Source organism: Lichenostomus cassidix, chromosome 1, assembly GCF_008360975.1.
Source record: "Lichenostomus cassidix isolate B80296 chromosome 1, HeHo_3.0, whole genome shotgun sequence".
Taxonomy (NCBI): Eukaryota; Metazoa; Chordata; class Aves; order Passeriformes; family Meliphagidae; genus Lichenostomus; species Lichenostomus cassidix.
Genome location: NC_139479.1, coordinates 56478201 through 56622379, shown reverse-complemented (window position 1 = coordinate 56622379; position 144179 = coordinate 56478201). Strand labels below are relative to the sequence as shown.

The window sequence follows — 144179 nt, the reverse complement described above, 5'->3', positions numbered from 1 at the left end:
TTAATCATTTTGAAATTGTAACAAGAAAACATGGTTTTATAGACAAAATAATAGAAAATATTGAAATTGATTTATAACTGCAATTGAAGTTACTCTTTCATATCAAGGCCTTTACTCCTTGCTTCACCTTGCTTGTTTTCACCAGGACTGGAAGACAAAGTAGATTAGTAACAAAAAACTCTGCAGCAAGGAAAGCTAAAAATCCCACTCCCTCAATAAGACGTGCATTTAATGTCTTATTTAATCTACTCTAAGTACTGATTTACCAGATCTTTTCTGACTCTTGGTTAATAACTAGAAAGGAGAACCAAAATATCTTAAAATACATATCTTTATTTCTCTATGCAAACAACAAATATTATTATTAGAATCTTTCTTCACAATAGAGTGGTTTCTCTAATTAATTACCCACAGTAAATTTCACTGGTGTCAAACAAACACCTAAGGCCTATTCACTTGGAAATCTGAAAGTCTGTTAAAGAAAAAGGTTCTTAGAGAAAACAGTCTTTAGTTAGTATACGGTTAATTTTATGCAGTTATGGCCACTTTCTTCTTTTATATGTTTATAATTTCCTATTGAAGGATTTGCATTTAAATAACAACAGCTGCCAAGATTTATGGCTTAAAATATCAGCAAAAATATAATAGAAAGATACTGAAAAGTTTACTGCAATCGAATGATGTTGGTTAAAAATTGTACTTTCCTCTTAAAAATTTTAATACCACTGGTTAGCTTACTTATATAAGTAAGTATATATACTTACACTTACTTATGTTATTTATACAGGAAACAAAACCAGTTCCTCTCTACAAGCTTTACTTTCCCACTTATAATACTAGTTTCAGATACTGTCCAAGCTGAGAAAGAAAAGGGTAATTCTTTTGCTCACTCTGATTCTGTGATTCAGAGAAATTTAGATAAGTTGGCAAACAAGGAAAAAGAGAGCTATAGAATTTAAAAAAAATGTTTATGTGTTTCTAAAGAAAACAAAGTCTTAAAAAGAAAGTTATGACAGCAGGTTACTGAAAAACCCCAAATATACAGTGATATCCCAGAAAACTTTACATTTTTCATTTTGTTTCGATGTTTTCAAAGTTAGTTTCTTCTTTTTTTAAATGATCATTAAAAAACAGATCTCATAGTGCTACAATTTCTATTTAAAATAAATTGTATCAAGAATATAACTTTTCTAGTAATTTTCCACTAGTGAGCGGTTTCTTAAAATTTTCATCCAGCTTTTGAGTAATTTACTTTTATATTAAATTCATATTTTCTTACTACACACTGAATTGCTAAAAATCCAGGTATGGTCATTTAACAACAATTATACAAGGAAAATTAAACTCCTCAACGTATAAGAAAATTTAGCAAATTTGGAATGAGAACTTTAATGAAGATTATCTTCCAACAGTAATTATGGCAAACCAAATAAATAGTAACATGAAAATACAGATAAATGCTGCTATTACTGAAAATGTAGTGCTGTATTTTCTGATGAGCAGTGAGAAGAGTAAGTGAAGGAAAGAATAAAATCAGAAAATAAATCAGTAAATATGAAGAGCTGATACAAAACAGAATGGGAGATGAATAAGTAAATTCAAACAATATCATGATGGATGTGGAAAGGACTTCATTACATTAAAAAACAGTCCTAATTATTAAAAATACTAACTAGATTAAGTAGTTCAACGCTTAACAGAGATATATGACAGTCATGTGGAATCATCTATGGAACCATAGAAAATCATCTAGGGATAAGTTCCTATGCAGTGAGTTGATATGCATGGACAAAGGAAAGGAGAAGATTCTGCTCATATTTTTCAACCACAGATGATCTTCAGTAACTTTTAGGGCTAGTAAAGAAAGAAAAAATAATAAAAGGTACAAAAAAACCCGTTAAATATTTATCAATGATGTGACAAGACTTTACAAAGAAGGCATCATATTCCAGATAATTTTTTAAAACTTGTATTATTTCAACATTAATTATAATTAAAAGCTGTTCTAAATTAAGAATTCCTTATAAAAACAGAAGAAATGTTTTTATCATCTAGAATTCTTTTTCATAGAAGGTTTAATAATGAATGGAAAAGACATTTAAGCAGGATGAAATATTAATAAATTAATGGTAATTTTTTATATTTTGTATCAAAAAAGAAAAAAAATTGAAATCCTCTTCTTTAAAGAGTACTTTATGTCATGTGTGTAGTTTCTGTTTAGTAATAGTATTTTTCAGTGCACAATGCTTATGTGTAGAACTTCAAATATATTGCATAAATTTTCATGTTCCATTCTCATGATTGATCTTGCCTCTACCTCCAGTTGTAGAAATGCCAATAATTTAAACTCAAGTTTCTGCTGCTAGTTTGCCTTTGAAAAGATCAAGCTATTATAATTCTATATTTCTAAAAGGAACTGCTGTGAAAAGATTAAGGAACCTGTTACTCCATCTGTAACAGTATTTAGATTCTTGAGCAAAGAAATCTAACAAACTTGGGCAAACTGCTCAAACAGCTGATAGAGTGAACCATTGAAATGGCTCAAACTCCAGAGTTCGAAATTCTCTTTTGGCTGTACATTGTCTCAATATGTTATAGAGAAAGGCAGAGCTCCATTCCCTCAGGGATTGAGTTGGGACAAGGAGTAAATAAATGTTGTCTATAGCACTCTTCATGTCAGGAATTTTGTGCAACTTGCAAGAAGTTCAAAAAATATGTGCCACAGAAACTGAATATTAGATAACGTATTTTACAACTTCAGAAGATAGAAGGGAGAAAAATAGAAAAACAAATATAAGAACAACAATTCTCTAATAGGATTCTCTAATACATTTTCTGAAAAGACATTTTCTTCATTTTTCCAAATAATGCAGACTAGAAAGTATTTTGGACCAGAATATGTTTCTGTATCCAAATGTCTAGGATGTTCTGCTTTGGGGTGAGAAGTCCCAGGCAATTCCAGACAGAGTGTCTGCATCTAATATTCAGCACTAATTGTACACACCTGTAAAATGTGTCAATTTACCCAGGCTAGTACTAGGGTATACTGTAATTTCCTTTCCTCTTGACTGAGTATCTAAAAGGATTTTGCATGAAAAACTTCTTACTTCTGGATAAAAACGTCACAAGGAAGTTCAGCCCTGACCTCAGTGTCAGTGTGCTCAGTGCTGGACAGCCAGAGTATGCACACCCTCGACTATTCAAAGAACCTCTGAAAGAGGTTTGCATGAATTTAAAGCATTGTGAATATGGACTAAGACACTTAGTGCCTTATATCACTGGATGCATTTGTTTCCCCCTTTTTGATATCTAGTTTCTTCTTACTCTCCCCAAGCAGATGCTTGTTTCAGACTGGTAATCTGTGAAAAAAACCAATCTGGGCCAGAACTCAATGAGGAAAACTAATAGAAAAATGCACAGCAAAATCAACAGACTGTCAGCTTTAATTAGTTATCTTCTTGTTGTAATTTAGTCTGATGTCCAAAAAGTAACTGTAGAAGTATTACTTCTTTATATATCTAAATAATAACATAAAATATCATTAAGAAATCTATTAGTGGCATTCTATTATGTCTTATAATTGAAGTAATTGTTACTCTACATCACATCTACTGTGCTAGTACACAATAAGCAAACATTAGCAAAACCAGAGAAATTTCATTGGAATTGAACACTTATAGACCGATTTTTTTTCTGCAGTGAATCTTTCAGCCTAATAGCAGAATTGACTAAGTTTCAAATTCTAACCAGTCCTGAAACAAGTCACAAGAATTTTCCAGTGAAAAATCTCTTACCACTTTATCCCCCACCACCAGACCCCAGCAGTCTTGCTCTCAATTTTGGTGACCTACTGCTGCATGAGGAAAACTCCAAATATCTTTAAAAAAAAAATCCCACTGCTGACTTTAGCTACAACTTTTCAGTACACCAGCTTCTGCTCGTGCATTTCACCTACCACAAGCAACTTTTCTCTGATGGAGCTTCTTTCTCAGCATACAATCTTCTCCAATTTACACTCAAGGGAACTTCTCTCTGTACTGTAATCTCCATATAGCCAGGAAACACATCAGTGTTGCCAAAATGTTTTGGATGCACTGGTTGGCTCCATGTGTGGCATTAACTCCATCCCATCCCTGCTTGAATTCCTTCTATATTATTTGTAGTTTAAGCTGCAATGGTGATTTGTTCACTTCCTCCTCCTCAGTTTTCTACTACAAGATAATGTGTCAATTAGTGATGCTGAAGCTACCTTTAGATAAAGAAGAAGTGTTTTATTAAATAAGCTTCAGCTGCAACACAGACTAAACTATATGCTCATCCATTGAAATGGACTCATTAGCTTCACAAAATGGTTTCAATGTGCAAATTTTATTAATTACTACTTAAAAATTTTTGGTCATGTTTTACCCAAGAAGCGTGAACCAAAGAAATATCAGCTGTGGTAGTAAAATAATATATTCAGTTCAGGGGACTGATTTAGCTCCCCATTGCCTTTTGGGCTAACAAATACTGCTGTACTATTCTAAGATGTTTTGCTTATAGAAATATTTCAGAAACTTAGCATTAGAAACTTCCTTACTTCTTCTGTATCCCTTGAGAAAAAGTTTACTGAAAAGAGCATTTGGTAAAGAAGTGCTTTTCCAATATCTTTCTGGTGTGTTTTTCACTAATAACAGACAGGTTGGTGAAAAATAAGTTTCTCGTTCGTCAATGAGAGCAAAGGGAAAAGTTTTTTGGTGTTTTTTTTATTTTTTCTCTTGTGGGGAATTTTTTGTTTGTTTTCATTTTGGATTGTTGCAGGGGGTTTTTTGTTTGTTGTTTTGGTGGTTTTTTTGTTTTTAATTTTTGGCCTTTGGAATGGTATACAGAAGACCACTGAAATTTGAAGATTGGAGATGTGATTCTCTGCCCTCTAATGTGAAGGAGGCAACAGAGGTCTGAAACCAGAGTGAAATTCCCAAGTGAAGGCACATGAATAATTGAATAACAAGCTGTTTAGAGAATAGTGAAGAAAAGACATTCAGAAAAAAAAATTAGAAAAGAGAGAAAAAGCAAGATGACAATTTAGCTTTTGTCTTTTATGACATTTAAATACAAATTTTCATAGAATCATAGAAATCAGTACAAATCCCCAAATATTCTTTTAGAAAAAAATATTGAGTTTTATTGTGGGTACACCTTGGTTGGCTGCCAAGTGCCCACACTCACTTTCTAACTTCCTCTCCTCAGCTGGATGGGAGAGAAAATAAGATGAAAAATCTTGTGGGTTGAGATGAGGACAAGATTATTCACCTATTACCATCACAGCCAATATAGATTTCACTTGAGGGAGTTTAATTTATTGCCAATTAAAAATAGACCCAGGTACTCAGAAACAAAACCAAAACCCTCCCCCTCCCTTGCACACCCCTTTTTTCCCAGGTTCAAATTTCCATCTTCATTCCTGGCTATTGGATCTAGTCCTCATGCTGAGCAGTGCATGAGGATGGGCAATGGAGGGGTGGGGTCAGCCCACAAGAGCTCCTGCATGTCACTCCTTGCTCCTCCTGCTTTTCATTTGCTTAGTGTGGCTCTCCGCCAGCTTCAGCTTCCACCAGGGCGTATCCACCTGCTCTGGCAAGGTCTCCTCCACTGGCTATAATGGGGATCTCCTTCCCAGTGGCCCTTTTTTGGGCTGCGGGGACACAGCTGCCTCCCCATGGTCTGCACCAGGGGCTGCAGGGAAATCTCATCTCCAGCACGTGGAGCACTTCCTTCTCGTCCTTCCACACCCACCTGCGTGTCTGCAGGGCTATTCCTCTCACATGTTCTCACTCTTCTCTCACACAGCTGCTGTGCAATATTTTTTACCCTTTCTTAAACATGTCTTCCCCAAGGTTCCACAGACCATTTGGCTGCAGGGCCCAGCCATGCCCTGTGTGAATGGGTTGAAGCTGCCTGAATCCAGCCATGGACAGCCTTGGACACTCCTCACAGAGGTCCCTGGAGCCCCCACTGCCTGGCCCTGGACATCAAATACATTGATTAGTATAGAAAGCAATTTTGGCTTAATTTGGTTTACTTGTAAAACAAAGAAAATAAATCTCAATACTTTCTCCTGCTGTATGTTGTGATCACAAAATCTAATCAATTTAATTAAAAGAGACATTTTCTCACAAATTCTGTTGATTCTATTGGATAAACTCCCATTTCTCCATAAAATACTATTCTTATTAAAACCAGCCAATTATTAGTAATATATTGAGCCAACCTCTGCAGGCTAACTGTACTTCTTTAATAACAGAAAAGGTTTATAAAACAATCTGTCACAGAAATTTTAAAATTGAAATCAACCCCAGAATTTTCATGCAAATTTTAATATTTTAATGCAATTGAGAAAGACACTGGGCTGCTTTTAGCCGGCACAGTTAATTTCCTTCACAGTGGCTGGTGTGGGGCTGTGTTTTGGATTTGTGCTGAGCACAGGGTTGATAATACAGAGATGATTCTGCTATTGCTGAGCAGGGCTTACACAGAGCCAAGGCCTTTTCTGCTGTTTGTACTGCCATGCTGGCAAGAAGGCTTGGGGTGCATGGGAGGTTGGGAGGGGACACAGCCAGGACAGATGACCCCAACTGACCAAAGGGACATTCCAGACCATATGGCGTCATGTTCAGTATGCTGGCCCAGTATATTCAGTGATTACATCCTACCTAATCCATGAAATTACACATGAAAATACACAAGAACCTTTTTCCTGCTGTTCAGACAGCCAAGTGTTAGGTTGTCCATTTTGATGATATTGGTAGAGGAAAATAAAAATGAGAAATGCCTTGGATTTGGGGCTGTGAAAGTAATAATAACAGGGCTTTTGGTGCAACTGTATTTCCCTCTGTGTTCCCTGTCTCAGTAAATGACATCTTCATGCATAGCCCTTGAAAAGGCCCATGGAGAACAGGGCCCTGTGGCTCTATGTAAGAGGATGCCTTTAAGGAAGAGAGGATAAAAGGCTCTTTGACTTTTAAAAATAAAGATAAAATAACAATAATACATATTTTAATTAATAATGATCACTTTCAGAATACCTTACAGCTTCAAAGCACTATGAAACTATCAAGTAATTAATGTTTACTTAGTGAAATTAACGTAATTCAATATACAAAGACACTGAAACAACAGAAGAGTTTTAAAATACACAAGGTAAATCCCTGAACCCACCTGAGAAGCTGCACGACTTTGAAGTCAGGTTCTACACAAACCTTGATGTGCTGTGTAAGCTGAGTGTCCAACAGCAGCAGAGTAGACCAGCAGAATAAATCATCTGGAAAACAATAAAATCTCAACGGCAATCCAGGCTTTAAGTTGGCTCTCCAGAGGGTAAAAATCACACACCTTGATGTTCAAACTATTCATGCTACTAATAGATAGGAATGAATTGACCAAATAGAGGTTGAGATTTTGTCTTTTTTTTTCTTTGTAAGCAGCATTTTATTGCTAATTGATTCTTAACAGCTTATTCACAGTATGATTCTGCATTTTTATACACTTAGAAGTTCCATTGACTTAAACAGGAGTAGTGAGTGCACAAGGAATGGAGAATAGGGCCTTTGAAGTTCAGTATCATTATTTAGATTTTAGGCATGCCTGAAGACAGCACTCTAGATTAATGAAATGCTTTGCTTCAATTAGATCTGTGTCTCCTGCATCCCTCCCCAATTCCCTCTGCCCTTGTTTAACATACTCCCTTATCCCTTCACATTATCCAGACAGGTGCTCTCTGCTACCAAAGTGTTGCAAGTTTCACAGAGAAGATTCAGTGTGGGGAGGCAGGGTGTATACATTGGTTTCTTGGCTGGGATGCATGAAAGAAGAATGCATGAGTCTGTATATGAGTCCGATTTGGTCTCCCTGAATATATTGTTTCAGAGATTCTTTAAAAATATCTCTGAAGGAAATAATCTTAAAAGATCTTTTAAACAGACATGCTCACTTCTCTGTATTGCAAGCATATTTTCACACAGAAAATGTAAATCAAAGAAGTATTAATTCTAGCTGATTAATTCTGGGGGAGAGGGAAAACAATATAAAGAAAAAATAGATATTCTTTAGTATATACGAAGTCAGATTTATGCCATTATTTTCTCTCATTTTCCACTGTTATTAAGTCCCCTCATTTCAGATTTCCTTGAAAGAGACTTAGGAGCATAATGCAATGGCCACTAAAAACTGACACATTCTGCAAAGTGGGGCCAGGAAATTATAAGTTTCACATTGAGTTCAGTGGGAAAGTCATAAGGCCCTGCTCCTTCTCCCTTGGGGTATTTTCCTGTTTTATTGTCAGTACTATAATGGGCAATCAGTTCCTGAAATGGTGCCCTGCTGTCTAGATGAAGCATTTATAGGGTTTTTAAGCAGTCCATTTGAGCACTGCAGAATAAAAAAAAGTCAGTCCTTGTAAGTTCAGATTTTAGGGCCCTGATCCTGCACTGAACTATGTGTCAGCAAACCTCCCGCCCACTTGGAATTCAGTGCAGGATGAGGGTCTCAATTTCCACATTTTCTGCTGCAATTCAGACCTTTATTTATCATAGCTAGAAGGAATACTACAAATAAAAATGCTTCTAAAATCCAAGTGTCTTTTACTTTTAAGAGTAAACTTCCCTAGATTTATGCACATATATTTACATAGTAATCCTCTGAATGGAGAAACATCTCCTAATGAATTAGGGGATTACTACAAAAATATATAAATCATCACAGATGTTTTCCAAGAAGAAACATTTTATTTAAAAAAAAAAATCAAAACTCAAAGGAAAATCATCTTTTTAAGTGCGTAACATCACAAACCAGATCCAAGAAAGAACTTATGGGCCAAAGTCAATATAAGATTTAGGCCTAAAATGAAACTAAGAGAATTTAGGGATCACTTAAGGTTAGTCTAAATTAGGATTTAGAAGCCCAAACTTGACTACAGCCCAGATCATTATCTAGGTCATCTCTTTTCAGCACTTGTTAATCCTTACAATGCCTAAATCTATAAAATGCCTTCCTGTGAGGCTTAAAGTTTACTACTGCTAAAAGTGGCCATACTTGTTCAGCCCTGGCTACTGAAGATATATGCCCATTGCCCAGCCACAGTTAATCAGGTTAATCAGATAGTAATTCATTGAGCTATCTACTCCAGAAAAGTCTGAAAATATTGCAATGCCTTTTGTTTTGTTTTGTTTTGTTTTGTTTTGTTTTTACATCTGTTTAATGCTCAGAACTGTTCTTCACAGAAGCTGGACACCTGCAATGGTGCCCTGAGCCACCATTGGCTGTAAATTTTACAGCAGGAACAGGAAAGGGCATGTTCCACCTACCAGCAGAGGTGGGACCACCATGAAGCAAGAGGGATGGCATTAGAACAGATAGAAAGTTTATGAGTGACTCCCTCCAAGTTCTTATGGCATTTACCAGGAAGAGGTAAATATGATGTTTTTTCAGGTCTTTATTCCTGGAATTATTGTCTTCAAAACCAAATAACATAGGCAGTACATTTCTATTCTAACACAGAGAATTAATAAAATTTCTGTCCCACTCAAAGGACAGACAGAGAACCCTTTCTATGATCTTCCCTGGTTAAAATGGCTTCATTTCTAGAGCCAAAGCAAACATTTTTCAGCAACTGTCCTCACCAAATTGTTGATTGTGTCTCAGGTGGTCACAGAGGTTGGCAATTTAGGCCATTGTTGTATGGAGGAGGCATCAATTGATTCAAGATTTGAAAATCTCCTTACCAGACCAATGGTTTTACTGCCAGCCTACAGTTCAAAAGATAAGAAGTGCAATTTATCACCACTTACAAAATCATTCCCTTTGGTATCTATTCCCCCAAGGTGTGTAGGCTCTCAAAATCAGCATCTCACTCTTTTCATCTGTATTCTTTCACATCAGAACAAGAATTTATTCATGGAAACTAGCTACTTGCTCTCAGCTGAGTGACATATATCTGAGTTCACTGTATCTTTTTCATTCTCGGCTCAATTAACCTTGTCTCATGTAAAATGAAAAAGAAGGATGACAGCATGAGCAGAATGGAATTATCTGTGACGATTTCTTTTTTTTTTTAAAGATGCATTGAAAGACTGAGGACATGCCTCCATTGATAGATGTAAAGATGCATATGGCAACCTATCACAAATTTCACCTGTCTGGCTATAAGCTGACCCCAGTTTCAAGGCTGGGTGGTAGTATTAACATGGCTCTAAGGAATTAGGAGACTCCTGAGAAAAGGAGACTGTTGGCAACTTTGCAATTTTGGAATGTTTGAGGCTGTTTCAGAAACTCCCTCAGTCTCAATGAATAGCTCTATTCAGTAGTAGGTGATTATCCTTAAGAGCAGGACCTATACACATAGACAGCTAGTAGAGACACCCTACTGTGAGTGGTTTTTTGGCAAGCCTCACCAGAGACTTTGGCTGCCTCTCTTCCTCTAAAGTGCCACTGTGCTTTTGCATGGTTACATTCTTCATGCGAACAAATACCAATGCCAACCCTAAGAACATGAAGAACTGATAATAATTATTGTTTTCACTGCTGGATAGCAGAGAACAACTGCAACATCGAGAAATATCATGCTTTCTGAGCATATTTTTTTAGAAAATATATGTATTTCCTTAAGCTTAAGTAATAAAACCCAGTCATCTGACAACATATTTGAATTGTGTTTTCATTATATGCATGTACATTTCGAAATGGATTACAATTTTTAATTAAGGCCCCATGTGGTTTTCCAAAAAGAGTAATTAGTAGCTTCCAATAAAAGTGTAATGTTAATGCTTGTGAAATAATGTATTAGACAATTTTAGAACAAAATAAAATAAACTGAAATGTGGAATGTCTTAAATATCATATTTGAGTCCAAACAAAATGTTTCTTTTATTCAAATTTTTCTACTCCATGCCATGTTTGACAAAGTATTTTAGTAGATATATGTTCATATAATTTCAAAGCTGGCAAATATTTACTTGCTTGGGCTGAAAATATCTCTTTACAGTATTTCTAGTGCTCACTTAACCTGGCCTCCTCTGGACTACTTAATGAAGTTTTAATTCTGGAAAGAAAGAGAAAATAAGTGCCACAAAAAATTGTGATAAAGAAAAGACATGAAAGAGAAAGAAATGTAAAAGGAGACAGAAAAGGGCAACTGGTTTTACAAATTGAATAAGAGCAATACACCAGGTTGAATGGCGCTTTTAGTGAATGGTCTAGTGGAAGGTATCCCTGCCCACAGCAGGGGAGTTGGAGCCAGATTAACTTCAAGGTCCCTTCCAATCCAAATGATTCTATGATTCTATGATCATCTATTCACAAGTTAGCAGTGAAAATTATTTCCAAGATCTTTAGCAATGCTCTAATGCTCTATCATTTGCATGAGATATAATACTCAGCTAAAAAAAATCAGGTAGGGTGGAGTATCTGCCTGACTTCAACTAGTGTTAACAGCTGTTGGGGTGGGAATAAGCAGGGTTTTATTGCTTGTCCACTTGCCTACAGGCTGCAGCTCTTTGAAACATATTCCTATTTTGAACCTTGTTCCAAATCAGGGAACAATAAGACTTGCTCACAAGAGGAGAAGTCCCCTCCCTCTACAAAAGACAAAATGTTCGTGGCCAGATGACTCCACAGAATTTCTCTGAGACACTGGCAATTTGGGCTGGCCTGAAGGCTTTGCTCTGTTGAACAAACACAATTCATTCTGTCTTGTGAGGAATGCCACAGTGAGTATGCAGGGAGCAGTGAGGTTTTGTGCTGGGTAAGCTGAGAGATTCTGTCTCCTGGAGTTCTGGGCTGTGATACAGGAACAGTTTAGACTGCAAAAAATACATGTGTTAATGACTAGTCTTACTTTCAAGATCTCAGCAGCAAATGACTCACCTCATGCATGACAGTAGCTCCTACCCTCTCGATATTGGCTTGATGTTAGACAGACTAGAGACCTATTAGAGAGAAATGTTACTGCAGAGCTCTGAATTATACATATTCTAGATGCACCAACGCTGACAAAGCTGCATGGGTGGAAGATGTCACTCCTACTAAATGTGTCTTCATTACTGGAATTCAAACACTAGCTCTTTTTGATTCCAAGTCTTTTGTTTACAAATGAATAATGAGAGATATAATTTGATAATTAATTCTTACACCAGGTATTTTTGACTATGTCTTTTGTTTACTCTTAGTTAGCATACAGGGGTTTTCTGGTCTAAGGGCCAAGGGAGAAGGATACACAAACAATGACATAAGACATAACCACTATTTATGTTCATTTTTGGTGGTTTTCTCCTACATGTATCAGCACATATGTGTTTACTTTTTATTACAGTTTTAAATTATTTGGGCCAGCAGATGGAAAGCAAAGGAGGATAGTGATAATTCCTATGAGTAGTTTTCTTCTTATCCCTTTGACTCCAGCACACAATATGTGCTTTTTATTTGTCTTCAACAGCCTACTGATCAAATATTTATATTCCTAGTTCTTCTAACCTAGTAGACAAATTCAATTGGTATTTCCATGGGAAATTCTACTTCTTCAAGAAAGAAGACAAAAGACTCCAAGCCATCTACTTCTCAGAAAAAGGAATCCTACAAAATGTCAGAATGTGATAATATTTTCAGCAGTTTGTAAGATTTAAATACAAACTAAAATTTCAAACTTAGAGGTCCTTGTATAGAGACATTATTATAATATCTGTTTCTACTGTTTCTGCTGAAGTAATTTTACCTGATACATAGTAGGGTCATGTGGCTAGCACAGGTCTTTCTCGTGAGAACATTCCACTGTGTTTTGTAAACAAAGATAAGGTTTGGATGTTTTTCAAAACAGTGTCTCGAGATTTGGACAGTTCAGGCCTGGCCAATCAGGCCTAGGGGGAGGTTTCTGTCTGACCAATCTGGGCGACCTCTGAAAAGTCTATATATTTATTGAAATCAAAATAATAAACTCTTTTTCTTGCCACACTGAGAACTGGGGTCCTTTTCTCTGCTAGCGGCTCAACAGCGGCAGGGTCGTAATTGCTTGATGAGGGAGCGTTGTTCCCTGATAGACTATTAGAGCTACTTCTTGCTTCTTTTTTCTTTCACTTGCATCTGATTTAGCTCCCACTATATTGCCCTCCAAGACAACGACACTGCACTCGACACACATATTTTTCATTTTCCTTCAACACTGTAGTCATCCAATCACAGTCTTTCATTTCACTGGTGATCTCTCACAATGCTGTTTATGATGTTTGTATCAAGATCCTCAGTGGAATACCAATAAATTTCTCATCAATGATGGGAAATTAATACTGGATCTTAATACTTTACCTTCTAACATAAACCCTTTCATCTAAAGAATGAAACCCTGTTGTTTTGATTCACAGAAGTATTTTCAGACAATGATCCAAGCTGCAGTGGAGATTGTCTTGAGGAAAAAACCCTCTTCAGATGTGCAAACAGTTGGCAGCTTTGATATACCACTGCCTGGATGTCTGTGAGATGTGATGTTTATTTAGTTGTACCTGACACAAATTTAGCAGTTTAGGAAAAGACGAAAATACAACCTTTTTTATTTCTTATTTTTAAATGGAAGTTACAAAACCAGTAGCAGCCCATGAACGATATTTGTAAGTTTAATGACTATATAATAGTTTGATGGAAGACTTAGGGATAAGAAAGTGTGTCTACATTAGGAAGCAGTACAGTGCAATAGGGGTCAATCTCTGAAGTAAAACCAGTACTTCAAGCAATCTGCAGTACAAACATTTTAGATGGAGTACTTTAGAAAACTTGCAGACTTGTCTTACTTGCAGCCACTGAAGTGCAGGGGGTGTGCTGCGATGGCGTGCTACGATGGCACAATTCTTCACCTGTCTTCCATGTACCCCATATGAGGGATTAAAAGGTGCTTTTCATCCATCCTTTTAATAATTACAAAGACTGGCAAAAATATAGGGTGAAACATCTCCCTAAAGATAAAGTTACTTACTATGTACTGACTTTGACATGTAATGAGAGACATCAAAGTAAATCTATGTCAAAGAACTCTTCATTTTTACCAAAGATATACCAGTAACACCCACTGACGTCCTGGAAAAGAATTGTCTTTCAATTTGTGTTACCTACTTATACAAGTTAGAAGCCCTAACACATCTCACAGAGTCTTATATAAATTTGAATTTTGAATGTTTTTTATTTGACATCTTTCATATAATTACTAACTTGTTTAAATATCACTCTGCTATTGCCTGAGGTAAATGCAGTAGAAAATCACTATGTTCAATGTTATTGTCTTACAGTTTCATCCCCTCTGTCAAACTGAGAACTTTTGTTAATTCTGCAGGGGAATTTTTATTTCATTTTCTTGTTCATTCCTAATGTGGATGAATAAATTGCTGGCTATCTACTTACAGATATAGAATATTTCCTGTGTCAGTAAGCCAAGCTTAAAATGGATCTGTGCACTTTTGTCATTGTCACAGAAAGGTTTTTTTCCCCACTGCACAATAATGAAATGTAGAAAAAATACGAATTAACTTTTTTCAGAAGTTTATTTAAATGATTGATAGTCAAATCAACTGCTGTTCATTCTAAAGCAAGTTCTCAAACTTAATACAGACTAACTTTGGGAAAGAACTGAGCACATACTTAAATCGAACTTTTTCTTTAGAAGAGCTTGGAGTGAATTCATATGGTGGGTGCCAAGCAAGAATTCTACAGCTGTGGAAGAATACAGCATAGTGCTTGAAGTACTCAATAGCAGGGGGAACTGGGCACTGACTTCCCTACCCAATTTACATTAAACTGCCATTACATAAAGAAGTTATGGTGACGACAAGGGTATGGACCAGAATGCAAATCTGGCTCTTCTCTACTCAGTGCAGTGCCTTATGGAATAGAAGAATTAGGTTTTATTTGAAATCTCCAGCTGTTGTGGCCATTGCTCTAACAACTGAGCTACGCATATGAAAGACAGACTCCCATGTGAGGTCCAACCTCATGAAGGCAGCTAAGTCTGTCTCAGAGTTACCTTCTCAACTTGGGAGGCAAAGGGTATTTAGACATCTATTTTTATAATTTCAGTTGAAATCTCTCTGTTTAATACTCCAACATCTATATATGCTGTTCTGAGGTGTCTAATTCAGCAAAATTCAGTTCCTGGGATACAGCAAATAACATATACTAGCACACAAGCTTTGCTTCAGAGCTTATTCTTAGGCTGCAACTACTGCTTTAGGTATCTATGTGGGAAGGTTTTGTACCAGTGACATTTGCAAATCTCTGATATCACTTAGGAGGTGACTAACATTTCCACTGGTAATATCCTCCTTACAACTAAGCTCTTGCCGGAGGCCATGCATATTAACACCAAACTTCTCACAGCATTAAATTGGTAGGTGTCTAGATAATTAGATTAAAATTTCAAAAACAGACATTAGTCAGTGTGCTTCGCAGCAAACCCTGAAACACATTTTGAGTATTTGAGATATACTGGAATATCTACAAGAACTTTGGCAGGACTCCAGATAAGCCAGTTCTTTGAGGAGGACCTGTCTAGATCTTTTTGCTAGAGTGACCTCTCTGAAAGAAACTGAAGATATAGGCTTCATCAGTTCTTTCAACTAGGATAGTTAAATGTTTGGACAGAAAAACTCAAAGTGACTGGGATGATAAAAAAATGTTCAATCAATAATTAACTTATAAATGAAACCATTTTCCCCCACTTTAGTTCCTCCATGATCTTAAAGGTAGGTCCTTTATTTCAGTCATTCTGCCAGCTTCCAAGCTGGAGCAAATGGCACAGTCCTCTGTAGTTAGTAGGGACACTGCTTCTGTCATTCCTGAAGCCTCTAACAATGCTTTCAGTATTCCGGACCTGCAGGATACCAATTCATTGCTATACCTCTCACTGCCTCCTACTTCTCTCTCACTCTTGGCAAACCCCTGCACTTCCTATCTCTGTGCTTGCTCAGAATGCTCTCCAGAAAAGATCCAAGATCCACTACAGAGATCCACACACCCCACTCATTTTGAAGGAACAGAAGCACAATTTTGAAAAGTGACTTAAGAGAAAATAAGGAGGAAAAAAAAAGGTAGAAGAAAATTCTCTGAAGAATTTAAAATTGTTAACCTTACTCTACAAAAATTATCTTTACAGCAGGGAAGTAAACATCTAAGTGATCCCACTTCTTCATGGCCCTCATACACATCTTGTTCAGTTTGCTGGCAGTTATGCATCCCAGGCCTATCACCCAATACACCCTTAGACTGCAGAGCAAGGATAGCATCTAATGCTGCAACAGTGCAGCAGCAATCAAGGGCTGCGATATTCATTTGTAACACTGATGCTTGTTTAAGAAGGATGCCCAGAGCCCTGAAGTGGCTAAGGAAAAATTTACTCCATGGTTACAGAAACTGAGCCACAAACTAAACAAAGCTTAATATTTGAGGCTATATACAAACTGAGGGTTTTTCGGTTGTTTGTTTGCTAGCTTGTTTGTTTTTTACAAGTTTAGTTCTGCCAACGGCAGTTACAGGATTGGTTTCATAAAGGGAGTTTGAAACCATTGATTTCATATAGGCATTATTTGATCTCATAGGAGCAATGAGAAAAAAGGGTTCTATGCAAAAATGTCTATCCATTGTTATTCATCTTCTAAAGCTTTCTGTACTCTGTGATAATATGACCTTTGTATTTTCTATTGACCACCAGATTTGTATTCAATATAATGCTTTATTTAAATATTAATGTATTAAGGTATATAAGTGTACCATATGTTAACTTTTGTTCCATTCCTTTCTTAACTTATACTACAGGGTTTAGATTTGGAAAAAAAGTGAAATATGTCCTTGAAAACTTGTAACTAGCTCTTTATAAATATTACAAAAACAATAATTTTGCATCAGTATGGTGAACAAGTAGCAAAGTGCCTGAAGAATATAAATTGAATGTTCTCTAGAAGAATTGGTAAAGGTTAAAATTCATCATTTTAACTGATAGGCCTTCTTTGGGAAATAACTGATGCAGTGAATACAAAATGCTATGATAATTTTGTGTTTCTCCTCTGTGTCTTTTTTACTTGAAAAACAGTATCTCTTCAATAATAAAGCACACATTTTTTCACTCATTCTTGAACTAAAGTTTCCTATAGTGCTTGTCTTCCTGCACAACTGATAGTTTTTAAACTTTAAATGGAATCTTTTTATCTGAACGGAGTGAACTCTTCTGTCCATTTCAGGAGAGGCTGCATTCCTATAGGAAATGGACAGTGATTCAGATAATTTTAGGAAAAGATTTAACCTAGACATGGTATGAAGACTGGTTGCTAAATACCACATTTACTACGACAGTTTCCATAGTGATTTTCAGACTGTAGCAGGCTGGAGGCTAAACTAGAAAAAAAAGCATAAATACAATTTATGCTAGAAATAACGACAGTATTTAGGAGCATCTGTTTGTCCCAGCCACTTCAACAATGCCAGTAAGAGATAACTTTTCTTTTGAGTCTTACTGTCAGTAAGTGAAGCAGAAAGGTACTGCCATCTTCCTACAGTTAGAAAATTCAGTTACAAAGAAATCAAAAGACAATTCTTTCCCAGTCATCTAGGACGACTGCCACAGAAATTAGCTCTGATCTGAGTTTCAGACCAGGTTATAAACCAGATTTCAGTTTTCCATTGAGTAAATTTACTCCATTTAACTATCTTTCAAACTGCAGATTAACCTCCTGTGCTGATGGCCAGAAGGAGCAGACTTGCATGTAAATCAGGTATCAATTTGTGGAGATTAGCTAATTTCAAGTATTATTATTTCTTTCTATCATGTCAATAGTTCTGCCCACAAAAGACTCTCAGTGCAATGTGCTTTGTGAATTTGGGGTCCGAAACAGGCTTTTAATTGCTTCACCAATTTAAAACTTATGAGTATGATTAGACTGTGGAAAAACAGGAACACATGGGTCCAGATTTGTATTTCGCATTGCTGGCAATTAGACTATCACACTATCACTAGTTCAAACACTTCCGAACTTTCTCCTTGAGATTTTAATTGCCCAATCTGGGTTTCAGGCAAGCCATCATCCCCAGGAACAAGCTCTGTGGCAGACAGACCCAGCAGCTCAGCACCAAGCACCATTTCGGTAGGCTAAGAAACAAGCCACAGATAAACACACTCAAGCTCCACATTTAGAAACCGCACTGTGGCATTGCAGGTTAGGGGCTTTCTTAATTCACCTTCAGACAGACAAATCTCTCTGAATGTTCACCACAAAAGTGACTCTGAGAGTGTGTGTGTTTGTGTGAAGTTCACCCCTAATCTTTACAAGAGCTAAGAATTATTCCTACTCCTTTTGTATCTTACTTCTCTTTCTGCAGGCTGTTCAGATAAGGATTTTCATTGTCATTGTTCCCACTCTACACTGAATAAGTGGAGTGTATGAAAAAGCCAAAATAACAAAAGGACTCGCAAATAGTGATGCCACCATTGGACTTGAATTTAAAGTTATCTCACAAGGACACTGTTAACATTTATCCTCCCCTCTGTAGGCCAACAAATTAAAATATTACTTGAAGTCTCAGATCAGTTTCTGCAAGAGCGTTTCATTTTGATTGATGTCCTCTATTAATATCAGTGATGCTAGTTAGCTTTAAGACACCCCAAAGGGTAGTCAGCTAGTTAAAACTCCAAATGAACCTCATGCCAGCTGTTTAGCCCCTTGAAAGTTTTGCTGAGCATTGACAGAAGACCTTATCAATCACTACAATTAAGTGCCTTCAGACTGTCCCTTCTAAGGGAAGTCAGCTGAAGTACCATCTGCTATTTTGCTTTCAAAACTCATTGGTCTCCTCTAAGCCAGCCGTTTCACTTTTGAAACTACATTTCTTTTTCAGGAGAGTGATGGGCTGATGAAGAAAACTTTCTGTTTTAATAATCAGCAGTTTCTATGATGTGACATAATTTTTGCAGTGCTCAGGGCCTTTTACAAATCAAAAGGAATCCAACTAAAACAGTAATTAATGTCAAATGACTAGTCACATACGGTCGTATTTAATTAAAAAGTTCTAATCTTTGATTAAAACTCCTCACATGTTCTTGTGACTGGAAACTGTTGTCTAAAAAGAGAAAGTAATTGGGTACATAATCTATTGTGTCTTCTAACTGACACCTGCTAATTGTCTCAGCAGCAAATGGCAACAATTTAATTTAGAAAGTCAGAAAGTTTATCTTATATGTTCAACAGATTTTTTTATCTGTATTATATTTCTTTACTACATTAGAAAGATCTCTTCTTGAGAGATCTTTATCCTTCTAAGAATTGTCTGCTCTCCAACAACATGATTTCCTATACTAAATACAAAAGATATGATTTACTGGACCATTCCTTTAATGCACAGTTACCGCTATAAATCTCTATTTTTTTTTCTAACTATTGACTTATCTGAACAGCGGATGTTGCAAACAGGTTTTTGTACTCATAACTTACAGGGAGACAACCAGGAGGAATAAGCCACAGAAATTACCTCCACAGAAATTCTGATACTCAGAATTTCAGCTGGTGAAAAGCTGGCAGCTATAGCCACCTTCAGCACTATAGTGAAGGACCTTGACACTTCATCCTCTTGGGATCTCACCAGTAGTACAAAGAACACTGCTAAGGCAGAAGTGCCTCAGAAGAAAGAATATTATTTTCCAGCTTCCACTCTTTTTTGTTTTTACTCATCAGTGCAGAGTCTAACTATTATTTAGCAAAAATTATAGTCACTATTATGTCTGTGTTTCCTGCTGAGATGCTCCGTCTTTCTAGGCATATGGTTAATCTGCTAGCTATATTTTTTTCTTTGTGTCTTCTATGGCATGATCATTTATTGTCTGCAGTTTTTCTGAACTAGAACTGTGACACTCCAAATATATTGGTATTCCCAGCTGAAATTCCCAACAAGTATTTTGTCTGCTTTATGTCTTATTTTACCAATATATTAAAAAGTCCTTTGGCATGTTGAATGAAGCATTTTCTGGGAAGAATATCATCACTGTCTTTTGACAGCACATTTCAAATCCACATGTAATCCACAGAGTCAACTGATAGGTGAAGTGTGTCTGCAAATATATTTTGGTTCTGATGGCTTCAGACATAGGTGAGCTGTGACACCTCCAGTCAAAACTATCTATTTGAGCAGAGTAATTTTCAATTTTCTTGCAACCCCAAACACATCTGGACCCATCCCAGTATCAGGAACTGGGATACTGCCACCAGAAAGGAACCATTATTACCCAAGTGGTGGTTGTGAAGGTGTCCATGTGGAGTGACCTGATGGCATCTTCTGAGTTCTACAGAAAATTCTAATTCTGTCTGCTGAACAGTGTCTATCCTTTTTCATCTATAAATTTACAAAGAAAAGAAAGAACTGTTTTCACTGCTTTACAGACAGAGAAACTGTAGCACAGCAAACAGAAATAACCTGTCCAAGATCACGGGGCTAATCAGTGCTAGGCTCAGCAAAATAAACTTGTGTCACCTGATTTCCATATTCCTTCTCTACAGCCAAAATGTAAAAATACCTATCTATCAAAACACATGAACGTATAGAGACAGATAATTATACAGATGATCTAGAAAGCTTTGTGACTTTTTCTAAAGAAAGATGGCTGCAGCATGTCAATAGAATAGTAAATTAACACAGCAGGAGCCTTGAATTTTTTTTTTTTTTTTTTTTTTACATAATCAACAACTTTCAAATATCTGAATTTGGACTTCTTGGCCAAATCATCTCTTTTCTCTATCTACAGTATCTTCAGTTATTCATCTTTTCCTCCCAGCTTCATGCCTTCATTATCTCTCACCTGCTGTGACCTCTTAGCCATTGTAACCTTCTTCCCTCTAATCTCCCTCCTCCAGTCCACTCCAAACACTGCAGCCAAGGTTATCTTTCTTGTTCACCACTCTGATCATGTCAAGTCCTCTCTCAGTCCCTCAGGTGGTTTTCTGACTCATTACAAGGTCAAATTTCTCTGCAATTTCAAGGCTTTGCAAGAGTTTACCTTAGTCTGCCAGTGGACTGAGTCCCTACTCTTTCCTGGCTCTGATACAGTCCTGCTTACTGTGTGTATCCATATCTCATGCATGACTTCCTTTTTCTATTCCCAAAACTGTTCACAGTGCCTAAAATATCCTCTGCTTTAACCTGCCAACCAACTTAACACTCCTCTTTCATGTCTCTGTACATTCTGTGCAAATTTGTTTGAGAGTCCTTTGGAGCAAGAGGCTTGTTTCTTCAAAATATGAGGTATTTGTGAAGTTGCAGGTGTAACAATGAAGCTAACAAAATAATTATGAAATTTTATTCATCTTGCATCACACCGTAAATAAGCATATAAAGTAGCATTAAAATATATTCATACTAAGTAAACAACAAAAATGTCACCGGTTCTATTCTTCTCCAGATTTTAGTGAAGCAAAGGAAAGGAGAAGTGATTACTATGTGTGAGTCAGATGTAATTGAAAAATTTGATTCCGTCACCAGGTTACCTTTCCTTTGAAAGCTGACCACAATCAACTGATACATATTTAAACCACAGCTTGAACTTTATGGTGGAGTAAAGTATACTTCTGATTCTCATTAAGATGTGACCCCTGACAGCATTCAATGAGCTCTGTGACTTTCTCACAAGAGCCTTGAGCCATAGATAATTTTGAAATAAATATGCTGCCCTTCAACAAAACAACTCCTACTGAAAAAAAGACAGCTACACCTAAATCTGTAAAACAGAAAAAAAAGGAAAGAAAGTGGATCATGGGAAGAAATCATAGCAAAGGCATATATCAATTTAAAATGTTGGACAAAAGTTTATGGCAGCAATTTGATTTCTCCCTCAAAAAAGAAAAAAAAAAAAAAGAAAAGTTGGTAAAGAAAAAAGCCACAGACACAATAGAAGCTTTTATTCCTAGGAGTTTCCTCAGCTTGTTTATCATACAAATCTTTTCTGTAATTCGGCTATTAAACAACAAGATTCTGTAATCTATTGTCAGTTAAATTAACATTTGTAAATCTTTACTGCTGCTGGTATTATAATAACAGAAGCATCTAAGGGCAACTGCTATCAGTTTTATTGATAGGAGCAGTGGGAAATGGAAAGAAAAACTTGCAGCAGAAAATCAGTAACTCTTTCTGAAGCAAATTCAGTGTATGTGATACATTTCTTTTAGTTTAGCTATGAAATGAATTAACAAAAAAAAAAATACAGCAAAAAAAAGCCTGGCCACACAAGATTTGCATCTTGATATGCAATTAACTTGATTAATTAGTAGTACACTTCTTAAACTGTAATATGTAGATAAATGAGAAACAAAAAAATCCACTAAAATTTCTGTATCTGATGCTACTGTGGGAAAACAATCCCCATTTCCAATTTATCAAAGTAATTTCAACAGCAAAAGAGATAAAAATGTTTCATTATAATGTGCTATAGAAATTAATCTGATTGAGAGCTCAACATACAACACTGGTCACTAGCTGCTTAAACTCAGACATGCTTTCACATTTGTGACATGTACTCCGCACATCTGGAGACACATGCCAACGTTTCAACTATCTGCTCTAACAATGTTGGTAGAAGTTTGCTTATTATTTTTTTTTTTAAGTACACCAACAATGCTAGACATATTGACACCTATAATTAAAATGTTAAATTCAACCACACCTGTTAATGTCAGGTGTAATTGCCCTGGTTTTAGTAAAAATGTACCAGAGACTCTACTCCCACTTTGTGGTGCTAGTGCGTTAGTGTTGATAATGACTAAATCTAAATATTTTGATTGTGTTGTATTTGAAAAAAAAAATTAAAAATTAAAATTCCACTAGAACAGGCTACCTTCTCTTTTTCAGTGTATCTCTGAATCAAATTAAAGCAGAATTTCAGTGTGGCAGGCACGTATATTTACATGCTTAGTTTTAAATAATTTACATTACCTTTTAATATGATAGTTTTTCTCTAGCTGGTATCTTCCAAATTATTGACTCCAAACTAAAATCATTGTTGTGCTCATCCATACTAAGATTAAAAAAAACCACAAAGTACCCTTATTTTCAGTACCACAGTGTGTACTTTTGCTGCCATGGTAGTGAATAGCAAAATTCTGATTTCAGAAGGATGAAGATAATTCTCCATGTGTAAAACTGGCTGTCTCCTAATCTTTCCTTTCTAAATAATTGAATACATTTATTCAATGAAAATTACAGAGGAAGGAAGGAAGGAAGGAAGGAAGGAAGGAAGGAAGGAAGGAAGGAAGGAAGGAAGGAAGGAAGGAAGGAAGGAAGGAAGGAAGGAAGGAAGGAAGGAAGGAAGGAAGGAAGGAGAAGGCCTTTGTTTAGGATATGACAATAGTCATTACTGGTGTTTAGCTCATGTGTCTCAGTTTCCTTGTCACTGTGGAACATAGCATCTTTCCATTTAACATTCCAATTTTCTCCCTGTGTGATTTTCAGTGCTGTGACATTTAGAAGGGATGACAAAACCTCAATACTTGTTTATTCCATAGGTCAATATTCCAAATAGTTGTCCTGATGCATTAGAAATGTTAGCTGCATTACTGTTAATATTGACACCTGCTATTTACTCCACAGAAGGAAAAAAGGTCATGTCTTTATCATCTCTTTCTTCCTAATTAATTGCATAAATATGCTTAATACTGGAAAAGACCTGTTAAACCCAATGAGAATTTGTTCTGTTCAGAAGGGTAAGGCCTTGGTTATACTATAGCCAACTATGAAATGATTAAAAAATTTTAAATTCATGTCATTTATGCACAACAGTAAGTCCCCCAACATACTCGTATATGCCTAACCCTGTATATTAATAATCTTTGTTCCCTTTATGTGATAAGGTGTGAACACTAATTATTGTCATTTTTCTTTTTTGGTACACTGACTAGAAGGAGGACATGTATTCGAATCTACCAGAGAGCATCCACAGCTTGAACTCTAAATGAACACATTGAAAAAGAATAATGTCTCCAAACAGAATAAAGAGTTTAATCACAAATATTCAAATTTACTTTAGTTTCTTAGTAGAGGCCATACACTTTGTGTATGTGGGCATTTAGGGATGTGTTGTTTAGGTCTGCCAGGCGTAATTTTGTACTATATCTTATTTTAAACTCTGTGAACTAGCCAGAATAGACAGTAATTTGATCTCTTTGGAGTCTTTCACAATTCTCCTGTGAATTTTTAACATTTTTCTTTCATGCATTTACTCTATGGTAAGTGCCTTTTCAGAGGTTTGGGTTCAATTCCCAGGATACTGTAGCCAGTTGTCTGAGAGAGTTGCTGTTTACCACAAGACAATAAACAATGGCCCCTGTTTGTGAACCCTTTCCCATAAAGTCTGTAAACCAAAGAGCTTGCTAAATTAAATGCTTTAGAAAAATCACAAAAAAACTTTATAATTCTCCTCATTCATTGGTTAAAGAAAACCCAAACCAAACCAACCAACCAACCAACCGACCAGAAAAAAATAAACGAAAAAATCCAAACCCAAAAAAACCTGCGACAAAAAAACCCCCAAAAAAAACAAACCAAACCAAACAAAAAAAAGCCAAAACTGAAAGAAGCTGTGATTAAAAGTTCATTTATTCCTTTTCTTTAGAAATTCAATTGCATGGGGACTTCTGTGATTTTTGTGTCATGTGGGCCAAACAATACCAGAATGATCACGTAGGTGAAGGCTTAAATCTGGTTATGCTCTGATGAGCCTTTAGTAGGAAAACAGAACAAGTAGCTATTTGGTAAAGTTCTGCAAGAGAGCAGAATAAGGACTACAGTCATAATACTGTAGAGACAGTTTATGTCTGCTGAAGAAGTGAATGTTATGCTAATGTGACTACAGCCTTTAAAGATCAGAGACAATGATCAGGAACACATTTTTGTAGAGAAAACAGTGAAACAATTTAAAATGCATTTCTTCAGTAGTTTTCTATATGATTATGTCTTGTAATAAGCTCAATAATGTCTGAATTCATATCACCTAATATATTTCATACAGCTTGACCCCACATATCAGCAATTAATTTATCATTCTTTTTGTCGCATGTGTTCTCCAACACACAGATTTTTTGATAGACATTTGTCACTGTAGGATGAGAACATCTAATATTAGTGCACCAAACACTACAAATTAATCTACTTTAATTTTGTTCTGCCATCCTTGCTTGAAATAGCAGTGTGTGACCTCTTTTATTGTTATAAATTAAAACTACCTACATACAAATTTTGTATATATTTTCATTAAAACAAGCTAAGGAGAGAAAAGCCTTTCAACTGAAGCAGAAATTTGCTGAGGTGTAAAATGGTCATTGTTTCTTGTGGGATTTAATTCCACTGTATCCGATCTGTCCGCCAGAGATGTCAGGCCCTCTCCAGATAAATTATATTTATGGCAGACTGTTCTAATGGGACTAAAACCCAAAACTGTCAACCAGTCATCACAAAGGACTGGGTCTTTTTGATACCCTGAGTCATTAAGCACTTTGAAATAAGGGTGAGATGTTGAACTCGACTGATGCACTCTGAGACAGGCTTTGTGCCCTCACACATCAGGTGGCAGTGAGCATTACAGAGGGGCTGCACTGCAGCACCGTGTCAGACAGAGTTTCCCAGGCAGTGAGCGTGTACAGCCTCACCATTACACACATGAGGATATAAGTGGTCCTGGATCATCATTCACCATATCCAAATGGTGTGTTCTTGTGCCTCAGAGATACTTACATACCCTTAATTTGTCTTTTAAAGTAAGTTTTTAATTTAAAAAGCAAATTTTACTTCTTCAGTAGAACTTAAAAGAGCAATCCTCCAAAAACCATTTTATTTAGGTTTGATAGGAGTTACTACATGGTAAACACGAACTAGCTATTAAGAAAAACAGAGTAAAAAAGGATAAAAAACCAATTACATATTCCCTACATCTAAATAAATGTATTAAAAATAACTATGCAATTTTAGTAGCATAAAAACTCATTAGCTCTCAATTAAATACCTGTAGTGTAAAACAAATCTTACCTTAAGATATTACCCCTCCCAATATAGTACACCCTCCTTTACACACCACAGTGGACATATTTAGTGGAATAGGCAAATGGTAGAAGTTAGCCCTTTAAATATTTAATGCCTCTGCACATTAAATAAAACTGTCTGCAACATATATTTTGTAGTGATTTATTTGCAATTCAGATGTTATCTCTAGATGTATGTAAAACTGTTAAGTCTGCTAACAATTTTAGAAATTATAATAAAACAGAAAATTGTAGCAATTCATTTATGTTAATTTACTGACACGAAATTCCTCAGGGCAGCAGCTATGAATACACTTTCTTATATAAAACTAAAACCTGTTTTGGTACCTAACACATCAAAGTTAATGACAGAAGTACTACCTAAGATTTATATTTGCATGGATTTGTTTGTTTGTTTCTTACCTTATTTTTTGCATAGTTTATCCAACACATGCATTTTTTTTAAAGACTAAAAAATTATTTTATGTACTTATCGTTAAGAAGCCTTAAAGGACCTAATTTCCAGGACATGGACACTTCACAATTTTAAAAAATCAAGCCTGTTTAACATGTCTTTCATAAAGACAGAAAAATACACAAAGCATTTTTAGTGGTCTCAAGGATACAGTATTTAATAATTTTAGGACTTGTTTTTTTTTTTTGCAGCAGCAGGTTATAGAATTTTTTAAATGTTAATTTTGTGCCTTGGTTATTACATTTTGTTCTAGCTTTTTTATAGCACTGGCTTCTAACTAATCACTTATGACAAGACTGTAAGACAACAGTTTGCCTGCAGAAAGGGGGATGTACAGCAGCACCATCCCAGGAGCAAACAGAGGAGGGAATTATGACTTTTAGAAGCATTATTTCCTCTCTCGCTTGCCCCTGGCTCTAAGGGGGGCACAAACCCCTACTGCTCTGTGCTGGCAGCCAACTGTCAGTTCAGCTTATCTCAGATGGCCAATGTGTTGAGGGGATGAAGCCAAAGTCCTGCATGGCCCTGAGCACCAGCTGCCAATGCCCCATCAGGACAGGGACCAGTGGCCCCTCACAGGCTGCTGTCATCACTCTCCAGCTTTTGCTGTGACCTGAAGTCACACTAGCCCATGCCAGGAAGCAAGCCCTCAAGTCACCCTTATTTTCCTGCACACTGGGGATAAGACTATTTGACAATCCTGTTTGGTGATTATGCCACCAAAACCAGTATTGGAACCTCAATTTGGTAGACAAACAAGACAAAAAAAATAATCTGCTACCCCATTACCCACCTGTAAATATACTGGACACATTGGCCAAAGAACCTCATTTTGTAATTCCTGAGAGCTAACTACTCAGAGGCAGGCCCCTCCCTGGATTCTCTCTTGCCATCAGGAGATGAAAGGGAGCTTCGTACAAATAAATGGCTTGTGTTGCACCTACAGATGAGTCAAACTTTGAAAACCTCATGCTCTAGACAGCCTTGCCTTGCTGCTAATTGGTATGTTTTTCTTTAAAAAGTGAAGATTCTAACCTTTTACTTGACAGATATGTGGGCAAAATGCCACATAACATTTTGAAAGCTTATCTATAGTCTGCTGTTTACAAGTCTTGTTTATGTTGGAGCTCACACAGGAGTATACAAATGAAAAGGGTTAGCAGGAGCAAAACTGGATGGTTGGTTTCAAATAGATGTGTAAGCTAGGAAAGAAAGAAAGGTTTTCATCTACAGAAAGTCTAAAGATGTTGCTCCCTTTTAAAAGGCATACAAATGTAACACTTGACTCAACAGATTTTCTTGTTATCATAATTTATTCCTAGTTATGTCCCTGAACTTTTGGGATGGACAGCAAAGGCACTTTCATTACCTGTTTTGGGTTGGCTGTTTTTACTTTTTTTCTTTCTAATCTTCTGAAATTGCAGCTAAGAGAGAGTAAATGGGATTCCATCTCTAGGAGAGATTTAGCAACAGAATTGTTTACAGTGTTGCAATCAGTCATGTTTAAAGTAGAGCTAGTAACTGCATAACTAAATAAGGGAATACTTTGGAAACAAAAGGGTTGCATAACAGGTAAATTTAGCTTGTACAATCTTTAGTATGCAATGTATAAGAAATTTCATACACCCCTGGGAGAGCTTGAAATTTTGTCAGTGGGTGCAAAATTCTAGCTTATAAAAATTAAAATGGAAAAAAATGGAAATAACTAATTACGAGAAATCTGGGTTAATTCCTTTGTTGTTGTTGTTGTCATTGGTTTTGTTTCCAGTATGAACTTTATCTCCTGCAAATTTATATACACTTGGCACTTACAGTTCAGACTTATTCTTTTCAGGAAACTGGAACTTGATTTCCAGCTTTGCTCGGAAGTCAAAAGTTTCAAAGACGGTATCTTCATCCCACTTGGGGAGTACCTGCAAGAATACTGGCAGGGTTGAATGTCCATGGATCAGGACTACCTAGTACTTTATATGTGAATTATTCTGGAGTCTTCCTCAATCTTCTGCTTTCCACCAATACTGGAAGGTGGCAGCACCAGCTCTTAAGACACTGGTCCTCCTTCACATGAAAACTGCTGACCTGTCTGAATGATGTTACAGTCTTCCAGCCTCTAAGTAGGACTTTGCAAGGAGAAAGTGAGGGATTGAACTCTTTAACAATTCCTTGGGTACTGCCAGTAAACGTTAGCTCTGAAGCAATTGTAATACTGAAATACTAAAAGGAAGAAGATATTCAGTGACATGCTATATTGAAATTACAGTGAATTTCAAAGTATTAATTATTATTAATAACATTAATATCATAATATTATTAGGGACATTCCTACATAAGAAGAATGAAAGCTATCCAGTAGCTTTCTCAAAAGCTTTTGGGTCAGTAATTTTGTTTGTTTTAATGAAGGAAAATATTTGTTCCATACCAAAGCTCACTTAGAATAACCTTAAAGTCTACTAGATATATTATTTTTCTTATAGTTCTGCCAGCACAGGATTTTGCCCTTAAACAGCTCTCAATAAATATATTAATCAAGACTTTTGTTAGCGTCTCTGTTTTTTTGATTTTCCTGATCTTTCATATAATCAGATATATTCTTGAAATGAATATATAAAGGCCTATAGTTACAGAACAAGGGGGAATGGCTTTAAACTGAAAGAGGGTAGGTTCAGATTAGGTATTATGAAGAAATTCTTTACTGTGAAGGTTGTGAGGCACTGGAACACGTGACCCAGAGAACTTGTTGATCCTCATTCCTGGAAACATTCAAGACCAGGCTGGAAGGGATTTTGAGCAACCAGGTCTAGTGAAAGGTGTCTGTGCCCACAGCAGGGGTGCTGGAACTGGATGATTTTAAGAACTCTTCCAGCCCAAATAATTCTGTGATTATATGATTTTGGCTTCTCCAACTTTCTCCTCTATCAGTACGTCTATCTGCAAAATATACATCATTTAGCCAGATCTTCAAGCTTGATACGCTTCTTACCTTTCCCTTAAAACTACCACTATCAGCACTTGCAGGGAAGTTTGAAATGCCTAAGATAAGATTCTACCCAAAACAAAGCTTGATAACACATCCAAAGTGAGACACCATAGAAAAAGTGCAGATGAACACCCACTGGCTCATGCTGCTGTAACATGCCAGGGCTTCTTGTCTGCGCATGGTCCCACTCAGGCAGGTCTGCAGATTATGCACAGTCCCCTCCCCAAGCCCAAGAGAGTATTTTCTTTTCTTTCCCTCTGAGACTTAACTAATAGTTCTGTTCCCTGCTTTTCTCAGCATTTATTGGAATTTCTGCTCACTCTTGGTTTTATTTTCTTTTCCCCTTCCTCCCTCTTTTTCATCCTGCATTTCCATAAATTTTCTTACTCAACCATTCTTAAGGAAGGCACAATATTTCCAGAGTGCAGCCTAAATCAAAGGGGAATAAGACAACAAAAACTTGTCCTGTCCTGCCACATAATCTTTAATGGACATAGGAGACATTAACCTACAACAACTGCAATCAAACTAAATCACATCTACTAAACTAAGTATATAATAAAATTTAATGATATTTGTAAATTTCTAAACAAATATTTAAATCATTACATTAATGACAGGTCTGTGTGTTCTAATCTCTTAACAAACTTGTCACAAATAATTCACAAAACAGATTTTCATCAGTAAAGTACTTCATTATTCAGTGAAGCAGAACATATTGTTGATCTCGATATGGTTTGATGTAATTTACTGTGCAAACAAAAATTGTCAGGTTTAGGAAAAATCCATATAATATTTGCTTCAGAAAAGTTTCAAAATGCTTCAGAGACTATCCTTTATTTGAAAATGCAGATATTCCTTTTCTTCGTTAAAAAAAATCTGGTGTCTATATTTACAGTATATTCCTCTCTGGTACTAGCAGAGCGTGCATTAACGGTCACATGACCCAAGTCACATGATATTACTGTACCATATCCTAAATCCAGCTCTAGCACCACGTTATAATCAAATGGATAAAGTGTTTTATTTTTAAATGTTTTAGTTTTTCAAAGGAGGCTATGCAAGTGAAAACACCAGCCCCCTTGACCATTATCTGAGTGTCTCTGTCTCTCCATCATTCTGCCCAGAAACTTTGTGAGCTACTGGATAATTGCAATCAAATTTGCAAGTGGTTCAAAGCTGGTTTTAGTTTAAATTTCATTTTAGTGGGTGGGTATGTATGGAACATAAATCGATACCCTGAGAGAAGGTAGCTGTTGTACCTTTCTGGGCAGCTGCTGCCTGGCCCAGCAGCAGGTCTCTCTCAGCCCAGCCACTCATATCTGCAGGGCAACCATCAGACACAGGAGGAATCTGGTAGTAGTGGCAGAGGGAAAATTAAAAGACACACCTGTAGGAAACCAGTTTTCAATATTTCAAATGCTCTTAAAGAAATTGCTTTAAAAAAAACTCATTAAGAAAACTTCTTAGTCTGTTTGAAACACGCTGGGTTTGATCTCAGCGTGCCCTGTTTTCACTGTAATGAAAAAGCAAAAATTGTTTCTGTATATTGTGCTAAACAGTCATTAAATTATGTAGCTGAAAAGAGGCATAAAAATACAAATCCTAAGACCCTACCTCTGGCCTAAAAGTCACCCTTTTCTGTAAGCCTAATGAATCTTTGTGGGTGTTTGTGTTTCCAAAATGACACAGCTATAACTGTAAGCATAATACTCCCAGCTACACAGAAGCCATAGGCATCAGCTCTTTCAGTGACAATCTCAGGCTTAGTTGCTACTTACTAATTCCCTTTGTCTGAAGCCTTTTAAATAGCCCTGTGCTCTACTCCAGCAACCTTTTCCCACTCCTCTCTCTTCTTGGACCCTATCCTCCCACTAGCCCACTAACATAATTTGCAGACACTTTCACCCTCTTGCATTTACCTACAGCACTGTTATTTTGTACGTCCTTTCTCAGCAATTCTCTCCTCTTCGTGTCTTGCTGGTGTGACCTCACAATTAAATTGACATAAAACTGCTCATATACAGAGCAACAAAAGTGGTTTTATTGTTGTTCCATTACTACTTTGAAACAATACTAATAGAAAGAATGTATTTTTAGTCTATCCAAGTTGTATTACTTTGCTACTATGGGATGAATCAAATCAGTGGGGAGGTTTCTATTGATTTCATTGAGTTTCTGGACAGTACTTCTCTTACATTTCTCTAGATGTCATATAATTTCTATTTTTAATTGTTATTTTAACCAATTTTATACTACTGCTATGGAAAGTAAAGCTTGCCACACCACAATTTGTTGATTACCCTTTCAAGTTTTTTAAAAAGAGAAACAGATTTTGTATATTTTAAACCTCAGACATAGTAACTGATCTTAATGACTGCATATTTTTAACAGTTCATTTACCTCATGTTCAGATTCTGTAAGAATGCTTGATGACTACCATTTAGTTAGACGCTTTCTTCTCTTTAAGAATATCACCACTGACACCTTGTACACACCCACATCTCATCTCTGTTACTAAAAAAAAGTTGACCCGAGGAAATGTCTTCATTTGCTATGCGTATTAGAGTACAGAAATATAATTTCTTTGCAGTATGTTTTATTTTAGAGCTAGCTAATTTATAGGTCAGACAGTTTTGTCATGGCTTCCTCACATTGGTAAAGCACGTTTGTTTATTAGCAGGTAATTAATTCTCTTATATATGGATTCTTTGTTCCTCAAATTTTCTACCTGGCCTTTCTAATTTTACTTCTTTCTATTGTTCTCAAGCTGATCGGATTTGGGCTTTCCCAATGATGCATCTTAGTCTCAAATAACTAAAATACTGAACCTTGACATTTAACTATATTGATCTTTTCCTTGTCTCCCTATTTTCTCTTAGTTGTTTTGGGGCTATTTCTTCTGAGACTTCTGTGTTATGATTAAGCACCCTCCACACCAAGAGAAAAGATTTTCACTTCTACATTTCTGATTCAGGGTATTTCTTTCTTTTTTTCTTTTTTTTTTTTTTGTAGGTAGGAAGGTTTACCTGTCTTTGCTGAAGATAGAATAATAATCATTCATCAGGAACACTTCACAAAAAAAGACTGAATACTGTCGGTTTATGTTTTCAATAAATGAATTACAAAAACATTTGAGGGTGTGTCCTGTCACTACTTCTTATTTTGGTTAATATCAAATGATAGCTTCTAACAAACAAACATTTCAAGTATTGAAAAGTAGCATTCCAAAGCACAATTTAACTCCATATATAGTTAATTGTTAGGGCTTTTATATTGGACTTTACTTCTCTGTTTAGGTTCTCCTATACAGAGTATTTAATGTGTTTTTCTTGATTTGGCAGACAGTGCAAGTCTTCTATATGTGTAGTTCTGTTATTAAGGATTTGTGATTTTTCTATGTATTAGCCTCTCCACAGTCCAGCTTTCTCTCCAAGCTCTTAAAAACAACTTTTTGTTTTCATTTTTTTTTGATTTTTCAGCAATAAATACACACTATATATTCAATATATTGTGACATGGCACAACATATCGGTATTATTTGCATTCATTTGCATTATCATCATACATTTAATTTCCAACTCTTCTTTGTGAAAAATGTAACAATTTCTGATGAATATGAAATTATGATGCCAGTCTAAGCTATCAAATATGTAATGTGTGCTAAAAAAACTTATTAAAAAGTATTATAGATATACGGTAAGATTATTGAACAAATAAAATATTCATTACTTGCACAGGTGGATTAAAATCAATAAATGCCATTTTGTTGTTATAAACTGTCTGATGCAACAAACATCAGCCTGACAGAGGCATATATTCATATGCAAGCACGATTTTTTATGTGTATTTTTCCAGTTAGGCAAGTAAGTCTCTATTGAGTTTAAGAGCCACAATTTGTAAAGATGCCAAGATGGCATGATTTCCAAGAAATCATTAGAAATAATTCACAATCATCCATACCTGAAAATGAGTATTAAACTGCAGCTCTGCTGAACTTAACATCACAAAACCAAAGTGACTTGCAGAGCAAGGAGTAAGAGTTTAATTTATCATCATCACCTGGCAATCAGCCAGAGGTTTGAAGATCCAGTGCTAGTGTTTCAGATTTTATTTTTCCTCTAAGTATTCCATGTATGTCATTGGTATCAATGGACTATTGTAAGCTGCAAGATGTTTGATAAAAAAGATAGATTTTACAAGCAAAGACTCCAGTTACTTGTGTAAAGGGTTATATAGTTTTTCCTCTTAATTCAGAGTCCCAAGTACTTGTTTTACAAACTGCAGAGTGCCCTCAAATGTATTGACTTCATTGTGGAGTCAGAGTATTTATTGTGTAATGCTGAGTCATATAAAAAAAAAAAGGTACTCACTAGGCTGGAGAAAAAAAAAGAAAAAGAAAAAAGTGATGGAGACACAAGCCTCCTCCTCCTCCTAAAAAAAAAAAAAAAGAAAGAAAAAAAAAAAAGAAAAAAAGATAAAAAAGATTTAAAAATTCATCCTGGATCTGGAGGCTGTTTTTAAAGCTAAATATGAGAAACATTGTCAGAAATACATTACATATTATATGCCACCGTAATACAAACCATTTTTTTACTCCTGCTGGTGCCTTCCTGCTCTGAAAGGAAACTAGTGTTAGCATCTGAGTACAGACTTAGGCACAGTGTGTAGCCCACAATGCATATATATGTATATATATATATAGATACACACACACGCCCCGCAGGATGCACGCACACGGGATATACCCCAAGTGCAGCAGTATCTCTGGCACGCTAGAGGGAGCCATTACATAATTACAATGACCCTTCCCCCCCCCAACCCCCCCCCCAATTAGCAGAACTGGAGAAAACGTGGAAAAATCTCTGGACATCCTGAAGGTTTGGCATAAACTGTAGAATAAGGAGAGGGAAGCAGAGGACTCAAGTAACCGCCAAATGAGGTCTCCTGATAGCTTAGGGGCTTACGCTGGTGTTTGCTCCGCTTTTAATATTGTGCCGCTCGTATAGGGAACTTCTCCAAATATGTGACTTAGCCGAATACGCCAATTTCTCTCAGCCAATCTGAAGCCCTCATGCAGAAAGCAAAGCCCATTTTGTAAACATATCCTTTATTTCATCTGTCTGTCGCTCTCACACAGAAAGTTGGCTCGGCTGAGAGTAGCGGTTTTCCGCTGCCACTAATGTATGTATAGTTTATTTATGCACTGCATTTTAACACGGCATTAGTTCTATAACGGTTACCAGCAGACTCGCTCTGGATGGCAAACTATCCGTTTCACAGCTACAAAGAGGTCCTCAGGACGGAAAGATGGGTCTGGAAAGAACACTCATTTGAATTTATAAATCTGCAAGACTTTTTCCAAGTCAAATTATATTTATGGACATCATATCTCAGGGCTGAAGGTTATCCTATTGAGCAAGGCAAACGAGCAGCTGCCTTAACTGAATCTTTTAAGAGATGCTCCTAAAATAATTCAGGCGCGTCTTATAAGTGCTCTAGAGGGGTTTTTTGGTTGTTGTTGTTTTTGTTTTGGGGGCTTTTTGGTTTATTTTTAATATACTTCTTTTTTTTCTTTTTCTTTTTTTTTCTCCTTTCCCCCTAAATGATTCGTGCTACTTACACGCTCCTCACAAATGGCAGCTTCATTTCCATACGCACGGGTCGAGACCGGCCCTCCGGCAATCCGAGCACGCACCTTTCCAGCTCAGTCCTCCCCCCGCCACGGCCGCCCCCGGCCGGGAGCCTCCCTGCGCGCCGGGGCGGGGGCGGCCACAGCTGCGGCCCCCAGCACCTCACGGCCGGGCTGCCACCGCCCCGCTCCCCGCTGGCAGGCCATGCGCTCCCGCGCCCGGGGACTGCCCCTGAGGAGGGCGAGACCCGCTCGGGGCGGCTCCCGCAGGGCCGGGCGGAGGTGGCGGGAGCTGGGGGTGTCCCCCCATCCCCACCCCTCTCCGGCCGCGCGTCCCCGGCCCGGCGGGTCACTCGGGGACCGTGCGGCGGAGCCAAGTGCTCGCCCTGGCAGTGCTCTGGGCGAGTTCGGGGGTGCCGCGTCCCCCTTGCTTCCCCACCCGTTAGCGCGGAAGACTTGTTAACACGTCTGGAAAATAAATAAATAAACAAACAAACGAATAAGCGGGGCGGCGAGGCGGGGATCGGCCGGGGGCGCGGCGCTGCGGTGCGCGAGCGGCCAGACACCGCAGCCCGCGCGAGCCGCTCGCGCGCCCCGCGTCCCCCTCCGAGCCGATCTAATCAATGACACCCAGCGCCCGCCGCGGCCCCGCCCCCCGCCCGCCCGCCTCCTCCCATTGGCCGGGCCGCGCCGGGGCCGGTCGGCGCCGCCGCCGCCGATTGGCTGGCGGGGAATCCGTATCAATGTTTAAGCCGCGGCGTGAGGTGAATAGAGGCAGTCGGCGAGCGGCGCTGGGCGAGGGCGGCGCGGCGCGGCGGCCCCGCGAGTGCTGCAGTGAGGGAGGCGAGGCGGAGAGGAGAGGAGGGGGGGAGAGAGGGAGAGAGAGAGAGAGCGAGGCAGAGCGCGGCTCCAACTGTTGAATTTTCACTGAATTCTCCACTTACCTGCGGGCGGCTGGTGAAATGGATCTGGTTTATCGGGGATCGGCGTTCGCTCCGCGTGCTGCCTGGCTAAGACTGACGACCGTCTGTTTGCAAGGGGCCACCCATCAATGAGGCAGAGAAGAATATTTGTTTTTTCTTCTTTTGCATTTGAAAGCCTCCCTGCCACACGTTGCAGAATTAACTGTGTACTTTGGGTCCGGACTCAAATAAAGGAGAAAAAAACAGTGCAGAACTGAGACTCGGAGCTAGATCTGTGAGCTATGTATTGGAAACCTATGTTTTTATTGCTTTTTTTTTCTTTTAATGTGAAAGATCTCTGATTTATTTCACACATAACACTGAGGAAAGGTGGTTAAAAACACTCAGCAAAGCAGGAGACAGACGCGCCTCTGTTGCCAGTGAGTGGATAACAGCCTTGTTTTCCTGATCCTCAGTCTCCCGGAGAAAGAGGTATAGTAAAAGTGTAGCTGGATCCGACACCCCCACCTTTCTCCTTTTTTTTTTTTTTTTTTTCCTTCTTTCTTTCCTCCCTCCTCTCCAAAATATAAATCTGATTAATTTTTTTCCTGTCTATAGAGTGAGTCAGAGAAGCGTTAGGAAGAAGCTGCAACTAATGTCTGTGAAGGGAGGAACATGAGGCGATAGTGAATGTGATTTGTTCCGCTGGATCTGACTCATCCAAGCAGATTGAAACACCTGCATTTCTGGATTTGCCATTCATTATTTCAGGTTGTTAAAAGAACCTGAAATATAATTTTGCTACCCTTCCCCAGTCTTTACCTATACACCGTATCGCTAGGAAAGGTGTATATAGGAGAGGGGGAACGCATCTGGCGTTGCTGCCGCTCTTCTTCCCTGTACCAAGATGCTCAGAGAGACTGCTAAAGCTTTGAAAGGACTGCAAAAAATGCATCACACAGATCGCGGAACTGCATAGGTTTTAATATAAGCGAATTAGTCGATTAAAAGACCCCCCCCCTTTATTCATCGCCAGGATTGTTTTTCCTCCTCTTCTCCCCTCCCCTAAATGAAGAGGACTAGGCGGCAGTGTCATTGGAAGGAGACGCTGAATAGAAAGAAAAGAGAGGCACTTGATAGCGCAGCCCTGTGAATACAGAGACTGTTTCCCTTTTAGCGAGAGACTAAGAAAGAGTGTGTGTGTGTGTGTGTGTGTGTGGTGGCTTTTCTTTCTCCCCCCGCCCCCCCCACCCCCTCTCGTGCTCTCTCTTTTTTTTTTTTTTTCTTTTTTTTTTAATCTCTGCGTCCAGCCATGGGTTGCCTGTTGCTTTCCTCTCGGCTGGAGAGAAAAGCAAACTGGAATTAAACTGCATCGAGAAAAGTGCAGCTCCTCAGACACGCATACGCACACACGCATAGATACACGGAGAGAAAGGATGTGGTGGTGGCGGCGGCTACTGGCCTGTCTTAAAGAAACCCAAGTGTGCTGCTGATTGAGCACCGTCTGAGCTTTCTCTCAAAATATATATTTACTGCAAGTGATGAAGGTCAGCTGGTGGGTTTCTTAATTTTCTCACCCCAAAAAGAACGAGTGGGAGGCTGGTAGTAGAGGGAGAGAAAGAAAGCTACAAATCCGGACACTAGTTCTTGCTGGGGGGTGGTTTGGGTTTTGGTTTTTTTTTTGTTTTTTTTTTTAATGTGTTTTGTTTCCCCCTCTTGTCCTGCAATCCCCATTCCCTCTCCCCCTCTTTCGGGAAGGAAACAGTGACCCAGGGTGTACGAGACAGAGAGGGGGGAAATACCGACGGCAGCGAGATGCAGCTCTCCGCCGCAAGCAATGCAAGATTAGATCTCTAAATGCAGCAAAACACTCCCTGAAAACCAACAACCCCGCGGTGCAATCAGACATTTCACTGCCGCTCACTGCACACGGAGAGGGCTTCAACAAGCTAAGACTTTTTTTTTCCCTCTGTCTCTCTCCTACCCCTCCACTCCATCAATCGCATCACAAGCGATGAGTAGCAAATAAGCTTTTTTACCTCTGCTACAGACCTGTGACGACCCCTTTTCCTATGTATATATAAATATACATATTTAAAAAAATATTTTTGGTCATTTTTAGAAAAACAACCACTGCCGCCGATTTTTTTATTATTGTTATTATTTTTATTATTCTTTGTACATCTGCGGGGATTGAAGGATCGGGAACACGTCGCCTGCCCCGAGGAGAAGATCTTTTGCAAATTTTCTGGTTTTTGAAACCCTCCCACTGCCGAAGTTGGACAGACGAAGTAACTGTGAGGGGACTGCAAGCACGGCAAGCTCTTGTTGAAACGCTGCCGAAGCTGCTCCCTCCCCTCCCCCCGACCCTCCCGATTGCTCCCTCCCTCTGAGCTACATGGTCTATTTGCTGCCTCTCATCCTGTGTCTCTGCAGATGTTTTAGAGCAACAGGTTCAGGAACTTGAAATATAGGGGTGGGGAAAGAGAAGGAAAAAAAATCAAAACCAAGAGGGAAGGAAAAAAGAGCCGTCAGAGGAGGAAGAGCAACCCCAGCGCAGGAGGCAAAGAATACGGGGACAACCCTGGTCGCCACTGCTGTTCCTGCCGCCCCCACCCCTGCTCGGGGATGTACCTTTCCATTTGTTGCTTCTTCTTCTGCTGGGCTCCCGCCCTGTCGCTGAAGAATCTGAATTACTCGGTGCCGGAGGAGCAGGGAGCGGGCACGGTCATCGGGAACATCGGGCGCGATGCGCGGCTGGCGGCAGGCGCGGCGGGAGGCGGGATGCTGCCTGCGGAGCGTGGCATTCCTGGTGGCGGCCCCGGCGGCGGCCGCGGCCCCAAGTCCACCTTCCGCGTGCTGGAGAATTCAGCCCCGCACCTCCTGGACGTGGACGGGGAGAGCGGGCTGCTCTACACCAAGCAGCGCATTGACCGTGAGGCGCTGTGCCGGCGCAGCGCCAAGTGCCAGCTGTCCCTCGAGGTGTTCGCCAACGACCAGGAGATCTGCATGATCAAAGTGGAGATTCAGGACCTGAACGACAATGCACCATCATTTCCCTCTGACCAAGTGGACATGGACATCTCCGAAAATGCTGCACCAGGCACACGCTTTCCCCTCACCAGTGCCCACGACCCAGACGCTGGGGACAATGGTCTGCGCACCTACCTGCTCACTCGTGATGACTATGGCCTCTTCTCCCTCGATGTGAAGTCCCGTGGTGACGGCACAAAGTTTCCAGAGCTGGTCATCCAAAAGCCATTAGACCGTGAGGAGCAGAGTCACCACACCCTGGTGCTGACGGCACTGGACGGCGGTGACCCGCCACGCTCGGGCACGGTGCAGATCAATGTGCGCCTCATTGACTCCAATGACAACAGCCCCGTCTTCGAGGCGGCCTCCTACGTGGTAGAGCTGCCAGAGAACGCACCACTGGGCACAGCTGTCATCGACCTCAATGCCACTGATGCTGATGAGGGTACCAATGGAGAGGTGCTCTACTCCTTCAGTGGCTACGCACCTGAGCGCGTCCGTGACCTGTTCAGCATCGACCCACAGAGCGGCCTCATCCGTGTCAAGGGCAACCTGGACTATGAGGAGAGTGGCCTCATTGAGATTGATGTCCAAGCTCGGGACCTGGGGCCCAATCCCATCCCTGCTCACTGCAAGGTCACTGTCCGCCTCATCGACCGCAATGACAATGCTCCCACCATTGGCTTTGTCTCTGTTCGCCAGGGAGCTCTGAGTGAGGCTGCCCCACCAGGCACTGTCATTGCCCTGGTGCGGGTCACCGACCGTGACTCAGGCAAGAACGGGCAGCTCCAGTGTCGGGTGCTGGGCGGTGGCGGCGGGCCTGGTGCCGTTCCTTTCACCCTGGAGGAGAACTATGACAACTTCTACACTGTGGTCACTGACCGACCCCTGGACCGTGAGGCACAGGATGAGTACAATGTGACCATTGTGGCACGTGATGGGGGCAATCCCCCACTTAACTCCACCAAGTCATTTTCTGTCCGGATCCTTGATGAGAACGACAACCCACCCCGCTTTAGCAAGAATCTTTATGTGTTACAGGTGCCTGAGAACAACATCCCCGGAGAGTACCTGGGTTCAGTCTTGGCCCAGGACCCTGACCTGGGCCAAAATGGGACAGTGTCTTACTCCATACTGCCTGGGCATGTGGGAGATGTCTCCATCTACACTTATGTGTCTGTCAACCCCACAAATGGTGCTATCTATGCTCTGAGGAGCTTCAATTATGAGCAGACAAAACACTTTGAGTTCCGAGTGCTGGCCAAAGACTCGGGTTCACCCCACCGAGAGAGCAATGCCACAGTGCGCGTCACTGTGCTCGATGTCAACGATAACGCGCCACTCATCGTCCTGCCTGCCCTCATCAATGACACTGCTGAACTGCAGGTGCCACGCAATGCTGGGGTTGGCTACCCCGTGGGCACCGTCCGTGCCCTGGACAGTGACTTTGGGGAGAGTGGGCGCCTCACATATGAGATTGTGGAAGGCAACGAGGAGCACCTCTTTGAGATGGACCCCACTAGCGGTGAGATACGCACCTTGCACCCCTACTGGGAGGAGCTCAGCCCTGTGGCTGAACTGGTGGTAAAAGTCAGTGACCATGGCAAGCCCAGCCTCTCCGCAGTAGCTAAGCTCATAGTCAGGGCTTTGGCAGGGCCCTTGCCTGAGGCTGGCGAGCCGCAGGTGAATGGCGAGCAGCATCGGCGGCCACACTGGGACTTGTCGCTGCCGCTGATTGTGACACTGAGCACTGTCTCCATCATCTTGCTGGCTGCCATGATCACTATTGCTGTGAAGTGCAAGCGAGAGAACAAGGAGATCCGCACCTATAATTGTCGCATTGCCGAGTATAGCCACCCTCAGCTGGGAGGAGGGGGAGGCAGTGGCGGGGGAGGAGGAGGCAGTGGCAGTGGAGGGGGCAAGGGCAAGAAGAAGAAGATCAGCAAGAATGACATTATGCTGGTGCCCAGTGAGGGCGAGGACAGCCGGGGTCCCCTCAATGTCATGAACGTGGTGAGCAGCCCATCCCTGGCCACCTCACCCATGTACTTTGACTACCAGACCCGCCTGCCCCTCAGCTCTCCCAGGTCTGAGGTGATGTACCTGAAGCCCGCCTCCAACAACCTGACTGTACCCCAGGGACATGTGGGCTGCCACACCAGCTTCACAGGGCAAGGGACTAACGCCAGCGAGGCTCCCCCGAGCCGGATGTCCATAATTCAGGTAGGAGACTTTTAGAATACCCTGGACCTCACTTTAGACACTGGTTTAACTTTCCCTTTTGTCTGCAGTGAAATCTGCTGTCAGGCACCACTGAAGGGACCAACACAAGTCACTAAAGAGAGGTGGACTTAATGGAAGTGGAACCAGACCACAGCTGGTGGGTCTGGTTCTACTGTCACATTGATGTTTCCCGTGTGATTCAAAAGAAAATGCCCTCTTGAAACACATACAGAGTTACGGCAGTGCCGAAGACGTGCATGTTAGAGTGTGGGCAGGTGTTTAGTACATTTGAGGCACACTGGGGTATTTCCCAGAAGACAGAGGTGGGCACTTCCATAGGTTTCACTTGTTTGGTTTGGGGTGGAGAAGAGGGAGGACATTTCTAAAGTGGTCATGTCACCTGCAGTAACTAACAGGACAGGGAAGAAACTGCACACTGAGGACATCTATTGCAACAGTGTATTATAGCCCTCCAATCTTGTATATAAATATGAGCTATCTTTCCAAGACGTATGTGTTAATTTTTCTTTTAATTTCCTTCTTTAGAATATATATCCATAAATATATTTTTGACAGTATCATTGGGGCCCCATTGCCTCCTCCTCTCCCCATAAACAGCTAAACTTTCAGTGCTGAAAATTCTGCTTAGTCAAATAGAAAGAAAATGTATGTGGTGATTCCCTCCTGCTCCCAAATGTTAACAAAAGTCACATCCTGTCATAAACCAGCAAAACAACTAGTCAGATCTCCAGTAGCCTGAGTCAACATTGATGATTGCTTTATAGCGAAAGACTTACATATTCTATCTTCTACCAGAGCTCGTTTAGAAATTATAGCTGGGCTGCATTCTGCTGCCAGTTATATCCACACTGTCCTCTACTGACTTTTGTGAATGTGAGGAATGGCAGAATTTTGACCATTGGATATAGGGTACTAATCAAAGAATGACTTAATCTTTAGCAGGTAGTTTAAAGTCCAAACTCAGAAGATTTATTTCAGAGCAGTGAACTTGCAGAGTGAAGGTGAGGGCAGAAATTGGCTCCAGTTGATTTAATTTAAAGTATTACTTCATGATTAATGCAGCTTAATGCTCAAACACTACAGGTATGTTCCAAAGTGATTTTTAACGTTCGGATTGAAAGCAGGCTCTGGATAATGACTATTAAATATATTTGAAATGTCATATCTGTTTTATCCTGTGGTTCTCTTAATACGCTGTTCTGAATCATGGGGGAATGAGATGAGTGTATCAGAACTGACATAGACTCATTTTGTGTATGCAGCTAGTGGGAAAGAAGTTGCACTGTAGTCACTTGATGTACCTAAAGAAGATTCATAATACCTTGGAGTTAACATACCCTGTGATCTGTGAACACCAAATGTTCTAGTTGCCAGCTGTATCTAATACTTTAAGCTGAATAGAAATGGCCATTGATAATTGGCAGTTTAAAGAACCAAAATTCAAGTAACCAATGACCTGTAAATTGAACATTTATAACTGGAAAAAAAAAAAAAAAGAAAAAGAAAGAGTAAAAAAGGCTGCCTGTACAAGGTCACTGTGAACTAATCCTCAAGCGACTATTGAGTTGTGTCACAGAAACAATTTCATTTTATGCCTATCATGAGTTTGTGTTGCTATCAATTAGGTGAGTGGAGCAATACTTAAAATCTGAAATTGATTTTAACAAAAAGTGACACTTTAGGAAAGAGTTTAGGTTAGGGCACAACCAGAGATAATTTGATTTATTATTCATGCTTTAAAAAACAAATAACTTTCCATGACACTTGTTTAAATAATGTCAACTTTTTTTTACTGTAAAATGGAGTTGTCAGAAAGCTGAAAAAAAAGCCAACCACTCCAGATTTTTTCCTACTGACAAGTGTAATAGTTACTAAAAGACAGAAAATTATACTTTCCTACAACCATGTAATGTCTATATAAAGCAATTAATTAATGTATTGATGCTACTGAATAGTAAAGTTTCAATTGTAGTGTAAAATCCCTATGGAAAATATGATTCCTTCTTTTTTACAGTGTATACTGTATAAGATCAATCATGATTTTTTTTTCCTGAAATCTATATAAAGCTAAAAGTGGAATTTCCTCCCTTAAAAGAGTGTGTTGTGGTTTCTGTAAGAGTTCTTATTATGATAACTATGGAAAATGTTAACTGAAACTCCTCATAACACATACTGGTATTTATAATACTAGTTCTATTTCCCCTCAGTATTTACACAGAGTGTTTTGGATGTTTGGACGGTCCAGTCAGTAGATTAGAAAACACTCAGTTTTACCTAGTGAACCACCTGTTCAAGCGTACTTATTGATACTATATTTTGTAGTTTTATTGGCAAAACAGACACAGTATGAAACAGTATAGTTGGTTTCTGTTTAGAAAAGGCTCAGATTTAAAGTAGATAGAGGGGAAAATTGATCCTCTACACTGTACTTTTGCATTACTAAAAATACATTTTGTATTCTCCATCTCCACATCCCTGGAGTAAATTTTATATAAAATTTGCATTTAGATTGTAGGCACTACTTTATGTCTGGTCCTCTACTTCTGCCTCATGTAAAGTTTAAACTGCAGACTTAAGGAGAAATAGTAAAGGATCAGCCCTCTCTCTGGATCTACTATGTCCTTAATCAGTTCAAGAGATGTGTGTCTGCATATGTGAATTACACAGTTAGGAATCAAAGGTGTAGGCAGTGGGGAAAAAAAAAAAGAAACAGAACCCAGCTTCTTTATAATCTCTTTTATCTAGTCATTCCAGTTAAGCAGTTTTCTTCATTACCTCAGTAAGGGGAAGATAATTGTGTAAGGGTTCTCTAACAAATGTTCCCTTTTTAGTTTTTACAGATATATTATTGAAATATAATAATCTTATACTATGTAATTCATACAATGGGACTGCATTTCTTCACTCTCATTTTCTCAGCAACTGTTTAATGGCAGAATTCTCTGACAGGAACCTGTTATTAAAACTTTATATATATTTATATATGTGTGTGTATATATATATACATATACGCATACACGCATCTATGGAGATATATATACATGTTAAATATTATATTATTACTTAGTACATCCGATTGATTCTATAAATATTTAATAGCAAATAAATAATTTATTTCTCAGTAAGATACAAATTTTCTCACTCTTATTAGGAGTACATAATACATTTTTCCCTTTGCTTACTAGTAAGACCCAGTGAAGTCAAAGATCATTATGGTTCCCGTATTTCTCATGAGCAGTATTTTACTCTACAGATAGCCCAATTTACATCAACAAATACTTGTGCAGTAAAGTGTTACTTAGAGAATTTCTCATGAGCAGTATTTTACTCTACAGATAGCCCAATTTACATCAACAAATACTTGTGCAGTAAAGTGTTACTTAGAGACCACAGGTTTCAGCCTGATACAAAAGGACCAGCAATTGAATGAAATACTTCCTGATATGGGTAAGAGTGGTGTAATCTTGCCTCTCTTTAAGTGACTTCTGTTACACACTAATCACACAATTTGACAACTTGTGTGTTCACTCACTACTTTGTAGGATCTGCCTATCACGTGCTTGCCTGAGTTACTTCTATATGAATCAATGAGCTTCTTCAGTACCATAAAAATTAAATAATTTAAACATGCATACATATATGTATAAAATTTTGGATGGATAGACAAGGATGCTGTATACCCTCAGCTTTTATTGGTGCAAGAGACTTGCAAGTCTTAAAGCCTCTGAAAATTGACCATTTGTGATTTGAGGTGCACCTGAGATTGATGTGTATGAAAAAGTGTTTAGTAACATAAAGAGAAGGTACACATCTACATTTTAGCGTGTTTCATTGTTCTTAACTTCAGCAATCATTTTCTAAGCATACTTTAGAAACAGTGTTTTCAGACAAAGTCTGTTAAAAAGTCTGTTAAAAATATTTAAACATAGGGCAGGTGCTGTACAATTCTCATTGCCAGAGCAAAAATCCCATGTGACCTTTGAATCACTTAAGGTCCAAACTATTAATTTCTGTTGAGGAGAAGGAAAACAGGAGAAAATGGAAACTCAACATGGCTGAAAGGAGATTTCTGTTCACTTTAGACCTTAAAGACTGCTGGGCAAATTCTGTTCATCTCATTCTGGTGACCTACTCACCTGACTATAAGAAACAGAATCTTGCTTTGTTTTGAAGTACAGACATCAGAAAAAAAATGTAGATGTACATGTACAAACTACACATACGTGTATCTTTCCTACCAAAATTCTGAGTTAGTCAGTTTGCCTTTTCCTGTATGAAGATGTCACAACTTCTTCTTGCAGGTTTCCAATACGTAAAAGTGGATGGATAAAGGAAAACAAATCGTTTCTTTACACAAGTAGGTTCTGGAAATAGGTTCCTCAAAGCGACATAATAATAGTGTAGAAAACTATCTACAATATGCAGCTAATGTTGATCGTCCTAGAGATTATTTTTTGCTACATTTGTGGTGCTACCTGGAGAGTTTTGTAAATATATCAGGAATAAGGTGGGTGTGAATAAAGAAAGTGGTGGTCACAGCTTTTGTTAAGCATCAGCTGAAAATGAATGACTGTGCTAAAAGAAGCTCTCAAGCTGGGAATTGTTGTATCTGCTGTACCAGGCACTCCTACAGCATTTTAAGATAAAGTACACATCACTCTTAATACTTCAGACATCTGATGTTTATGATGTGTCGATAGATTAATGTCAAGTCCCAGTGCAGCTTCATCACCAGGTGTCCAGTAGTACCTAAGAAGATAGAGTCTTCAAGGGAAAGAAAAAAACATGAACCACATTAGTGCTGCTCTATCTTTAAATATGCTATTACGTACTTTGAGAAACTTCTGCTCAGAAATTTCAAGATTGCAAAAAGAAATCTGTGGCTGCTGCAAATAAGGAGAAGCGGCTTTTCATCACAGAAGTTGCACTGATCTTCAGTGATTTAAATTCCTGTCTGAAAACAGAGGTATAAATATTTTATTTCTTAAATCTTCTACTTTAAATGAGGAATATTATTCTCTCTTCTCACTAGAACTAGTACAAGGTAACATTTTGCATCAAGAAGATACTAGATCTGTTTTAAACATTTGCAAGTTTGCAGGTTTGTACTCTATATATTCAAGAGATTCACAGCTGCATATTCTAGGGCTGTATCTAAGGGCACTAAATTGTGAGATGAAAGTTTTGAACTACCTGCCTAGGTTTCATTATGGTAGCTTTAACAGTGTTTTACAGTGACAGATGTCTTGCAAAATGACCCCTTTGAATACTTGCATTGTGTAAATACAGTCTGCAGTTTTGTGTACAGTCTGGTTTTGTGTTATGTTGTTCTGCAGCTTTAATTTTATTCATTGGATGAAGTCCATTCCAAAGTTGGCTATGTAAGAATTTCAGGAAAAAACTTTCTAAGCTTCCATGAAGCTTTATTTATTTTTTTGTCAAGATTTACTGTATAGCACAGTGACACAAAACACATACATTTTAGGACCAGATCTGGCAACACACCACTCACTGTGGCACTGGCTGCTGAAATAGATGAAGCAGAACTGAGCTCCTTTTTTGTGTTACATCTGTTCTGATCTTGATCTTGCGTTCCTTGCTGGTATTATTTATAGCACTATTATTTCAAAAGGATCATTCTTGATATATAGGTCCATATGAAATCTAAAGAACCTTTCAAGATGAAGTGCTGTAATAAAGAACATTAAAAATAATAGAGAAAAAAACAATTTAAAAGTCTAAAGTGGAATATAGATATAAGAAAAAGAAAATGGTGTTTCCAGGACAGAAATTCTTGTTAACAAAAAATTAAGAATAGTAATATCTCTGTAGAACATGCTGTTTTATAAAATAAAAGACATTAAGCAAGTTATGCAAGATTGACTGTCACAGCTCTCAACTGCTCTTAAAGTTGTCTGAGCTTTCTACAGCTGTGTGTTTACTGTCACTACCTGAACTTAGATGGGAAGATCCCTACAAATTTATGATTACCAGTGCAATTTCAACAACTGATCAATCCTTTGAAGAGTTATCTTTCAACAACATATTTTGTCAGGTTTCTGTTCTCCCTACCCATGTTGATGGAAAGGCCTGTTCTTACTCATAATTCAGTCAATAGCACAATTTTGACTTTACAAATTATTTTAGTGGTTCATGAATGAATTGTGACTAATTGCTCTATGGAGTGCAGCTAAGAATAGTATGATTGGGCCCTTCATTTTGAGATTTGAGGGTTTTGTGATATTTTTTCTTACAGCATCTTTACAATCAAGGAGACTGGAATTTAGATGTTTTTGTAACTGTGATGTGAATTGTAGCACAGAATCATAGAATGGTTTGGGTTGGGAAATACCTTCAAGATGATCAAATCCAATGGCAAACCAAGCATAATCATGTGTTCAGCTGAAAAGAAATCAAATAGTCCATTGAACATAATGCTGAAAATATGTTTCCACGTTTTCATATATTTTTGAAACCATGCACAATACAGCCTTATTGTTAAAATTCAGCAAATGTTGTTATATGGAAAATTTATCAACAGGTATGTGTAAAATATTCACAAATATTACGTGGTATTAAGAAAGCATAGATACAATCTTTGTTCTCTGATAAGACAAAAGTGTCATTAAATAATTCCTTCAAAGTCACAACATCTGCATGTAAACCAGTTCAAATTTTCTTTAAAAAAAAGAGAAAAGAAAAATTTTTGTTTCTTTGTTTGTTTTTTCCCAGCATTTTCTCTTCTTCTTCACTACATTCCTCCCCAGGAAACATTAACATTCCAGCTAATATTTACATGTATGTTTCTAAATAACATGCTTAATTTTTCTTTCTTTTGTTGTTTCTACAAAAGTTAGCAATATCTCGTTAAATTAGTTTTAGGTTTCACCAGGCAAAGCACTCATTCTACATAAAAAAAGTAGATGTGTACGGGTTGGTTTTTTTTGTGTGTTTTTATTTTTGTTTGTTTGGTTTTTTTTTCTGAAGAAAACATGCGTTGCATGGAAGAGATCTTGAGATGCTTTTTCAAGCCTGAGGAGTAGTTACATGTATGAAGAAAAGACATTTTGACACTAGTATTGGTATTTTCCAACAGGTAGAAAAATCCAGTGATGAGGACTTGAAAATGATTTGTTTAACGGAGCAGAAACACAGCTCTGTTTTTACCTTTAAAATATAGAAGCAATCCTTTGATGCCAAAAGGTCAGTGTAGAGCAGTTGGGACAAATTTTTTCAGCAGATAGCCTGAGAGCTTTATGCTTTCAATTGTATGGCTACTTCAGCTGTAAGAGAAGTGGTAAAATTAATGCTAAAGGGTTCAAAAATACAGAAAACAAGTAAAACTCTCAGGGGATTGCAGGCTCTTGCCTTAATAGAAAAAAGAGGAAAAAGAAGAGAAATAGAAAAAGGTACTAGGGATACAGTGGCAAAATGATTGGGGAAAAAAGTTCCTTGAGTATAAGTGTTTTATTTGTTATGTTTTTAAGGGGGGATCAAGGATATTAACTAGTTGCTGCTTTTGTTGATGAGATGAAACAGAGTAATGTGCAGCCTGCCATAAGTCTTAGCCAGGGTGCATTCTAAGCCCTGCTAATATATTTGGCATAGTGCAACCTTTGTTTTTCAGTCTGCTACAGACTTTTTTTTTTAAAACAGAAGAAGATTCTGGATTAATTACTGTAAATCCTATGATAAAGAAGAAAAGTAAATTGTTAAGCATTTTAGATAAAATAGTAAGTACTACATTCAAGAACAAGCAAATTCTTACAAATGTCCCTGTTAATTAGGATATTAGACAGTGTTTTAAATAACCTTCTTGAGCAGTCATATATTTTCTAGCTACATCCCAAAGGCTGCTAATACCTTTCCTCCTTAACAAGGTAATGCAAGAACCATCACTTTCTCCTACTGGTTTGCTTCCACTAGGCAGTGGTATTACCTCTACAGAAAGGAAAGCAAATCAATTCATCCACTTGCTTGACATGAGAAGAAATCTCTTTTTTTTCTGTCCTCAAAACTGAGGAGTCCCTCTGCATATAAAGATAAAACTGCATAGTTTCAGCCAATTATTAGCATTATTTGTACAGAGGAACAGCATAAAGAACAATTCATATCTCACTTTGGTGCAGTGAGGATATATCTCCTTTTTCAAACCTCAAGACAATCAGTCCCATACTGGTTTATTTTCAATTTAATAAGCTATAAGCAATCTAGGCATGTTAAATCCTTCAAATTAAGATATTTGATTTCAGCCTTGGACCTTTCTACTGGTCTTGTGGCACATGTACCAGATCAGAGGTTCTCAGGTTCATAAAATACTTTAACCCGTAACAGAAAAGTTCCTAATCTCATCCTGCTCCCTGCTGGGTGTCTTTGTGTTGCGTCTCCATGGAATGCCAAAGGAGAACTCCAAAGGGGAAGAGAAAAGGCTTGTCATGAGATACAAATGCATAATTTCAGCTGTGTGGGTGGGTCCTCTAATGGATGCATTCATTGTAGGTTCTCGCAGTGATAGTCATGCAGAGTTAGTTTCAGAGAGAGGTTCAGACTGACTGCTGATGTATGTGTGATGTGCGCGTATTGCCTGTGCGGGTTCTAGTGACACTGTGAGTACTTGTGTTTCCAGTCCTCGCCCTGGAACACTTCCAGGCACTTTTATTGTATTGAAATGGCTCTTACAGTTCATTGAGCATCCAGCATAACACTGTTGAATATGATTGGTGCGTGTGCATATATTTATTAGAAAAAAAAATGAGGCAGTTAAACTGCATAATTATGGGAAAACGAATCATAACAACAAAAGACTATTTAAGTTAACAAGCTTTGTGATCAAAGAATAAATACAGGTTAGATAAATGAGACTCTAGATGTAAGTAATCTACATAAATAAGCTTTGGTCTGATTAGAGGATAGGAATATATTAAAATAATCTAAAGGTATTTAAAAAGTATTTTACTTTAGTACTTTTATAATTTCCAGTTTAATTTCATCATATTTAAGCATTTCCACTCTACAAAAACAGCTAAGTGATAAACTACTTTTACGTGCTCCTATTTTTTGATTAACAATGTTTACAGTGCAAAAAAAAACTTAAGTAAAGAAAAATAGCATCATAAGTTTTCATTCTGGTTTGAATGTGTTGTGTGTCAAAAACATAAAGCATTTTTTAATGTCTTAATTTTAAATTTTTTTATGTGGCAATGTTTTTTGATTGATTTTTAATTAAAGAAAAACATTAAAGGGAACATTTAAAGGACAATTTCTTGTTTACTGTCTTTATCAGCAGAGAGCAGCCTTTGTAGTGTTTGAAAGCTAGTGCATTAAAAATCAATTTCAAGTCTTCAAAGCTGTAAACTCTTGCTTGCTTTGTAGATATATACTGTTTTTAAAATCATTGGAAGCACAGTTGACAATTGAATTAAAACAAAAGGTAAATAATGGTTTCATGAACATTTGAAGGATTTTAATGTATTTTTAATAATAGCTACAGGAATTTTTTACAGCAACAGACATGTGAATCACAATTTGTAGCTGTTAAATGCATAATTTGTTCCTAAAGACAGTTTTTTTGCGCTCTTTTATTAAGAGAATTTTGTTTTAAACTTCTCTTGGTGTTATTCTGTTGTTTTTACTGAATACCATGATTCAAACACAGAATATGTCAGTCAGTTTCTTTACTTACTATATTTCTGTCTCGCTCTTTGCTGATTGCTAAGCAACCACTTTTGATTGTTTAGCTACAACTCAGTTAAAAAAAAAACGGGTAAGCTGAAGTGGGCTAAGCAAATGTTCATTAATTCTTAATGAAAATATTTAAATTCTATAAAATTTTAAAAGTAACAAAGAAAAGAGCATTGTTTTAACCATGTACCTCAGATTCAGCACTTGAATGACTAGCAGCAGAGTCAAAAATGCTCCTTTTGTGCAAATCTAGAAAAAAAGCATATCCTTAGTCAGTGTATAAATAATTTTGAGGCATGTGGAAATATACATATATATGTGTAATTAAATTAAAATTATTTCTTTCAGGGTAGGATTCTTGAACCATTTAATCAGTGATCATTTTAATTTAGGCCAATAGAACCATTGAATTAAATAGATGATTTACAGGGGTGGGGTTGCTGATGTGCATAAGCATGTGCAGAATTCAGCCCAGAATCTGTTACTCTGTGTTACCTGAACTGCTCCTGTTGCTTCTCTCCTTTGCTTTAAGAACCCTGCAAAGCTGTAAAAGCTGTTCATTTCACTTAGCCTCCAACTACATTTTCTCATATTCTGTTGAGATAGTCCTGATGTCTTGCTTTTTCACATAGACTTGAGTAATTTGATATGCAGATTTGAAGATCATAAAAACAATCCTGCTTTGATGATAGTGAGCTAGATTATCCAGACACAGCTGTAAAGTACCAAGTGTGCTCTTTTGTGATCTCTTCATCATTTCAGTGGATCAAATGACAATAAGAATGTAGTGGAATTTTGAGTGCTTGGGAAATAATGAAATTAAAAGGCTTTTTAAAGTGACAACCATGAAGCCTTAGAAACTATTTAGATTTCTAGGCTATAGGCCAGATAATATAACTGTGTGTAAGAGTGCATATGTGGATATACACAGAAAAGAGTGCAGCATGGAATCAAAAGAGCCATCTAGATGGATAAAAGGCATTATTAATGAGCCATGTGCATCTAATCTTTTTTATATTGTGTATGATCTGTACAGAGCTGTGTACCAGTGTTTTGGAAGATGCTGCCAACCTGCACCTTTTGCTGCTAACTAGAAAGCATCAAGTTTAAAGACAAATGATGTTGTCATTTTTTCCCTGAGGCAAGAGTATAGGTAAGGAAGGACCTCATTTTCCACTTCATGATGGAATCCTGCTATCAAACTTCAGGATTGAGAGTGATGATTGAAAGGAGGTGTAAGTCATGCAACATGTGAAGAGAAACAGCACTTAACTGATTCCGTGGACTGCGTTATTAAAAAGCGCATGATAATTTGCATCTCGTAGCTCCAAGGCAAGAAATATATCAGTCAGCGCTGTAGCTGTTGGGTAAAAAGGAGGTGAAAACAAGATGTTTTGTGTTATCTCTTTCAATATCCAGTGTTCATTTTTCAAAATCTGTACATGTATTTTGTGTATTTAACCCACATGTAACTTCTTTTCAGGTCTAACAGACTGTAGTGTTGCAAGGGGCAGAAGCAGCTGTATTAATTAATTTTATTATTTATTCATTGGCCACCATGTACATGATCTTTCCCAAAAGTGTACCTCTCATTGCAACAATGTGATGGTAACAAAATAATAATTCCTTCAAGTATGAAATAACTCATTTTAAGTGCTTTCCTGGGCTCATTTATTTCAAACAGACTTCCAGAATTTTGAAGAAAATATTAATTTCAGTTAATTTAAAATATATGTAGACCACACATAGTCTTTTCTTCATCCTCTGATACCAGCAAAGGAAACTTAGGAATGAGTATCTGGATTTCCAGATTTTGACCTACTTGTAAAGCAAGAGGAAGCTGTTCCTGTAAAAGAAATGTAAGCTTCAGGAATTTTGGTTGGCAATGGCAAAGACATTTAGATAAACTACTTGCAGTCATACTGGTCTTGCTTATACCTGTGAATGAAGAAATAGGTACACATGTTGAATAGCCATGGGAGGAGAAGACTTTTTTAAGGGAAAGTTTTTGTTCTGATTTAAGTTTTGGGTTTTCTATACTGTTTTATAATAAAGACAATTACACAGTAATTTGGGTTAGAATGCATGCCCAGTTCCCCATCTCAAAACCCAATTTGTTACTACCTGTGGCTATTTCTATTAAAAAAGAAATATAATTACTATGAGTCTCAGCAGTCTAAGAGTAAATTTTTGCAATTACGATACTTCCCTTGGGCAGATATATGAAAATGGCAGATTAATTCCTGCCAGTCTATTCCTTGCACATTCTTAAGGTTACTGGTATCTTGGACTATGATTATATTCGTGCTGTTTATTATCCTGTGGTTAAGGTTAAAGCAGCAATGCTACTATAAACCTTTAGGAATAGGATGCTATACCACTGCCTTGTGAGTCTCCATGCTGAAGTGTGATGCACAGCATCCTAGTAGCATGATACTAATTCTATTTTCATGGAAAATCAATGAGTTTGCTGTTGATCTTAACATATTTTAGAAGGGTATTTTGTATTTTATTGCTTTATGCCTCAAAAGATTTAAATAAAAACACCAAACAGCCCCAGGAATAATAATTGTTAGGAACTTATCAGGACATTTATAAAGCTGCATGTGAACTGAAAAATATGGTAGTTCCTTAGTATTTAATCGTTTTTGTTTTATTCTCAATAGCACAATGCCATGAAACACCAGTAAACTAAGATGGCCCTGAAATTATGTAAATTAACAAATTCCCATGAAAACAATTCATCTTCTAATGGGTTTTTCTACCTGAAAACAAGTTTTGAGGACATATGAGCAAAAGCATTGCATGCGAAGGCTGTGCTTGTGGAGATCACTCTCTGCAGCTAAGCACCTAACTCCATGTTGAACTCCAGTGAAGTTGGAAGATGTTGTGGCTTCCTGTGGGCTCATGATCCACCTGCAGGGAGCAGCATTAGTCTGTGTTACATATGATCTGTTTCACTATTCAGGAGGAGGAGTATGAACAATCCTAAGGGTTTTTTTTTTCCCTTTTTGCATGATCTTTTGTTTGCAATTTCTTGAACTGCACCTGCAGTGTTTTCATTTCTTTTCCCACTTTGAAAGAGGCTTCCACATGCATACACTTTTGAATGTCAACTTGGGAACTTCCATGATATGGACATTATTTAGAGAAGGTTTCATTAACTATTTTCTTTCAGAGGTCATAAATAAACTTTAAAAAAGTAAAATATATATGCATCTTTCAGTTGATGTCCAACGCACTCCACTTTAAAAAATAAGTGCTCACATGCTGTATGAGCATTCTGCTAATTAGATAGAGAGGAAATCCATAATTTAATCCCTGTGTTCTAACAAACGCCTTGGTCAAATATTAGCATTCATGTTCAGTCACACTATGCCTGGTGAAACTTGCAGCAATGTCCTAGATATTGACAAACTAACACTGCTTTGGAGCAGAAAGATGACTTTATCTAATCCTAGAATCTTTGCAGAGATCTATCTTATGTGGATCTTCTTAATTTTACAGCAATATCTGATTTCAGAGTCTTGACATGGCAAGGGAAGACTCTCATGTAATGAGAAGGGCAGTCCAGAACATTTTTTCCCAGTCTTTTGAGAGTTTACAGCTCAAAGTCAGCCTTTAAATACCTATGGAGTTAGTGGTTACCTGGGGCAATCCTTATCTAAGTGGGTGTTGTGTCCTAGATGAGGTGATCCTATCAAGAAGGATTGCTATTTTTTGTTTTGCTTGTTCTGAATCAATTTAATACAGAGTCCTATCAGAAGACATTGCAGTTGGTTAACATTTAAGTGAGACAGTTGTGAATGCATACACAGCCCTATATCAGAAAAGTTTTATTTTTTCTGTCTAAGTGTACTTGACCACTGCTACTATACTCAGGGTGTAATGGTGTATTCGATCAAACTTTCCATTTCATGAGGTAACTCATCATAGACACATGACTGTTATGGCTTTGAAATATATTTAGGGACAGAACCTCTTGGTAAATTTGTGCAAGCTTAAATTATTTATCTTATGTCACAAATAATACATCAAGTCATCACCATTTTACAGCTGAAAATCTCCTTGCATGGCCATGTGAGTCTGTAAAGCTTGGTGATCTACTATTCTGTCATAAATCCAGCCATTTTTTTGGAAGCATATTTAGGGGTGTGACTTTTCCTAGTGCTTAGAGGAAATAATTATGCAAAGGTATTTCTGTGAAAGTAGGGCTTTGCATCCTGTCACAAAATGTTTATTGAATATCTTCATGGGTTTTTTTAACAAAAAGTTGAAATAAAGAGTTGCATGACCTAAATAGGAAATTAGACAGAAAGTAATAATGTAAGTTTTAACATCTGTGATTTTCTTCTGACTTCCTAGGGAATTTAAGGGAATCATTGCTTTTCTGGTTCAGGGTTTTAGAAAGAGAAAGGGGATAAGGTGGTAGCTTTAAAGGAAAGGAGGTGATCTAGATTTACCCCTTTTTCTCCTGATTGTCACCTAGGAAGAAAGCTTCAGTGTTCCTCTTTGTGTGTGTTTTCTGTGCAGGCAGTGTGGCTTCAGAACCAAATCCTGCTCCATCTTTGTTGCTAATTTCTTTCACTGTGTAGGGAAGAAACACAGTACTGGAATTTTGTGCTACATACAGTGTTTGCTGCCTAGCTAATCACCTTTCCCCATCGCTGCCATTATAAATCTGTTTAAGCACAACTTTCTTCAGCATTCAACATATGTATCTGTGGGAATGTAGCACGCTATGTAAAGACTCACTTAGCCTGTAATTGAAGTAAGCAGACTGATCCAAGGGCTATTGAAACCAATTTGAAAACGTCCATTGATTTTACTGGACCTCAGGTCATGGCTTGTGGGAGTTTTATTGTTGCCTTTACTGAAAGTATGGGCTGGACAGAAAAAGGTAAACATACTGGATAGATGTTAACACAAAGTTAACAGATTTTAAATATCCAGTGTCTCGGCTTTCTCCTTACTAAATATGATAACTACAAAACAGATTAACAGCGTTAAAAGGCCATGAGTTCTTCTTCTCCGCCATCCAGTGCTGCAGTGTTTATAAGCTTTTATCTGTTCAGAAAACATTTGTGTTTTGTTGCTCTTAAAAACAGGAAATAAGCAGTGGTAAGAATAGGACAAATTTTACTACACTTACTGGCTTCACTGGGAATTCCTGCTGAATAAGAGCTTTCCGATATGTCTCAAAATTAAAAAAAAAAAAAAAAGCCATGAGATCAAAATTACACTGTAGAATGTATGTGAAAGCAGAAAATCAAGAAAGAAGAAAGGAAAAGGAAGAGGAAGAGGAAGAGGAAGAGGAAGAGGAAGAGGAAGAGGAAGAGGAAAAAAGGAAAAGGAAAAAAGGAAAAGGAAAAAAGGAAAAGGAAAAAAGGAAAAGGAAAAGGGAGGAGAGGAGAGGAGAGGAGAGGAGAGGAGAGGAGAGGAGAGGAGAGGAGAGGAAGGAAGGAAGGATATAGTTGTTTTCATGCAGAAAAACGGGTTCTAAGCATTTTAAAATTCTTAATAAATACTTTGATCATATCCTTAAATTTCAAGGCACTATTTTTAAGTTTTCCTTTAATTTTGATTTAATTTTTCCTCTAATTTCTAGATTTCATATTTAACATGAAAAATTTTTAAAAAACCAGAAAATAGATCCCAACCCACAGATGCAACCAAATACGCACTTCTACATGTATTGTTATTTTGAGTTGATGGTATGATATTCTTAGAATAAGCTGGATATTGCGATAAGTGCAGATTTCATTCTGGTTAGCTAATTGTAATTGAGTCTGTTATGCAGTAAACATAGTATCTGTTAGGAATACTAAGGTGGACTCAACATGGTGGGAGCCATAGATAAAAGGAGCATTAAAGCGTTTCAAATTCAATCATTAAGTTTCATTGCACCCATCTGCTACCAGAAAATATAATGGGCAGCTTGATTCATTGACCTTTAACTGTCATTTTGAACCATGTTTTTTAAATCCATATTTTTGAGTCAGACATAGAGAGTTAATTTGATAAGAGAATACCCAGTATATTTTAATGCAATTACTTCTTTCTTTCTTTTTTTTTAATATAATCAAGTTTAACGGTCTGTTGTATATTCTGCTAATCCAGTCAAAGTAGTTATTTCATATTGAATGTGGTTAAAAACAACTAATGTTCAACTTCATTAAGGCTTCTATTAAATAGAAGGTTTGCTGAACTTCTACTATTTTTTTAAATGCATGAACTAATAGCTCTTATTAATTATTTCCAGGGGTTTCTGTTACACTAGAATTACCCTTACATGTTTCATTTCCACAAAGATTATACAGCACAGTACAAGAGCTGAATATGCATTGAAACTGTGGAGTGCTTTGTATTTTGTTTCTAAGATGTGTTTTATCCCTTTCTTTTTATTTTCTGAGGCAAATATTATCTTATGCATGTGTGGTGAAGTGCATAGGTCTCTTATCAGTTTTATATCTATGGCACACAAGTAGATTCTTATAAAATAGCAGTTTTACTTAGTGAAAGCAGAAAACAATGATAAATGAGGATAATATTTTCTCAACAATGGCAAACAATTATACTATTCTGTCATCTGAAGTTTCTGTAATGGAAAAAAGTGATTACATATGTTTCTTTACACAACAGGATACAATTCCTGAAATATTTATGTAATATAGAGACAGATGTATGTAACCTAACCTTATAATCCCATTTCACAGCTTTCCCAAATACTGGGGAGCTCGATAAATGGGAAGCCGATTATATTGGCACTGTAACTCTATTAATAGGATTCGGATTTGCCTTATTGACAAGCCAGTACTGTTAATATGATCCAGTATATTAAATTGACAGGAAAACTGGAGCGATAGAATGTATCTACAGCCTAATTGACAGGGAAGCTCTTTCAAAAGGTTCTTAATGTGGTTTTTATTGACAGAGTATCTTCAGTAAGTACATATCATTGGTGAGCAGTGTAAATATATTGGATGCAACTGTACTAGAAGATTCAGGTGTAGTTATTGTTCTGTCTTCCCATACTTTCATGTTTACTTTGATATAAGTTGTATGAAGCTCTCTTGTAAGACCTTTACAAATGCCTCTTAAGGTACCAGACTAACTGAACCTCTCACAGGCATTTGACAAGTTGCGAATTATTTTAAATGTGTTCATCATTTTTAAATGAATAGCGGCAGTGCAGAGCAATGCAATAATGTGTCATGAATTTCATTATGTTTATTTATTGAAGCTGTGATAGCGCTATTGTACTTTCAGCTTGAGCTCTTTATGTGGTGTGATGTTTGGCACCTCTTCCTGCATTCTTATCTTGTATTTTCTCCAAAAAGTAGTGCGACTTAAGAGCTTATGTTACAATTCCTTTTTCCTAGTCCAATTTGACAATTTACCACATTCTCTTCTGAGATCATGCTAGTTTCATTAGATTTCATGTTTCTCCAAGGCAAAATAAAATAAGGCTCAGAAACCTGAAACCATTGTAAAAAATCCAGCAATTTGAATTTGGTCCAGAAAGCCTTCTTGATTCCCTTTTCAGCAGGAGAAAGTTTTGGGTTTGGCTTCCAGTTTTTCTTTGTTACATCTTTCTTGAGAGAGAAGTATGACCTTAAACACACATCCTGTACTGGTGGAGGAGCTGAAGGCTTCTGTTGAGCTGACTTCCCACTGACAAAGAGACAAGCTTGTTCCTGAAATGCTTCAATCTTTTATTTCATATCAAAAAACCTGATCAGGGTCTGGTCTCACGTCATTTTTTGAATGTCACTCAGGTCTATTTTTTTTTTACCAGGATCACTTAAAAATATGTGATTCTGCAGTGACATTTTTAGCTTCTTCAGTCTTCTGACTTGGTGCAATCGTCAGTGAGATGAGAAGAACCTTGTCTGGGCCTTGTGATTTCTAACCCTTGCATTGTGTTAAGTTCCCACAGTCCAGGCTTCTGTCATCTTTTGTGTCTTGTGCATTGCAGAATAAACTCTTGTAAAAATCTAAGAAATGGTTGGTTTCATTAAGCCAGTAGTACAAACAACTGAAATAACCTACAATACCTTGGTATGACATCTCAATCGAAAAATCAACAACAATTTATTTTGGTAACAAACATGGTACTTGCTAAGTGAAAACAGTGCATGGATTAGGCATTTATATAGGGAGATCTGCATTCCTTTCCTTACGGAAAAGGATGGTAGCATCTGTCCTCAGAGCTTCACTTTTCAGAAGTAACTGTGCAATTGACTGAAGAGCTCAGGACCTGTTCCTCTCACACTTGCTTTTGTTATTCAAGAGAAAGAGAAAACATGAGCCACCAACCAACACTCTTTAATAAAGAGTACAGCAGCCTTGTGAATGATATTGCCTTGTGCATTTGACTGTTTTTACTGCCCTGTGTTTTCAGTGTGCTTTTGAAGAATGCTACATATGTCAGAAATTCACATAAACACACTGTAGGCCTTTTAACACCAAAATACACATTTTGCAGCAAGTGTGAAACTTCCCAAATATGTACATGTCATATAAATTATATCTCAAAAACATTTTCAGAGGGATGAGAGTGGAGAGCACATAGTAGGATAATATTTGTTAAAATAGTCTGTTTAATTTTGTCCTTGAAAAAGGTAGGATAACTTCTGAGAGGTTTGTGGCCAGTTGTTTGTTTTTGTTATTGGGATAATGAATTTTCTTAATGAAGTAAATCTTGTGGAACCAAAAACTACTATTTGAGGCTAAGTATACACACTCACTGGCAGTCTTATACTGAGAAGTCTTTGTGAAAAATTGTACTATGTTGAACCCACACTGTTCCTAACAAAATGAAGACAATTGTCTGCTCTTTCAAAACTCGATTTGGCAGAATACAATTCTTTTGCCTCCAGAAGAGATTGCCATTATGTAAGATCTTTGTGTGGTGGGGGAAGGGTGAGCACTTGGAATTCAGCTTTTCAAGAAAAGGCACAGAAGATACTTGAGTTAGATATAAAGTGGCAGTCTGATAAAGGTGAGAGATGTTTCATTTCATTTTTGCATTTAATGTTTAATTAAAAAGAAGTTAGAGTCAGCAAAGACATTTTGCTTTATTATAGTTCCAGGTATGAACACCTTCATAAAATGGAGTTGCATTAAATCATTTCAGAAAATGTGATACTTCTTGTAATTCTGAGAAAAAATTATGAATATTCTATTCGTCTAATATTCGTAAATCTGATTAATGTCTGAGTCCTTTTTTTCATATTTTAGAGTACATCTTTCCCTTATATGACAATTATTTCTGGGCATAATTTGTCAAGAATACTTAAATATTGAATTTCTTTCTGTATCCCTTTCTTTCTCTTTCTCACTTCCTCTTTTTCTTTGTAGCCATTGATTTTAAAAATTTTCTTTATTAGACAGACCTGTTGAATTTCACACCCTTTTAAAACAAATTTCTCTAATTTTATTCAAACAGTATGGAATACACCAAATATTTCTAGAAAGCTTCAAAATTAGGACACAAACAATATTTTTTTTTTAAGTAAAAAGAAAAAAAAATAGCTAGGAACCTCTAATTCTTAAGAGAAAGTCTGCTTTTTGCAGGACTTCTTGAAAGTGGAAGCCTTGTGAAGATGTCTACTGTTGCTTTACTGAGCAATAGTAGAATTCTTGGAATCTGATTAATTAATATAGTGCTGTAATTTTAATCCTGAATTTCAAAAAATAAGTATTGTGTTCAGAGCCACAGTGGAACTCCTTTATATTTATAAAAGTAGCATAATATTTCAGCAGAAGTAAACATTTATACCTTGTGAACATAAACTTATGAAAAGATAAAACAGGGATAAGAGATTAATGTAACGCATTGCTAAAAATGTTCTCCATAATTCATTGTGTAATGCTTGGCCCAGGCTGGTTCAAACTGTTTCCAGTGATGAGGTTTTAACTTTTTTTTTTCTTATGAGTTTATTTAAGGTTAATGGATCCTATGAAGAATTTGTTTCTCATACTCTGTTCTTGGCTATAATTTTTCATTTTCCTTTCTCTAAATTAAACTTTTGGAAACCATAGCCATTCCAGAATTAATTAGTAGAAACTTAACAGTCGACTTTCAAACTTTTGAATGGTTTTATTTCTGAGTCTATAAAATTCACCATTGCAAATACACCATATGTGAGCTGTACTTAGCAACATTTTTAGTTTATCTAGGTCCTCGTGTGGTCATAATATACAAGCCCCGACAGGTGCAATAGAATGAGTGGTTTTGTAGACAGTTGATGGCACTGGGGAAGATACTCTGCATGTTGTTCATGCAAACACTGGTCAGTTGATGATTTTCAAAGTGCCACTATTAGACTTTAGCAATTATATTGTCACATTTGAAATTCCATGCCAGTAAATCCCACCAACACAGGTTGCCCAGAGAAGTTGTGGGTACCCCATCCCTGGAGGTGCTCAATGCCAACCCTGGATGGGTCTTTGAGCAACCTGGGCTAGTGGAAGGTATCCCTGCTCATGATGGGGGGAGGGTGTGTGGAACTAGATGATATTTGAGGTCTCTTCCAACCCAAACAATTCTATGATTCCCTGAAAAGTACATTTTGCTCAGGTTTAATTTGCATCTTCTTTTATTTTCCTTTTCCTCAACTCACTGAAGTAAAAGTTAACGAAATCAAACAGTATGATATTTTCTGAAAGGTAGTAACCCTTTTTTAAAAAAAAGTTTTGGCAGCTTTTGAAATGTTACTATGCATTCTGACCTCTTTTTAAATGGCTTTTTTTAATGAGCTTCATCTTCTGAGAAAGCTGTATTAAATGTGTGTATAGACAGACATTTTTTCTGCAATATTATACTAATGACAGTGTTCCTAAAATTTCATTTTTAATCTAGAGTCACATATTAGAACAGATAGATGGAAGAGATTATTTGTAAAGGTCTGTTGTAGCACCTGTCAAAAAAGAATATTTGTTGAATGGTTTAACAGCATACTCTCATTGGAAATGAGCTAGTTCCACTAATGTGTAAAAATGAGCCATAAAACCAGGGCCACGTCTCTACAGCAGCTTTGGACAGTTAGGTTAACATCACAGACTTTAATTCTCTGGTATCTAACTGGGGCAGTGGACATTCCTGCTTCTGTTTTAATTTTAGATATAATTTTAGATAACATTTTTAATTATCTATATTTATATTATTAATTACAGATTACATTATTTATGTAATAGATTTATATAAATATAAATATAATAATAATATAAATATAATGATATAAATATATAATAATATTAATATATTTATATTAATAATTACAGATAATTACATTATCTATAATTTTAGATAACATTTGTCCAGCTACTGAAGAAGCTGTGCTGTGGTACCTGGTGACTTACTTGATACTCCAGCCCTCAGCCTTGAATCACAGAGATAGAAACATTTTTTACTGTTTAACTCTGACTTTCAGAGATGGATTGTTCCTGGAGATTTTTTTTGGGGGGAGGGTAAGAGCGAGGGTGGAGTTTATTTTATTTTGTTCTTCGGGAGGTTAATGGCATTTGAATAATTTTTGGTTGTTTATCAGGAGACTACAATTCCATGCAATTCATTTCTGACATGGTGCATCTCATTTATCTTTTCTGACATGGTGCATCTTATTTATCTTTAGCTACTGCGCTGGACCTCTTGCCAGTTGTCTAGATTCCTCTATGGCTATTGGTGAAAGTAATTCCCAGGACTATTGTGTACCTAACACTAGATGACCAAATGGGATATTTTGTATTTCTCTAAAGCACATTAAGGGATCTTGGCTGATTAGCTTAGAGTAGTTGACTAGATTTTAAGTGGTTTTCTGCAGGTAAACTGCAACCTACCTTAAAACTGGAGGTCCAGAGCCTTGGTGATTTTGTTGCCCTATAAAGGTGGTATATCCGGAGAAGAACAAGAGTTTTTCTAGATTTTTAAATAGTATTAATTTCTTAGAGTTACAGTTATGTAATGTAAAGAGGTATGATTAATGCATGAGCGGAAATGTGTAATGTCACTTCCATAAATGTTAAAGTGTAAAAATTTGAAGTATATGACCTCTCACTTCAACTGGGATTACAAAAAAACAATCCCAGAAGAAACCAAATGAACAAACAAACCAAAAAAGTTTAAGGGAATTAGACATGTTAGACATTCACCTCTCTCTCACCCATTGTGATGCAGATATTTACATTTCTAAGATTCCTTCAAACTGCCAAGCCTTAAAATGAAATTCTTTTTTAATTATCACCATTTTTAATAGGTATTTTCATACATTAAACTATTCTCCCTTTACTGCCTGTATCTCAGAGTGTTGTTACAGCTCACAACACAAGCATCATACCTTCATAATTCATGGAAGGAGTAATGCTTTTAGAGAAGAAAGAACAGTATACAACTCTGAGCTCTGTGTCTGTATACAATCATCAAATACTTACATTTTTACTTTTGTAATAATGAACTTGCTGTAACATGGCACCCAACTCATTATATTACGGCAAAATAGAGTATGAAGGAAATCGGTCAAATTATTAGACAGTTAAAAGTTGTTAATTATTACCATAAATACAGAATTTCTCAGCAGCTAAGATATGGTCATAGCATGTATTCTAAAATCTGTGCATTGTCTCATCCAGGATGTGTGAAATGCTTTTTTGCTGTAAGAAAGCAGAGACAAAAAGTATGACTAGTTCTTACAGTGGTCCAGTTTATAGTTAAGATCTTATCACCATCAAAAAGGAGGAGTTATAATTATTTCCAGGGCAAAAGTCTTACTTTTCTAATGGCAGAGAATTGATGAAAAGGCAGTTTTATAGCAGGCATTTTGACTGCCAATGTCATGAAAAATGGAAATGTTGATTCTAGTAGCAGCTGTGTTTAGGAGGAAACAGATGTCTTACATAAGTAAAAGCACAAGGTCAGTTTTCCTGGATATCTCTATTTGTGATATTAGACAGAGAAAACAGACATGATTTCTGTGGTTGGAAAACTTTATTCAGGTTGAGAAGTATTGGGCTCTGTAAGTGTCGTTATGATTGTATATGAGTGTATATCTATCAGGTAGGTATCCTGTACAAAAGAGATACTAGCTGAAAACTTGTGAGAAGAAAAGAATAAATGGAAGAATTAGAGCTGCTTCCAAAATATGGTGTGCTGCATTTGGGAGATTACTCATAAGAATGCTGAAATACTTAATTTTTACAGCTCCTTTTTTTGTTGTTTTCAATGTTTGTTTTTCTAACCTGATAGACACTAATTGTGAAGACAAACTTTTATTCTAATTGCATATACTAAAGCTAGGATGGATGTGAACATAATGTGTGTTATCATCTTATTTTTTGAACTAAAGGATTTAGAAGCTGGAAGTATGGTGTACATTGACATATATGCTGAATGGAAGATGGTTTTGTATTTTCCATCCCTTCTCTAAAACACAAAAGGCATCTGTGGTATACAAGCACATCTATTTCACAAGTCCCTTGGGACTAACAGGTGTCTGCCTATTTCTGTTGCAAACAGCAGTGACTTAAATTTTGGATAACTTTTTTTTGCCTCTTTTCCAACCATACAAGAAGTAGCAAATATTTCTAATTACCTCCTACTGACAAAACCAAAACCAAAGATAAAAAAACCAGTGTGGGGAGTGGCAGGGAAACCCAAATGTCTAAGAGACCGGTCCCTTGTATAAGCACTTGCTGTGTGAGAGTAAACCTTGGGCCCTCAGCTCCCTTAATTGAGTGCTGCCTGTGTTACGGATGCTGATCCGCTGGATGCTGCTGCGAAACCCGGAGCTGCTGCGGAGCATAGTGGTGTGATGTGAAGTGATGCAGAAAACAGTAGAAGCTCTGTCGCTAGGTCAGCTGCAAGAAGAAGTGACGTGCTTGAATGTACAGTATGCGGAGTTTTCTGAATGATGCAGTCTCTCTTTCTCCCAAAGAACTTCAGCTAATGATACAAGGGGAATTCAGTTCCCTTTGGCAGGACTCCATGTTGGTCTGGATCCTTTTAGTACTTCTGCTTCTACAGTTACTTGGCTCATGCTGCTAAAAATATACACATGACAGACTTAATGAAAGTATCCTCTTTTAAAAACTACTTGTCAACAGTGATCATTTAATGTTCTTGTTTGCATGTGTGGTTCTCATTATTCTGACATAGCTATTAATACTGATGAAAATTAAAGAGAGAAAATCCAAATATTTTCATACTTGCATTTTTCCAGTTGCATCTGATAAACCCCACAGCTAATCAGCCATAAATTTTCTTGATTTTTTGGCTTGTTTTTTTCAATTCATGTGTAATATAGCAGTATACAAAAGTTCATTACAGCAGCAAGAGCTTCAGAATCCCAGTAGATGATGTAATTATGATTAAAAATTAGTATTATTGAATAATTCACTTTTTTATTATGCAAAATAATTTTTTCTCTCATTTTCAATAACCATCAGTCTTAATATCTCTCTAATGAAAAAACATAAACAGTGTCATCTGTCAGGTTTCTAACAGAGAATGCCACTTATTGGAGCCTCATTGTTTACTTTAGCAGGTAATTTGTGGACCGGAATCATTTAATTGTTCTGAGCACATAATTACATGCCAGCGTTTTCCAATTTAATTAAAACGTACAAATCTGAAGATTAAGGGAATTTTTGAATTATTAATCATTTCTCCTCTAGGAAATCTTGTTGCTCTGCAGGAGATTTGTCCAGTGTACAACTATACGTATTTTTTTCCTTCTCTTTCACAGACAGACAATTTTCCCGCAGAGCCCAATTACATGGGCAGCAGGCAGCAGTTTGTTCAAAGGTAAGGCCTATTAAATAACTTTCTTGGCTTCCCCATTTGCATTCTTGTCAAAATTGCTTTGCCAGAGAGTACAATTCAACTTAGAACAAGTAAATACAACTCTCTCTCTCTCTCTCTTTTTTTCTTTCTTTCTTTTTTTTTTTTTTTTAATATGTATTTCAGTAGCTCCACGTTCAAGGATCCAGAAAGAGCCAGCTTGAGGGACAGCGGGCATGGGGACAGTGATCAGGCTGACAGTGACCAAGACACTAACAAAGGCTCCTGCTGTGACATGTCTGTTAGGGAGGCACTCAAGATGAAAACTACTTCAACTAAAAGCCAGCCACTTGAACAAGGTGAGTGAAGCCTACAAGGCCTACAAAAGCATTAAGTTTAAACCATTATTATCAACCTATTAGTATTGCAGTTGTGGGTTATCAGGGAGGAATAGTCCACTGATAATATTATCAGAGAAAACAGTAAATCTTGTCACTAGCCCAAAGCAAAAGAACACATTATCTTTCAGAATGAACATGAAATGAAACCACAAGTGTCCAAAGCAGATTAAAAAAAAATAAAAAAAATTAGTACTTTTGAAAAATGATTAGAATATACTTTATCTCCACTGGCATTGCCTGTGATATATTATATACAATCCTTCTGACGAAGTGTGATTTGGAAATTCAAACTAGGCATGACTGCAACAGATAAAAGAATGCTAGTCATTTACATTCCTCAAGTAGTTTGGAGAAGAGGAAAAGAAAATGCTTTGGATAAAAGACAAGAGTAAAAATGAATCAGAAGATGTTTTCATTTCATGGTTGCATTTTCCTGTTTGTAATGTTGATTTCACAATTAAGTGTAGTGTGAAAAGTGTCAAATACTAATACAATCTGATTTTCAATGTACTTTCTTTCACATCCTGTGAAGGTACCAAAGATTAAGAGTGTTTATGAAACAGCTAAAATGACTTATACCAGGGCAATGACAGTGCTCTCTGCCAACATTCATTCTGACAAACAAGGATATTTATTTCCTTAAACTGTGTCCAATCAATTTTTTTCAAGATGTGTTTTATCTAATTAGGAGGGCTGTTATTTCAAAAGACTTTTTTTTTTTTTTTATTTAGGCATCAGACAGACAAAGCACTCCAGCATTCTGTGCTTTTATGTTTTGTTTCTAGGCTGGAATCAATAAAGTGCACCACTGAATTATTTTTAAATATTTTGTATGTTTCCCATTATTTTACTTTGTTGTGGGGAAGGTGATTCAGTGTTAAAGACAGTTAAGAAATTGTTAAATCAGTCAGCCTTAATAAGAAGTTAAATTCCTAATTAAGCAGAAATACACAAGATTTTTTATTAGTTGTTGATTAATTAGACCTGGGTTTTTCACCTCTTAGCTTAGTCTGATCTGTAGAGCAGTCATTGGGAAATACACGTTCAACTTCATTTTTCTGATTATGTTGAGATTGCAGTATAAATTTTGCAGCATAGAATATTTAGAATGCTGCAGTATAATTTATTCTGTATACATTTGGAGGTTGACCTCATATATGACCTTATTTTCCAAGTAATAAATGCTGGAAAGATTATTTTTTCCTGACCTTTTGCCACAGCAACTCTCTGCTTATAATTGGACATTGATCTGTATGAAGATTCGGTGCTGGATTTTTTTTTAAAGAAGCTATTTGAGCATGTGTCTTACTCTTTCAGTTTTGCGTGAAACAGGCAAAAATTCTGGATTTCCGTCTATCAAGTATAGCTATGAAATAGCTTTAAACTTTTTTTAAATTTCACTCAGAAACTATCTACTACTCAGATTAAAAATATATGTTGTTTTAGAAAAGCGCTGTATGGCCGGTGTTCATAATACTGCAGTTTGTCCAGCAGCATCAAACCCACTTATGGTCAAAATATATGCAGCCTAGTAAGCATATTAAGCTCACCATTCCTGCAGCTTATTTTCATTATAATGCAAAGAATTATATGCAGGTTTACATTTGTCATTATACCTAGATGAGGTGTTCTATTCATCAAGAAAATTTATTCCAATCGCTCATATGAATTCCTCATGATCTTATCAAACATATATTGAATTTTGGATGTTAAGTATTGTCAGCCACTGAACCACAGCAGTGGGTGTTTATGTGAATTTTTTTACTGAGGAAAAAAAAAATGGGGACGGAGAGACATAAACTACTTCTTCTTTTTTTTAAATATTTTTTGTTCCCCCTGAATATAATTACAGATAGTAATGAAATAAATTTGTTTATCTGAATGAACTCTTCTGTCTCAAGTGTGCTGTAACAAAATCATTGTCATATTATGAAGACTGAACCTGCATCGAGCACCTTATGGAATTTCAGGTCACTGCAGTAACAAATGTGGTGCTACGTGGTGTTCCCAACGAAATCAATGATTACTTGTCATTGAGCTTAGCATGATAAGGGTTCTTAGCCCAATGTAATTTTTCTCTTTTAAAAATTCCTTTCTTTAGTCATAAACCAAGTTGAAGGAGGGTAGGAAATATATATATGTGATTAGGATAGGAAAAGAATTGAATTTTTCTTTAGAGAAAAATTGTTTTCTGGGAAAAGGAGAAGGAAAGCTTGCTAGAAACAATTGTCTCCAGTAATGTCTGAAGCAATATCAGAAGTTGTGGTTCTGTCATCATTTTGGGCTGTATGCAGGGATGAGAAGCTGCTATTTTGTAGCAAAGTTCTAGGCTTGATTATTGTTGTTTAAAGATACTTAAAATACTTTAGCTTCTGCAATTAAAACAACACATTATTAAGTCTTCTGACATTACTGAAAAATTGTCTGGATTAACTGTAAAGTCAGGATCTTGACTTGAGAATCCTAATTTAAAAATTACTTAAGTTTGACATATTCTTTGTGTAATTCCAAACACTATTGTCACATGTCCAGTTCTGCCCACGGCAGTAATCAGAATGCTAGTTGTACCAGTATTTTGGCTAGTTTCGAGCAGCTCTAGCTTAGATAATTGAAAATTAAATGGCCATGCTGAGATTAAAAATGTGTGGGTAGCACTACAACAATTGTGCTTCTCTCAGTAACAGAGTAGGAAATTTTATGAAAAAAGTTTTTGCAGGTAAGAAGTCTTCTGATTTCAGCATGGGATGGGAAGCAATTAAGCTTACTTTATTATTTTTATTATATTAATGAAAACAGTGAGTGATAAAGCGTCCGTCAGTTTCCTATTGAAACAGTTGATATCAAGGAAAATATATCTAGATAGCAAGTTTTGTCTCGTAGTGATTTTAAACATTTTCACAAATTAGAAAGATTATGCAAATTAGATATAATTAATTTCATAATTAATGAAATGCTTATGGAATGGCTTTAATGGAAGGAAAGTAGAAACCCCCCCAAACTATTCAAGTTATCATGATAATAAATCTTAAGTTAAAATAAGCAAGTCCCATTTTAGTTATCTCAGCCTTATATTCTCTTGCTGTGATATCCAATCCACTTTCTGCATAAGAATATCTAGCTGTCTCTTAAGCTTACTTATGCTATCTTAATCAGCTCTCTTACTAAACAGCTTGTTCCATATGCCTGCTACTCTTAACAGAATGGTTTTGGATAAATTTGTTTTGTTTACCTGTCTATTTTTTTCACTTCTCTAGCTGATACTTTAAACCCTATCACAAGTATGAACAGTTTAAGATGACCCTTAGAAGTCTTACAAGAATTAATTTTGAACACATCTTTCAAATTGTCTGTTTATTTCACTTGAAGCAGTAGCATGTAATATTCATTTTTTGCATTTAAATAACAGACTAATTGTTTTGTTTGGTATGGTTTAAGAATAACAGCAGTAATCTATATTTCTTTAAAAGGTATCCAAAGCTGAACATTATAACTCATAAACCATAAACAATAACATCTACAAGGGAGCAGTAAAACAGCAAGATGTTAATTTTACACTTTTCTTAGTGAATCCTGCATATGCTTACCTTATAATCAGTAAAAAATACAGAGTTGTGGGCTTTTCTGTAGTTACTCATAAATTATTGTCTTTGTTAGATTTTCCCAGGAATTTTTAGTTTCTTTTTCCTTTGTTCTGTTTTTTTTTCTGTCTGTGTATTCTTGTTTCAGTGTAAATCTACACTTTCATGTCTTTGTCAAAAAAACTTGAAGGGATTAAATATCTCCAAATTCAGTAGCTTTGCTGAGTTTTTGCTTTATCACCATGCATTGTTTCTTTCTTTCAACACAGTTTCTTGCCATTCACACTTGCATCCCATAGAAGAGCCATTTCTGCATATGCTGTTGCCTCATTAACAATAGCATGGATCCTGAGAATAAACAAAAAACCCAAAGGCAACTGCTTGGAGGAGGGGTAACAGGAAGCTCTTCAGCGTAGCTGTCAGAGTCTCCTCTAGGACCAAGACTGCCCATCAGGCTTCTCTGTAAGACAGCACCATTTAAGTCTAGAATATAGTTACTAGTATAAAAGGAATTTAATGTGTCTGCTTGAAAAAAAGTGATATCAAGTGTAACTTAAAAATATAATGGCTCTTTCTTCATCACAGCAAAAATATATTTATGTGACAACTGCTGCAGTTCTGCATGCAAATCTTAGGAATAAATACTGTATCAGTGCTAGAGAATATGAATACTGTTTGTTACCCATTGTGTTTGCCCGCTGGACGTGTTCACATGACAAGTCTGTAGTAACTTCTACATTTGTGGTCTCCATTTCTAAACAAGACTGATCCTAGAAATCAAGTATCCTGCATTATCCATCTATAGCAGAACAGAAATTACCAAAATTTTTACCAATATTTTTCTGGAGTATCCAGTAATTTTCTTGGCATAATATTGCTCAAATCTGTTGGATAATTAAAATCCATTCTGTTTAACTGAGTTAGAATCAGTCTAGACTGATAAGTGCAGAAAGTTCATCAAGCACATTTCTGCTGTCAGATGTCATCGCCAATGCTTTCCATGCCATTGGGGATGATGAGTTCTTTTATGAATACATCAACTTAATGAGATAATAGAAAAAGAAGATTGCAGAGAAATATTTCTTTTCAAAGTCTGCAAAACTGGTGATGGCCTCTTCTGAGAAACTGATGGAGCCTGGGAGTCCCCAGGAACTGACACAACCTGTGAAATCTTTTGTTCAACAATGCTTCCTCCCATAGGTTTTTTCCCCTGGACAGAACATCTATCACATTCTCTCTGTGCTCAGAATAGCTGTCAGACTGCCCTTCTTGCTCTGACACCACCTAAGAGTCCTTATGTCCAGCACTATCATCCCTTCTAACTTGCTTAACCTCTAACATGGCCAGGTAAGATGCTAACTTGCTGTGTACTTGCACGCAGTACCCCTTTTTCAGTTTCATCTGATTAATTGTTTTCGAGGAAAGATATAAGAGTAACTTAATTGTATTGAGGGTCTCTTTCTTTTTCTTAGTAGGTCTTAGTAGTAGAATCTGTTTCTTGAACTGTAAGTTCTGGAAATGGTCAGGTGAAGCCCACAGAAAATGAGGTTTTGAGTCTTGGGTTTTGTGCTTCTTTTGGCTCTTTTCTATATATTTTTCTCTTTTTTTTTTTTTTTTTTTGGTTCTGTGCTTTATGCAAGCACACATATGATCCTCGATGAGGACTAGCATAGGTCAAAGACAATTAATCTATTCTGTAACTGTTTCTGATTGACCAAATTTGTTATCGGCGGGCTGGAAATACTTGACTTTAGCCTTATTCTAATAATGAGACTTTTAATTTAAGATTAAAAATGTCAGTAGAATTTCAGGGTTTTATGAAGAATAAGATCATTCTTATATTTCTTTGATATTTACTCCAGTGTGTATAAGTTTAATATGACATTGGAGCCATTGACATTACTGCTTTCCTTTTTTTCTGCTGTGAGTACTTTGTTCAGTGAAAGAATACTTCTAAATGTAAGAGAATTAGCAGGATTATTATTGGTCTCATACTTCTTATGAAGTCCTTGTGAATGGTGATATTGAACTTTGATTAATATTAAACTTTTAAATTGATATCTTTCACTTTAAGTCAGAGGAAACTAATAAAAGTTTCAAATGTTCCAAGTATCTTGACCTCAAACATTCATTTAAAGATGATCTAGGTAACACTTTTGCAAGATTTCATTACCTGGGCTGAGCTAGACTGTGCAAATGTTCTGTAGTTCCCCTTTTTGAGAGAACAAAATTATATTCTGCCTTCTAACTTATGTTAATGAACTACAGAGAGAAATACAGGTCATTTGCCTTTGATGTACATATGATTGTCAGCTTTTCTCATGTTAATACCCAGTAATCTATGACATATCTTTTGCTATATAATGTATCAAGCAAATTATGTGATGGATTTAGACAAAACAAAGAGAAAACTGCCAGCTTTTGTTCACTCAGGGTATTATGTTGAATATCTTTTATGGTTTAGGTTCTATTTTTAGACCATCTCCTAGTCTACCAGTCAATTTAAGTTCCTCTTTTAGATTTCAGTTATTTTTATACCCAGTCCAGATTTGATTGAAGCTGTGATTGCTTCAGCACAGAGTCTGGTTTGTTTTGTGCTTCCTCGTTAGAGATGGGAGGGCTCCCAGGCACAGGTTCACCATAGTGTGCTCTTCTCACAGGTGTACAAGCAGCTTTGATTTTCAAGCAGGGCTATCCAGGTAAGGAAGGAGAAGTTTGAGCAAGCAGATGTTTGTCCTAAAAGAACAGAAAAAGTCAGAAAAGGAAGGGAAGGGGCATCCTAATGGAGAAGGATTGTCTTAAAGCCTCACTACTTCTCTGTCTTTGCTGATACAAAATAGAAAAGTGGTGCAAACATTCTGGCAGCTGAAGTGACAGTGAATACAGTTTGCATCAGATTAATTTAGCCTATTATTGCTGCCTATTATTGCCCATTATCCTACATTTCAACCAGCATTGTGTTCTGCCACGCTGGGTTTTTAACCAGGTGTATGTTTCAGCACCTGGCAGATTATTGCCATCATGTATCTGCTAGCTGTGAAGTTTTGTGAACAGCATATCCCACGATTAATGCATTTAGCCAAAGATTACGGGGGAAAAATCTATAACTGACTTTCAAAACAGACAAAAAGAGCTTTCTGCTTTGGTACCCACAAACATGTCACTGTGACTCAAAGGGATTACAGCCATTCAGCTCAAATTCATCTATGCACCATTTGGTGTGTTATGCTACAATTTTCAGGTAATTTCATTTCTCCTCCACATTATTTCCACTTATTTATAATTAAAAATTAATTCAGTGGTTGAAAATTATGTGTATTTTTGACCTGTATTTTGTTTCCATTGGATGCTTTGCTATCAAATCAACTTAGATACATCCTTACTAGCATCTGAAAAGTTTGTGACTGCACCAATGAAAGTATTCATAAATCTCAGAAGAGATTTCTTTGATGAGCTTATTTGCAAATTAATTCATACCATGCACTTCAAGATCACAAGTCTATTACCATAAGTCTCGTATCTGAGATTCTAATATTTGGGTGCTGTAGCTGTTGGTGCTCATCTCTTTCTGCTTTACTTCAGAGGCAACAAAGCAGAATATCCCTCCCCTGTCACTAGTGGAAATCTCATTACATTCTTACTGTACTTTCTGTTTTGACACTGCCTTTCCTGGGGCTGAGCACAGTTATTGTACTGCAGTTTGTTCTTGGAAGGCTTAGAATCCATAAGTTATCTTTTCACTTTATTCCCACCAGAAGAGCAAGAGAAGGATTTGCAGTTCTCAGTAAGATGAGGTCCTTCTATGTCAAAATCATTATCTTCAGCTAACATTTCTTCTTTTCAGATTCTTCGTATAGATTGAAAGAAAAGTGGGGGCATAGAAAGATCAACAACTTTTGAAACAAGGAAATCAGAAAATAGAGAGTTTTCATAGTTTCAGGCTTTATGCATTTCCCTGGGTGATAAATGGATGTTCTCTACGTGTGCTTACTTTTGTTAATGAATATTTTAGGGCATATATTCATACATTGGATGGATACTTAATGTCAAGGAAACTATTTTAACAGGACTAGAGAGTCTATTCCTGCCTGCCTTTTACTCTGTGTCTGAAAATGTCCTTGAGTGGAGTACTTACAGGTCTCTTTTAATTAAGGTTACAGAGAATTCGACTTTAAAAAACATAAATGAGGGTATGTATGTTTATTCAGTTACACTGAGGAGACAATTAAAATAAATACATCTTCTGTCTTTTCCATTTTAAATAATCATTGTATGATTTATGTATCTCATTGAGTCAGCAGAAAACACAGATATGATAAAAAGCAATAGTAGACAAGATTTAACAAAATCCCATTGCAAATTCCAGCCACATTCTTTTTGCCAACAAGAAGCCATGTTCTGCAGATGGAGTTACCATAAAGCTGATACGTATTAGTTGGAAATCTGAACGATTGCATTTATCAATAGTTCTATGTACAGCTGGGGAAGACAAAAGAGAAGTGTCTTAAATAAGAGACAGGAGTTAATTATTCCATTCAGCAATGCTTTAGCTGGAATACTACTAATTGTATTTTGTTCTTCTGGAACAAAGAGTATCTCCTAATATCTGTGCACAATAATAGAGACTGTCCTTTTCATGGCCCTTTTTCTGTTTATATACTATTTTTCTCCAATGCTGTGGTTTCCAGAGGGAGAAATGGGGTTTAATTGAGTTTGGGCCAGTGTTGCAGCATTCTCTAATTAGTGATACATCCAGTGTACACAGTTTGTAGGCATATTTTAGAGAAAGATCTGGAAAAATTCAAAATCAAAAAAGAGGTATAATAACAGCAGAAAACAGAGGTTTGTGAAACACTGCCTGTAGGTGAAGTTTGAAAGACGTGTTTGTTTAGAATCTGTGTGTGATTAAATCAACAAGGACTGGGGTGAAACATAATAAAGGTCTCTGTGTATATAAAGTTGTTATAAATAGGATGGTGATTGCTTTTTCTTTTCATTTTGTTTAATTTGCTGGGAGAAGCATTTAAGTTATATTTGAGGGAGGACTTTTCTATAAAGATGTGTAGGCACTGAAGTAGGCTACCCCTATAAGTTAAACAATACTCTTTCCTGGAGATTTTTATAACAGGTTAAATACACATTTGTCAGTGATAATCTAGCTTTATTTTAAACTACCCAGGGCCAGTGGATCCACTCTAGACCTGCTTTTTATGGCACCATAACTAAATATGGGGATGCACTCTATTGTCTAATCCTGAGTAAAACATACTGAAAGGGAATATTTGCTCTGACTCGTTCTGCAACCTCTTCCCTGTGAACATCTTCTTTATTGTGAAGAACTCACCATGTTAGAGAATTGCAGGGAATATGGATTATTTAGTGCATCCTGACAATAATCCCTGATATAATATAATAAGATGCAGCATTTAACATGGATTTGGTGCACAGACAGAGCTGCAGAACGATTAACTAATGAAACTTGGTGAAACTTTGTCTAGCCTCTGTACTTCAGTGATGCACGATGTCATGTATCAGCCTCTGTGCACCTACTGCCCAATCTGATCTCCAGAATGGCAGAACAGCTGGTTTCCATTCCCTGCTGCTGCTTTCTCCTATTCCAGCTGCTGCACTCAAATAACCTCCCTTCCCCAAGTGGGCTTCATATGGTTTGAAAGGGACTTAATGTACCTCAGTGCATAGGGAACTTTTGATGCATATTTCATCATGTTTCAGTTCTTTCTACAGGGAGCACTGCATGTATAACAGATGTTCCCTGACTACCACCCTTTCCTGAAGGTGACATGCCCTTTTTTGTGTTTCATCTCTAATGTATATAGAGCTGGTAATGCCTGTGTGGTACTAAGAAATACTGCTCCATAGCTGCCCCTGCGCTGCATGCCAAGCTATATTTAATTCCATCTGCTCCCCTGTGCAGCGTGAAATGGAGAAGAGCATATGCCCGGTATAACCAAGTGACACTGTGGCATAGATAAAACCCCTTTATTCAAGATAAGCATAAGTATTTAGATTTAGGATCCCCCCATTCTTTCATCTTTTTAACACGTAAATTGTTTTATATAAATTAGTGAGGATGTCAATGTAATTACATATCAAAAAATGCATAGCCTTTTATTATTTTTTTACAATTATTAGTTTTGTATATGTATATATAGTATGTGTGTCTATATATGTCCGCATGCATATTCATAAAGACAAAAATAAGACATCATTAACTGATGTCCCTGAAAACTTAATTTTGTAATCTGTATAAATCTATATCTGAACAGTATAGAAAATTAAATGCTTTGAAACATTTTATGCCTGCTTGTTTTAAAACTGCAACTGTGGGAAAAATTCACAAATCCATTTACACAAAACACTCAATTTTCATCCTAAAACTTGTTTTAGAAAGAAAAATTTTCAGGCAAAAGCTGTCAGATTAAAATGGAACAAATAACTGAAAAGTGGTACTTTACAAATAAAGTTTTTTAATATCTATTTAATAATGTATAGCCCTATCTGACCCAATTTTTATTTGAACAAATGAATGCAGTTCCTACATAAAAAGTGCAGTTTGGGTTGCATATTGACAAGATCCCTAGGCAACTACAGAGCCCAAACAACCTTTCAAGGTCCAAATAAAACATAAAAAGAAAATAGAAACAGAAATGGAACTGTGTCTGTTCTGACCCTGTGGAGAGACTTTTGCAGCACATCTGTAATCTCCATGGCCCAGGGAAGTGTATATTGAATCTGTGTGTGCTGCTGAATATGAATATGAATATTCCCACACTTTGTGAAGTATTCCTACACTTTGTGGAATATACCTGCATTTCATGTCTGTGATTAGTTTTAACAAGTGGTATTTCTTTTCAACATTGCTAGTGTGACTTGAAGCAAGGATTCTGTCCCTTATCTTTATGGTATTTTGTTGTTGTAAGCAAAGTCCATATAAATTACTTCTCTTTGAGGGGAAGTACATGGAGTAGAGCAGGATGGAGGAAAAAGCTACAGTGAGCACTGAAGCTACTGCTGTGAAGAAAGCTTTAAATTCAGCTTAACTTGCCACTGTGATGTGGCTGCTTTTTTGCTTCTCAAGAGTACCTGAGTACGCGAATAAACAGGGCAAATTGCTGAACTGGATCATAAAAATTATTAAAAAAATAAATTAAAAAAACCAGTTTAATTGACACTGCATATCCTTAAATCACTGGGAATACCACCCAATAAGAAAATGGTTTTTTTTTTCCTTTGGCATTCATATTTGCAATAAACACATAAGCAGTTTGGACTTTCAAAATAAAGCTTCTTTCAAAATTTTCTTTCTTTATTATATTGATTGTGAAAATAAAATCCTACAAGGTGTTTAAGCCTATGACATTTAAAATCATGATTTTTTCCTATGGATATATTTTCTTTATACAAAAGCATTGATAATGTCCATATTTTTGTTACATTTAGAGTCTGTTTATTCTTTATTATTAATGCATATTTTCATTCCTTTGTTTTTGATTTTATATGTTTTATTTTCTGTGCATTCACATTTTTTTCTTAGTGTATGGAGAATAGCAGAAATATTTATGTTGCTACAATTTTGGCACAGGAAAACAGCCTCTCATACACAGGCTAGACAATTACTGAGAAGTGTGAACTTACCTTCCTTTTGTTTTTGAGACATCTTTCCCCAGTCACCAATTCAAAATTATTTTACAATGATTTCAGGAGTTGTGTAACCTTCATAGGTATGACAAAATAAACCAGTATTTAAAGCCTGAAAACTCTGTTGCTACTTAGAACCTAAAGATTTCTTTAATTTTTTTAAAGATGTGGATTCAGATGTTGGTAGAAGTTCAGATTATTGTAAATCTGTTAAATGTCTTTTTCTGATCAGCAGGAGTGTGGAAAGACAGAGAGAGAGTTAGAGGAAGAAGAAGAAAAAAAAGCTATTAACTTAGAGGTTAAGAGTGTGGAAAGATTACATGTAACACAGAGGAGAAAAAAAAACCACACTCAGATATCCTAAGAAACAAGAAACTGCCCTACTGTTGGAGGTAGTACGTTTTTGTTAAATTTAATTCTCTGCCAAAAGTGATGAAAATTTCTAATTTTCCTAAAGACAAGCTGTATTGAAATAATTCTAAACAGGAATATATTCTATATCAGAGAGGTGCTTGCTTTTTTACAAAAGCTCATCAGGGTTAGCGGTTGTACCCCCTTGACAGTTTGAAATAAACACAGTATGCTTTTTTTTTTTTTTTGTTATAAATCTACAAAATATAACTTCGTATTTTTAATCCAATGTTGGGTAATATAATTCTTTTGCATAAGCCTTTGTATTTAAAAAAAAAATCTCAAAACTTAGATGATATTTTTAATTTAGATGTGTGAACATAATACTTTGGAAAAGAGAAAAAGAAATAAAAAATTATAAGTTTGAGACAACTAAAAATACTCTTCCAAACCTTAATGAAATCCAGGATATTCAAGTAAATAGCATCTTAATTTACACTGAATTTTAAATTTTCAAAATAGATTCAAGACTAAGGCTTGGGTTTTCTCATAGATATTTGGTCTTCTGTAAGTACAAGCTGGAATGACCTGAAGGTTTTGTTAGTGTGAAAAAAAGGAAAATAAAGCTTCCAATACCTGTACATTTTCAACCCTGTTGAAGGAAAGAACAGCGATATGTTCTCAGGAACCTTGTCCCTATCATTTCACCTACTATCTCACCTACATCTGAGCTAGTTACCCTAATTCGCTATTGTTAATTTGTTGATGAGGTCTCTGGAATTACTGAGGAGAGTGAGGTACTTCTAGAGTATGATTCCTTTGACCTGTTTAAGATGAATCACATCCTCTTTACTGTCAATACAAGATGACTAAATGAGATAAAGTTAAATAATTATACATACCTAAAACTATGAAGGATGAATTTCAATTCAGGTTTTGAGGGAACAAGCTTTTTGCACAATGACTGTTGTTTATTACAAGTTTTGGGCTTCTGTGTTTCTTATTTGTGTTATAGATGTTAATTGTTCCAGCCCAAATTCATTCTGGAGACATCATCCCAAATTTATTCAGCAAATCTTTCCCATTTCATCTGTCATGCTGTAGAGGTGGTGAATATCTCTTCCATTGCAGAAATATTATTTCTATTTGCATGGCTATTATTCCCTCTTCCACATATTTGCAGATGGGAACTCTTTCTTCTTTCACAAAATTGGGTGCTTGTGTATGGTGCACAACTTTTTATGCTTTGCTTAAATATTTATCTACTTGGCTTTTGGTTTGAATTCTTATAGCCAAATTGCTAGTGCCAGAAGCAATGGAGTACAGTGTGTTGGGGGTTTAAAATTAGAATCTGAAATCAACCTTCTAGAAAGCCCTATGTGCTGAAATGCTTTATTGAAATGACTCACAAGAAAAGAAAGGCATGGTCTTGGATTATATGGACCTCTTAAAATCAAAATAAATTAACATATTTATCTGACTGCTGGAACTATTTTAATTTAAATTAATAAATATCAAGGGGTGAATAAAAATGTTAATTTGATGATTAATCTCTGTGTAAAATATCTTTACCTTTCATAATTTTAATCTTAAGTAAATTTTTATCATTTGGTGAATAGAAGCAATTCATGAACTTGTTAAACCTATCTCCTCATGACATCTAAAACAGTTCTTGTATGTTCATTAAATAACAATGGATTCTGGAATAGCTGTTAATCCCTGGCAAATACATTTAAGAATCAACTGGCATTTCATAAACATACAGTAGCAATCCCATTAAATCTAAGTAAATATTTGTTTAAGATACTTCAAGTCTGTTCCATTTTATCACACCCACTGTAGGGTGTGCCATTTTGATGGCAAGGTGAGGTTTATCTGCATGACTACACCTGCCACTCTCCTCTCAAATCCATCACCAGAGCCAGCTGCTGGAGATGTTGCACATGCTGGCACAAAGAGGTCTCCTTCCAACCTTTCTGCACTGCATCCCTGAAAGAGATAAACTAAACTAAATATGTATTCATATAACTATGTGAATGTCAGAGTTTCCTGCCAAATAGCTGTGAGAACCGGGGTTGTTGTATTTTTTTCACACTTCTAGATGACAGAGCTTTGCCAGCAATGCTTCACAATATAGATCAGGTCTCACAAGTTGCTATTCAGCATCAGTGTTATTGATAGAGAACACAGTCTGCTTTCTTGCAAGGCTCACACAGAGAAATATTGAGATGCATTTTTGGCAAATTGAACAGGGTTGCCAGGAAGATGTTAAACACCTTCTCATGTACAGATTAACCCTAATAACAACTATTTAACTCTGTAACTGCCCCTCAGAACTATCTCAGAAAGTAAATCTTCTGTAATGTACATCACTCAAATACATTTGACTGTCTTCTGCTTTTGTGTTTGCTCTTTCAGCTTTGTTAACTGATAAACAAGTAGTGGAGTAGGCATCTTATCTGGATTTTTTTTTCCTCTCTCTCTTTCAGTAGTCTCTTTAGTTTGGGAAATTTGAGTACTTTCTTCTGATGGTTTAGTTTAGCTTTTTTCTTACCCACAATAAAATATTTGTTTGGTTGTTGTTGTTTTTTTTTTTCTTTTTTAATATTTAATTACTTTTACAGGGAAAGAGAAATTAGAGACAATGTTTATAAAACAAAAAAAAAAAAAAACAAAGCCCACTCCTTTCAAAATAAAAAACATCAAGATTTTATGTAAAAATATTAAGTAGACAATTTCTGATTATTACAAATTGCTATTTCAGAAATTACAGGAAATTTAATTTAGATTGAGGCCCTATTATAATTTATACTTTGCTATTGATGGCTAGATTTGCTGTTCACAAAATATTCTAAGTTTATCTGTTTTGCGGAATGGGAAAACAAAAGTGTTTATTACTGAAAATAGTGTCAGAATTTCTTCAATTTACATCTTTTCACAGCTTTTAATATCTCGATGCCTTGCCTTGTATCAATACAGCTAATGTGAGACAATTTAATACCCTAATATTCTTTATGATTTGGGCTTTAGATCCCTCAGCTTTTTGAAAATTTATTAAGATTTTTATTTATTACCATCGAAGAATTTCACTCTGAGAAATATAAGAATTCAATATTATGATTATTCTATTGTTGGAAAAAAAATAGAAAATATTTTGAATAGGAAAGACTTTGAACTCAAAGCAGTAACTTAGTAATAATAGTAGACATATAAAAAAATTATTGAAAAGGTAGGCAGATTTTCTATTGGACATATGAGATTTTTAACTGTATACTTTCTGTGACTTCTTATGATTCTGGTCCCATCTTTCTCTTTTTATCTCACCATTCCAGCACAGATTGTTAAATGTTACTCCTGTAACATGTATCTTGTCTGGAGCAGTAATGCTGGTAGCCACATATGCATTTGATTTTATTAAACTAAATTCTTAATAAGGAATTCTTTTTTTTTTTTTTCCCAGATAATTTAATATCTTTTATTAAACTGAAGTAAGATAGTACTTAAAAATAGCTCCCTGACATTCAGGATAATGGATATGAAAGCAAGAGTAATAAAAATTGCTGGGAAGGTGCAGTGCAAGCACTGATTCAGCAACTACCACACTGATTTAAACATTTTCTTTGGTACGTAAGATATTAATCTGTAGGGGCTTAAAAGCATACAAAAACAACCCTGTCTAGTAAGGGTTGAGATGTGGAAGTTACATGTGAAGTAAAAAAGTACAAGTCATCGTGCTGTCTAGGGCATCTGCACTGTATGTGTGCCCTTCCCTTACAGCAGCTGAAGGTAATTCAATCATCCACCCAAACACATCATCTGAGTCACCTTGTGGAATTTCCTGTTACTCCAGCATTTGCACAAAGACTTCGGGACAATTACAGCCCCGTGCAATTAAGGGTCTAAAGAAAAGATTGCAAGAAAATAAAAAAGGTGTTTTTTCATCAAATCTGTGAGGATTTTTGTTTCACGATTTGGTGTAACGATGTTACGGAGCCTTAACTTCCATAATGTCCTGCACAACAATCTCTACAACTTACTTTGGTGTGTGCACAAACACACTGCTTTTGATTGAAACCTGCCACCTGATAATTTTACAGTGCCTAGTTCTTGCTTTAGGAGAAACAGTAAATAATTGTTTCCTATTAGTCTTCTTAGTGACAATCATGATTCAAAAATCTTTTCATATTTTCCTTTTGTTATGTTTTCTTCAAGCTGAAAAATCTTAGTCTATTTAATCTCTTCTCTTATGAAAGCCTTTTCATAACTTTGATCATTTTTGCTGCTCTTTTTTGTCTTTTCAGTTCTATTATATTCTTTTGAACATGTCATGAGCAGAACTGAATATAGAAGTTTAGACACAGCAGCTATGGATTAAAAGAGTAATCTTTTGTGGTTTAATCTCCATTCTTTTCCAAGATATCTTCTTATTTTAACTGCACTCTTGATGAACTATGAACTGACATCTTCATTTAACTGTCCAGACTAATACAGAGGTCAGTTTTAGAGTCTCTTGCTGTGTATTGAGAGTTGTTACTGTTTTCCATCATGTACATTACCTGCATTTCTTGACGCAGAATCTCATGTGCCATTTTACTGTAGTCATTCATGACATCTATCTGCAGCTCTTCACAGCCTCAGATTTTGCTACTCACATTTGTTTGATACCAAAGCTAATTTAAGTGATAGTGTTACAATGCTCCAATTTCATATTTGGATTCCATATGGTCTGCTGATTTGTTAGGAGTCATTTTACCCCATTAATCTTTTAGTTCCAGGCAGTTTTAATGACTCATTTCTATCCCCAAAATATCTGCATTGTAAGAATTTCCCTGGGCTCCTTCTTTCCAAAACTTTTTTTTTTTATTTTTTATTTTTTTTTTTTCTTGTATGAGGAGTGGGTGCTTGTAACTTTATCTTCTTTCAGCACTGTGTTTATGACGATCCTCTGTCAGCCTCACTGATCCACTGATCCTCTGGAAGCCTTTCATTTTTTTTCTGATATTTTGGTAAAAAATTCTCATTAGTTTCTGTGCCATGAGCAAATAGTCTTCAAAACTTTTTTCATACTTCCCTAAAATATTATAACATTTTATTTGTTGGACTTCATGCATTTTTCTTATCCTAATTTGCTCACAATTCTGACATTTTTTAAGAGTATCTTTTTACTCCTTATGGCCTCCTTTAGTCTGCTGTTTCACCATGCTGGCTATTTTTCTGTCCTTTAAAAGTGTTTTTGATAAGTGGTATACAGTTTCTCTGAACTCCTAATATAGTATCTTTAGCCAATCTGTCATGCTATCTCTAAGCATTTAGTCTCTTAGTTGTCCTTTTCAATTTCCTTTCAAAAAGCTTTTTCATGTTCAGGTAGTTCCCATTTTTTTTAAGTTACATGATGCTGTAGTTCTTTTTTTTCCTGTCCTTTCTCTTCTTTTCTATAGACATTAAATTTGAGAGCTTTGTGGCCAGCATTACAGTGCAACTTATATATAGTTACTTTTTCCACATGGCCTGTTGAATGCTAAAAAGTAAATCAAATAAGCATTGTTTATTCTCTCTTGAGGACTCCTGTGAATTCTTAGACTAGTTGTTGTAAGGGCAATGTACTTCTTCATTCCTATATAATTTGTATCTTGGAATTATAATTACATTGGGTTCCACTGGCTGTTTTTTACCTTTGTGAGGTATTTGTTACATCACATTCCTCACTTAGAATGGGCTGCTGGAGTTCTTATCTTTTAGACTTAAAAAAAAAAGTGTAGAATCAAGTAAATACCCAATTTTGGTTTGGCTACCAATTTTTATGTGCCCTGTTCAAATAAGATTTTATTTCCTGAAGGTTTTTTTTGCTTTTCCTTCTCCGAATACTGTCAACTTTTACTCTACCCTACTTTTTTTCCTTTTTCAGTTTACAGTTTGTGACTTCATTCAAGCTGACAAGTTATCTGAGATTACATGCTTTTCTATACCTGTCACTTGTCTTCAGTCTAAAAAACATTATCATAGCCAATTCAAATGTCATCAGCCTTTTTCAAGTGCTGGTTTGCATAATGCCTTCTCTTCTTGGATGTGTTCCATTCATTACAAACATTTCCTTGGTTTCTAATTAAAATATACCCTCCTCTAATCAATTTTCAACCCAAAAAAAGTATATGAGCTTTGGCATCTAAAATTCAGAAAGCAGAAAGAGAATCTGCAGAAATGTGGAAATGCTGCAGAAATGTGATGTTATTTTCAGTTCTTTCTTAGGTCATTACAGTGAGACAGAAAAGAAAAAAAGAAGACACATTTATTCCAAATCAATTACAGAGAAATCCTTAGCTGTCTCATTTTCATCTTGAATTTTATCTTTTGCTTTGGATTCAATTGACTCAAGTCTGCCTCTTCATAATGAATTTTTATGAGAGAGACTTGGTAGTTATACCTGTAACTAATGTTCAAGTAAAATACTATGTTGTGCTTCCTTTTTACTGGAAAAAAACCACCACACATTATCCTGTTTGTTTCCAATGACTGCCACCAATTTCCTATTTTCAGCTCCTTCTAGTTTTTATTCTCACTCTTCCTGGGACTTTTGGCAACTAAGAATAACCGTTTTAACATGTACAGACAATGTCCATTTTTCTTTGGTATACAAGTAATATCACATATCAAAGGCAAAAATTATATTTCTATTGTTCCTTTTTTACACAGTTTTCCAAGTGCCTATTTTAGGCTTTTTCCTTACCCTTTTCTCACTATGACTTTCCTCACCCTTGGAAAAATACTTTTAGAAATCTTTCACATTTTATTGTTGTAGAATTCCACTTAAGAATGCAAACATCCATGATTATTGCCATTTTCTCTCAATCTACCACAAATCTTAATGTTTTTCTCCTTTTATACACTGAGGCAGCTGTGAAAACTTGACAAAATTAACATTACAGGTGGATTAGTCAAATCATTTTAGAGCTATTTATTTTTATCTTTATTTGGGCTTAAAGTACAGTCACTTTGCCTGAACTTAAATCCAAAGTGAATCCAAAGTGCCAAAGTGAATAAGAGTAAAGTGATTCAGGGCATTTTAGATCTGAATAAGAACTAGGAAAAAAGTAATGAAAAGAATAAGAGTATAACACGAGCAGTATAAGAATATCTGCTTAGTGGTTTGATGCAATTGAGCAAATCTTCTTTAAGTTTGTCTCTTTAACTGATAAGGATTAATTTTTCACAATGTTTCAGTCTAGCCTCAGACAGAATTAGGTGTGCTTTTACATGCTCTGGTGTTCACTGTGGAGGTCTGTCATCAAGGCAATGCCTTAGGATTCTTTTTCACCTGGTGTCCAATGCTCTTTTAAGGACTGCGGTGGGATCTGTTTAGGTTGCTGAAGGCCCTGACTAGGCTGCCACAGCTTTGTGGGGCTTGCTGCAGCTTCTTGGTTGACTCTGGTAAAAATAGGGTCATAGTACATGAAAGAAGCAGGTTGGTAATGCATCTTCATTAACCCATTGCTCATATCCTGTCAGGTAACACCCTCACAGTCTGACTTTGTGCAAATAAACCATGGCACTCTGATGACTGGGGTTCTCTGATCCTGAAACAAAGGTGGTCGCAGGCACTACTCTAGTCTCTTTTACCCTGCAGCACAGAAAATCACCTGCTTGTGTAATCACCAAGAGTCTTTTTCACAGAATTTCTCCAAAGGTTCAAGGTAAAATCCAAGAAGAACATTATGCTAAGAAGAAGGATCACACAGCTATGAAACCTAGCTATGCTGACTTCCAAATCACGTCTGCAACAGCTAGGCAGAATGAGAGCTGGATCAAGCCAAAGGCGTGCTCAGCATTATTCCAGCTGCAAGGATATTATAGGTAGGGCAGTCACACAAAACAGGCAGTTTTCTGCTTGGCATTTCTACTCTTATTAAGCCAGCTTCATCCAAAGAATCTGTTGAAAAAGAATCAACATTTTGAGCTCACAGAGTGTCACTCATATTCTCAGACAAGAATAGGAGTCTCTCAGTTTATCTAAGGGGCTTAACATTTTTCACTCCGATTCTCATTCAATTACAACACATATTTATTGAAAATTCCTTCATCTGGAACCTTAGGAAAAGATAACTTCTTTCCATTTCAGTTTTAAAAAGAGGTTACAGTAACAGCTGAAACTTGTGGAATATTTGACCCAGACGTGTCCCGTTAATAGCTTGCTTGCTGATTCAAACACGTGAGGCCATCAATGCTGTATTCAGGATTTCCTTACTGAAAAGAACAGAACAGGTCTGAATGTAAAGTTATGGTACACTGCTCTGTCAGGTTGAACAGCTCAAAGGTAGACAAGGATACCTACAACTCTGTTCAGCTGAGCTTGAATTCCACCCTGATGCGTGCTGAGAGTTAGCATTATATTCTTTACTCTCAGCGGTGACTGCCAGCCGTGTAACTCTTCATGCATATCCTGCCATTTGTTCTATCCAGCAGAAATGGGTCTGATTCCAAAGTAGCTCTTCCAAATGCTTCGTAGGAGTAGTGTACAAGGAGGGTGAATTTGGGCACATAATAAAAAAAAATGACAGTAGTGTTACATGAAGGGAAACAAAATCCATCTTGTATCCTTGTTAAAAGGGTTAGGATGTAAAAGATTTTGAAGTCATGTTTCTTGTGAAAAGATGAAGAAGGGTACAGGACATTAATTTTATTAAGGACAGTATGCTGAAGTCCATTGAATTCAAACCTTACTTAACCCTTAATCACATTTCCAGGTGCCTCTTACTGTAGCATTTGAGAGCCAACTACCTCAATCATTTAGATATCGATGTGAGACTTGCTTGTGCTCAACTGTTTACTGGAACAGTGTACTGGATGGGACCTCAGAACTCTGTTGGTGTCATTTTTATCTCACTGCACCCTGATTTCCATTAGAAGAATGGGAATTAGGTACGTGGGTGGAGAGCAGGAGGCATGGTGTGTCCCACAAGATCCACACCATGCAATTTGATGTAGCCATGGAGGTGTTAATGAAAGGTTAGACTTTCATCTAACAGATGTGGCTGCTTTTATTTACTGCATTTAAACTTCTGGGTATTTTTTTTTACTTTAGTTATTATTCTTTGATTGCTTCCTCAGTGTAGGAGAATCTGACTGGAGCCCCTGTTTATTTCTTGTGATGTGTCTTTTCCATCAAATGACAGCCATCAACTGAGAACATTTTATTTCTAGTCTTGAGAGCTTCACACTCATGAGAGTGGCCTAGAGGGACACAGCTGTCTCATTGTGCAGTGAGCAGAGAATTCTCAGAGGCATCCTGTTCAGCAAAGCCTTAAATATTGTGGCCAGGTTCTTGAACTGGCATTGAAAATAAATGGAGAACCAATGGAAAATATGAGTTGTGGATGTGACAGGTTGAGGTGGCTTGTCCTTTTAAACAATAATTTTTTTGTTGTGTTTGTATTATGCTTGGGTCCATGATTGATTTCTGCATAATGCTAAGTACCACAGTATGAGCAAGATAGGACTATCACATTGATGGTTGCTATCCAATCCAACATTAAAAATAAAAGGACAATGCTTATTGAGGTAAAGAAAAGGAATTCAGTTCCTTTCTCTGTATGTCTGATGAGATCTTGAGACTCTGTACTACTTGAGTAAGCATATGGTATCTAATTTAAGGCAACAGAAAGTATTCCTAACATACAGATACTCAGAATGTTCTTTTTTCCTCCAGCATCGCATCCTTCTTCAGCTGTCTGACCTTGAATCAGCTATTCTTTACCCTTTAGATTTTGTGACAGCTTTGTGACAACGTTACTCCAGAAGACATAAGGCTGGGGTCCATCAGTTTGTGGCCTATAGCAGCTCCACTGACACAGTCTCTGTAATGCATGGGGCAAGCTTGTAGCTTGTGATGCCAGGAAGGACCATTGCTAGGAAGGAATTAACGTGTTCAAAACAAGAAGGAAACTTTTTACATTAAAAATACAAGTGACTGTCCATAAGTATTAGCTCCTGATGAGCAAGAATGGAGTCTCTCAAAGTCTCTCCAATATTAGAAAGTTACTTTCACAATTTTAACTGGTTTAAATCACTTAAACAGTCCTGGTTCTTCTCTCTAGATGAGAATTTTAAAGGGCAGAGGACTTGTGATCTTTCAGCAAGCTGGTTCAGGAGGGTGAAGTGATTTTTTAATATGTTCTTTTAGGCACTTTAACCTACTCACTGTGAATTGAAACAGGGTAGAAACACAGAGTAGATGTCAGTCAGGAATTATCTTGCTTAGCTTTACATACTGTGCAGCCACAGCCTGAAGAAAGGTAAACTGTGCTTCAGTCAGAAGCTAGGTCTTTGCTAGGGATGTTTGCTAGCCCAAAAAATCATGAATCCACACTGCAAAAATATTTAAAGCAAAACAAAAAGATGGCACATGCCATGTGGTTTTTTCCCTCATCTGAGTAAAAATACTATTTTTGAGCAAATGAAGAAGTGGGCAGTCACTTTAACCTGTTGCAGTTTAAACAGCTTACTGAAACTAAGCACATCTTGATGCAGAGGTTTTTATGTGTTTTTTCACAGATGCAACAGGCAAAAAAAAAAAGATAAAGGTCTTCCTTTATCTGTCTTCTAAATAACGTCTTGTAAAATAATAACACCCTTTGAATAAGAATTTCTGCAACATATAGGCAAGATGCTATAGGATAATCTCCAACTATTTACAATATCTGCAATTTTTGTTTTTTTTATCTTTTTCATGAACTTGTTCAGCACCCAGAATGAATGAATGCTCATTCCGCGTATGCAAAAAGATGCCTTAATGTTTAACCAGGAGGTTAGATTTTCAAGTTACCAAGCCAGATATACAGCAAGATGGAACCTATCATTGTATAAAAGATGAGACATAAAGCTCTTAATATGAATGCATTCATATTACTTTGCATTTAAAAGGACAGATCTTAGTTATAAAACTTATTTACAGATAAGGGCTTAGAAATTCCACTCTTATTCATTATGTAGTGTTTTATGTTTGTCTTACAGACCTAACCAAATTACAAGTCCCATTTTGCTAATAAATACCCGATACGTTCATCATTCTGGGCTGAGGAAGTAGTGCAGATTTCTGTTCAGTTTTGCTTTTTTTTTTTTTTTTTTTGAGTAATGACTTTATGTTTTCCCATATAAAATTATTAGAGGGATATCAAACAATAATGCATTTTTCTTGCAAACCATAAATGGCTACCACGAAATAATTTCTCAACAGAAAATTCAGACTTGTACGACACACAAACAAATTTAAAAAAAATTTAAAGATTTCTAAATCTATAAAAGTAATTTTTCACAAATGAAATATGCATGCCATTGCAATGCACAAAGTCATATATGCTAAAAATCCTATGTTCATAATAGCAAACTTCAAAATTATTTTTATTTAATTACCCTAAATAAAGTAAGTAGACAGTCCACTCCTAAGGCATGAAGTTTCTTAACATCTCTAGTACAGAGGAGATTCATTGTGAAAGAATTACAAATGCAAATCTACACTAGGAGGAATTTCTAGTTCCAATAGGAGGCAAGATGGAGATTTTCTCCTTAGTAGAACAAAAAGAAAAAAAATCAGGCATGAGGACTGCCAGTACTTACATGTGTTTAAATTCTTACCACATCTCCAGTTGATTGACATCTTCAATAAGCTGTTAATGACCCACTCCATTTGCTTTAAATGAGCCTTAGATTTTTAGATCTGGTGAGTTTTGTAGAATGTTGAATTAAGTAGATTTAATTGCCTTTTTTTAGGTTTTTGTTTTCATTTTAGTAATTCATCATTCAATGGAATAGTATGCTTTGCCATCATAATAAAGTTTCTCAATAACCTTTTCTTTTATTTGAGTTCTAGATGTGAAACTGAGTACTAGCCATGATGAAAAAATATTCTTTCCTGAGCTAGGCTGTGTATATTAGGTAGCAGTTATTCATAAAATAAGAGCTTTTCTCATGCTGGGTTTCAGTGTTTTAAAGTAGTAATTTAGCAGCTGTCTTGGAAAAATCTGTGAGCATTTTGGAAATCAAAGATGACTCTGGTTCTCTTCATAAGATGGGTTGGTACTGCATTTTTATTAGCATATTTTCTTTCTTTCTACTTTGATACTTTCAGTCCTTGGGGCACAGAGCTGAGAAATACAGATTGTAGCTATCATGCCAGATAAGGAAAACAACGTAAGTGATGATGCAAAATGTATTTTCTCTGGCAGTGAACAAGCAGAGACAGGCTTGTGTAAAACAAATTTTTACCATCTGACTGTGATGGGCTATTCTTACCACAGTGATACCTGCTGAGGAGCAGTGTTATATTTAGTTGCATTGTAATAGCATTTCTTTCAAGAAGTGAATTACAAATCTGTAGAGAAATGGTGGCACTGGCAACCATGGCTATTAGTATACAATCAGCATTTTATATTCAGACATGAAAATCTGTATTGGTGCCAGACACTAACCTGTGATTGTGATAGAGGAAATTATTGGTGAGAGGGCTGAGAAGTGGGGAGCTGGACATCAAACTGCCAATGAATGTAAGACTTTATTGCAGCAAAACAAATAGAACCCTAACTCTACACAGTAGGAATGTGTAAAAACTTAGGAGACATTATAATTAGTGAGCTCTCTTACTTCCATTCACATTGGACATTCATATGGACAGAATTTCACAATATGAAATCTGAGCTCAATCCTTGGATGCAGGCTTGCACAGAGCATAGTCCCTGGGTTCATACATGGTCAGCTTTCCACAAATGCTCAGCTATCTCATATCTGCACAAGGTGGAGTGTGTACAGCTTTAGTTCTTACATGTACATCATGGAGGATGGAAGTCCATGTGATCTTAAGCAAGGAACAGATCCCCTGTGCCTCTCCAGATAACTTCTGTGTCTGTGCCTCCCTTCAGGAAGATAGCCAAGGACTGCACTTATCTGGTAGCCACTGCACTTTGGAGAAAAGGGAGTATGCCATTAGCTGAGTTAAAATGAAATACAATATCCGGTTTAAAGTAGTCACTGGGCTCTCTGTGACCTCATTGCTGCAAGGCAGCAGCTAATCAGCGTTATCTGGTGGGGTTGTATTATGTCCCCTCTCGTACAATTCCTATCTGCTCAACAAATGACATATGATCTTTCATCCATCTTTGCGCCTCCAGTGAGCATAAAGTGTGTTGGGGGGGATGGAGGGGACAGAAGGAGAATCAGACTAACCTTTGCAGCTCGATTACAGACAGAACAATTTGTTTTTGTAATTAGAGCTCAGCAGTGATCTCTGTTTCACTGATACTCAGCTCGGTGTAAACAGAACTCAATTTTGACAACTGTTTAGCTCACGGCATAGTTTTAAAGTATTAAAGGATAATGGCAGACTTATTAGATTAGCTTTTGCCATGATCTTTTAGTGTCCCAGATAATTATTATTTGTGATACAGCTGAATGGTTTAGGCTTGTGCTATTATTATGCATGCATTTCTGCATAATATTTTATCTGCTGTTGATGGGCACTAAAATATGTATTAGGAAGTATACATTTAGTCAGATTGCATGGATATTAGTGGTATTTTCAAGTGGATCAAATTGTTCTTTCTGTGATTTTTTTTTCCATCATAACAGTTCTTAGTTCCTGACTTGTATGTTTCAAAAAAATCAGTGCAGTTATCTTCATTGTTATTGTTATTAACACTTGTGTGACTTTAACCACAATCCTTTGATCCAATCATTACATTACATTTCTCCCATAGCATTTTAACATTCCCTCTGTTTCATGTGTTTTGGTATTGCATAACTTTTTCTTGCAATATCGCCTTTTCTATCTTTCTTTAGTATTTTAAATCATTCCTGGTAGTCACATGCTGGTTTTCACCTTGTTATTTGACTTTTCCTCTTATTACCTTTTAATTACAGCATGTTGTCTCTATCTCTGATCTTATAATTAGAATTTTTCCTTTTGATCACCTTTTGTCTCGTTTTGCATAAGGTATGTAGTTTTAATCTTTTCACCACTTTTCCCTACACAGTTTTCCCTTCCTTATTCTTTTTTCCTGGCTAACCTCATTCTGTTAGTTTGACTCCCTATCCTGGTTTTGGCTTGGAAAGAGTTCACTATCTTCCTAGTAGCTGGTGCAATGCTGCATTTTGTATTTAGTATGAGAATAATGTTGATAACACATTGATGTTTTTAGTTTTTGCTAAGTAGTTCTTACCTTATATCAAGAACTTTTCAGCTTCTCATGAAGGAGAAGGCTGGAGGGATACAAGAAGCTGGGAAGGGGCACAGCCAGGAAAGGTGACCCAAAACGGCCACAGGGATATTCCATACCATACAGTGGAACGCTCAGCATATAAACTGAGGCGAAAGTTGGCCAGGGGTTGCTGCTTGGGAACTGGCTGGGCACCCGTCATTGAGTAGTGAGCAGCTGCATTATGCATCACTTTTTTTTCCTTTTCTGACCCATTAAACTGCTTCTATCTCAACCCACATGTTTTCTTACTTTTTTTTCCAATCCTCTCCCTCATCGTGCTGCAGTGGGTAGTGACTGAGCAAAGCTGAGTGGTGCTTAGTTGCCATGTGGGGTTAAACCATGACACTCCCCTCTGATCAGGAATATTGCTTCTAATCTTATATTTTAATTTTAGTAAGTCTTTTGTATACTGTATTGTCCTTGTTTACAACAATGTGATTTTCTTTTTTAGAAGTCAAGGTTTGAAATCAAACTTAGACTTCTGTATAGATTAGGGCAATACACTTGAAGGTGATTACACTATCATCCTGGACACAGCCTAAATTACTGGAATACATGAGTTAAAAAAAAATTAGAGTCTTCACATTTGAATAATTGCACTCTCTCTTATGGTTCATCAGGAAAGCAAGTCTATGTCAGTGACTAAGTGGATACATTTAACAAAACATGAGTACAAGTCCATGAGTGAAATGCAGTTGTATTTTCATCTCAGTCTCCAAATGAACATCGGTGGTTCATGTCATGAAAGCACAAAGATTGCTTAGGGCAAGACAGCTCTGTCAAGGTTAATGGCCCCAAATCCTTCCTGCCCTAAACATTTTTTAATGTTTTGCAGGGGGGATGGGGTTCAGATTTCTTCTTAAATTTGCTCTTCAAAACAAGAGTCCACAAGAAAAGAAGTGTAATAGTTACTGCACTCTGTGATCCACCTCACTGTTTATCTTTCATATAATAGCCTTTATGCTGTGTTCATTCCAGTGTGCTGCCATCCAGCAGGATGGTCTGTTGCTAGTTTTGTTCATTTGTTATTTATTTCATGCTCATGATTAGTATTCGTGTTTGTTCTTGCAAAATGTAGTAACTTAAAAGCATCCAGGCCTTTCAGCCATATTTTCAATTTGGAAGTGAAAGCATGTATCTATTTCTTAAGAAATCACGCTTGTCAAATGGGCATAGTGCAAAAGAGGAGATTGCTGTAATCACTGTGCAGTAGGAAAAAAAGGATTATAAATATATAGGCACTCCTTGCATATATACTGCCAAGTTATCATGAAAAGACCAGGTAGTTCTCTGAAAGTCAACCTTTTCCTGCACTGCCTTTATTATGAATTAGATATTTATTTTCATTCTGTTGATACTCACCACAGCAGTCTCTGAGTACCCTCACAGCAGCGTATTAAGCTCTTGAGTTAAGATCTCGCATTTTCTCTCTAGAAGGAGAAAACAGCTGAGTGCACCAACTTTAAATTAATGCATTTTTGGTAGCCTATATCCCAAAGGACTCCAATTCCAGTTAAAATTTGTAGTTCTGGTTGAACAAAGGCATGTCATATAGGGAAGCAAAGGTTGGAAAAAGGGCATATCACTTTCGCCTTTCTTGAGACAGTTTTTTAGCCAAGGTTGTATAGGTTGTTGTTTGTGACAACTTCATACTAATAAAGAACATAAAAGTTAAGATACATGACCTGTGTAGTCATATAGTCATAGAATGGTGTGGGTAGGAAGGGACATTTGTAGGTCATCTAGTCTAACCTCTCTAACAAGAGCAGGACTCAACATCCTCACTATGAAAAAAAATTCTTTCTTGCATCTAATCTGAACATACCTTCTTTCAGTTTAAGAAGTCTTTCTCTGCCTTTCTTATAAGCATGCATATAAATACTGATATGTCTCCGCAGAGCCTTCTCTTCTCCAGGCAGAAGAGACCCAACTCTCTCTGCCTGTCCTCACAGGAGAGGTGCTCCAGGCCTCTGACTTTTTTTGGCTCACCTCTAAACCGTCTCTAACAAGTCCATGTCTTTCTTGTGCTGAAGATTACAGAGCTGGATGCAACACTCCAGCTGGGGTCTCAAGAGAGTGGGGTAGAGGGACAGAATCCCCTCTGTCACCCCGCTAGCCATGTGCTTTGGATGCAGCGCAGGATGCCATTGGCTTTCTGGGCTGTGAGAGCACACTGCCGGGTCACATCCACTTCTTCATCCATCAGAAACTCCGAGTCCTTCTCAGCAGAGATGCTCTCAATCCATGCATCTCCCATTATTGATGCATTGCATTTGGCCTTTTTGAAGTTCATGAGGTTAAGGATTCTTCTTCCTAATTTTTTGCTAGCCAAAAAATACCAAAAAAAACCCTAGGGGCTCACTTAAAAACTATTTGAATGTCTATATTAAGAATTTAAACTGAAATTCTCTCTGGAAAAGCCTCTCTTTTTCCACAGACTAGGTAGGGAGCCAAAAAGGCCAACTTCTTAATTTACATATCTAAGCAATGTAGCCCTCCCAGAACACAGATTATTTTATGCTTTATACTGGTAAAATTTCAGCCCAGGAGAGTAGAGTACAGTTGTGAGAGTTTCACAATACCTTTGTGAGTCTTTTAGGACCATTTGCTCTGCTAAACTAGTAAATATTCCTTCATAAGCTGATGTTTTGCAAGTATCTCCCTGGTGAAGGTAGCATCATTTTCCTGAGATAAAGAGAGAAAAAGCTGTCAGTTAATGCAAGCTGTTCACTTTTCAGTCCATATCATGTAAATTATATCAGGTAATATATATGATAAATGATCTAATGATGATATTTAGATAGGAGCTGAAGGTACACTGAAGGTAATTATACTGTTCACCACAAGTGTGGGTCTTAGGTGTTATTACTGCTCATTTCTGACATAAAGGTGTAGCACATTCTCTCTAGATCAAACAAGCTAGACAGATCTTGTGGTTGACAGTATTTAACAATACAGAAGTACAGGAGTATCAGAATAATTAATGTCTTACCTTTCTCTTTAGATCAACACCTGGTGTACTGCCAAGTCTAGGCCATGACCCAAGTCCAGACTGAATTTTCAAGAATATTAAACCTGTACAGATTTTTTTTTTAAATTAATTAACCTCTTCCTGATATTACTCAGGATTTGGATGATTAGGCAGAGGATGTCAGTTTTATTATAGTTGGTGAATCTCTTAGAATTTTTTGAATACTCATTTTTTAAAGAAAAGAGAGATGACTTATTTTAATGTCTGTTCTAGTTAGGATTGGAACCAGCCACCTTCCAGTCAACATTGTTTGTCTTCCTGAGCTGCAAAGGGCACAATTCAGATTTTTTTGGTCAACATTTTCTTAGGTATTGTATTGGTTTGAAAACAAACCAGTGGGAGATCACAAGTCAAGACTGAAATTAAAAATAAGTGAAATAATACAAGGAAAAGCACTGACAAAGTCAAATACAACCTGACACCCTGTTAGGGTGGTGGTAGCAGTCCAACTGAAGTAGTCCAGTTGAAGCAGTGATCCTGTGAAGGTCTAGTCTCCAGCTGAAGATCCAGTAGTAGCTCTCGTCCCCTGGGAACCCAGTAGACAGGGCTAGCTCAGGCAGTTCCAAGGCCAGGTTATATCCAGGTGGGAACACCTGGCTCCTCCCTCCTGGGCAGAGCATCCCACAATGGGATGAGATAAGTCCATGAGTCACACGGTGGGTCCCTGATGGCCCATTGTCTGTCATCCAGGGTGGGTCATTAGCAGCTGGTAACAGCTAACGGCCCACAGCTGGTGGTAATAGAATACTTAAATACGTCTATATTGCAACACTGAAGTTTGAGACTTTTGGTAGACATATAGCTTCCATGATTTAATAATAAACAAGGTATCAAGTAACTCCTTTTTCTAATCTTTATTAAAAAATTTGTAAATAGGCACAATTATTTTAAATTATCATACCAGAAGACCATATTAGGTATATACATATGTATTTTATAATATTAACATTGTAAAAGCAGCATGGTTCAGGTTCTAGCAGCAGATACCACATAAAACTTTTTTCCTGCGAACTTTGACAACAATGTCAGAAAACTCTAAAGTGATGAAATCTGGAGGCAAGAAAACAAGTCAGGTCTCATGAGGTGGAAGACAATTATCACAATACATAAAACAGCACAAACATTGAAAATTGAAAATAATTTAAATGAAATATCAGCAAACCTTTACAGAGGCTTGTCAACTTTGTAAAAAACATATTTTAATGTAAGAAAAAATTCTCTCCACAAAGATAGGAGGACAGTACTTTCCTCTCAGAGCTATCATATCTTGGTAGAACCTTGCAGTCATCTTGTGTATATGTAGGAATTATATCTTTACTGTTGTACATGAAACATTATTTAACAGCAATTACAAAATCACTTTTGGTGAATAATAGGAAAAAATCTTGACTTTCATGTACAGAAAGAGAAGGAAAATAAAAAACAATAACTTTGGGGTATACCAGACCCAGGATGTCTTTCAGTTTCTTCTCACATTCTTTAACTTTTCTTGCCTTCTTCCAATCTGCTTCTTGTGCTTTGATTCCTTTGCTGGGGGCAGGTGAGGACGATGTGGAACAGCAATAATAACTGCAACTTCGATAATTTAAAAGTGCAACTATCAAGATAGGCCTTTCAAGTATACTGAAGAACTCCTTCGTGAAAATAGTATTTTTTCACAAAGTAATATTTTGCATTACAAAAGAATTTTTCTGTTTTGTATGCACATATTTATGGCTAACTTGACTGGGCACATTACAAAAGCTATCCATGTAATCTTTCATTATTAAAGCAGCTTCTAGCATTAGATACCTTTTTAAAAAATATCAAATGCTTTTTCTTACCTTTTGAAAAATAGGGATTTCAAATTGGAGTTTGGTTTTGGTTGGGTACTTTTTTCTGGGTTTGGTCTTTTGTAGTTTGGGGTTTCTTTTTAATTTGAAAAAAGATTGTTAACTTTCTGTCTGGGAGTGAAACTAGCCATCTTTCAGAGAAACAAAAGAAAATTAAATAATTTCATAATCTCTAACTTTCCTATATGTAATTCTGTCCCCCTTTTAATGTAATTAAAAGATACTAATATTTCAGATTTCTTTAAAACTTATATTTAGTTAAGAAACATCCTTTTATTCCTCTTTGTCGAATTTACTTTACTTGGTATGTCATTATTCAATGACAGAATTTCTCTTTTACTTTAAATCCAGCAGGTTAGAAGCTGCAGGTTTGTGACCCCCTTAAAGAATAAACATTTCATAGATAAACTGGGAATGTGCATATGTCTTCTGTTCTAATTTTCAACTATTCATCATCTCTTGTGAGAAAAAGTGAAAGCAGATAATATTTTTTCCTTCAGCAGCAGCCATCAGATTATGTGGTGTCTCAGTAATAAAGGGTAGTATTGAATCCATATTGTATATAATATAATATAACAAATATGTGAGTGCAAATAAATGTAAAAACTTCATGCAGTGGGTAGGTTGGAAAAATGTTAAAATCAACATTTTTGCACAAGCATCCAGAAAATATGGAAAATATGCAATAGTTTTCTGACATACCAAGAATACAGAACTAAATAAGTGACAGTATGAAAAAAACCCCAAGCTGTCCAGTCGTCAGTTTTCAAACAGGAGCAGTTACACATTATTAAACCCATAGGTAAAACTTTCACCTTACCGTGCTTGCTAGGATTCATCTCATATGAACTCATTCAACATTCAAGGAATAATTCCAATTATGACATTTATGTGAACCTGAAGATAGAATCGTCTAATTACAATAGGTTGTACATTCAATTACACTCACTGTGCTTTGTTTACATGTATATAAAATGAAATCCATTTTATTTCTGCATAGTACTGTCTTTTGTACTTTGTATCTGCTTTTTTTTCTTAGCGTGAACTGAAAATTCCCTACACTTTTAGTACTTTTTCCACAGTTAGCCTCAAAGTCTTTTTAATTTTTTTTTTTTATTTTGGATTAATTAGAATCCTTTCTTTCTCATAATATTTATATCCTTTAGAAATTAAGGGGAAAACAGCATCTTGTACCTGTTTCTCCATGGAGGAACTCTTATATTTTAGTGGCCATTTTGAATATCTGTCAGTATAACATTTTGACATCTCTTTTAGGCTAGATAACAAATTCCAGTTACTGAAGTGAAGTATTTGTAAAATGAGGAGTATTTGTCATGGAGACATGACTACTTTTGAGATACATTTATGTTAAATAAAAATCAAACTGAACTTATTTTGGAAAAAGAGTACATACACATAGACATGTACTTAAAGACTACAAACCTTTATAGAGAATATCTTTAAAAGGTCTGGAAGTCTGTCCTGTTGTGGCAGACTACCTCTCTCAGTCAAATTCCTTCAACATTATCTGGACAAACTCTGGTCTCCCGCTAAATGTGCTACATATCCAACAAAAGCCTTATACACATGTGCATTTTCCAGACTTATTTTCAGGTGGTTCCATATGTTATGAGAGCATATTCAAGATCAGGATAGAAATGTATACAAATTAGATGAGAAACCAAAGGAAAAATAGAAAGAGAAAGAAACATCTGCAGTGCATCAATGGAGAAAAATGTTTAAGCTGCCTGTTATTAACTGCTCAACCTGTTTTATGCTGGATTTCTGCATAATTATGTTACAGAGAAGGGGAGAAAGCAGATGTTGAATAAAGACTGAAAATAAGAAAATGAGACTGTTGGTAAAAAAAAATTAGTTGTGGTTGCTCACAGCTAGACATTTTTTGGCAAGACTTTTAGACAGCAATCTATTTCTCAAATTCATTGCCCATTTCTGCAAGATTAATGTAAAATAAAATGTTTCTTTTTAAGTCTGATCACTTGAACAATTATACAGCTCCAATAATCCCCAAGTCAGTCTTTCAAGAAAGCAGCTGAATGTTTCCTCAAGCAGTTTCATAAATTAGATTAAATGAATATGATATCAGGTCAGAAACCCTGTAAGCTCTTTTCATGGAAAGTTGTTGATAGCTTATGTAATTAGCTGCTTTTTTCATCCTTTGCAAATATCCATCTAATCCATACAAGATACATTTTTCACAATCTTTACAGAATAAATGCCATCAAACAGTACTTGTATGATTTCTGTGTTTCTCACACTCGTGTCATGTTTTAAAGCCAACTGAACTATAATTTTTAAGAATGTCTCAGCTTTTTATCCGCTTAGTTGATATTTTCTGGCACTGAGTCTGAATGCGTTAAGAAATTTCTGTCTGGATAGAGCTATCTAAAAAAAAGGGGGCTAAAACTACATGTTGGCACTACACGAAATAATTTGCATCACCACGACATCGTACTCTCTGTTTTACCCTGAGCAGATTATTTACCTGAGCGAGAGTTATTCCTGAATTCACTCTGCAGTGGCCCTTAACTAAAACAATTGTGTGCTTTATTGCAACTGCTTCCACACTTTTTCAGACATGGCTATTCACAGGATTAAGATAAAATCAGAGACCATTTTGGAAGAGGGATTCAGATGTGAAATGAATCCTTTCTCCAAAGTTTTGATTTTCTTCTTGTTAACTAAAAATATTTTATTTTTCAAGCATTCCCGACTTTGCTTTCCTTTGCTATCCTCACCCTACATACCATCACAAGTAGACTTCAGTCTGTTGATCTTCTTTCAGGTGAGCAAATACTTCATCTGTTAGCTGTCTTCTCTTGTGATCCAAAATTTACATGTGAGATTATAAAGATGTGTAGGGTTTGTTTTTTGAAAGTTTGCAGCTTAAGAAGTCACAAATCAGAGCTTGATAGACAATAATTTGGTGAAGAAACTGCGTATTTGTATTAATTTTGTATTTGAGAGATGTGGACATAACAAACCTGTTCAAAATAATATCACTGTCTTTGTTTTGGTCCTGATAGAGGTCTAAAAGAAAGCATGCTGTTTGGAAGAAGTAAAGCTGTGTAAAAAGCACCATGTGAATCCGTGTTATTTTGGGTGTGTGCATGCACCTTCTCTAAATACATTCTTATTACAGAGTGCAGGTGAATAGCAGTAGTTCAGTGTTACATTATGTTTAAAATCCCAGATACACCATTAGCACCAATCTCTGCAGGAGTCATGGTTCACAGGTACCAGTGAGTTGATGAATCTGTCTGTAGAATCAGAACAAATCATTCTTATGATTCATTTTTTGCTACAGATAAACCATAAAACACAGACAGTAGATTGATGGAGGTTTAGTTTTTCTGCTCTTGTTTTAAATAGTAGATGTAGAACAGGTTCTTCTATTTTATAGCCTGAAGCTGAACTGTCAACATAAAAGATGTACGGACTTAATACCTGAGAGCAAGGCAGAAGAATGACTTCCCACTTTTTTTAGAACAGATTAAACCCTGCACAATATATCTCATTACTACCTAGTTTAAATTTATTGAAAAGGCAGTTGTTGCTAAAGCATGAAATATTTTGTCTTATTATTACCTACTTTACTGAAAGACACAAATTTCAGCTGAGAATGAGAAACTTTTTCATTTACAACCTGCCTGTTCATGCTGGCAGAAATTCTCTACCTGACCAAAACCATAAAGTTTGAAACAGTATTCCTGCTTTTTGCTTATGTGAGTAAATGTGACCATGTCTCACTTGGTGTCATATATATGCAATCAGTATACTATTATGAGTTTATTAAATCTGTACTTCATGAGGGAAAAACTCAGAATTCATTACAATATTCAAATTAAAATAACCAAAAGTGATAACCATTCAGGTTTTTGTTCAGATTTGGAGACTAATTTGATGCTTTATTTTTAGTTCTGGATATTTATTTTCAATGAAAAAATAAAATTGTGATTACTTCAGAAAACCATATGCCAGCTTTCTAAATAGCATTGATAGAACATTACACATCCTGCAGAAGAAACAGAAGAAGAGAAACATGGGCAGAAAAACAGAAAATCAAGATGAGAAACAAAAGACTGAAGAATAAAATATCAACAGAGTAGCTATTAAATAACATATTTCTTTTACATATTTGGCAATAGCTTATACTTCCCTAAAGCAAATATACTTTTCAGAACGTATTTCTCCTGTTCATCACCACAGATATAGAAATATATTCCTAAGAGGAGATCCTCTAGATGTGCATAAGATAAAAAGTCCTGCTGTGTTACTTTAAGCTCACCTCCTTTTGAATAAAATTCTGGATGTGTGGAACAACTTCAGTTAGGTTTTAGCCAGTCTACTTTTAGACATCTTTTAGAATTCACCTTTTTTTTATTTTCCCACCAAGAATAATTAATTCTTTACTTGAGGTTATGGAAGTGATTACAGCTGAGTAATTTTGCTATATATTTATGACAGAACCAGTGCTGGTGAAACAGTCTTCAAGTTAAAATGTGCTGAAATGCAGTCTGGTATAGAGCTTATTGCACAAATAGCATTCTACTTTCTACTTTTGTTTAATATCAGTTGGGAAAAAGCCCAAAACAATCAAACAAAGCCATATCTAACACAGCTGAGCTTAACCAACACCACTTAAATAAACTAAAAGTTTAAAATATTTTATAAGGTGGACTATAAAATTTTTATGATCAGAGATGTATTTTTTAATTTTGGTTTCAATAGGATGTTGCCTTTAGACAAAGCAGGACTATACCACACTATTCCCTTTAATGCATGCTTGCCAGCACATATTATGTGCATACTTGTAAATTTTTGCTTGTGCTTTGAATTTTCTACAACAACCTATTGACAAATTCTCCATTTTAAAAGATTTTTCTAGTCATGTAGAAAATGACATGCTTGAGCTTGCTAGGTTTAAAGATTGTTGACCTAAAAATTTATAATAATAAATTTGCCTTTCTTGTGTGAACTGATCTTGGAGGCTACTTAAATAAAACTGTATCCAAATAAGTGGTATTTATTGTTGGCTGGGGGTCTATAATGTAGTTCATGCTGGAGGATGGAATTGCAATTCTGGCATACAGAAACAGTTCTTAGCAAAAGTATTTCTTCAGCTTTTGTTTTTTTCTCCCCCGTAATATTTATGTTTTGATCTGATAGAATTACGTTGGCCTCTGGTAGTTAATTTGTGTCCTGTAATCTCTTGAAACTTCTTTCTTGTCCTTTGCTCCAAGTGTGAGTACAGAAGGTAATCTGCCTGATTTTTTAAAGATCTGGGAGATCTTTCTATCTTATGGAAGGGATCAGACCTTTTAAGTGAGTTAAATTATTTCTTTCTTGTGTAGGATGATATGGTTTTCATTAATCATGTGTGAATGTGTTCTTACGTGATGTAACACAGCTGGGCACAACAAGCTGGAGAGTGTCTTCCAAGAAATTTCAAGACAGTTTTCTTGAAAACTGCTGTGAAAAAAATCGCACATTTTTGTAACAAGAATGATTAATCAAAATAGGACTTTCCCTCACACAGAAACAAAAAGAAACCAATTAGATGCCACTTCTGCAGCTCTGCTCATAATTACTGACAAAATTCTTTGCAAAGTGTCTCATTACAGAAGACTGTATTTAGGTTAGGGAACCAAGTATTTTCAAGTATCTCTGCCAAAAGATGGTAACCTACATCTATATTTAGACATTTAGAGTGCAATTTTGATCCCTATTCATACACCTAATTAGCAAAGGGATTCAAATCAACTGTAAATATCCACATTAACATGCACATGATATTGATTCTCTTAAGAAGGACTCCATATGCTAAATGGGAAGTTAGACACCTGTCTCACACATGGACACCTTCCTTGGAGGGATGCAAGGATCAGAATCTGGTGCTATGTTCTTCTTACATTCTTTGGTGAGGTATAAATGTGTGCACCCATGACCAGCACAGAGCAGTAATGCACATTGAGTGGAAGTGTCTGAGTTAGTTCAGTGTCAACCTGGACATACTAGTGAATTATTTCAGGATAATCTGATAATTAGTCAATTTCTCCAGGATAATCAGGATAATCTGCTTCTCCATGAGCAGTCACTTAAAGAGATTTTACATTGATTTGCTCAGAAAGCCATACTTGAAAAACTTGGCCAATAAGTAGTTTATAGTAGCATTAATGATCTCCTAAGTCCGCTCCAGTTATTCAAGGAAAAAGAATCCTATGTAGGGAGATCAGTCTTTCAACAACAGTTATGGAAAGGATAATTTAATTTTTTTAGATATATTTTCAGGGTTTTTTAGTAATAAATCCATGAAATTACATTCTGCATCTGCACATTTCCCTGATTACCCGTAACTTCTGAACCAGTATCCATCCAAGGACACAGGACTCAAAAGTAAGTTTCCACAAATTTTGTGGATATAGACAGCTGTAATGGGCTATATAAGTGTTCAGTATCAGTAAAAAAACTGATGTCACAGATTATTAGATACCGAAGACTCTTGACTGAACAGAGTCATTAAAAATGCCTCAGTTACTTAGAAAGCTTCAAGCAGGCTGTGCCTTCCAAGCCATGTTAGTCAATAGCAAAATTTTCAGGAAATAAGCTTTAAATTAGTTCCACTGCTCATGGCACTATGTGTTGCTGTAAACCATGTTGTCTTTGTAGACAGTGCATCAGAAACTGGTCTAGTGAACAGAATCAAGCACAGGGAGACTAACAGCCCCTTGGAGTAGCTCAAGGAGGAAAAAACTATCGTGAATCGGAATATTAGTGCAACAAAGATCACAGAATCATGGAATCATAGAATAGCTTGAGCTGGAAAGCACCATAAAGATACATCTACTTTCAACCCCCTTGCCACAGACAGAGACACCTTACACTTGGCCAGGTTGCTCAAAGCCCGATCCAACCTGGCAAAAATATTCAAAATTTTGAAAAAGTTTAGTTTTCCTTTGGTGACAGATGGAAAGTCAAAAGATGTGGGCCACTGAAATCATCTCAGTTGGTCAGAGCATGGTGCTAATAATGCCAAGGTTTTGAGTTCAATCCCCATGCAGGCCATTCACTTAAGAGTTGGACTCAATGATCCTTGTGGGTCCCTTCAAACTCAGAATATTCTGTGAAATGTGTAATTGTCAGTGAAATGACACTCCAAAAATCAGGGACAAACAAACTGACTTCTGAGGCTCTTGGAAGGCTGAAAAGTTATTTGATTTGCATATACTGAAAGAATATATGTAAATTGAATGCAGGGGGCTGTTGTCTTTTTCTTTCCCTTCTCATAAAAACAGAAAATTTGTTTTTAGAGGAATAAATTAAGGATGACTAATAGTGCCTCAGCTTCTCCTGATCTGCTCCCAGGTCCACTTTAGTGAATGATGGATTCTGCACTCCTCTAGGAGGTCTCCATAAGACAAAGGGACAATACAAACAACACAGCATGTGTCAAGAATGCTGCAGATTTTTTTTGCTTTGTGCATAAGAGATAAGCTGTTTGTTCTTGGTATAATTATTAATTTCTCACAATTATCACCAGCTGTATTCATGGGACAGAGTATATTTCTATCCTAGAGCAAGATTTCAGTGTATGTCCTTTCTGATTCCTTATAGCATTATATTAAATTATCCTCTGCTTGTGATACCTTACCTGCTTTTTCTCAAATATCTCTAAAGCTGCTTGGTAAGAGAAAGCATTTTAAGAGATGTCCTTGCACTCTGAAATGAATGCATTATGGATATAGATTTATATTCACACTTCTTACAATAGCCTCTTTTCACCTCTTCATGCAGTGATCTCTTCCAGGTTGTTGTCACTGCAGTTAGAATTGCTCTCATACTTTCAATTTTAACATGGCTTTTTTAATAAGTATTTTAGAATTGTCAGTAGGGTAATTAAGTACTTGTCATACATTTGTCGACAAGCACATGACAATGTATGTGTCTTAATGATATAGATTCAGCAACATCCTTGTGAACATTACTGTTTATGCATATGAAAGTGATTTCTTGCAAAATGTCAGTGGGATACAATAAATTGCCTTTGTCCCGTAACTTTTCAGACTCACACACTCCCAATCCACTAGTCTCTTTTGCCAGGATCTGTTCCACAATTCCACACGAATACCTATATGAAAATGACATTAAAAAAAAGTCAGGTAATCATCTTGAAAAATTTTAGACAAGGTTGTATTTTCACAGATGAAATTATTATCTAGGCTAATAGCAGCTTTTCTGTCACTATTATATGCCCAAGTTTATGCAGATGATGCATTCATCTTCGATTTTAATCATGTGTGGTCTCACTGAAAATGACAGAAATTGTATATTCTTTCTGAAAGCCTTTAAAAAGTGAAAGATTAAAATTTATGCTGTAAAGAGTTGGACAACAAATTTGACAGAACTTACCCTAGTGAGCACCTAGCATACCTGAAAACATTGAAAAGGGACACAGAATAGATGTTTTAAAATAATTTTGTCCTTTTCCCCTGTCCGAAACACTTGAATTTTCCTATAATTTTGGTGGGTAGAGAGAGGCTTTAGACAGGCAGAAGAAATCTTAAATTCAGGTGTGTTTTAGCACCCAGGCTGTTTCTACATTTTAAGATAATCACATGGCATGAGTTAAGGATTTTATCTATATTACAAATCTGTTCTCAGAAGGCTTTACATTCCCCATTGCAGCCTTTGATAATTCAATTAGTCTCTCAAAAAGTTGGGAGTAGCTGATAAATTCACTTTAATGTTAAATCAAGTACCCCAGCAGGTTTCTCTTAATATCATTGCTTCTCAGGGAGCTTAACACTAGACCTCCCAAATGCAACTTTCTGCAAGGAATATGTGGGCCTTTGGAGCAGATTAAAAGAACTGTCTCTACCAACATAGCTTCTCACCATTAATAAAGTTGCTTCAGATCATGACAGTGATCTCATTCACTCAGATGGCTGTCCATCTAGTTTAATTTATTTTAATTGGCAGCCTTAGGTCTCACCCTGGAACAGTTTCCTTGAATATGATGAATTATCCCAGGAAGAGAGAATGGCATTATACAAGCTGAATTTAACCCTTCCCTTTAAACACTGTCTTTTGGGATTCCCAAATCCTATTGGCAGACACTGATTGCTGAATAATAAGAAGGAGGGGATTAGCTAGATCTGCATTGACTGTGTCTTTGGAGAGTTCTGACAATAAAGCCAGTTCTGTTTGTCTACTTCCAGTAAATGAACAAGAATATGTTCAAGAAAATGAACAAGAAAGATGAACAACAGGATTTAGTGTGGTAAATAGATGCATGTCCCTGCAGAAATCAGATAGGAAAGCAGAAAGAAAAATCCTTACAAGAAAATGCTGCTTTACTACTCACAAACAGTTGGCCTTAAAAGGCAGATTTTCATTGACCTTCTGTAGTGGATTACAGTTTTGCTAGAAGGAAGACTTGAATTTTAGATGTATTCATCCATGTCATCAAAGATGCATGTTGTCATCATAGTTAGAGCAGGCTAACTGGGACACTAAAAGCTTATAGAAAATTCTGTGTTCTCCTCTCCAAATTCAGAAAATAAAAAGTGACTGAAATAAACATATACTTCTCTGTGTGAAATGTTTTGTCCTGTATTTTTACCCCTCTTTGACATCCTCTTTGAAATTTAATAGGCAATTATATTCCAGAACAACATTTTGCTGATTGTTTTATAAAACAGATTCTCACAGGAAGCAAAATAAGTATATTACTTTAGATATGATTTTTTCAAAGAAAGATTGGAAACAAATTAATTTCTAATGAATGACTCATAGGAAACTTTAGGAAAGATGGTTTACATAAACATTTAGATTTAATATATTATTTCTTCTCTTTTGGTTTTTTTGTCTTGAAAATCAGACTTACGTAAGACCTTCTTTTTATTCAGAGTGTTTAGTCTAACAAAGAATTGCCCTTTATTTTCCGATACAAGTTTTACATTTTTTTAATATGATTATTTTCTTTTTAATAGCCCTTAGCTACCAAAAAAAGCATGGTCTAAACCTGAAAATATCTACCCTGGCATATTGCATCCCAACATATCTTGAGAACATTATCTTTACTACTCTGTCCAGTAAAGGCCCTGAAAAACCTCTTGAAGTGCAGGTGCAATGAACTGCAAATGAACTCATTGAAGACAGATTGTATCATCAAGCTGGAACTGAATTTATTTGTATATTATGTAGACAAGATCATTTGATAATGCAGATCCACCCACAGGATTACCATCATTGGTTTTTACACTTGATTATGTTTAAAGAAAAATTAACTGCTGAATAAGTGTATCAACTTTTCAGAGGACTGTGACTGAAATTTTATGAACAAAGTTGTTGACAGTTGTTTATCATCACAGTCTGACTCTCTGAGAAATACCAATTTAACATTGAATCAAAAAGCACATGCCAAATTTTAACTGAAAATTTATTTAAAGAAGGAATACTTGGGCTGATTTTGAAAGCAACAGATTTAATGAATGAAACAACTTAGTCCTACTCATTCTTTGAAATAAGAGTTTTGAGATCAGAACTGTTTCTGAGAATAGAATCAGTGACTGGTGGGAATTCGAAATATGCTACTCTATATCAATACATTTTGAAGGTGTCCAGTACTCTACAGTGTTTAGGATTCAGCTGAATCTGTGATCCAGCAGAGCCTGCGCTGCAGAAGCAAGGTATGGCTGGACAGAAGAGTTGGCTGTCATCTACCTCTGTCCCCAGATTCCTGCAGGAGACAGGATGATGTTCCAGTCAAGTTGTCAATGTGCCAGCTTGCTCTGGAGACAAAGTAGAGTTGATCATCTGATCTGGATTTCTCTTGCTTAATTTCTGGAATGAAAATAAAATAAAATGACACTTCACACCATGAAAATAAAATAAAATGACACTTCACACCATGCCAAATATCTTGCTTTTGTAATTGTGGAAGAATCTATACATCAGCAAAGCCACTCCCTGCTATGCTTCTGACATGAACTTGGAGTCAGGGCTGCAGCTGCAAGAAGGGTCTGGATCAGCTACAGTTTTCCACAGCAAACAACAGTAGATCCCAAAGTGTTCCTTCAGGCATTCAAAGTGTAGCCCTTTGTCACAAGTCAATTCTGTAAAAAAAAGTACTAGCTTGTTATAAGCATGTTAGCACAGTATAACAGAATAATTTGTTTGCTTTTTCCTGAGAATAGCTCAGTGGAAAAATATGATGAAACTTGATCTGACAAGATATTGAATGACTATTCTATGGATATCCCAGAAGTTATATGTGCATGGTATCACTTAGCTATTAGTTTGCAAAGGGACTATTTTCTTACCAATGGGAGGACAATGTGCATTAGGAGCACATTGTGGAAAAGCGGACTCATGTTGCTAAGTTGCACACCTCAATCCCACCTACATTAGTTTAGAGAATATTGGACTCTTAGACTCAAAGCAGACAATTTTCTGGGTGCTGAAAAGCTTAACTCAGCTAATAGGAAAAGGCAGACCAATTGATATATACCCCTAACACAAAGGTAGACACCTTCAGGACTTCAATTCCATGCATGTGAAGATAGGTAGACTTACATATGAAGTGTTTTAGGTCTGGAGTCTTTCAATGGCATTCTGAATGGATCTCTGAATCCACCCCTCTTCATTGTCTCCAGAGATGACATAAGAATTCTAGTCTAATTTGAATTGTCAAAAATTAGATTATGTGTCTGACTGTTTGGTGAATGAAATTATTCTTTTTTATAGCTGCTGCTATGTAGCCGATGAAACTAATATTCAGCACCTAAATCTACATCCTGTGGGCTTTTATTCAGTCCCTTTACTGACAAGAACTCTCCCTTAAACAGGAGATGAAATGGAAGCTCTCTCTGATTTGCTTCGCTTTTACCTGATAATAAAGCTTTGACAGGAGGGGTGAAAAACCTATGGCCTGTCTTCCTCTCTCTAGGATTTCATGCACATGGTAGGAGGAAGTCAGGCTCTTCAGAAGATCTCAAATGTTGGAATAGCTTTACTCTGAATCCTAGATAGACTTGGGCAGGAACTGTTGCATTAGGAAAGTCTATGCTTTATAGTTTTGCTTAAAGAAGTAAATCTTAGTAGAAGAAGCACCTTGAGGATATTTCATCTTTACTATCCATGAATAATATCAGATGTCAAACCAGCAACGTTTTTTGGGCTTTATTTTTCTCTTATTTTACAGGAAGAACTAATTTCCGTGTGTTTTGTCAATTAATTTTTTTTTTTTTAACTTTGCTGGGGGATTTTGAGATGAACATTGGCACAAAGGTTAAAGTAACTTCAAAAGGCCTTCAATTTAGTATTAGTTCTATGCAGCTACCTCCATCTTTCAGAGTATTACTGTTCTGCATGGTCTGTCTAACCAAAGAACAAGATTTTCCATGCTCTTTGATCTTTTAAAAGTATATTGAAATCTGAAATCGAGTGCTTTGCCTGAGTCTTGACTTCTCTGGCAACTGTGAGCAGAATAATGTGCTAACATGTAGAGTCCCCTAATAACATTTAAAAAAAGAAGAAATGACATATCTTCAGAATCAGTCCAGCTATGTCTAGCAAATGATTAAAAGCTCTGAAGTCAGATGTGGATAAAAGGGGGGTCATAAACAATCAAGAAAGGAAAAAAAATTAAAAAGAAAATGAATGGAAAAAGAGAGTTCCAGCTAAAACAACCCCTTTTGATTAAAGGACTGTACAAAGTGGAAATGTCATGTTAAGGGACGAACATAATCTCTATCTAAAGTTACACAGAAGGCACAGCCAAAATATTTTTATTATAACTGTAATACGGAGCTCATTGCATATCTTGTCAATAACGCAAAAACAATGCCACAAAAAAAAATCTTATCCATCCTTTATTTATTTCTTTCACATAGAGGTTTCTATGTAGAGGGTTACTGCATAGTAATACTAGGGACAATTAAGTCTGTTTAACACAGAGACAGATGCCAGATGTATGCACGTAACAGTTACAGGGGAAGCATATGCAGAGTATCAGCTCTACAAACAGTCAGGCTCCCTAGGCACTCGACAGTTTTGAAGCTAAGGGAGGGAATGTTTTTATGTTATAACATTTTCCCTTGGTGGTAGCAAATTAGCTGCCTTGTATCCATCTTCAGCTGGAACTGCAGAGAGTCACTTGAGAGCTTACAAATAAGTTCAGACCTCTGCTAGTCTGTTTCTTAGGTACCTGAGAAGTGGTGTACATTGCCTGCCTGAGCACAGGCACCTGTGTAACAGGTGGACACAAAACAAGACAAAAAAGTTTGATTCTTTTTCCCATAAGACAAATATTTCTTACCTTAATTCCTTACAGAACTTGTTCAAGGTCAGGCTGAGCCATACTTTCAGATACGGTACTTTATTTTTGTCTCCTTGAGAATTAAAGCAGTCCTTCTTCTTAAAGAAAAACAAAGCAAAGCTACATTTTTATTAGGAAACCCAGAGGCTGTTTTTGAAGAACCATGCCGTAGATATTGGGGCTCAGATTCATCTGCTTTCCATTATCTATTATCTGTGATACTCAGAATTCAAACTAATAACTGTACAGGTCTCTTGCTTTTTTTTCTTTTTTTTTTCCCCCAATGCAACAATAAGCCTGGAAGGAGGCAGGCCCATTAAAATCAAGTCATGTTGCAAAGCTTACATGAAACCCTAAATCAAGTAAATATTGTAGTGATAAGTTCCAGTAAATGAAAAGATTGCTTTAAATACCTTGAGAAAGTTGAAAATTTTCTATACCTAGAATAGGTTTTACTGAATTTTATAGCATGTCTTCCCGATTTCTAGGGGTGTAGTGTATTCATCACCTCTACAAAGTAAAGATTTTCTTAAAGGATGTCAATAGATTGATACTAACTGGCTTATTCTGAATCCTTCCGCAGCTTTAAATTTAGCAGCTGCATCTTTTACTTCCTTTACCAGAACAGTGTTTAACTTATCTAATGCCTCACTGCTGATTTCCTTTGTAGGGTGTTCAGATAAGTATGCTGAGGGCACAGCAAACATAATTTACCCTGACTGCATCTTACTTGGGGGTGATGTTTGTAATTAGCTTTTAAGTCTGTCTCCAATACTAAAATATACATTTTATGAGAGCATGGTTCATATTAGAGGTTGCTAGACACCAGAAAAATAGCTTCCAGTAGTTAGCAGGCTTAAAAAGCGAAGATATTAGTGAAAACAAAGAACATGTAATGACAACATCTTCGGAAATAGTTCCCAAATCAACAATTTTTCTTAAAGTTATCTTATGTCACATCAAAGTATTCTGACATCAGCTGAGAAATGGAAGCTATAAGAAATGAAAAGATGACAAGTAAAAAGGTGACTCTCACTTGAGCAGCTGAACTGCTGCACACAAAAGTAACTAGCAAGAGAGATTTTTCTGTATTAGTGATGTTAATATCTATAATCTCCTCAATCCTTGAAATATAAGAAGGTGATGTGTAACTTAGAGTTCTTGATGAAAGAACTGGGAATAGGAAGATATGAATATTCTGAAGGCATCCTCAGTAAGTGTCTTTCAGAAATTAATTCACTGTTCCTGGAAAATCTGAAAATGCAGTGTTGAATCTGTTTACATGTATAATTCTCTTTGCCAAACTAGTTATATTTAGAGAGTCAGATTTGGAAAAAGCATCCTTAATTATCCTCTCTGATTGATCTAATTGGAGCACTATCCAGGCAGAAAGTTAAGTAGGATAGCATTATGAAACTTAAATTGCTAAGAGAATGTGGGTTCTTCATAAATTGCCACAAGGGTAATCCCATTCCACAAATCTCTTTCGAAGGTGGTAATAACACACCAGCAATCTCCTAAAAATTAGTCTAAGGGACCATTTAATCATACGATAATGAATATGTTACTTAGCATGGGGAAGACTCTATATGAAACTCTTAAAGAATTTCTTTTTTAATAAGATTTTTGCATCTCAGTGTCCAAGTGAGAGCTCCTTAAGATGTCAAGACAACCCAAAGTTTTTTCTGAGAGCATCATCATGAAAAGTGTTCTTCCTCCTGTTCTGTCAGACACCTTGTACAGTCCATGAAGTCCAAAGCATATGACTTGCTTACGACATCAACCTTTTGAAGCAGAGGATGATACCCTTTGACTTTTCCATCTATCAGTGTAAAACAGACATGGTGTCATTATAGCTGTTAAAGGAGATTTTGAATGTGAACCCAGGCATACTGGCAGGAATTTGGAGGAAAATACCCTCTTCACCAAAGTGGCCAGATTGTGAATTGTTTAGCATCCATGTAACCTTTGTAATTATTTTTATGAGACTTTGCAAAGGGAAACAGATAGCATTGGAAGAGCTTTACTGACAGCATTGATTCTGTTTTGGACAAAACCAGGCTCCTACACAGAAGCTGACAGACTTCCATTCAACAGAGACTACCTACAGTCAGGATGTAGACAGAGCTATCAAAAGGACATAGAGATTTCTTTAGAAGCCTGTCATGTCTCATGCCACTGACAGTGGCACCCTCCTCAGTCAATATCTGTAAACAAGTTGTCATATCCAAATTTGAGGCAAGCTTGCACAGCTAAAAGCTTGGGTGCCTTCTAATTAAAGATTTGTATGCTGAGATAATTGGCAACTGGTAAGGAAGTTTCGGTGGTGTAACATATAGCTCATCATTGGTGACTTGATGGTGTGACAGATGGAGATAGCTCCTTTATATTATGGAGCTTTTATATTGGTATTTTCATGAAATGTCAACAGCGTGATTATATTTTCATTAATGTTGTCTTTCCTTCCCATTCATTGCATTTGTTTGTCATATTCACTTGTTACCTTTTGTCTCTAACTAAACAATCTGTTAATATTTGTATAGGATGGCTCACAATGGTCCTGGTTAATGACTATGTTACTAAACATTGCCACACTACAATATGCAACATTTACTAAATGCTGCAAATTAAATATGGAAGTCATTGATACTAAAATTATGACTAGCTCACAATAAAGATAGTAAAAAGAATGTGAATATCATGCAAATTGTGCAAATGATTACACAAATTCAGTTAGGTTTCAGATTTAAGAGTCATTGCATTTTTAGATGCTAGTGCTGAAACAATCCCATTGGCACTGCCAGATATTTGGCACTGCCTTGATCAAAAGTGAAAATGTGCTATATTAAAAATGTGCTGTCTAACAGATCCACGAGGCTGTTCTCTTCTGTTAATTACTGCCATTTAGTTTCCCTTCTTTCTCAGGAAGCAGCTTTGGGGCTCTACAACAAAGATTTACAGTTTAAAACTATGAATGTGTCATGTTGCTAAAGTTTCCCACTAGCTTTTCAGCTAAGTACAGGGCTGGCACAGCTAGTCTTTGTAAATTTGCACCTTGCAGCCCTGGGCTAGGAAGACTTTTTTATGTGGTATGGGGAAGAGACAAAAATGATTGTTTCATGACTGCTGCATGGTCTTCTCACTGCAAATTAGAGTCAGGGCCAGTCACCTTTTAGGCAAACATTGGAAATCAACACTGGGTGTCCATTTTCCTCTTTCACCTCTATTAGGAAAAAATGAGACATACTTTTTACTAGTCAGACATTTTCAGTTCACTGCCAACTATAAACATGTGGGTTTGTACCGTTGAAAAAAATGTAAAAAATTTCAGGGGCTATGAGCTGTGTCTGGGCCACGGGTAGAAGCTGGTTTTCTGCTGCAGAAGTTTTGACATTGTTGTGAATTTTGGAAGCAGAGCCTATCCCTGTCTGTGACTCACAGGTCTGATTTGCCTCCAGAACAGCAAGGCAGAGGCCAAAGACCCATTGTTGGGATCTGTGGACCAGCCCGCTGTGAGGATGGAAAATTTTCAGGTAACACAACTATTTTCTTTCTCTTATATTGTTTTTGAATAAAAAAATGTGATTGTCATTAAATTGTAAGCATTTAATTAAAGCATGCTTCAGTAAGAAATGTTTTAAATTTTCCATAATGCTCCCTGTAATCCTGAAATTTTCTTCCAACATTTATTGTCTGGGACAAATGTGAACTAGAATTAAATCCATAGGCCATCATGTTTTTATGGCTTTCAAAGCATTTTATGTCATGACAATATAAAACATATATTGTCTTTATCCTCTGTCCAGAAAACAAGTGAACAAAAACAACCAAAAACCCAACACCACCTGTGGGAAACTGTGTAAGGTTTATAGACTTCAGAAACTTGTATTTATAATATCAGGAGAAAAACATGAGATCCACGAGGTTTAAAAATGTGGCAGTGCACTCTCATTTTACTGCCAGTCATTTTGCTAATCTGAGCTGTATAATTGCTTTGCCTGACTGAAAGGAGCCTTAAAACAGACAAGCCAATATAAATACTCAGATAGGAGACAGCTCTGTTTAATAACAGCAAGAGAAGTATAGAAGTGTTTGTTTACCTCTGCTCATTTATGTCAAAATCAATTGTAATTAAACAGAAATCCAACCACAGAAGTAGTGCTTTAGCTGATTGTTCTCAATAGAAATGTCATATAGACCCAGTGTTTAGGACATGCCAAAGCACACATTATTTTTCTTCTGCAATAAATATCTACTTATAGTCTTTCCTGTTCTTTAGTAAAGGCAATTGCCGGTCTCAAAAAAAAAAAAAAGTAAACCACCATTTCATGTAAATTCTGTGAGGTTTTCTGGTCATATTTTAGGAATTACTGAAGTTCTGAAAAGCAGAGTTAATTACATTCTCTGTTAGATATTATGTGGCATTTATTGTCCATCTGCTTACACATATGTACAGAAAATACAGATCTTTCATATCTATTTAAGGTATTAAAAATATGAAGCATAACATTATTTTATTAGTCTAAAGCAAGTACTGCTCTTGGTGGGTTTTTTTTCTTACATAAAATCATAGAATAGTTTGGGCTGGAATGGATCTTAAAAATCATCTAGTTGCCACGGGCAGGGACACCTTCCACTAAACCAAGTTGCTCAAAGCCCCATTCAGCCTGGCCTTGGACATTTCCAGGAATGGGAAAGCCTGTTCCAGTGCCTAACCTTCCTCACAGTCAGGAATAGTGAGTTTGTGGTTGGACCAGAGAAATAAAAGCTGTGGAGAATTTTACACCTTGTTTCATTACTGAGTAAATTCTAAATGGAAATATTTTCAATAATGAACACAAATTCACGACATCAAGGGTGAAAGGAATTGCTCTCCTAGACAAGTCAGTGTGAACTCCATGCATGCATTCATAGGTAAATTTTTTTCTTTGTCGTGTGAAAAAAGGGTCATCAAAGATGTACTTTACTACTCACTCTGTAATGCAACGAAAAATAGAGCATTTCAAGAGTGAAGGTATTGTGAAACTCCATGCTTTCAAAAAGAGGGCAGCATACATATTGAAACGGGTTCTCTGGTTTATTTTTCATTTGGACCTGTAAGTTGATAGTCATTCCAGCCAACTGAGTCAAGCTATGAACTATCCCTGTTAGCTTCCATATCTATAGAAAGGAATTTTAAAAGATGTCAGTTAGAAGAAGGTGTTTATGCAATAGTAAAAACTAGACATCCCCCATTTAAAGATAAAAAAAGAGATCTGAAAGATAGACTTTCCTAGGACAATGAAAAATATCAAAACTACTGACATTTTAAAATATTTAGTGTAATTCATGCACTTATCTAGCCATATTCTTACTTAGTCTTTACCAATGAACAAAAGGCAGTAAAAAGCCACATTTAAAAATATATTGTGATTAAGAAGTTCTTAGAAAAGGATGCACTTAATGAGTATTTACCGGTTCAAATGTTATAAATTGTAATGATCTGAACTGTGTCTGGCTTGTTTAACTTCAAATAAAATTTGATAAAATAATTTATAAGTTTTATGAGAAATAGGATCTCATAGGTGTAGGTGTAGGTCTAAATCTATGCCTAGTTATATATCCGACCTAGTGGATACAGGAAATCAAACTTTAAATATATGTAGATATATTTACATAAATGTATATAAAAGTATATATGTATTTGTGCATAAACATATATTTATAGTCTGATTTCCCATGTACAGGAATCTTGACATTTAGTATTAAATTATATGGAGTGCTTTGATAAAGACTATAGTGCTCTTCATCCTGTAATAGTACATAAAATATTTAGTAGAAATGTTTGCATGCTGATGTTTACATTTGTTTTCCTGCTTTGTATGTACGTGTAATTTAAATAATTAGGGTCCAGTTAAATTGCAGAAAATACTGTATTTATTGACTTGATTTGGCCACCCTAAGTCACTGTTTAAAAAAATATTAATTCCTGAGCTTCTTCTTTGTTATCATTATGCAAATTTCATATAATTAGTGAGTCAAAATAAGATATCTCTGTCTTAGCCATTGAAAGGAACTAGCTATCTAAAGCATTAATTAATTAACTTTATAGTGCAATATATTTAGGGTGAAATCAGTACCCATAATTAATTCTGTTCACAATATTTATAAGAAAGTGTAGGAAATTGTAGATACCACAATAAAAGTATCATTTTCTTTTAGCTTGCTATGGAAGGCAGATGTTAAATATAGCTCCTCTGGTAATAGAATAAAATATGTAAGATATGTCTTATGCTGCACCAAATTATGTACCTTGCATTGCATTTTATATGTTGCCAATAAAACTTTCATCCTACACCATCTTTAAATTTCCATCCAGAATATGTTTCCTATCTAGGCGACTGTTGTTTACAGATAGCTTGTTTCCTTTTCTTTCTACAGCTGATAATTTAGCAGTTCTATTTTAGTGTGTGTTCTCCCCTAAGTGCATAAAGCACTTCTGACTGTTTACCCTTAAAGCTCCAGAGAGTTAGGAAAACCTCTAGACTGCTTCTGTTTATTGTACACACATGCACTGTTAAGGGTTTATTTTCAACAGGAGGGAGACAAGCACAGAGATAAAGACTGATGGTGCATATCACTCTAACAGCACATCTTGCTGTACAGCACAGCATATGACCTATTTTACATAGATATATTTATATATTTACCTTCAAATTGATTCTATTTTCTCATATGTACTAATTTGGCCCTTGGTGGTGATAGTTCACTGCTTTCTAGTTTCTGCTACTAGTACAAAAGTCCCTGTTCGATTTTCTTCACTGTGTGCTAGCCATAGCAGTCAAAATTACAGGCTAATGGTGAGAGAAGCAGCTTATAATGTATGATAATCAATACTCAAAATCCGTTTCCTATGATGTGACATAAAAGAGTGAAGTGAAAAGACAGAGATTTTCAAGGGTAGAGCACCAAAGCTCATGCAATGCAGGTGGGTTTCAATTGAAGGTCATTCAGTATTTTTATTTTCTACTTTTTTGGCTTCATATTTGATTCAGTCACTGCTACAATGTCCAGGGAGCAGAAATGGAAGGTTAGTCAATACACTGAGTAGGAATGCGAGTATAAAAATTGCTTTAACAAATACAGGAAATGAGAAGGGAATGAGAAGGGGAAAGAAGACACAGCATGAAATATGTACATACCATGTCTATGCTGTATGAGATATATCTCTTTTACTTAGAGATTGCCAGCTAACTTTGTATTTTTGTTGGCAATAGAGAATAATGTAAATACTGTGTAAGGTCCCTCCTCATAACATTGTATGTGTATACACATGCGTGAGAGCTAAAAATATAAATCTTGAAACATAAATTGGTTGCAAAAAATAAACCTAATGAGTGTTGAAAATCTCAAAGCATAATTTTTGGCACTGTACTGAATACCTGCTGAATAAGTTTACAATACTTATTTCCAGTGACTGAGAACTTCTCTGATCGTTACGTTTCATCTTGAGTTTGTTCGTTTCAATCTCAATTTAGGGATTTTTTTTTTTTTAAGAAATAAAGTTCAGTCAAGTTTTAGAAAACGAGTCAAATAAAATTTCCCAGTTCTATATTTCATATATAAATATACATAGTCAATGTAGATGGCAGAGAATTGTATATAGATATATAGATATATAGATATATAGGAATATTTATTTAATGCATTTTAAGATAATATGGCATAGAACTACCACCTGAAAGACAGAAAGAATTTCTCTCTACAGATGGCCTTTTTGTGGTAAAATTAAATAGATTGCAATGTTTGGGTTATTTTTCTGTGAGAAAGGAAGGAGCAAAGAGGGATCTTGCTTTAATAGAATAATTGAAAAGAGAGGAACAGTGAAAAGTACTGGTCCATTGATTGTGCAGGTCTGAGCATTTTATGGTAGCTAACGTGCAAAGTGTTTTATTTTTGCTTTTTTTTATAAAGCAACAAAATTGTTTACAAATATCCATATAAAGGATAGCTAAGCTTACAAGATAAAATTTAGTTAGAAAGCTGATTAGCTGTTTAGGTAAACCTTTAAAATTGCCGGAAAGCTTTTACTCAGCATTGTTGTGAATTCCATATAAGTGAAAAATAACTTTAGATATTGTTAGGGAAAATCCTAAAAAAGCCACTGATTTCTCCTTACTCCATAAGTCCACTTTCAAAGCTAGAGTCTGAGCTTGCCACAAATCTGAAGGGATCAGGAAGATGAGAAAAACTGAAATTATTTAATAATGAGCAACTGCAAAATCTAAAGTTCCAGAATTAGAATTGCAAGGGTTGGGCTTGGGGCACTTTTTTGTTTGTTTATCTATGCAGAATTTCTGGGTTAAAATGCAATTAACCCTGCCTCGTATTAACTCTTGCCCATCCGATTCTACAGCTGAGAACCTTGCCCTCCAATGCTCCGACACCATGTGTTTTTTAAAATATACTGATTTGGTTTGCTTTGTGGAGTTTTATGTTTCTGGGTGGGTTTTTGGAGGAGGAAGAGGTTGTTTGGTTGTTTGGTTTTGTTTTTTGTTTTTTTTTAGAGAGAGAGAGAGAGAGTAGCAGTTTCACTTGGCTGTTTTAAGCAGCAGCTGTTTGATGCTGTAGATGCTCTGGAAAACTAGATACAGAGAACTTTAGTGGAGGTGAACTAATGGGTGGAATGAGGTGTATAGCTATGCCCTCCATTTGTATGGCTCCCATTTCATTAAGCAATTGCCACGCATACACTGTCTCTGCAGTTATGCATACCAATGCCATCTCATTCAAGTGAAGTAAAATCAAGCACAACAAACCTAAATTTCTTCCTTAAATTCTTCTCAATTCTGTGTTACAGTCACAAGTTTGGGGTTATTTTACTCGAGCTTTTCATCATGATAATTTAAATTTTTATTGTATGGTAAAAGCAACATGTGGATTAGTTTTCCTTGGAGATCATGGAAACATTGAATGGTTTGGTCACAAGGCACCTGGAAATATCTACCATGGGCAGGAATGTCCATCACTAGATCAGGTTGCTCAAGGTCCTGTCCAACCTGACTTTGAAATTTTCCAGTGATGTGACATCTACAATTTCTCTGGGAAATCTGTTCCAGTGTCTCACTACCCCCATATCAGAGAGTTTCTACCTCACGTGCAATCTAAATCTGCTTTCTTTCAGTTTATGCAGCCCAGGCCACAACTGGCTGTTTGGGCTGTGAGCACACACTGCTGGCTCATATCCAACTTTTCATCCACTGGTATCCCCAGTCCTTCTCAACGGGTCTGCTCTCTATCCATCCATCCCCCAGTCTGTATTGACTGGTGAATTCTCCAACCCAGGAGCAGGACCTTGCACTTGGACTTGTTGCACTTCATGATGTTCACAGAGCCCCCACCTCTCAAGCCTGTCACAGTCCCTCTGGATGGCATCTTTTCCCTCCAGCAAATCAGATGCACCACTCAGCTTGTGATCTGAAGGTTGACTCATTTCCACTGTCTATCTCATTTAATACAGATAATAAGTAATGTTGGTCCCAATGTGGACCCCGGAGGGACATCTCTCATTGCTGATTTCCACTTGGACATTGAACCATTGACTGTAGCTCTTTGTATATGACCATCCAGCCAGTACCTTATTGATCTGACAGTCCATCATCAAATCCATCTATCTCCAATTTAGCACCAAGAAGACTGTGGCCATATCAATATCTGACCATATCAAAGGCCTTACAAAAGACTTTGCCTTGTCCACTGATGCAGTCACTCCATCGTAGAAAACCACCAGTTTAGTCAGACAGAGTCAGCCCTCAGTGAAGCCTTGTTGTTTGTGTCATTTTTCTGTCTTCCAAATGTTTTGATGCATCTTCCAGGAAGATCTGTTCCACGATTTTACCAGGTACACAGCTGAGGCTGACTCACTTTTACGAATGTTGTATTTAAAGCCTTTATATTACACCCTTTCCCACAACAATCTCTTTGTTCTGCTGTCCCTGTACTTAATTCTCTCTTGCTTTTGGTATTTTTTCAGGGATTACACCAGATTTAGATTTTAAAGTCTTCAAGGAAGGGAGCATATATATAGAATTACACTTTTTCACACAACTGTATCATTAACAAGTATCAGTTCTGAGCAAATTATCTCATCCCAGTTTAACATCACTGTGACATATCACAATTTTAGTTGAAGTCCTGTTTATTCATATCTTTTTAGAAATATGAAAAACTGTTTACACTCTTCAATTCTTACAGATCATCTTTGGTGTTTCTTTTCTCATGCATCTGCAGTGCAATCATCCATTAATCTGGTGGTGATATAAGATATCAGAAATTTATTTTCTAATTTAGAAAGATGATGACTGCTTAAATTCTCCTTATCTTTGGGTCAACATATTTGTTCTGCTTTTCTGAAGAATTGTTGTGCATGTTTCTCTATTTGTGTTTCACCCTTAAAGTTTTTTGTCTAACTGGAATTCCAGGCATTTTTTAAATACTAAATTCCTCAAATAAAATGAGTATTGAACCCATCTACTCAATTTGTGAATGTTCTTAATAGCTAAAGATCAATGTATAGTTAACTGAAACCTAGAGATGATAAAAGGATTTATTATATTTATTATTTTTCTTATCTCTGATACATGGTTAGATTCATGAGTACAATTATAAACCAGTAAATATTGGCCCAAATTTAACCTATTAATGTAAATGACACACAAGCCAAGGTTTTTAAAGAAGAAAGTTCTCTCTGAATTGTAGAACAGGAAGCATCAAAACTTATGTTCTAAAAATGTAGCAAATTAATCTCATTTAACTACATTCCTTGAAAGAAATAAGGATATAGAAATCCCATCTAAAAACATCATCAGTTCAAATAGTGTGTCACGGTTTGTCATTCTTCCAAATTGTACGTATTGAGAAAATCCATTTTCACTTACTTGCACCAAAACAAAAAAGGGGAAAACTGATTACATGATCCATACTCATGTCTAATAAAATTGCAATATGCACTTTTTGACAAGCTTATATTTAATGCATACTGATGGAAGATTCTAGTTCTCTGTTCTCAGCAGGAAAAGTAGGCTTTTTAAGAAAACCTTTTATTTTGTGACTGTCACACAACATAACAATTACAAATGAAATGGAGGTGACAAAAAAGGAAAAAAGAGCTTGCTGATTTTCATGAAGTGTTTGTATTTCCAGAAAGGCAGTCACTGCTCAGTTATTTGATTTGAAAAATTAATCCTTATAATTCCTTTTGAGTTCTCTAAGTACTGTTCACTCTTTTCTAGTATGAGTTTTACAGAGCAAAGCCTAAAAGATTTCTACAGCAGATTAGTTTACATATGAAGCTCAATTCCACTGAGAATGAGTCTCTAATGACCCCTTTATACTTCCATTGGGCTGTGTGAATGCTTTAATATGTGGAGAACAGAGTTAAATAAATCTATTGTCTCAACTCACAGGTTTATGCAAACCTTCTGAAAAATTTTAATTATAGCTTCTTCTTTTTCTCCATAATTAAGAAACCAGATGTCAAGTAAGCCTATCATGTGATGATTATAGCCTATCCATTAGTCTAAATAAATCCACTTATAATTAGAGTTTTTCTCTCTTTCTCCTTTGTTTTGCAGAACAAGAAGAATGTGTTAACTGCACAGATGAATGCAGAGTGCTTGGTCATTCTGACAGGTGTTGGATGCCACAGTTCCCTGCAGCCAGTCAGGCTGAGAATGCAGATTATCGCACAAATCTCTTTGTACCCACAGTTGAAGCTAATGTTGAGACTGAGACATATGAAACTGTGAATCCCACTGGGAAAAAGACTTTTTGTACATTTGGGAAAGACAAGAGAGAGCACACTATTCTCATTGCCAATGTTAAACCTTACTTAAAAGCCAAACGTGCCCTGAGTCCTCTGCTTCAGGAGGTTCCCTCAGCATCGAGCAGCCCAACCAAGACATGCATTGAGCCTTGCACCTCAACAAAAGGACCACTGGATGGTTGTGAAGTGAAATCAGGAGCCTTGGCTGAACCAAGCAGCCAGTACTTGTCAACTGACAGTCAGTATCTATCGCCCAGTAAACAGTCAAAGGACGCTTCCTTCATTGCATCAGATCAGATGGCTAGGGCCTTTGCAGACGTGCATTCCCGAGTGAGCCGAGACTCGAGTGAGATGGACTCTGTTCTGGAGCAGTTAGACCGTTCCGCCCGGGATCTAGGCAGGGAGTCGGTGGATGCCGAGGAAGTTGTGAGAGAAATAGACAAGCTCTTGCAGGACTGTCGGGGAAGCGACCCTGTGGCCATCAGAAAATGAGGGGGAAAATACGGACAGGCTGGCAGTTGCATTCCTCTTCTGCTGATTAAAAGTAAATAAATAAGTAAGTTCCCTGGTTGTAACAGAATTACAGGAATGAAGGAAGACCAATGCTGCTTTAAGGCTTTTAGTGAACATCTGAAGTGCCCACAAGTATGTTCTTTTCACTGCTCTTTCTTTTTGACAGATAATACTGGTTTCATTTTGACCAAACTTTCATTAGGACAGAGTCAAGTACACCAAGAACAAAATGAAAGAAGGAAAGACAGTGCCATTTTGACAATCTGATAGGAAGGTGTGAGAAAGATAGAATGGAAATACATCTGATACTTTAAGACTGTCCTCAATAGCTGATGCTGACTTTACTGTTTACGTATAAACCCCAAGAAAAACAGGGTTGAATAAATCTGATCTGTGGTGAATTTCCAGCAGCCACCACAGGCTTCTACTGAAAGTCCTATAAAGAGTTCTTGTAGTAGTCCAAGCGACGCCAAACATTAACATTCATTTGTGGTAAACATTTATGTACAAAGTTATCTGCCACAAATATGAAAAAAAAAAGAACAATAAAACAAAAAGAACCATTCCAGATCATTATTCAAGAAAACATATCCTCATCATTAATGAAACACTACATATCATTTTAGGGTTAAATGTAAAATGGTATAGTCCATCTTGTCCTGCACACACATAAGCTAATTCACTTGATAAAATGGAAAAAAAAAAAGATTTTAATATCTATTTAGCATTTTAGTGTCCAACAAAGCTATAAATAGTTAGTGATAAGTTTAAAAAAAACAAGAAAAGGAAGGAAAATAAAGTTGGGGGGAAAAAAGAGTTACCTTTTAAGGGTAATACAGAAAATAAATTAACATTATTAACACTTTTTTATTCATTTGTGGACACTAAAATAGCTCAGGAAAGTGAAATTGTCAGATATCCACAAAAATCACATGGTCATTTAAATGTGCAAATGTAAGAAGATTCAGTGTGTTTACATCAAATGACATATTTTTATTGATTTATTGCAGATTCAGTGCATATGAGCCAAATTGTTGAGTGTATAAGAGCTATATTGTGTATTTTATTAAATTAATATATAGTTGTGTTGCAAAAAATATTTGGGCTTATATTGTAAATGGCAAGTGTTGCCTCAGTAGCTGTCGAACTCTATGAGTTTTGTTTTTTCCTGCTTCCTTTTCCCCATGGAATATGGGAAGCAGCGCCTCAGAGCAAAGTCTCTTGTTTAATGTATGGTCTACGAAGTACTGCAGTACATAATCTGTTCAAAATGTGTTTGAGTGAGCTGATGGAGCTAACTGAACAGCTTACAAACTCTTCCATCAGTCATGGTTATGTGCAAGTCCTTGTAGAAGCTTCTATTGCAAACCCATTTTTAATAACAAAAATTACACTCGAACCAACATCTCGAACCTCCTTGGGTTTTTTTCTCAACACATGCAGCCAGCCTGTTCAATTTGATTGACTTCTTTGGAGATGCCACCATTTTCAAAGTTTTGATATTAAGTTTATAGAGCTGAAACATATCTCAGTGCCAATGTGCCGTGAGCAGTATTTGATTCTTTAGAATGTGCAATTGCTTAGTGCAGTTCTAGATAAATACTGCTTGTTCTGGGGGGTCTTTTTAGTCAGGTTTTCACGTGATCTGAATAATATTTTCAGAATAACTTAAAATAATTTGGGATATAGTTTCTACTTTTTATTATTTTTTCCTAAGAGTGTTTTTATTGCATTTGAAAAATTCAAAATTACTTTCAGATCAAACTTAGAAAACAACACACATTCAAAATGAACTTTCAAGAACAAGAACAGAAGAATAAAATATTTAGCTCAGGATTTGTCCCATATATACTTCAGATACTCTGCTGGAAATAACACTATGGCACATTGTTTAAAAACTATGTATTTGGTTTCATGAATTTAATCTGTACTATAAAAACATTTATAAAAGGGGTTGGCAATCTGAAATATCACAAGCCATAATTTTTTATCAGTTCAAGAAAGAAAGTTGACCCAACAGCCTATTTTGGTTTTGGGATTGCATTTAAATGATAATTTTAACTAGTCAGTCCTACAATGAATTGTCTTTGGGAGATGACAATTCTGACAGTTTGCTTTTAGCTCCTGTTTAAAAAAGTCTACAATTACACACAAAAAGAAGGATCTTGTACATGTCTTATCAAGCTACTCTCCATGTTTTGGACAATTTATGTATCTAAAATGTGGTGTTGTCTGTGTTATATAATTTTTCTTTTTTTTTGGCCAGGAGACCCGAGATTGGTTTTGCTTGATAGCTTGATAGCTTGAAATTCCATAGTGGAGAGGATTTCTTATTGTTTGATCAGTCTTTTATACGTATTTCCGTGGTGCCCATCACTTCAGTGTCTGTGCACCAAGTCTTTAGCTCTGCCAGTGAGATCCATTATTCAGCAAAATCTAAGCCAGTATGTAAATGCAGTCAATTGATGGAGATTTGTGTATTTTATAAATTATTTTAACACTGAGTAACCAATTGTACAATTCATTGTATGTTTCTGAAGACATAAAACCACAACATTCTGAGAAAGGGCTGTGCCAATGTAAGAGGAATTTACCTTAAGGCTCTCTGTCACTAGTGATTTACTAGCTTTAGCTGTTTAACACATTATCTGTATTTAGTAGTGATTATTTATTTACCACTCTGAGGTAATTCAGAATTCATGACTCACAGCTTTATAGAAGAGTTTAGGAAATCTTGCTTTTATTTAATTTGGCTTTCAACTGCCTCGTTTTGTAAAACTCTGGCATACTGCTTCCCAGTATAAGAATATCCCAGGTTAAAAAATTTGTTTTACAATGTAGAATGGATACATAATGAATCAATAAACCAGCAGAGCTTATACAATGTGAGTTTTGCTGGTTCAGTCAAAATTAACATGATTGTGTGTGAAGGACATACTGCACACAAAAGAATTCAAAATGTTTTTTCTCCATGGTATCTCTACTATCACCATTGGAGAAAGAGGCAGCAATGAAAGATAAAGTTTATGATTTATTTCTCTCATTTTTTGCATACATGCTTTATAAGACTGAAAGGAAATATCTGCCACAAGAATACAAAAGGAAAGTTGGAGTTAATGGAGGCAAGTTAAGCAACTAATAAATTTGTACTGTACACTGTGAATAGCGAATAAGGCATTCTGTATCTTTTTTTAATTAACAAAAGCCAGCAACTGGGAGTTCCTTATACAATTGGCCAATCAAATCAGAACTCAAAATCAGACCTCTTTTTTTCCTTTTTTTTTTTTTTAATTGGCATATTTATGAAGAAAGAGATTGTCCTGAGCAGTGCTTTGCCTCTTAAGAATACAGGTTTCGCAATCCAAGTTACCCGTAGAAGTCAAACACTGTTCGTAGTGGAGCAAGATACACCATTCAAACAAGCTTTCATGCTCCTTGCTGTCAAATGGAAGGGAAATTGCTGAGGTCAAGGAGGAGTCTGAAGCCTAGCATAACATACACCCACTCATTATTTTTTAATTGCTTTCTTTTGACATCAGGCAGTGATTATTATTGCATTAATTTAAATGGGAGTTTTGGCTATCAAGATTTGTTGACTTGAAGTGTAATTGAATGAAATCTGATTAAGGTTTTGACTTCTCTGGCCCAATTGTGATACAGGTTGGCAGTCTCATTTATCAGCCCCTGTCTCCCCATATGGCTCAAAGTTGCACCAATGACTGGTGAATGACACAAAAAAACCAAACAAAAGCAGAATACATTGTATGGATTTTCTCAACCGCTATTGTTTAATGGCTGTGTTTAATGTGACCTATCTGGAAAATGAGGACTACGAATAAAAAGCGATTACTAATAGTGGTGTTGCCTGCTTTTGCATTCATTAACACAGAAGAAATGTGTTAAACACTGCATACCACAGGGAGCCTGATGGTAATTACTTTGGAAAAGCAACTTGTGGCAATGCGGCTGTTACAGCTCGTTATCAGTTTGCCAAAAAAATGACAGTTCCTGCTTCATTTATTAGAAATGTGTAACCGTTTTCTCTCAACAGGAAAGTGGCAAAGAGTTTTCATCAAGCTGGGTAGGTTTATCTTTTAAGCAGCTGATGCACTGAATCCCTACAGGCTGTTATTTGCTCACAGAAACACGGAGCTGAATAAAGGATATTTTGGTTTAGTACACTGGTGTGAGTTCAGCAAAAACATTATGAATGGGGCTGGAAGTTCTCAAAGAGTGTCAGCCCAACAGGAGAGATCAAAACACTGCTTGAGTACACAAGTGGAGAGAGACAACCTGAAGAATGCAAAGGGTTGGGTTTTGCCATTTTTTTTTTAAATGTGTCCTTCTTAAGAGTGTGAGTAATTTTATTCATGTTGTTGTAAACAATGTGACAAATTGCTGGGAAAAATATTACTAAGTCCTGTGTGTGGTTTTTTTGAGTTTGTTTTTATAATTGAACACTTCCATTAACCTCTTTTGTTTGGTTGGGTTTTGATGTATTCGAGCATTATGATCATTCCCTCAGAATGTGTGGCCCTCTCTGTCTGCTCCTGTGTGATTGTAGCAATGACATAACAAATAGTGTAAAGCCTGTACACCAGATCTTTTAGAGTTTTTTGTTTGTTTGTTTGTTTTTGTTTGGTTTGGGTTTGGGTTTTTTTTGTGTGTTAGTTTTTTTTAAGTGTTTGGGTTGTTTGGTTGTTTGATTTTTTTTTTTAACAGTAAGAAGTATTATAGGCATTGCTTTTGACAGCTAAATAGAATTTCAATTTGTTCAGAATACTACAGGTATTATAAAGATGTGTGCTATTACTGCCAACAGAATTACCTTTTACCTACTGCATTTTTCCTGCAAGTCTCCTTGCCAGAAACAAAACCAGCCTGCATCTAGTTAGCTGCCCATCCTAGGCACTGAAACCCAACAATGTTATCTCCCCTTTTATCTGCTACATGTATGTGTCTTTATACAGGCTGATTTCCAAAATCTAGCAAGCCACTGTCTGTGCAGAGTCCTGACAGAATGTACCTTATGCTGCAGATGACCTCACTGGACATGGGATGTTACTTTTACTGTCTTCAACTGTGTGATTCAGAGCTTGGCTGGCTCCACAGTATCTGTAGAACAAGTCATAAACCATCCTGGCTTTTCTTTACCCAGAATACAGAGTCATTGATTTCTCATTTGGAAAGTGGCCAGTCTGTCAAACAGAGATTCTTAGATCTCCTCTAAGCCAACCACGTATTACTGCTTCAGGGTGTTCACTCATGGGATAAATACCTTATCCTTATCCTTTATTGAGTCTAAGACATGAAAGTAGCTGAAAGCTTATTTCTTCAGTTAGTAATGTTTCCCTAAAAATGAAATTTCTCCAGTAGAAAGGACAACTGTCTGCTGTATGCATAGTTTGATTTGTGAAAGGTCACCTTAGTTTCAGTAGTGCATGAAGAAATGGATCAGGGAATTAATGAGCCATCTAAGAACTTTCTGAGATGTATATTCTGTATTGCATATGTTATGAATCAGGGAAAAGAGCACCGTATCTTGGTGTATTTATTGTTGATGGTTCCCAATAATGTCTGGCTCACAAAAACATTTAGTTCGAATTTTGGGGAAACATTTTTCTCTGTCTGCAAGACAAATTATTTCTAAGATTTTTAAGATTTTTTTTCCTAAATATATACTAGTCAAATGTTGGGCCCTTTGTTACTTTGTTACTATGTGTTCTGACATGGTTTCCTCCTTTAGGTTCTTTCAGCTAGAGATAATACCTTTAATTTGGGCAAGACTCCAAAATGTCTGTAAACATTCCAAAATTTATCTTCGTAGGAGTTAATAGCATAGAATCAACTTGAAACATAGATGATTGGACAACAGATTCAGATTTTGACCTACTGAGGAATGGAATATTGAAAATTCCATTTCTGAAAACATATTTTATTTAATACTTTGAACACTAACTCCATGGAAATTTTATTACAGTGCACTTACTGAACTCCTGCCAGGGAACTAGGGGAACAGTTAGCCAGTAATCCTCAATGTTTTCCAAGTTAAAAGCAACATTGACGTTGTATCTGGAAATCACTTGATTGCAGTTTCAGTACGGAAACGTTTGCAAGATTAAATACTCCTTAACAAATTTGCAATTACATTTAGTAATACCTACACATTTTGCATCTTCTTAAGGGCAATCACATACAGAAGTCTTTTCAAGAGTTTGATTTGAGAGTGATAAAAATGGATCACTAGGCTGTCATCACCATTGAAACAGAAACACCATGCATGTCTGACCATCAGAAAATATTTATCTATTTCTGTAATTACTGACTATAGGAATATGTTCCATGAATATATTTTTAAGCCTTTTACAACAAGCATCGATTATGATGCTGCATGCTGTAATGATTTCTACAAGAGTCCCTTTTATTATTCACCACTCCTTTCTTTTTATATGACCATTTAAAACTCTTTACACTGAAAATCTATCTACCATAGAGAATTAGAGTAGATTTCTTATTTGTCTTCCAAGATATTTCACACTTCTTACCATAAAATAAAAAATAATAATCATCATATTTTTAGATAAGACCTCCATTATTTCTTAAAATTCTTTGGTTTAAAATTTGGTTAAAGCTGCTTAACTATATTAAAACAATATTTTTATTTTCCAAATAAAATACTTACATTTTTCCGAAAAAAATCTTCATTCACTAATGTTAGTTCAGTGGGGAATCTTATTAGGAGTGTTGCAATAAACTAGTCACATCTAATTGAGAATCTTTTCGTGATAACTAAACATATAGCCATTTCATCTTCAGTGGAAATTACTTCTATTAAGATTTTTTTGTACTGAAATTATGAGAAAAAATAATCTGATATGTGTATTCTGGATAACTAACACATTTAATATCCTCTAACTATAATGCAGTTCAAAGCAGTGATATTTCATTATGAGTATATGTTTAGGGACTGTCTCAGACCAGATGAGAAATTGTATTTACTCTGAATACCCTTTGAGTTTCTATGCTTGAAGATGTATTGGCTATAGGAATGATTCTCTATTCCCTTGTGCCTCATTTTAAATTGAGAACAAAATTAATATAAGCTCTGCTGTATCACTTAATAAGGATTTGTATAATACCAAGTGAATATAGTAAATACAGCAAAAAAGAATACATGTGAAACTATTTTAACAACATTACAGTACCATTGTATTATAAGAGATTTAGAACAGAGATTAGCAACTGTTAATAAGCCTTTATCTTTGACCACAAGATAAGCTTCTTAAAGGCACTGAGGCTTTGCCTCAGTTTTAGGGCTGTAGTACTAGTGAAGAGCATGGGAGTAAAGGTCCTCTTCAGACTCTAGGTTCCTTTTGTTCTGTCTTCTTCTGGAAGAGACTCCAGAGGTCGGTAATTATGCTTCCATAATAAGTTTTGCCCGTCCATCAGCCAGTGTAACTATGCCAAGCTCCCTGCTATATACCAGCTCACTGCCACTCAGCATGCCAATGTTGCCGTAGCAGAGTCTCAAGTCTAGGGAACTCGTTTAGGGAGCCAGTATAGACAGAAGGTCGATTTTGTTAGTACATCTTTTTGGACATGTCAAATTAAGACACAGCAATCCTTGAAAAGGAAAAGAACACCCACTCTTTGAAAAAGTAACAGTTTTTGAAAAGTAGTCTCCAGAACCTCCTCCTCACCCTGACACCAGCCCCCCAAAAAAACCCAAACAAAAAACAAAAAAAACCAAACCAAACCAAACAGACGACAAACAAACAAAAAAAAAACCCTGGAAAAATAGTCAATATAGCCTTGCTTGTGGACAGTTTTCCCTCTTTTCCCTCCACAACACAGTTGAGTAACACTGTTGATGAGTATAAATCCACCACCATTCTTTTCTAAAAACACTTTTCCCAGTGGACTAAAGTAGCAGAGGGTAATAGAAGTTTTAAAAATCCAGGTAAAGCCTGTATAATGATAGCAGGCACAGTGAGTCCTTTAATTTCCAAATAAATCCTTCTTTTTAAAAGATTCCTGCTTCTGCACTTATTAATAACCACCTGTGCATTGTTAAATCATAAAACCAGTGCAGCTGCAGTGTTAATGTGGCTAGCAGTAGAAATCAAGATAGTGAAGGAAAGGGAATACTATGCTAGGGGCAGACTTCCAGCTCCTATTACATCTTATCCCTTTAGCAGAGGTGAAATGTCAGGGGCCCATCATATTACTGCAACAGTAGGAGAAGTACAAACAATTGGAGGACGTCTGAATCAAGCACTCTTGTTCAAAAAGCTTTCATGGAGATTTGCCAAGCTTACCGTGGGATCAAGAATGTAAACCTGAGACAGCTCTGCTGATAACCAGTAATTCCTGTAGTCTAAGGTGATGTTCACATCCCCTCCTGCCTGGAAAAATTTCAAGCTTCTATGGGCAATGACAACACTCAACTGCAAGGAGCCACTAGGTGCAGCTGCCAAATCTTGAGTCCCATAGCTTCTTGTAAGTGGATGCCAGCTCCCCTCATTCACTTTATTTCTTTCATCCTGAGTGTTTATAAGGCACACTAGCAAATGCTAGTTGACACTTCCAAGCCTTGAAGGGTGGTCTGGAGGAGGACCAATCCTGGTTCTATGCCTGTGTTTGTTAGCACAGAATGCTTTCTTGCAGCCAGATAAAAATCAGAACTCTATTCAAAGAAGCACCTGCTTGCTCAGTTTGGGAACTTCTTTAGTTATTATTTTTGTTGAATTTTATAAATAATCCAGAAAATCTTCAGCATCAGTGAAGCTAAAAGCATGCTCATTTTTAACAGCAGCATAAATATTAATCACAATCACCAGTCAAGACTGAGGATTTTATTTGGCATAACATGTACAACCATGCAACAATTATGTAAAAATGGAAGTTATTATGAGCTGTAATTAATATACTGTGTTACCAGCTGACTCAAAGCACTTTGCTCAGCATCCTTGGTTTTAAAGACTGCATCTGAGTGGTGGTAAAATGTATACTAAATTCAGTAAAGCACATCAGCAGCCCTAGGCTTTCTTCTCTAGTGGTGACTAGCACTGAATTTTATTTCTGCTGGAATCTTGCTATTAAAAAAAACCAACAAAACAAAAGCAGTATAATTGCTGATTTGCCACCACTGCTTAATCTAATTCAGTTCTTAGTGGTCCATTAGCATAACAGAATTTGCATTTTATTTCACAGAAAATGTTATGGCTCCACCTGCCTTAGTTCAGAAAATGTATCAGAAACAGGAAAAAATGGTAGAAGCAAAGAAATGACAAATCATTTACATTTACTAAAGCAACTTAAACATAAAAGGGGAAGGGCACATGTACAGTGCATCATCTTTGCAAGTGAACTGGAAATGTACCAACCCCCCCTCACATCCTTCAGTTCCATCACTCGTTTCCATTTTATTGGATTTCCACAACTCAGAAGTAATTTTCAAATGTGCTGCTATCACATGCCACTATCCTTGTAAAATTTTATTCATTGTGAAGACTGTGACAGAAAATGTTCAAAGACATATGCAGGGATATAGTGCTTTATCAAACTATAACATTGCTAACCATAACTGTCTTCCTATCGACTTGGACCTAATCCAGACACTAGAGATCATAGACAAATTACAAGTTATCACACCCTGCCCAGAGGGAGGTGATCAAAATAATAACAAATTAAGGATATTTTTGATTGACAGTTTATATGTATTTCATTATATTTTTGTGCTTCCTTCTAGGCTCAAATCCTAAGGGTGACAGCTGTCATTTTAGAGGTGACTCATTACATTCCTTTACAGAGTCCCCTAACAGATGGAAAGGTCTTTGTTTCCCAGGGAACACTGACAGGTTATGATTTCCAAAGCTTTTAATCATTTTAGCAAAACTTATACACATCTGTCAATTACTTTATTCAGTGATGTTAATAACACGGCAATCAGAGAATGACAAAGAACACTCTTCTTCTCCTGAAAACACAACTTTTCCATCAAGACTGGGAACATAGAACAAAAATACTTTTGAAAGCTGTTTTCTTCCAGACAAATCAGTGTAAGTGCCACGGTATTTGGTCTGGCTGAGATGGAGTTAATTTTCCCCACAGCAGCCCTCACAGTGCTGCACTCAGCATTGGTAGCTGCAGAGGTGTTGGTAACACACCAGTGTTTGGCTCCTGCTGAGCAGGGCTGGCACAGCATCAGCACTGTCTCTCCAGTACTCCACCCTCACTCTCACCCCCAGCAGTACCCCAGAGATGGGAAAGACCTTGGCACAGGACATAGCCAGGACAGATGACCAAAGGGGTAGTCTGTATGATATCTTCTCAGACATAAAAGCTAAGAGAAAGAAGGAGGCAGGAGAGATTCATTATTTATGATATTTGTCTTCTGGAGCAACTGCTACATGTACAGAAGCCCTCCTTCCCAGAAAAGGACTGGACATCACCTGCTGATGGGAAGTAGAAAATAAATCGTTTGTTTTTCTTTGCTTCTGCCCATGGTCTTGCTTTTCCTGTATTAAACTCTTCTTATCTTTTCCCATGAGGGTTTTTGCATCTTTTTTTCTCCCTCTCTTGTCCTCTAGTGGAGGGGACTGTTCAGGGCAGTTCAGTGGGCACCTGGAGTCCAGCCAAGGTCAATATACCACAAAGAGTATTTGTACTAACAGTAAAATTTTATTTTCATAATACATATCCACAGAGCTTTTCTTCTCTCCTGAGCTACAGTGAAGCTATAAATCATTAAAACATACAACCGATAAAACATGACAAGCTGGCATCACACAAATAATTAAAACCAAAGTCACTGTGCAGAACTGATAATTTTGGTCAGGTACAGAGTAAAGGCCTTCACTGTGGTGCTTTTTTTGGTCCTGATAGCAAGCACTTGAAGCTCCCAAGGCTTCACAATAGAGGCAGCAGACGTGTGTGTACCAGTAGATGTGGTAGCTCTATCTCATGACTAATATGAAGCTCATTCATTCATTATAGAACTGAGGCTGCAGTCCCCTTATGTAAACCAGGTATTTTTTTTCAGTGATATTACAGGGTATCCACATGGATGTTCCATGGCCTTTACAGAGCAATGACACTGGGATGTTTTGGAAAGGGCTTTTTGAGGTCTATATAATGTTCAGTATGAGGAGAAACCTGAACATCTAAATAAAAACTTTTAACAAAAAACTAGAAAACTTTTTCAGAAAAAAAATTTACCGCATCTTACTATTTTATTTCTTTTAAAATTAGAAGAATTTTTATTCTGATATCTACTACAAAAAGTAAAAATAGCCCTAATGTTTTCCAATGTAATAACAACTTAACTGTACCTTATTAACAGAACCCTTTCAGCTTTCAAATGACATTTTTAAGATGCCTCAATGGAAGATTTTTGTGTCATCAGGCAGTTCTGAGTATTATTTAATATCATTACAATAGCATTTGAAGTCTCTAAAGAAGGGGTCACAGCTTCTTTTTAAGCACTACCTGATAAGCAGTGAAATGTTTCATATTGCAAAGGTATTAAGGACGCAAAGCAAGGCAAAACAAAACAATATTTCGGATGGAGAAAATCTTATTATCTCCAGACCAGTCACAACTGGAGTAATAGGACAGAATTTATAGGTTGTGGTCTGCGCAGGCAATGTTTACTGGATCCAGGAATTTAACTTGAATTTCTCTATAACTTTAATCCAGACCTTAAACTGTTGCAATCACCTTTTTACTTTCTTCAGGAAGATCAGACAGGTTATGGATCAGAAGGGCAGTTCCTATAATTGAGCCATGTTCCACAACAGTTTAACCCCAGCCTTTAACCTCTTCTCTGTATACTCTGTATAAACTCTGCCATTCTTCCAGCAACAAAATTGTCAGGAAGGGTGTTTCCCACCATTTTCTTAGGGCCCTTAGACTTCTAGGGTCCTTGACATCTCTGTATAAATTCTCTTGAAAAAAGTATGGACTATTCAAATGCTCTTCTGTAAAGTAAAGTAAGTGGCAGCTGGCACCATACAGTTTTGTTATAATGAAAACATGAGGTGGTTGCCATTACACAGTCCTGCACTAATGAGAACAGTAGGAGTCTAACATTACAATGGTCTAATGAAAACAGGAAATGGCTGGCATTAGATTGGTATAATGAAAACAGGAGGTGGCTGGCATTATGCTTCTACAATAAATAAATTAAGATTTCTGGCCCTACCAATCTCATCTACATTATATATGATTCCAGTGTGCAAGAGAGAAGCTTATGCAGAATCAGGGACAGCAACAGTAAAGAGCATTCTTTGTTACATCACCTCAGAAGCAGAGTGGTGTCATTTTCCTTTCAACTGTTTATTTCTTTTTTGGTGGTTATACATGAGTGAAACAGGGACATGGCTTTAAAAACTGACACGTAACCTGTACAGACACTTTTATTTAAAAATAAGCAAAAGTAGATTGTTTTCTGGTGTCTGTCATGCTATAATGTGAAAGGGTAAAAATAGCTTATCCAAAAGTGAAATTTGATATGACAGGACCTTTTTTAATGAGTCTCACACATAGCACTCCCAATCTGGGCTAAATACGCAATTGAAAATACTTTGGGGTGTTTCACGTAATACAGAGAATGAGATCAATACAAAAAATATGTGCTGAGAAAAAAAGAAAAAAAACAAGAAGAAAAAAATTTAAGCACAAAATCAACCATCTAGCTAATGGGCCTTCTTCTAAGACCAGAAGGGTCAGGTAGTTTTCTTCCTTGTTTTTCAAGCTAACCTCTGTAGTTGAGTCTTTTTAATTATTATTACACAAAAGGGTCTTCCGTGTAGGTCTTAGACAATGAATAAACCACCATCTTTCCTTTTATTGCAACTTTTAGAGCCACCTGAAACTGATTGATTCTCACTCTCCTTAGTCTGGCTGAATTCACCACGAAGTTCGTACAGTTCAAGGCCAGTACATTAAGGCACTGCATCAATCCACTCACACGGTACCTTTCAGCCACTCAGTCTCCCATTTCTCATCCTCGAGCTCAACTGCATTGTTTCTGGACATTTTCCACTGAAACCAAGAGATTAAATGAAGCAAGAAAATGTTTGGAGTATGATTTTCAAAGCAGCAATTAGTGTGCTGGAATGTTCCAGCATAAAACACAGTGCTTCCTGCAGCCTGTTATTCTGCTGATAGCTTCGGCTTCCACACTCAGATTGCAGTGAAAATATTCCAGTCAGGTAGCTTGGAGTGAAACAGCAGTGTGATGCAAATAAGGAACAGATAATCAAATCAAACTTTCTAATCGAGTTTTGCTATGCTGACTCTCTTATTTCTCTCTAGCCTGCAGTTTGCATGTTTTACAACACTGCAGAATTAGCTTAAAGAGTAAATACTTGTGAGTTTATCGAATCTTGTCATGTCTCACACATACCGAAGAACAAATGAAGGAAAATAATCTTCCTGTGCTGCTTCTATTATTACTTTAATTTCTTTGCATCTTTGGTGTGGTTCTGATTGAATTCTTTTGAAGGAGGGGAATAGAAGATGAAGAAGCCAGAGGGGTAAAACAGGGTGAGTGGTATTAATAAATTTTTGCTTTCTTTTTCTTTTGTTTTTATTTCTTCATCAAACAACTGAAGGGAAAAAAACCCAACAAAATACTCATACCTTATGGACCAGATTTTAAACTAAAATGTATGGCACTGGAAGCAGCACATGCCGTAGAAAATCTGCTGTTATGCGCTGTGTGTGCAAGCCTCAGACGTGGCTTAATCGAGATAGGAGGCGACACGTGCCGTGCATCTGAGATTAGTGTCTGGACCTCAGCCATTAATACTGGCATCCCAGGAACTGACTCATTCCTCTGCCAAACTTCTGCTGGGATTTGGGTTCACTGAATCCGACTCACAGTCTTTAATCCCCCCAAGCAGTATCTCTTTGAATTGTGGAGCTTGCAAAACATCCAGGTGGTGGTCCAGCCATGACAGCGTCTGCATAAGCTCAAGAAACAGCCTGCTCTCTTTAAGAATTCTGCTGTTCAGAAAGTTTCTAGCCCTCTACCATGCAAGTCTGATTGTCAGAGCTCCTTTTTCTTTGGTTCATTATACTGAGTAGACAATAGTCATATTGCCCTTGCATAAGCCTTCCAATCTCTTTGAAATATTTGAGATCTTAACAAACGTCGTAAGCTATAAATCTACTTGATGGGTTTCATCATTCTGTAAGCAATATTTTTCATTAGCTTTGCAATAAAATGGCATTTTGCCCTATTTTCAAACTAACAAATTTTGTCAGGGTTGGCATCTATATTACATTACAAAATATATTAGTCAATACCACCTGGTGTAATTGAGTCTTGTTATATGATTCAGATAGTTGCTTAAACTATGGATTTTTCAAAGTCAAATTTTCTGGCAGGATGACTATTGTTTTAATACAATTTTAGATAAATAGGTAGTATATCACTGTAACTACTAGTCTTGATTTAAGATAATTAATTGACCTCTCTGTGTATAATATTCAAGATCATTTATAATTGTGTTGCACCCAAAAATCTGTATGAAAGCCATTTGATTATGCCTGATTTCTATCTCAAGCTGCATACCAAAAGTAGCACCCGACACTCACAGTAGAACATAAATGAGACTGACAGTAAAATCCTTATAGGAGCCAAGGTTTTTAAGTTGTTTTAAATAATACTAGGAAATATGCTCTCTTCTGGCTTTCTAAGTAAGTAAGGAAACTGGAATAAAGAAAAAGGTGCCTGCCTTTTAATGGAATGCAGAAATTAAAATTTAAAATCTAACAACACACACGCACACGAGGATGAAGGTAAAAGATTTAAAATGGAGGTGCACAGGTTCAGCTAAACTGCATTCTGAGCCAAACCTTTTTCATAGATTTATTCACTTATAACAACTGCTACATGGTTAGCTAATTAAAAGTTTTTTAATTCTCATCTGTGCATCTGTAATCACATTTTGGAGCATCCATTGAATTACAAATATTTAAATGGCATCTAGACATTATTTATTTCCCTGTAAATGTTTTTTGCTTAGATTTTCAGATTGAAGAAATATTTTTAAAATCTAGATAAACATTAAAAATGTCCTTATCTTAACTACATGAAAGGTCTGGGTTATAACCAGCACTTCAGCATAACAGAACTATGTGTTTATGTCCACATTACTAATCCAAATTATTTTGTAAACTTTTCTCACACATTGTATTTTTATTGCTTACTTAAAGGCACTCTAATTTCTTTGATGACAAACACTGAGATTTTGTAAAGTTTATATGACCATGAGAGATTTACAGCTTAGCTACAGTCTGAATTTTCAGTGTGCATAAAGAATATTTTACTACACCATATAGTTGTGCCAGATCCAATCAACTAAGTGGAGCTCACCCCAGCCAATTCTTGGGACATCTCCAAGGAAAACAGAGAACTCTTCTAAGTAAACTAGACTGTTTACCAGGTGATACTGTCCTTTTCTTCTATGTCAACATCAAACGAATCAATATTAGTCAAAACTATTTCACCTGATAAGTTCCCTGCCTTTTCAGAGCTTATAGTAGAAGCCCTCATTCTCCCCCCTCTGATACTAAGATAAATTGAAAATCATGTTCTAAGTTTATATGGACTCTTTCCAAATGTTCTGTCAACTGTGGTATTCCAGAGCCTTGAGCATTTATTACGTGGGTGCCAGAGGTAGAAGAAACTGTAACTGCTGCTCCAAGTGGGTTCATCCAAAGCCACATTTCTACTGCCATCCAGGTTTGGGGAAGAATGGAGAGCTTGTCTTGCCTTGAGCTGCTTATTTTGGGATTGGAAGTAAAACAACGTGCCATTGATTATTAATGGCTCAAAGGCAGTTTTTGTAGGTAAACTGTATTTACTTCTGTGGATTTTTGGACAAGATCTCAATTTGAGTTATTATATTAGCCAAAGAAAGATTTCCTATCTTCACAAATAAGTTGAAGCTCTTCAGGAAAATTGCTGTTTCTGTTCCTGCAGATAGTTTCATTATAACTAATATTTGTGCAGTCACTATATGAATGAAAATTATTTACAGAATATTAGAAAGCAAACACACAAAAAAAAGCTACAATGCACACACTGCCCTGTGTGAGATGTAATTGGTAGGTAAAAAAACTTCCTTTTATTTGGCCATGAAACACATCTCTTGGAACTCTGGTAACAGAGAATAACAGTAGTTTATAACCATGTAAAATTTTGTCTCTCATTAACCATGCATTCTTATTACATGCAGTGTAATTATACCAGCCAGGGAGAGATTTCATATCCTTGGGGAAAAGTTAAAGCTCTCCAGGAATGGTGTAATTATACTTCTAGCATATCTCCTAATGCAAGTGTTGGCTGGGATGACCAGGGATAGAGCTCTACTCATAAATAGGAAGACCTACTGGCAGTCTTAGATGTGGCTTGAATTTGCAGTGTCTCCAAAATGATTAAGTTAAGGACCTGGAGGTGAAACGGGAAGGCCAGCAGCAAATTTTGGATTCCGAACTTTACAACTGTATATTTCTTCTAATTCAGGATGTTGCTTGGGAGCTATTTGGGTAGCTGCCATGAAGGAGAAGGATGTCAGGGAAAGCTAGGTGATTTTTTAAGAGAGCCTAAAGACAGCTCGGGAGTTAATCACAGAAGCAAAGAAACTTTGGCTGGTCTCAGTTCCTGGGAAGATCAAGAAACACATGATCTTGGAATCTACATCCACATCCAAGTAAGTGAAAGACAAGAAAAGTAACCAGGAATACTCAACGTGGATTTTTCAAGAGTAAAGTGTGCATAAAAAAATCTTTTATCAATGTGCAATTTAATGACTGGGTATATGACAAGACAAAATGGTGTAAGAAATTTTCCCAGACATTAGAGAATTTTTTGTCATTCTCCACAGCTGAGGAAATATGTGCTGAGAAAATAGTTAGGTGGGTTTGTTTTGTGGGTTGAATACTAACTGGACTCAGCCACAGCAATGACCAATGATTAAATGCCTTTCTGGAGATCAGAGAGAAATTCAGTCCCACAGAATTCCATGGTCACATCTGCACTGTTCAACATTTTCAATGACCTTGATAATAGCACAAACTGCACTTAGAACATTTTCAGATGAAATAAACTGGAAAGAGTAACTGTGGCTATGACAAATGTCATAATTCTACCCACAGAGATTGTAATAAACTTTAGCACTAGAGCAAAAGAAAGCTTTTGAGATTCCATAAACATATGCAAAATTATCTGAACCAAGGGAAAAATGATACCACACATTAACAGCGGTTAGGAAGGGACTAGGTGAGTTAAAGCCCTGCTGAAAAGAGCTTGAGGGTTATGATGTACATGAGATTGGAGACAATTCCACAGTGCTCTTTCTTTCTGAATAAGACAAATTACATACTGAGTATGCAACTGTTATATACTGTATATACTGTTAAAAAATTCTGGCAACAAGATCAAGAGAAGTTATTATTCCCTTCTACTTAGCACTAGAGAGCTCACATATAAAATACCACATCAGATTTAGGACTACTCAGCTTAAGAGAGGTAAAAACAAATTGGAGAGGAACTAATGGAGTGGTGAGCTATTGTCCATGGAAAGGATTCCCATTAGAGAAGTTTGAGGAGAACTGTCTCCCATGGGAGGAATCCCACACTTGAGCAGGGGGAAGGAAGGCTCTACCTGAGGACAAAGCAGCAGCATAAACAGCATGTAATGAATTGATGGCAACCCCAATTTTCCATCTCAGGGAAACCCACTGAGGGGAACTGAGAGGAAAGAGATAGAGAGTCAGGAATAAAGGTAAACTTGGGAAGGTGCTTCTAAGTCCTGTTTTACTTTTCATTATCCTGCACTGATTTTGATTGGTAATAAATTCAATTAATTTCTCAGAGTCTGGTCTGTTTTGACCCTGATGGTAATTGTTGAGTGATCTCTCCCTGTCCTTATCTCGACCCAGGAGCCTTTCATTGTTTTCTTTCCCATGTCCAGTTGAGAAGTGGTGAAGTAGATCTCTTGGGCACCTGGCATTTAGCCAGATCAAAACACCACAGCTGGGCACAACAGCATTTAAGTCTCATTGTCAACAAAGAAAGAGAGAGAATAACTAATAGCAGAAAGTTCCTGATCTTTCCAATTCCTCACCAAAATCAAACTCAGGCAAAAATTAGACAAAGATTTATTCTAAACCTGAAATGACTAAACAAACTATTTCTGTTCTACATTCAGTCATCGTTTTCAAGGATTTATTCATTAGACCAAGTATATGCTTCACATGTCTGAATTTAACTTTTTCTCTCATTTAAAGTATATTTCAGGACATCAAAGGTGCCTTTGTTAAGTCAGAACTCTGAGCATACACTCGAGTTTCTACTAATAGGTCTCACTGAATCCAGTTAATGTCTAGAAACCTGTGGATTCAATTAAATATTCATGAGTATCCAGAACTCAGATGTTCTGTACCATCATCTCATGGTTACCTTTTTCTCTGTCATTTTTTTCTCACAGCATGACATTCATCAGTTTTTTAAAACAATAGGAAGATTTATGGGAAGTTCCAAGGAAGGCAATACCAGACTTCCTTTCCCAAAAGCGTGTTGTGGTAATATTTCTGCCTGATATTTTGTTTCAATAGCTTCAGAATTCAGCCAACTTAATAATTTACCAAACCATGTCAGCTGCAAAGAGAAGAAGCAAGATATGTGGGAGGCCTTGGATTTTTATCTTTATAGGACAAAACCTTTCAAAAATGCTTCTGAGGCCGTTTGTCTTCTTTGTTGAGAGAATAAAAGGGGAAGCAATTTCCACTCAGAATATCTCAAAGTGGATCTCTGTGTCTATTATGCTTTTTCAAGGTTTATCTAAGTCACCTGATAATATATGATCACACTCAACAAGGACCTGTGCATCTCAAAAATGCAATTTGCATTCAGTGTAGCAGAGTTCCATACACATTTTTTAAAAATCATTTTATTCTAATGTATGTACTTTTTCTGGATGCTTCCTCAATAATGTCTTTCAATAATTTTTACTATCTACTTCTTAGCCCCACTCAGCTGTACTGCTTTGGAGCCACCTACAGCAGAATAGATAGAAAGAAGATAGTTTCGATAAGAACAAGAGTTTTTAGAAACAGGATATATCCTTTTAATTCTTAATGTTCCATGGGCAATCAAGAAGGAACTTTAGGCTCCTCATGGCCTCCAGGGTCTGGAAGAAAGATGAAGGGTGGTGGCAGTCTTTTGTCCCTTTCACTCCCAGACTGACTGGAAACCCCATGTGCCCAGAGGAAGATGAGCTGCTGTGGGCAGTGCTACCTGAGGCACTGGATTTGGCCAAACCCATGGGAAGCAGATGAAGAGCGAGGGCAGGAAAGCAAAGATGAGGCCCTGCCCTGTCTTAGGGGATGAGGCCCCTCCTGTCATCATCGCCTGGCCTGAGTGATCAAGTCCTTCCCATCTTGGTTACTATACAAAAAAAACAGGTAAGGTGCACCTTTGATCCCTTGGGACTTTGCTGGCCAAAATCATTTGGTTCCAGGCAGAGTGGAATACCAGCAAAGCTAACACAAAAGTGCAACATGCAATAAATTTAGTGGGTGATTGAGCTGATATCTTTATTATGGCAAGGGGAGATCAAGTATGTTTTACAAATGGAATGATAACTGAATTTTTCAAGACCAAGCGATGGCATTCCAGATAGAGGATATTCCAAAAATTGTCTTGCTAATATGTCCTGTTAGAGCCAAAGACAAACTTTTTCAGCTCCTTGAATTGCATTGCATAAGGGCAGAACTGTGAAAAAAGGGAAACATCTAAAGCAGGCAGTTTTCTATGATGCTGTTTCTACCAGCTCTATAGCATATGTGTATGTTGACAAATTAAGCAACAGCTGCTTTATTTGCAATATTCAAAGTTAAGATATTGACGCTGTGCTTTGCTGAGAGAATTTTTCTTGTAGGAAAGTGCAGCTAAATGCAACATTTCATCCTGCCTGAACTCTAAAGGAAATGAAGCAGCTATCCACACTACCTTTTAAATTACAGAATTGGAATACAAGTGCATTATATATTAGAGGTTTTAGCACAAATATTCATACAAGGTAATCTACTTTTACTTTACCTTTTTTGTTTGTTTAAAAAAGTCTAGGTGAGGTGTCTCTAAAAAAATCCCTGTGTTTCTCCAGCACAAATGCACTCATAGCAGCTTCTATATGAACCTGCACATTCTTCCAGCTTGGCAATATTCCTAACAAGGATGTATGAAGAGTCATGAAGTGCCTTGTTCTCACCTTGATGAGCACTTAAAATGTAATTTATTGTTGCTCTCAATTATTGTAGATTCCACAAGTGTTTACTATTTTTGGAATCCTGGAACCTCACAGCTACATGATGATGAATGAATGTAACGACTTGATCTATTTTAACAGGAATATGGTGGCAAGGAAAAAATAAGATATTTAGGCTAATCTGCATGACTACCTCTTGAAACTTCAATGAACTGTCCAGAAAATGTGCTAACATTATGGTGAAAAAGATACTCAAAATGGCATCATTTCATCAGCACCCCAAGAATAGCAATTTCTTTTTTAAAAAAAGAGAAGGATAAAGTAACATATGTGTTATTTGTATTAATCATATAGAAGGTCCTCTTCAGTCATGCAATTGCATGCCTATCTAGCACCCAAAGAAGGGGTTCAAATGCTTAGGAATTTGACAGCTGCTGTCTTCCTTACTCACAACATCAAATTTCTTCTGTAGACAAAAACTGTGAAAAACCTTCAGCAACATTTTATCAAATTTTAGATGTTTTATCGATTTTTTCCTTCATATTCTTTCATCCTCTTGTGGTTTTCTTTTTGGCCATAAAAGGAAGTAGCTGCTATGAAATAGTGTTGACTTCTTGCTTTCTTTAGTCCCTTTCCTGCATGATAAATTATTTCCAGGCTAGTACTTGATCTAGAATGTGGCTAGAAATTCATGTCAGAGGTTTGCGCTGGGTAATATTTGATCCTGATGCAAATACATCCTTTGTATGGAACAATATGGGCCCTAACAAGCCAATGGGATGAACTGAACACTTATTTCTTTTAACAGTGTACTATAGAAAGAAATGGACTGCGAAAAAAAGAAAAAATTACACAACAACACAAGGTGCATTTTCATTTTGTATAAAGCTTTCAAACCACATCCTGCCTGCAAATGAAGAACAATTTTTCAGCATTGGCTTTATCAGAAACACACTGCCTTTTGGCCTTTGTTTTCAGACTTCTGACACAAGTCTTAGAGCCATATAGGATGTTTTCACCTTATTTCAAGGACTCATCAATTTGGGCAGATGGAACTGTAGACTGCAGGAATATGGCCTTTTAAAATAATTTTGGGAAGATGGATTAGCTTCTGGAAATTTTCTGTGAAGAAATGTAAATGACAGAGATTTCCCTAAATAAATACCTTCTAGTCTTGCAAAATAATCAGTCATTCTTGAAAATTTTTGTTCATAATGTGCACTCAGTGGGAACAATCGGTGAACATTAAACAGACAACACTGAAATTGTAATTTAAAATAATAATGACAGGATTATTCAACCATACCAATCAATGTTCCTTAAAAACAAAAATAATAACAAAAAAGAAACCATAGTCAACTCCAACAAAAGAGTTT

The 144179-nt window shown here is 36.5% G+C and overlaps 1 protein-coding gene and 2 long non-coding RNA genes across 8 annotated transcripts; 1 reads left to right on the top strand and 2 right to left on the bottom strand.

Moving 5' to 3' along the window:
- Positions 1–1495: 1495 nt before the first annotated feature.
- On the bottom strand, positions 1496–7310 carry LOC146444675 (uncharacterized). The gene is made up of 3 exons (XR_014850482.1): positions 7198–7310; positions 3956–4249; positions 1496–1854 (listed from the first exon to the last, which is right to left on the bottom strand). It is a non-coding gene; the product is annotated as an uncharacterized LOC146444675 (long non-coding RNA).
- A 19035-nt stretch (positions 7311–26345) lies between these two features.
- Positions 26346–35635, bottom strand: LOC146444674 (uncharacterized). The gene is made up of 3 exons (XR_014851744.1): positions 35121–35635; positions 30760–30887; positions 26346–28734 (listed from the first exon to the last, which is right to left on the bottom strand). It is a non-coding gene; the product is annotated as an uncharacterized LOC146444674 (long non-coding RNA).
- Positions 35636–35966: 331 nt separating this feature from the next.
- On the top strand, positions 35967–126373 carry PCDH17 (protocadherin 17). 6 transcript variants are annotated; one of them, XM_085058846.1, is made up of 7 exons: positions 35967–36523; positions 38154–41287; positions 65734–65792; positions 65958–66127; positions 99586–99666; positions 113661–113735; positions 121815–126373. In XM_085058846.1, the coding sequence occupies exons 2-7, from the start codon at positions 38660–38662 to the stop codon at positions 122495–122497; spliced, it is 3696 nt and encodes a 1231-aa protein (XP_084914972.1). In that variant the 5' UTR covers positions 35967–36523; positions 38154–38659; the 3' UTR covers positions 122498–126373. The 6 variants fall into 6 exon arrangements, with proteins under 6 accessions (XP_084914972.1, XP_084914952.1, XP_084914962.1 ...); XM_085058826.1 differs by having other exon boundaries at positions 65955–66127; XM_085058836.1 differs by having other exon boundaries at positions 37790–41287; positions 65955–66127.
- The last annotated feature ends 17806 nt before the right edge of the window (positions 126374–144179 follow it).

Coding starts and splice junctions, on each gene's coding strand:
- PCDH17 (XM_085058826.1), top strand. CDS start 38,660: ATGTACCTTTCCATTTGTTGCTTCTTCTTCTGCTGGGCTCCCGCCCTG. Junction 41,288..65,733: donor GCCGGATGTCCATAATTCAG/GTAGGAGACTTT, acceptor TCTCTTTCACAG/ACAGACAATTTTCCCGCAGA. Junction 113,736..121,814: donor TGAGGATGGAAAATTTTCAG/GTAACACAACTA, acceptor TTTGTTTTGCAG/AACAAGAAGAATGTGTTAAC.